The sequence below is a fragment of the Salvelinus fontinalis genome, chromosome 16 (genome assembly GCF_029448725.1).
Source record: "Salvelinus fontinalis isolate EN_2023a chromosome 16, ASM2944872v1, whole genome shotgun sequence".
NCBI lineage: Eukaryota > Metazoa > Chordata > Actinopteri > Salmoniformes > Salmonidae > Salvelinus > Salvelinus fontinalis.
In genome coordinates this window covers 50,711,915-50,856,093 of record NC_074680.1, presented here as the reverse complement: position 1 = coordinate 50,856,093, position 144,179 = coordinate 50,711,915, and the positions used below count along the sequence as shown (strand labels likewise).

The window sequence follows — 144,179 nt, the reverse complement described above, 5'->3', positions numbered from 1 at the left end:
ACAGCAGACCTAACGTTCTATCACAGCTTCCAGCTGTAGCTCCATTACAGCAGACCTAACGTTCTATCACCGCTTCCAGCTGTAGCTCCATTACAGCAGACCTAACGTTCTATCACAGCTTCCAGCTGTAGCTCCATTACAGCAGACCTAACGTTCTATCACAGCTTCCAGCTGTAGCTCCATTACAGCAGACCTAACGTTCTATCACAGCTTCCAGCTGTAGCTCCATTACAGCAGACCTAACGTTCTATCACCGCTTCCAGCTGTAGCTCCATTACAGCAGACCTAACGTTCTATCACCGCTTCCAGCTGTAGCTCCATTACAGCAGACCTAACGTTCTATCACCGCTTCCAGCTGTAGCTCCATTACAGCAGACCTAACGTTCTATCACAGCTTCCAGCTGTAGCTCCATTACAGCAGACCTAACGTTCTATCACCGCTTCCAGCTGTAGCTCCATTACAGCAGACCTAACGTTCTATCACAGCTTCCAGCTGTAGCTCCATTACAGCAGACCTAACGTTCTATCACAGCTTCCAGCTGTAGCTCCATTACAGCAGACCTAACGTTCTATCACCGCTTCCAGCTGTAGCTCCATTACAGCAGACCTAACGTTCTATCACAGCTTCCAGCTGTAGCTCCATTACAGCAGACCTAACGTTCTATCACCGCTTCCAGCTGTAGCTCCATTACAGCAGACCTAACGTTCTATCACCGCTTCCAGCTGTAGCTCCATTACAGCAGACCTAACGTTCTATCACCGCTTCCAGCTGTAGCTCCATTACAGCAGACCTAACGTTCTATCACCGCTTCCAGCTGTAGCTCCATTACAGCAGACCTAACGTTCTATCACCGCTTCCAGCTGTAGCTCCATTACAGCAGACCTAACGTTCTATCACAGCTTCCAGCTGTAGCTCCATTACAGCAGACCTAACGTTCTATCACCGCTTCCAGCTGTAGCTCCATTACAGCAGACCTAACGTTCTATCACAGCTTCCAGCTGTAGCTCCATTACAGCAGACCTAACGTTCTATCACAGCTTCCAGCTGTAGCTCCATTACAGCTGACCTAACGTTCTATCACCGCTTCCAGCTGTAGCTCCATTACAGCAGACCTAACGTTCTATCACCGCTTCCAGCTGTAGCTCCATTACAGCAGACCTAACGTTCTATCACAGCTTCCAGCTGTAGCTCCATTACAGCAGACCTAACGTTCTATCACAGCTTCCAGCTGTAGCTCCATTACAGCAGACCTAACGTTCTATCACAGCTTCCAGCTGTAGCTCCATTACAGCAGACCTAACGTTCTATCACCGCTTCCAGCTGTAGCTCCATTACAGCAGACCTAACGTTCTATCACAGCTTCCAGCTGTAGCTCCATTACAGCAGACCTAACGTTCTATCACAGCTTCCAGCTGTAGCTCCATTACAGCAGACCTAACGTTCTATCACAGCTTCCAGCTGTAGCTCCATTACAGCAGACCTAACGTTCTATCACAGCTTCCAGCTGTAGCTCCATTACAGCAGACCTAACGTTCTATCACCGCTTCCAGCTGTAGCTCCATTACAACAGACCTAACGTTCTATCACAGCTTCCAGCTGTAGCTCCATTACAGCAGACCTAACGTTCTATCACAGCTTCCAGCTGTAGCTCCATTACAGCAGACCTAACGTTCTATCACAGCTTCCAGCTGTAGCTCCATTACAGCAGACCTAACGTTCTATCACAGCTTCCAGCTGTAGCTCCATTACAGCAGACCTAACGTTCTATCACAGCTTCCAACTGTAGCTCCATTACAGCAGACCTAACGTTCTATCACCGCTTCCAGCTGTAGCTCCATTACAGCAGACCTAACGTTCTATCACCGCTTCCAGCTGTAGCTCCATTACAGCAGACCTAACGTTCTATCACAGCTTCCAGCTGTAGCTCCATTACAGCAGACCTAACGTTCTATCACAGCTTCCAGCTGTAGCTCCATTACAGCAGACCTAACGTTCTATCACCGCTTCCAGCTGTAGCTCCATTACAGCAGACCTAACGTTCTATCACCGCTTCCAGCTGTAGCTCCATTACAACAGACCTAACGTTCTATCACAGCTTCCAGCTGTAGCTCCATTACAGCAGACCTAACGTTCTATCACAGCTTCCAGCTGTAGCTCCATTACAGCAGACCTAACGTTCTATCACAGCTTCCAGCTGTAGCTCCATTACAGCAGACCTAACGTTCTATCACAGCTTCCAGCTGTAGCTCCATTACAGCAGACCTAACGTTCTATCACAGCTTCCAGCTGTAGCTCCATTACAGCAGACCTAACGTTCTATCACCGCTTCCAGCTGTAGCTCCATTACAGCAGACCTAACGTTCTATCACAGCTTCCAGCTGTAGCTCCATTACAGCAGACCTAACGTTCTATCACAGCTTCCAGCTGTAGCTCCATTACAGCAGACCTAACGTTCTATCACCGCTTCCAGCTGTAGCTCCATTACAGCAGACCTAACGTTCTATCACAGCTTCCAGCTGTAGCTCCATTACAGCAGACCTAACGTTCTATCACAGCTTCCAGCTGTAGCTCCATTACAGCAGACCTAACGTTCTATCACAGCTTCCAGCTGTAGCTCCATCATCTCTATTCAGCCCAACATCCTAATCCAGCTATACAGTATTTACACTGAGTGTACAAAACATCAGCAGCAATTCCTCAGGGCATGGGACTCTACAAGGTGTTGAAAACGTTCCACAGGGATGCTGGTCCATGTTAACTCCAATGCTTCCCACAGTTGTGTCAAGTTGTCTGGATGTCCTTTGGGTGGTGGACCATTCTCGATACACACAGGAAACCGTGAAAAACCCGGCAGAATTGTAGTTCTTGACACAAACCGGTGCTCCTGACATCTACTACCACAGCCCGTTCAAAGGCACTTAAATATTTTGTCTTGTCCATTCAGGGCAGGTGTTCATCATGTTTTGTACTCTCAGTGTATTTCTATATTCCTCGTACAGTATATATATTTACATATTACCCACAATCCTTCTAATGAGCTGCTGTCAACAGAAACATTCTGCTGCTTAAATAAGATTAGAATGATCACCATAATCACATCAGAAATACTGTCATTATGTTCAGTTTAAATATAACCTGAGAGGTATGTAGTGTGCCGTGTGGCATTGGGCCAGGTTTTTAATGAGGATCCTCTCCTCTCAGCCCTCTACCTCCTCCCTCCCCTTCTCTCATCCCTCCCTTCCTTCCTTTCATCCCTCCTCTCTCCTCCCTCCCTCCCCTCCTCCCTCTCTCAATCCTTCTCCCTACTCTCCTGTCATCCCTTCTCCCTCACCTCCTCTCTCATCCCTCCCTCCCCTTTCATCCCTCCTCTCTCCCTTCCCTCCTCTCTCCTCTCATCCCTTCCTTCATCTCATCCCTCAACCTCCCCTTCTCTCATCCCTCCTCTCCTCTCATCCCTCTCTCAACCCTTCTCCCTCCTCTCCTCTCATCCCTCCCTCCCTTCATCTCTCCTCCCTCCTCTCCCCTCCCCTCATCCCTCCCCTCTTTCCTCTCCTCTCTCCTCTCATCTCTCCACTCTCCACTCTCTCCTCTCTCCTCATCCCTCCTCTCCTCTCATCTCTACACTCTCACCTCTCCTCTCACCTCTCATCTCATCTCATCCATCCTCTCCCCTCCTCTCATTCCTCCTCTTGCCTCTCCTCCCTCCCCTCCTCTCATCTCTCTCCTCTCATGGGAAGAGCAGAATTTAATAGGATGATGGGGGGGGTGCTGTACAGTGTGAGGGATTTTCAGGTGAGTAGGAGAAGAGAAAGCAGGAGAATGGGAGAGGTGGGGGGTGAATAGAAGAGCGGGAGAAAGAGTAGGTGGAAAACAGAAGAGAAGCCTTGAGGTCATCCTGACTGCCAAGATAAGACACATTCTTTCATGCTCCCCCTTTCATCTACTACTGCTGACCCAGGAAAACCAACTGGAGAGAAAGAGAGAGTGAGAGAGACAGGGAGAGTGAGAGACGGAGAGCGAGGGAGCAAGAGAGAGAGAGAGACAGAGGGCAAGGGAACAAGAAAGAGATAGAAAACAATACTTAGCAAATGTCAAATTGGGTTTTTACCAAATTACCGTACGACAGACCACGTATTCACCCTGCACTCCCTAATTGACAAACAAACTAAACAAAGGCAAGTCTTCTCATGCTTTGTTGATTTCAAAAAAGCCTTTGACTCAATTTGGCATGAGGGTCTGCTGTACAAATGGATGGAAAGTGGTGTTGGGGGAAAAACATAAGACATTATAGAATCCATGTCCACAAACAACAAGTGTGCGGTTAAAATTGGCAAAAAACTCACATTTCTTTCCACAGGGCCGTGGGGTGAGACAGGAATGCAGCTTGAGCCCCACCCTCTTCAACATATATATCAACGAATTGGCGCGGGCACTAGAACAGTCTGCAGCACCCGGCCTCACCCTACTAGACTCTGAAGTCAAATGTCTCCTGTTTGCTGATGATCTGGTGCTTCTGTCACCAACCAAGGAGGGCCTACAGCAGCACCTAGATCTTCTGCACAGATTCTGTCAGACCTGGGCCCTGACACTAAATCTCAGTAAGACAAAAATAATGGTGTTCCAAAAAAGGTCCAGTTGCCAGGACCACAAATACAAATTTCATCCAGACACCGTTGCCCTAGAGCACACATAAAACTATACATTCTCGGCCTAAACATCAGCGCCACAGGTAACTTCCACAAAGCTGTGAACGATCTGAGAGACAAGGCAAGAAGGGCCTTCTACACCATCAAAAGGAACATACAATTCAACATACCAATTAGGATCTGGCTAAAAAAATACTTGAATCAGTTATAGAACCCATTGCCCTTTATGGTTGTGAGGTCTGGGGTCCGCTCACCAACCAAGAATTCACTAAATGGGACAAACTCAGAATTCTCCAAAAATATCCTCTGTGTACAACGTAAAACACCAAGTAATGCATGCAGAGCAGAATTAGGCCAATACCCGCTAAATATCAAAATCCAGAAAAGAGCTGTTAAATTCTACAACCACCTAAAAGGAGCAAGTCCCTAAACTTTCATAACAAAGCCATCAACTACAGAGAGATGAACCTGGAGAAGTGTCCCCTAGGCAAGCTAGTCCTGGGGCTCTGTTCACAACCACAAAGAGACCCCACAGAACCCCAGGACAGCAACACAATTAGACCCAACCAAATCATGAGAATTATTTTTCAGAATTACTTGACACATTGGAAAGAATTAACAAAAAAACTGAGCCAACTAGAAAGCTATTTGACCCTTAACCGAGAGTACACAGTGGCAGAATACCTGACCACCGTGACTGACCAAAACTTAGGGAAAGCTTTGACTATGTACAGACTCATTGAGCATAGCCTTGCTATTGAGATAGGAAGTGGGCAGTGGGCGGCCTAACTGAAACAATGTCTAAAGACTGTTGACATCTAGTGGAATCCATAGGAACTGAAATCTGGGTCCTAACCCATTAGATAATCTATAGGCATTCAATTGAAAATACCCACATCCAAAAAATCCCACTTCCTGGATGGATTCTCCTCAGGTTTTTGCCTGCCAAATCAGTTCTGTTATACCCACAGACGTTATTTTAACAGTTTTTAACAGTTCTGGAAACTTTAGAGTGTTTTCTATCCAAATCTACCAATTATATGCATATCCTAGCTTCTGGGCCTGAGTAAGAGGCAGTTTACTTTGGGCACACTTCTCATCCAGATGTCGAAGTACTGCCCCCAAGCCATAAGAATTTTTAATTTGAATACTGATGTTATAACCTTTTTCGGAAAAATATATCTTCCAAAGATGGGGGTGTGGCAATCTTTACCAAGGAACACCTGCAGTGCTCGGTTGTCTCCACCAAGTCCCCATTAAACTTTGAAATATCTCTTTGTTGACTGTTGCTGGGTGCTATCGTCCTCCATGAGCCCCGGCCTGTATCCTTCCCTCCATAAGGTCTCTCCTGGCCCCTTACACTAAGTCTGAATTTGTCCTGCTAGGTGACCTAAACTAAGACATGGCTTAAACCACCTGACCAAGTCTTTCCAAGTCTTTAAAAAAAAAATAATTCTCAGATTAATACCAATACCACAAGGTATGACTCCAAACACCCAGAAAATGATACTCTCTGCAATGTTATCCTCAGAAATAATCGTGATATGTATCAGTCTGGTGTTTCTGTAATGACCTTCGTGATCACTGTTTTACAGTGTTCGTAATGGCTGCTCAGTGAAATGACCTGACACTGATTTGTCATAGACCCATGTTAATCAGAGCGCGACGTATGTTTGTTGTTGTTGAACGCTGTCGAACGCTGAAACTGAAACCGGTCGAACGCTGAAACCTGAACTAAAGACCTCGGTTTAAAAGCTGACAGTGTTTTTATATACTTTTATATTATTTTGAATCCTGACGCTCTGTTGGGCAAAATTACCCTGAGCGCTGCTATCTGTCCCGGGATCCTGCCAGATTCCGTATAGGGGGAAAGGCGTGAAAGCCCAGCTAGCCTAACTGGCTCGGTGGACTCAAATGGAGGTTGCTATTGAACGTTTCCAGCGTTGCAGGAGCTGTGTTTACTTTGCTTTGTTCCGGGACAATGTGTACCGCGCTGACTTTCAATGTAGCAACTGCTTGCTTGTGGAGGACTACAGGAGCGAAGTAGCTACTCTTAGCAAGCAAGTAGCAAACCTACATAAGCTACTGGGGAACCCACACCCACCTGATTTTTTATTTTTCTTCCACCCCAGTAGCCAGACGCTGCACTGGTCTGGTGGAAGTTTTGCCGCCGAGTCTGCTCCACAGCTGATTGGCTGGTGCTAGGCAGGGTTCCATCCCAGAAGGGGTCTCCCCCTTCCCTGGAGGATGGAGCTGATCCCGACCCAACCACGGCTCTGTCTCCCTCTCCGGTGGCTTCTACCTTGGGTTCAGATCCTATGAGCTCCCAGCCTCACCAGACCGTGAGGCTGCCTGAGAGACCGGCCCATTCAACATCACCAGCTGTCATCATAGGCAACTCTATGGTGAGAAACATCTCGGTTCCCAAGGTAAAAACCCTGTGCTACCCAGGAGCACGAGTACAAGACATAACAAGGCTGCTTCCGACTGTTCTACCACAGATGCCGGGAGCTGACACTGTTGTAGTCCATGTGGTGTCAAATGACATCAGGAGGGCTAGCTCGGAACATTTGAAAATGGATTTTAAAGAACTGATTTTAGCATTAAAAGACTCCAAAAAATGGCCAATAATTTCAGGTCCGGTACCATCGTTGGGCCGCTGGTGTGAAAGATTCAGCAGACTGCTGGCATTACACATCTGGCTAATAGACTGTAGCTCTGCTGGAGTCACTTTTATTGATAACTTTGACACCTTCTGGAAACAGATGATGCTCTACAGGAATAATGGAGTCCATCCAAATCATCTTGACTTCTGGACTCTGCATTTCAAGGCTGCGTTGAAACAATGACTGGTAAATGATCCCAGACCAGCTCAGTGAGTCATCATAATGCTGCATCAATGTACATGACCTTAGGGGCATTGGCAAACACAATGTAAGTCACTTAATTTATGTGCCTCTAATTGCACCGAATACATCTGTTTATCCTACAGCTATTGTAAGCAGTAATCATGAGCCTGTAAACCAGAGTTACACTGTTCACACTGAGGAGGTGTGCAATAGTAGGAAGACCACCTTATGCAGCTCACCCTGCACTATCAGCTCCAATGTAAATAACATGAGTAAGTCTACCTCTGACCAAGATCCGATTGAATTCACAGCGAGATATGGATGAGTTTGCACGGCTTCCACTAGATGTCAACAGTCTGCAGAACCTTGTCTGATGCCTCTACTTTGAAGGGGGACCGAAAGAGAGGGGAATTAGAGCAGCGATACTAGCAAGAGCAGCGATACTAGCAGGAGGAGTGATACTAGCAAGAGCAGAGACACTAGCAAGAGCAGTGATACTAGCAAGAGCAGCGACACTAGCAAGAGCAGAGATACTAGCAAGAGCAGCGATACTAGCAAGAGCAGCGATACTAGCAAGAGCAGCGACACTAGCAAGAGCAGCGATACTAGCAAGAGCAGCGATACTAGCAAGAGCAGCGACACTAGCAAGAGCAGAGATACTAGCAAGAGCAGAGATACTAGCAAGAGCAGCGATACTAGCAAGAGCAGCGACACTAGCAAGAGCAGCGATACTAGCAAGAGAAGCGACACTAGCAAGAGCAGAGATACTAGCAAGAGCAGCGATACTAGCAAGAGCAGCAATACTAGCAAGAGCAGCGACACTAGCAAGAGCAGCGATACTAGCAAGAGCAGCGACACTAGCAAGAGCAGAGATACTAGCAAGAGCAGAGATACTAGCAAGAGCAGCGATACTAGCAAGAGCAGCGATACTAGCAAGAGCAGCGATACTAGCAAGAGCAGCAATACTAGCAAGAGCAGCGACACTAGCAAGAGCAGAGATACTAGCAAGAGCAGCAGCGACACTAGCAAGAGCAGCGATACTAGCAAGAGCAGCGATACTAGCAAGAGCAGCGATACTAGCAAGAGGAGCAGCGACACTAGCAAGAGCAGCGATACTAGCAAGAGCAGCGATACTAGCAAGAGGAGCAGCGACACTAGCAAGAGCAGCGATACTAGCAAGAGCAGCGATACTAGCGAGAGCAGCGATACTAGCAAGAGGAGCAGCGACACTAGCAAGAGCAGCGATACTAGCAAGAGCAGAGACACTAGCGAGAGGAGCAGCGACACTCAGCGATACTAGCAAGAGCAGCGATACTAGCAAGAGGAGCAGCGATACTAGCAAGAGCAGCGACACTAGCAAGAGGAGCAGCGACACTAGCAAGAGCAGAGACACTAGCAAGAGGAGCAGCGACACTAGCAAGAGCAGAGACACTAGCAAGAGCAGAGATACTAGCAAGAGCAGCGATACTAGCAAGAGCAGCGACACTAGCAAGAGCAGCGACACTAGCAAGAGCAGCGATACTAGCAAGAGGAGCGATACTAGCAAGAGCAGCGACACTAGCAAGAGCAGCGATACTAGCAAGAGCAGCGACACTAGAGAGAGCAGCGACACTAGCAAGAGCAGCGACACTAGAGAGAGCAGCGACACTAGCAAGAGCAGAGATACTAGCAAGAGGAGCAGCGACACTAGCAAGAGGAGCAGCGACACTAGCAAGAGCAGCGACACTAGCAAGAGCAGAGATACTAGCAAGAGCAGAGATACTAGCAAGAGGAGCAGCGACACTAGCAAGAGGAGCGACACTAGCAAGAGCAGAGATACTAGCAAGAGGAGCAGCGATACTAGCAAGAGGAGCAGAGACACTAGCAAGAGCAGCGATACTAGCAAGAGGAGCAGCGATACTAGCAAGAGGAGCAGCGACACTAGCAAGAGGAGCAGCGATACTAGCAAGAGCAGCGACACTAGCAAGAGCAGCGATACTAGCAAGAGCAGCGATACTAGCAAGAGCAGCGATACTAGCAAGAGCAGCAATACTAGCAAGAGCAGAGACACTAGCAAGAGCAGCGATACTAGCAAGAGCAGCGATACTAGCAAGAGGAGCAGCGACACTAGCAAGAACAGCGATACTAGCAAGAGCAGCGATACTAGCAAGAGCAGCGACACTAGCAAGAGCAGCGATACTAGCAAGAGGAGCGATACTAGCAAGAGCAGCGACACTAGCAAGAGCAGCGATACTAGCAAGAGGAGCAGCGACACTAGCAAGAGCAGCAATACTAGCAAGAGGAGCAGAAATACTAGCAAGAGGAGCGACACTCAGCGATACTAGCAAGAGCAGTGATACCAGCAAGAGCAGCGATACTAGCAAGAGGAGCAGCGACACTAGCAAGAGCAGCGACACTAGCAAGAGCAGCGACACTCAGCGATACTAGCAAGAGCAGCGATACTAGCAAGAGCAGCGATACTAGCAAGAGCAGAGATACTAGCAAGAGGAGCAGCGACACTAGCAAGAGCAGCGACACTAGCAAGAGCAGCGATACTAGCAAGAGGAGCGACACTCAGCGATACTAGCAAGAGCAGCGATACCAGCAAGAGCAGCGATACTAGCAAGAGCAGAGATACTAGCAAGAGCAGCGATACTAGCAAGAGGAGCAGCGACACTAGCAAGAGCAGCGACACTAGCAAGAGCAGCGACACTAGCAAGAGGAGCGACACTCAGCGTTACCAGCAAGAGCAGCGATACCAGAAAGAGCAGCGGTACTAGCAAGAGGAGCAGCGACACTAGCAAGAGCAGCGATACTAGCAAGAGCAGCGACACTAGCAAGAGCAGCGATACTAGCAAGAGGAGCAGCGACACTAGCAAGAGCAGCGATACTAGCAAGAGCAGCGACACTAGCAAGAGCAGCGATACTAGCAAGAGCAGCGACACTAGCAAGAGCAGCGATACTAGCAAGAGCAGCGATACTAGCAAGAGCAGCGATACTAGCAAGAGCAGAGATACCAGCAAGAGCAGCGATACTAGCAAGAGCAGAGATACTAGCAAGAGCAGCGATACTAGCAAGAGCAGAGATACCAGCAAGAGCAGCGATACTAGCAAGAGGAGCAGCGACACTAGCAAGAACAGCGACACTAGCAAGAGCAGCGACACTAGCAAGAGCAGCGATACTAGCAAGAGCAGAGATACCAGCAAGAGCAGCGATACTAGCAAGAGGAGCAGCGACACTAGCAAGAACAGCGACACTAGCAAGAGCAGCGACACTAGCAAGAGCAGTGATACTAGCAAGAGCAGAGATACTTGCAAGAGGAGCAGCGACACTAGCAAGAGGAGCAGCGACACTAGCAAGAGCAGAGACACTAGCAAGAGGAGCAGCGACACTAGCAAGAGCAGAGACACTAGCAAGTGGAGCAGCGACACTAGCAAGAGCAGAGACACTAGCAAGAGGAGCAGCGACACTAGCAAGAGCAGAGATACTAGCAAGAGGAGCAGCGACACTAGCAAGAGCAGCGATACTAGCAAGAGGAGCAGCGACACTAGCAAGAGCAGAGATACTAGCAAGAGGAGCAGCGACACTAGCAGGAGCAGCGACACTAGCAAGAGCAGCCACACTAGCAAGAGCAGCGATACTAGCAAGAGCAGAGATACTAGCAAGAGGAGCAGCGACACTAGCAAGAGGTGCAGCGACACTAGCAAGAGCAGCGATACTAGCAAGAGGAGCAGCGACACTAGCAAGAGCAGCGATACTAGCAAGAGGAGTAGCGACACTAGCAAGAGGAGCAGCGACACTAGCAAGAGCAGAGACAATAGCAAGAGCAGCGATACTAGCAAGAGCAGAGATACTAGCAAGAGCAGAGACACTAGCAAGAGCAGCGATACTAGCAAGAGCAGCGATAGTAGCAAGAGGAGCGATACTAGCAAGAGGAGCAGCGACACTAGCAAGAGCAGCGATACTAGCAAGAGGAGCAGGGACACTAGCAAGAGCAGCGATACTAGCAAGAGCAGCGATACTAGCAAGAGGAGCGATACTAGCAAGAGGAGCAGCGACACCAGCAAGAGGCGATACTAGCAAGAGGAGCAGAGATACTAGCAAGAGGATTGACACTAGCAAGAGCAGCGATACTAGCAAGAGCAGCGATACTAGCAAGAGGAGCAGCGACACTAGCAAGAGCAGCGATACTAGCAAGAGGAGCAGCGATACTTGCAAGAGCAGCGATACTAGCAAGAGGAGCGACACTCAGCGATACTAGCAAGAGCAGCGATACCAGCAAGAGCAGCGATACTAGCAAGAGGAGCGATACTAGCAAGAGGAGCAGCGACACTAGCAAGAGCAGCGATACTAGCAAGAGGAGCAGCGACACTAGCAAGAGCAGCGATACTAGCAAGAGCAGCGATACTAGCAAGAGGAGCGATACTAGTAAGAGGAGCAGCGACACTAGCAAGAGGCGATACTAGCAAGAGGAGCAGAGATACTAGCAAGAGGAGCGACACTAGCAAGAGCAGCGACACTAGCAAGAGCAGCGATACTAGCAAGAGCAGCGATACTAGCAAGAGGAGCAGCGACACTAGCAAGAGCAGCGATACTAGCAAGAGCAGCGATACAAGCAAGAGGAGCAGCGACACTAGCAAGAGCAGCGATACTAGCAAGAGGAGCAGCGACACTAGCAAGAGCAGAGACACTAGCAAGAGGAGCAGCGATACTAGCAAGAGGAGCGACACTCAGCGATACTAGCAAGAGCAGCGATACCAGCAAGAGCAGCGATACTAGCAAGAGCAGCGGTACTAGCAAGAGCAGCGATACTAGCAAGAGCAGCAGCGACACTAGCGAGAGCAGCGACACTCAGCTATACAAGCAAGAGCAGCGATACCAGCAAGAGCAGCGATACTAGCAAGAGCAGCGATACTAGCAAGAGGAGCAGCGACACTAGCAAGAGCAGAGACACTAGCAAGAGGAGCAGCGATACTAGCAAGAGGAGCAGCGACACTAGCAAGAGCAGAGACACTAGCAAGAGGAGCAGCGACACTAGCAAGAGCAGAGACACTAGCAAGAGCAGCGACACTAGAGAGAGCAGCGGCACTAGCAAGAGCAGCGACACTAGAGAGAGCAGCGATACTAGCAAGAGCAGCGACACTAGAGAGAGCAGCTACACTAGCAAGAGCAGCGATACTAGCAAGAGGAGCTGAGACACTAGCAAGAGGAGCAGCGACACTAGCAAGAGCAGCGATACTAGCAAGAGGAGCTGAGACACTAGCAAGAGCAGCGATACTAGCAAGAGCAGCGACACTAGCAAGAGCAGCGATACTAGCAAGAGGAGCAGCGACACTAGCAAGAGCAGCAATACTAGCAAGAGGAGCAGAGATACTAGCAAGAGGAGCGACACTCAGCGATACTAGCAAGAGCAGCGATACCAGCAAGAGCAGCGATACTAGCAAGAGCAGCGGTACTAGCAAGAGCAGCGATACTAGCAAGAGCAGCAGCGACACTAGCGAGAGCAGCGACACTCAGCTATACTAGCAAGAGCAGCGATACCAGCAAGAGCAGCGATACTAGCAAGAGCAGCGATACTAGCAAGAGGAGCAGCGACACTAGCAAGAGCAGAGACACTAGCAAGAGGAGCAGCGACACTAGCAAGAGCAGAGACACTAGCAAGAGGAGCAGCGACACTAGCAAGAGCAGAGACACTAGCAAGAGCAGCGACACTAGAGAGAGCAGCGACACTAGCAAGAGCAGCGACACTAGAGAGAGCAGCGACACTAGCAAGAGCAGCGATACTAGCAAGAGCAGCGGTACTAGCAAGAGCAGCGATACTAGCAAGAGGAGCAGCGACACTAGCAAGAGCAGCGATACTAGCAAGAGGAGCAGCGACACTAGCAAGAGCAGAGACACTAGCAAGAGGAGCAGCGATACTAGCAAGAGGAGCGACACTCAGCGATACTAGCAAGAGCAGCGATACCAGCAAGAGCAGCGATACTAGCAAGAGCAGCGGTACTAGCAAGAGCAGCGATACTAGCAAGAGCAGCAGCGACACTAGCGAGAGCAGCGACACTCAGCTATACAAGCAAGAGCAGCGATACCAGCAAGAGCAGCGATACTAGCAAGAGCAGCGATACTAGCAAGAGGAGCAGCGACACTAGCAAGAGCAGAGACACTAGCAAGAGGAGCAGCGATACTAGCAAGAGGAGCAGCGACACTAGCAAGAGCAGAGACACTAGCAAGAGGAGCAGCGACACTAGCAAGAGCAGAGACACTAGCAAGAGCAGCGACACTAGAGAGAGCAGCGACACTAGCAAGAGCAGCGACACTAGAGAGAGCAGCGATACTAGCAAGAGCAGCGACACTAGAGAGAGCAGCTACACTAGCAAGAGCAGCGATACTAGCAAGAGGAGCTGAGACACTAGCAAGAGGAGCAGCGACACTAGCAAGAGCAGCGATACTAGCAAGAGGAGCTGAGACACTAGCAATAGCAGCGATACTAGCAAGAGCAGCGACACTAGCAAGAGCAGCGATACTAGCAAGAGGAGCAGCGACACTAGCAAGAGCAGCAATACTAGCAAGAGGAGCAGAGATACTAGCAAGAGGAGCGACACTCAGCGATACTAGCAAGAGCAGCGATACCAGCAAGAGCAGCGATACTAGCAAGAGCAGCGGTACTAGCAAGAGCAGCGATACTAGCAAGAGCAGCAGCGACACTAGCGAGAGCAGCGACACTCAGCTATACTAGCAAGAGCAGCGATACCAGCAAGAGCAGCGATACTAGCAAGAGCAGCGATACTAGCAAGAGGAGCAGCGACACTAGCAAGAGCAGAGACACTAGCAAGAGGAGCAGCGACACTAGCAAGAGCAGAGACACTAGCAAGAGGAGCAGCGACACTAGCAAGAGCAGAGACACTAGCAAGAGCAGCGACACTAGAGAGAGCAGCGACACTAGCAAGAGCAGCGACACTAGAGAGAGCAGCGACACTAGCAAGAGCAGCGATACTAGCAAGAGCAGCGGTACTAGCAAGAGCAGCGATACTAGCAAGAGCAGCAGCGACACTAGCGAGAGCAGCGACACTCAGCTATACTAGCAAGAGCAGCGATACCAGCAAGAGCAGCGATACTAGCAAGAGCAGCGATACTAGCAAGAGGAGCAGCGACACTAGCAAGAGCAGAGACACTAGCAAGAGGAGCAGCGACACTAGCAAGAGCAGAGACACTAGCAAGAGGAGCAGCGACACTAGCAAGAGCAGAGACACTAGCAAGAGCAGCGACACTAGAGAGAGCAGCGACACTAGCAAGAGCAGCGACACTAGAGAGAGCAGCGACACTAGCAAGAGCAGCGATACTAGCAAGAGCAGCGACACTAGAGAGAGCAGCTACACTAGCAAGAGCAGCGATACTAGCAAGAGGAGCTGAGACACTAGCAAGAGGAGCAGCGACACTAGCAAGAGCAGCGATACTAGCAAGAGGAGCTGAGACACTAGCAAGAGCAGCGATACTAGCAAGAGCAGCGACACTAGCAAGAGCAGCGATACTAGCAAGAGGAGCAGCGACACTAGCAAGAGCAGCAATACTAGCAAGAGGAGCAGAGATACTAGCAAGAGGAGCGACACTCAGCGATACTAGCAAGAGCAGCGATACCAGCAAGAGCAGCGATACTAGCAAGAGGAGCAGCGACAGTAGCAAGAGCAGCGACACTAGCAAGAGCAGCGACACTCAGCGATACTAGCAAGAGCAGCGATACCAGCAAGAGCAGTGATACTAGCAAGAGCAGAGATACTAGCAAGAGGAGCAGCGACACTAGCAAGAGCAGCGACACTAGCAAGAGCAGCGATACTAGCAAGAGGAGCGACACTCAGCGATACTAGCAAGAGCAGCGATACCAGCAAGAGCAGCAATACTAGCAAGAGCAGAGATACTAGCAAGAGCAGCGATACCAGCAAGAGGAGCAGCGACACTAGCAAGAGCAGCGACACTAGCAAGAGGAGCGACACTCAGCGATACTAGCAAGAGCAGCGATACCAGCAAGAGCAGCGATACTAGCAAGAGGAGCAGCGACACTAGCAAGAGCAGAGATACTAGCAAGAGGAGCAGCGACACTAGCAAGAGCAGCGATACTAGCAAGAGCAGCGACACTAGCAAGAGCAGAGATACTAGCAAGAGGAGCAGCGACACTAGCAAGAGGAGCAGCGACACTAGCAAGAGGAGCGACACTAGCAAGAGCAGCGATACTAGCAAAAGCAGCGACACTAGCAAGAGGAGCAGCGACACTAGCAAGAGCAGAGACACTAGCAAGAGCAGCGATACTAGCAAGAGCAGCGATACTAGCAAGAGCAGAGATACTAGCAAGAGGAACGACACTAGCAAGAGCAGCGACACTAGCAAGAGCAGCGATACTAGCAAGAGCAGCGACACTAGAGAGAGCAGCGACACTAGCAAGAGCAGCGATACTAGCAAGAGGAGCGATACTAGCAAGAGCAGCGACACTAGCAAGAGCAGCGATACTAGCAAGAGGAGCAGCGACAATAGCAAGAGCAGAGACTCTAGCAAGAGGAGCGAAACTCAGCGATACTAGCAAGAGCAGCGATACCAGCAAGAGGAGCGATACTAGCAAGAGGAGCAGCGACACTAGCAAGAGGAGCGATACTAGCAAGAGCAGCGATACTAGCAAGAGCAGAGACACTAGCAAGAGCAGAGACACTAGCAAGAGCAGCGATACAAGCAAGAGCAGCGATACTAGCAAGAGGAGTGATACTAGCAAGAGCAGAGACACTTGCAAGAGCAGCGATACTAGCAAGAGCAGCGATACTAGCAAGAGGAGCAGCGATACTAGCAAGAGGAGCAGCGACACTAGCAAGAGGAGCAGCGACACTAGCAAGAGCAGCGACACTAGCAAGAGGAGCAGCGACACTAGCAAGAGGAGCAGCGACACTAGCAAGAGGAGCGATACTAGCAAGAGGAGCAGTGATACTAGCAAGAGGAGCAGAGACAATAGCAAGAGCAGCGACACTCAGCGATACTAGCAAGAGCAGCGATACTAGCAAGAGCAGCAATACTAGCAAGAGCAGAGACACTAGCAAGAGCAGCGATACTAGCAAGAGCAGCGATACCAGCAAGAGCAGCGATACTAGCAAGAGCAGCGATACTAGCAAGAGCAGCGATACTAGCAAGAGCAGCGATACTAGCAAGAGGAGTGATACTAGCAAGAGCAGAGACACTAGCAAGAGCAGAGATACTAGCAAGAGCAGCGATACTAGCAAGAGCAGCGATAATGGAAAGAGCAGCGATACTAGCAAGAGCAAAGATACTAACAGGAGCAGCGATACTAGCAAGAGCAGCGATACTAGCAAGAGCAGCGATACTACTAGCAAGAGGAGCGACACTAGCAAGAGCAGCGACACTAGCAAGAGCAGCGATACTAGCAAGAGCAGTGATACTAGCAAGAGCAGCGATACTACTAGCAAGTGGAGCGACACTAGCAAGTGCAGAGATACTAGCAAGAGCAGCGCCACTAGCAAGAGCAGAGATACTACTAGCAAGAGGAGCAGAGACACTAGCAAGAGCAGCGACACTAGCAAGAGCAGCGACACTCAGCGATACTAGCAAGAGCAGCGATACCAGCAAGAGCAGCGATACCATTAAGAGGAGTGATACTAGCAAGAGCAGAGACACTAGCAAGAGCAGCGATACTAGCAAGAGCAGCGATACTAGCAAGAGCAGAGATACTAGCAAGAGCAGCGATACTAGCAAGAGGAGCAGCGACACTAGCAAGAGCAGCGATACTAGCAAGAGGAGCAGCGACACTAGCAAGAGCAGCGATACTAGCAAGAGCAGCGATACTAGCAAGAGGAGCAGCGCTACTAGCAAGAGCAGCGACACTAGCAAGAGCAGCGATACTAGCAAAGCAGAGACACTAGCAAGAGCAGCGATACTAGCAAGAGCAGAGATACTAGGAAGAGGAGCAGCGACACTCAGCGATACTAGCTAGAGCAGCGATACTAGCAAGAACAGCAATACTAGCAAGAGCAGCGATACTAGCAAAGCAGAGACACTAGCAAGAGCAGCGAAACTAGCAAGAGGAGCGATACTAGCAAGAGCAGCGCTACTAGCAAGAGCAGCGATACCAGCAAGAGCAGCGATACTAGCAAGAGCAGACACTAGCAAGAGCAGCGATACTAGCAAGAGCAGCGATACTAGCAAGAGGGGTGATGCTAGCAAGAGCAGAGACACTAGCAAGAGCAGCTATACTAGCAAGAGCAGCGATACTAGCAAGAGCAGCGATACTAGCAAGAGGAGCGATACTAGCAAGAGCAAAGATACTAGCAAGAGCAGTGATACTAGCAAGAGGAGCGATACTAGCAAGAGCAGCGATACTAGCAAGAGCATCGATACTAGCAAGAGCAGCGATACTAGCAAGAGCAGACACTAGCAAGAGCAGCGATACTAGCAAGAGCAGCGATACTAGCAAGAGGAGTGATACTAGCAAGAGCAGAGACACTAGCAAGAGCAGCGATAGTAGCAAGAGCAGCGAAACTAGATAGAGCAGTGATACTAGCAAGAGCAGCGATACTAGCAAGAGCAGCGATACTAGCAAGAGGAGCAGCGATACTAGCAAGAGGTGAGATACTAGCAAGAGCAGCGATACTAGCAAGAGCAGCGATACTAGCAAGAGCAGCGATACTAGCAAGATCAGCGAGACTAGCAAGAGGAGCGACACTAGCAAGAGCAGAGTTACTAGCAAGAGCAGCGACTCTAGCAAGAGCAGAGATACTAGCAAGAGGAGCAGCGACACTAGCAAGAGCAGCGACACTCAGCGATACTAGCAAGAGCAGCGATACTAGCATGAGCAGCGATACTAGCATGAGCAGCGATACTAGCAAGAGCAGCGATACTAGTAAGAGGAGCAGCGACACTAGCAAGAGGAGCAGCGATACTAGCAAGAGCAGAGATACTAGCAAGAGGAGCAGCGACACTAGCAAGAGCAGCGACACTAGCAAGAGGAGCAGCGACACTAGCAAGAGCAGAGACACTAGCAAGAGGAGCAGCGACACTAGCAAGAGGAGCGACACTAGCAAGAGCAGCGACACTCAGCGATACTAGCAAGAGCAGAGATACTAGCAAGAGCAGAGATACTAGCAAGAGCAGCGACACTAGCAAGAGGAGCAGCGACACTAGCAAGAGGAGCGACACTAGCAAGAGGAGCAGCGACACTAGCAAGAGCAGCGACATTAGCAAGAGGAGCGACACTAGCAGGAGCAGCGACACTAGCAAGAGGAGCGACACTAGCAAGAGGAGCAGCGACACTAGCAAGAGGAGCGACACTAGCAGGAGCAGCGACACTAGCAAGAGCAGCGACACTATGCAGAGGAGCAGCGACACTAGCAAGAGGAGCGACACTAGCAAGAGGAGCAGCGACACTAGCAGGAGCAGCGACACTAGCAAGAGCAGCGACACTAGCAAGAGCAGCGACACTAGCAGGAGCAGCGACACTAGCAAGAGGAGCGACACTAGCAAGAGGAGCAGCGACACTTGCAAGAGCAGCGACACTAGCAAGAGCAGCGATACTAGCAAGAGCAGCGACACTAGCAAGAGCAGCGACACTCAGCGATACTAGCAAGAGCAGCGATACTAGCAAGAGCAGCGATACTAGCAAGAGCAGCGATACTAGCAGGAGGAGCAGAGACACTAGCAAGAGCAGAGACACTCAGCGATACTAGCAAGAGCAGCGATACTGGCAAGAGCAGCAATACTAGCAAGAGCAGCAATACTAGCAAGAGCAGCGATACTAGCAAGAGGAGCAGCGACACTAGCAAGAGCAGCGATACTAGCAAGAGGAGCAGAGACACTAGCAAGAGCAGCGACACTCAGCGATACTAGCAAGAGCAGCGATACTAGCAAGAGCAGCAATACTAGCAAGAGCAGCGAAACTAGCAAAGCAGAGACACTAGCAAGAGCAGCGAAACTAGCAAGAGGAGCGATACTAGCAAGAGCAGCGATACTAGCAAGAGCAGCGATACTAGCAAGAGCAGTGATACTAGCAAGAGGAGCGATACTAGCAAGAGCAGCGCTGCTAGCAAGAGCAGCGATACTAGCAAGAGCAGCGATACTAGCAAGAGCAGACACTAGCAAGAGCAGCGATACTAGCAAGAGCAGCGAAACTAGATAGAGCAGTGATACTAGCAAGAGCAAAGATACTAGCAAGAGCAGCGATACTAGCAAGAGGAGCAGCGATACTAGCAAGAGGAGAGATACTAGCAAGAGCAGCGATACTAGCAAGAGCAGCGATACTAGCAAGAGCAGCGATACTAGCAAGAGCAGCGACACTCAGCGATACTAGCAAGAGCAGCGATACTAGCAAGAGCAGCGATACTAGCAAGAGGAGCAGCGACACTAGCAAGAGGAGCAGCGACACTAGCAAGAGCAGCGATACTAGCAAGAGGAGCAGCGACACTAGCAAGTGCGGCGATACTAGCAAGAGGAGAGATACTAGCAAGAGCAGCGACACTAGCAAGAGCAGCGATACTAGCAAGAGGAGCAGCGACACTAGCAAGAGCAGCGACACTCAGCGATACTAGCAAGAGCAGCGATACTAGCAAGAGCAGCGATACTAGCAAGAGCAGCGATACTAGCAAGAGCAGCGATACTAGCAAGAGGAGCAGCGACACTAGCAAGAGGAGCAGAGACACTAGCAAGAGCAGAGACACTCAGCGATACTAGCAAGAGCAGCGATACTGGCAAGAGCAGCAATACTAGCAAGAGCAGCAATACTAGCAAGAGCAGCGATACTAGCAAAGCAGAGACACTAGCAAGAGCAGCGATACTAGCAAGAGGAGCGATACTAGCAAGAGCAGAGACACTAGCAAGAGCAGCGATACTAGCAAGAGCAGCGATACTAGCAAGAGCAGACACTAGCAAGAGCAGCGATACTTGCAAGAGGAGTGATACTAGCAAGAGCAGAGACACTAGCAAGAGCAGCGATACTAGAAAGAGCAGCGATACTAGCAAGAGCAAAGATACTAGCAAGAGCAGCGATACTAGCAAGAGGAGCAGCGATACTAGCAAGAGGAGAGATACTAGCAAGAGCAGCGATACTAGCAAGAGCAGCGATACTACCAAGAGCAGCGATACTAGCAAGATCAGCGATACTAGCAAGAGGAGCGACACTAGCAAGAGCAGAGTTACTAGCAAGAGCAGCGACACTAGCAAGAACAGCGATACTAACAAGAGCAGCGATACTAGCAAGGGCAGCGACACTAGCAAGGGCAGCGACACTAGCAAGAGGAGAGATACTAGCAAGAGCAGCGACACTAGCAAGAGCAGCGATACTAGCAAGAGCAGCGACACTAGCAAGAACAGCGATACTAGCAAGAGCAGCGATACTAGCAAGAGCAGAGATACTAGCAAGAGCAGCGACACTAGCAAGAACAGCGATACTAGCAAGAGCAGCGATACTAGCAAGGGCAGCGACACTAGCAAGGGCAGCGACACTAGCAAGGGCAGCGACACTAGCAAGGGCAGCGACACTAGCAAGAGGAGAGATACTAGCAAGAGCAGCGACACTAGCAAGAGCAGCGATACTAGCAAGAGGAGTGATACTAGCAAGAGCAGAGACACTAGCAAGAGCAGCGATACTAGAAAGAGCAGCGATACTAGCAAGAGCAAAGATACTAGCAAGAGCAGCGATACTAGCAAGAGGAGCAGCGATACTAGCAAGAGGAGAGATACTAGCAAGAGCAGCGATACTAGCAAGAGCAGCGATACTACCAAGAGCAGCGATACTAGCAAGATCAGCGATACTAGCAAGAGGAGCGACACTAGCAAGAGCAGAGTTACTAGCAAGAGCAGCGACACTAGCAAGAACAGCGATACTAACAAGAGCAGCGATACTAGCAAGGGCAGCGACACTAGCAAGGGCAGCGACACTAGCAAGAGGAGAGATACTAGCAAGAGCAGCGACACTAGCAAGAGCAGCGATACTAGCAAGAGCAGCGACACCAGCAAGAACAGCGATACTAGCAAGAGCAGCGATACTAGCAAGAGCAGAGATACTAGCAAGAGCAGCGACACTAGCAAGAACAGCGATACTAGCAAGAGCAGCGATACTAGCAAGGGCAGCGACACTAGCAAGGGCAGCGACACTAGCAAGGGCAGCGACACTAGCAAGGGCAGCGACACTAGCAAGAGGAGAGATACTAGCAAGAGCAGCGACACTAGCAAGAGCAGCGATACTAGCAAGAGCAGAGATACTAACAAGAGCAGAGATACTAGCAAGAGCAGAGATACTAGCAAGAGCAGCGATACTAGCAAGAGCAGAGATACTAGCAAGAGCAGCGATACTAGCAAGAGCAGCGACACTAGCAAGAGCAGAGATACTAGCAAGAGCAGAGATACTAGCAAGAGCAGATGTAACGGATGTGAAATGGCTAGCTAGTTAGCGGGTACGCGCTAGTAGCATTTCAATCAGTTACGTCACTTGCTCTGAGACTTAAGTAGTGTTGCCCCTTGCTCTGCAAGGGCCGCGGCCTTTGTGGAGCGAGTTGCTGATGTGTGCAGAAGGTCCCCGGTTCGCGCCTGTGTCGGGGCGAGGAGACGACGTAAAGTTTCTACGGTTACACAGAGATACTAGCAAGAGCAGAGATACTAGCAAGAGCAGAGATACTAGCAAGAGCAGAGATACTAGCAAGAGCAGAGATACTAGCAGGAGCAGCGACACTTGCAAGAGCAGAGATACTAGCAAGAGCAGAGATACTAGCAAGAGGAGAGATACTAGCAAGAGCAGCGATACTAGCAAGAGCAGAGATACTAGCAAGAGCAGCGATACTAGCAAGAGGAGCAGCGATACTCAGTGATACTAGCAAGAGCAGTGATACTCAGTGATACTAGCAGCGATACTAGCAGGAGCAGCGACACTAGCAAGAGCAGCGATACTAGCAAGAGCAGCGATACTAGTAAGAGTAGCGATATTAGCAAGAGTAGCGATACTAGCAAGAGTAGCGATACTATCAAGAGCAGAGACAATAGCGAGAGCAGCGATACTAGCGAGAGCAGCGACACTAGCGAGAGCAGCGACACTAGCAAGAGCAGCGATACTAGCAAGAGTGGCAATACTAGCAAGAGGAGCAGCGACACTAGCGAGAGCAGCGATACTAGCGAGAGCAGCGACACTAGCAAGAGCAGCGATACTAGCGAGAGCAGCGACACTAGCAAGAGTAGCAATACTAGCAAGAGGAGCAGCGATACTAGCAAGAGGAGCAGCGACACTAGCAAGAGCAGCGATACTAGCAAGAGCAGCGATACTAGCATGAGCAGCGATACTTGCATGAGCAGCGATACTAGCAAGAGCAGAGATACTAGAAGAGAGGGAATAGAGGGAGAGAATAGAGGGAGAGAAGTGGGAATACAGGGAGAGAATCGAGAATATAAGGCTAGAATAGAGGGAGAGAAGAGAGGGAACAGAAGGAGGGAATAGAGGGAGAGAATAGAGGGAGAGAAGTGGGAATTGAGGGAGAGGAGAGGAAATAGAGGGAGGGAATTGAGGGAGAGGACAGGGAATAGAGGGAGCAAAAAGGGGAAAGAGGGAGAGAAGAGGGAATAGAGGAAGAGAAGTGGGAATAGGGGGAGAGAAGAGGGGGAGATAAGAGAGTGAGAGACGAGAGAATAGAGGGGGAGAAGAGAGTGAGAGAAGAGAGAATAGAGGGGGAGAAGAGAGTGAGAGAAGAGGGAATAGAGGGGGAGAAGAGAGTGAGAGAAGAGGGAATAGAGGGGGAGAAGAGAGTGAGAGAAGAGGGAATAGAGGGAGATGGAATAGAGGGGGAGATTAGAGAGGGAGAGAAGAGGGAATAGAGGGGGAGAAGAGAGTGAGAGATGATGGTATAGAGGGGGAGATAAGAGAGGGAGAGAGGAGAGGGATAGAATAGGGAATAGAGGGGGAGAAGAGGGAATAGATGGGGAGAAGAGGGGAAAGAAGAGGGAATAGAGGGAGAGAAGAGGGGGAGATAAGAGAGGGAGAGAATAGGGAATAGAGGGGGACAAGAGAGTGAGAGAAGAGGGAATAGAGGGGGAGAAGAGGGGGAGAAGAGAGTGAGAGAAGAGGGAATAGAGGGGGAGAAGAGAGTGAGAGAAGAGGGAATAGAGGGGGAGAAGAGAGTGAGAGAAGAGGGAATAGAGGGATAGAAGAGGGAATAGAGAGAGAAATTATTATTTTAAAGGGATATTTCCTCTCTGTGCGGCATCTGGACGTCCCCGAGAGACTCATTAAGACTCACTATGCTAACTGCTGCTGTTTCACTGTGATCTGTGGTGGCATCACCTCACTATGTGTGTCTGGTGGTCTTCCTCACCATACTGCTCTCTGTGATCTGTGGTGGCATCACCTCACTATGTGTGTCTGGTGGTCTTCCTCACCATACTGCTCTCTGTGATCTGTGGTGGCATCACCTCACTATGTGTGTCTGGTGGTCTTCCTCACCATACTGCTCTCTGTGATCTGTGGTGGCATCACCTCACTATGTGTGTCTGGTGGTCTTCCTCACCATACTGCTCTCTGTGATCTGTGGTGGCATCACCTCACTATGTGTGTCTGGTGGTCTTCCTCACCATACTGCTGCTGTTTCACTGTGATCTGTGGTGGCATCACCTCACTATGTGTGTCTGGTGGTCTTCCTCACCATACTGCTTCACAGTACTGCCTAAAGGAGGACCAAGACAGAGATATACAGCTGACAGCCTGACAGATACTCATCCTAGATAATCATCCTCAGGTTTATCATCCTAGATAATCATCCTCAGGTTTATCATCCTAGATAATCATCCTCAGGTTTATCATCCTAGATAATCATCCTCAGGTTTATCATCCTAGATAATCATCCTCAGGTTTATCATCCTAGATAATCATCCTCAGGTTTATCATCCTAGATAATCTTCATCAGGTTTATCATCCTAGGTTTATCATCCTCAGGTTTATCATCCTAAATAATCATCCTCAGGTTTATCATCCTAGATAATCATCCTCAGGTTTATCATCCTAGATAATCTTCATCAGGTTTATCATCCTAGGTTTATCATCCTCTATGTAAACTGGAAACCATACAATCTGAGGCTGCATTCATCGTAGCTGGGGATTTTCACAAGGCTAATCTGAAAACAAAACTCCCTAAATTCTATCAGCATATCGATTCTGCTACCAGGGCTGGTAAAACCCTGGATCATTGTTATTCTAACTTCCGCGACGCATATAAGGCCCTCCCCCGCCCTCCTTTCGGAAAAGCTGACCACGACTCCATTTTGTTGCTTCCAGCCTACAAACAGAAACTAAAACAAGAAGCTCCAGCGCTCAGGTCTGTTCAACGCTGGTCCGACCAATCTGACTCCACGCTTCAAGACTGCTTCGATCACGTGGATTGGGCTATTTTCCGCATTGCGTCCAACAACAACATTGACGAATACGCTGATTCGGTGAGCGAGTTCATTAGAAAGTGCATCGGCGACATAATACCGACAGCAACGATTAAAACATTCCCAAACCAGAAACCATGGATTGATAGCAGCATTCGCGTGAAACTGAAAGCGCGAACCACTGCTTTTAACCAGGGCAAGGTGACCTTGAAACATGACCGAATACAAACAGTGTAGCTATTCCCTCCGCAAGGCAATCAAACAAGCTAAGTGCCAGTATAGAGACAAAGTAGAGCCGCAATTCAACAGCTCAGACACAAGAGGTATGTGGCAGGGTCTACAGTCAATCACGGATTACAAAAAGAAAACCAGCCCCGTCGCGGACCAGGATGTCTTGCTCCCAGACAGACTAAATCACTTTTTTGCTTGCTTTGAGGACAATACAGTGCCACTGACACGGCCCGCTACCAAAACCTGCGGGCTCTCCTTCACTGCAGCCGAGGTGAGTAAAACATTTAAACGTGTTAACCCTCGCAAGGCTGCAGGCCCAGACGGCATTCCCAGCCGCGTCCTCAGAGCATGCGCAGACCAGCTGGCTGGTGTGTTTACGGACATATTCAATCAATCCTTATCCCAGTCTGCTGTTCCCACATGCTTCAAGAGGGCCACCATTGTTCCTGTTCCCAAGAAAGCAAAGGTAACTGAGCTAAATGACTACCGCCCCGTAGCACTCACTTCCGTCATCATGAAGTGCTTTGAGAGACTAGTCAAGGACCATATCACCTCCACCCTACCTGACACCCTAGACCCACTTCAATTTGCATACCGCCCCAATAGGTCCACAGACGACGCAATCGCAACCACACTGCCCTAACCCATCTGAACAAGAGGAATACCTATGTGAGAATGCTGTTCATCGACTACAGCTCAGCATTTAACACCATAGTACCCTCCAAACTCGTCATCAAGCTCGAGACCCTGGGTCTTGACCCCGCCCTGTGCAACTGGGTCCTGGACTTCCTGACGGGCCGTCCCCGGTGGTGAGGGTAGGTAACAACATCTCCACCCCGCTGATACTCAACACTGGGGCCCCACAAGGGTGCGTTCTGAGCCCTGTACTCCCTGTTCACCCACGACTGCGTGGCCATGCACGCCTCCAACTCAATCATCAAGTTTGCGGACGACATTACAGTGGTAGGCTTGATTACCAACAACGACGAGACGGCCTACAGGGAGGAGGTGAGGGCCTTCGGAGTGTGGTGTCAGGAAAATAACCTCACACTCAACGTCAACAAAACAAAGGAGATGATTGTGGACTTCAGGAAACAGCAGAGGGAGCACCCCCCTATCCACATCGACGGGACAGTAGTGGAGAAGGTGGAAAGTTTTAAGTTCCTCGGTGTACACATCATGGACAAACTGAATTGGTCCACACACACAGACAGCGTTGTGAAGAAGGCGCAGCAGCGCCTCTTCAACCTCAGGAGGCTGAAGAAATTCAGCTTGTCACCAAAAGCACTCACAAACTTCTACAGATGCACAATCGAGAGCATCCTGTCGGGCTGTATCACCGCCTGGTACGGCAACTGCTCCGCCCACAACCGTAAGGCTCTCCAGAGGGTAGTGAGGTCTGCACAACGCATCACCGGGGGTAAACTACCTGCCCTCCAGGACACCTACACCACCCGATGTCACAGGAAGGCCATAAAGATCATCAAGGACAACAACCACCCGAGCCACTGCCTGTTCACCCCGCTATCATCCAGAAGGCGAGGTCAGTACAGGTGCATCAAAGCTGGAACCGAGAGACTGAAAAACAGCTTCTATCTCAAGGCCATCAGACTGTTAAACAGCCACCACTAACATTTAGCGGCCGCTGCCAACATACTGACTCAACTCCAGCCACTTTAATAATGGGAATTGATGGAAATTTATGTAAAAATGTATCACTAGCCACTTTAAACAATTAAACTTAATATAATGTTTACATACCCTACATTACTCATCTCATATGTATATACTGTACTCTATATCATCTACTGCATCTTGCCATCTTTATGTAATACATGTATCACTAGCCACTTTAAACTATGCCACTTTATGTTTACATACCCTACAGTACTCATCTCATATGTATATACTGTACTATATACCATCTACTGCATCTTGCCTATGCCGTTCTGTACCATCACTCATTCATATATCTTTATGTACATATTCTTTATCCCTTTACACTTGCGTGTATAAGGTAGTAGTTGTGGAATTGTTAGGTTAGATTACTCGTTGGCTATTACTGCATTGTCGGAACTAGAAGCACAAGTATTTTGCTACACTCGCATTAACATCTGCTAGCCATGTGTGTATGTGACAAATAAATTTTGATTTGATTTGATTTGAACAATGGCGGCAGATAATTTTAGGAAGAGAGGGTCCAGATTGTCGCGCCCAGCTGATTTGTAGGGATCCAGATTTTGCAACTCTTTCAGAACATCAGCTGTCTGGATTTGGGTGAAGGAGAAGCGGGGGGGGGGGGGGGCTTGGTCCATTTGCTGCGGGGGGTGCAGAGCTGTTGGCAGGGGTTGTGGTAGCCTGGTGGAAAGCATGGCCAGCCATGGAGAGGTGCTTATTGAAATTCTCTATTATCGTGGATTTTTCTTTTCAGTGGTGACAGTGTTTCCTAGTCTCAGTGCAGTAGGCAGATGGGAGGAGGTAATATAGATGAGCTCGTTAAGAAGCTAAGACCTAAAGGTGGCTTTTTCTATAGAACAGATTGCGCCTAGTAGGAAGCAGATTATTCAGTCAACCTTTTATCTGTTGTTGATTATGATGATGTTATTTATCAAAGTGCAGCTGCTGCTAGTCTTAAACCTTTGGATGCCATCTCCCATAATGCCCTTTGTTTTGTTACAGGGGACAGTTTTAATACTCATCACTGCATCCTGTATCAGAAGGTTGGCTGGACTTCTCTAAAGACCCGTAGATCTCAACTCCCTTTATGTTTACAAGGCCCTACTTCATAACCTTCTGTCTTATCTAACTTTGCTATTTAAGTATAGACACCTGAGTTGTCTAACCCGTTCATAGGATTGGTTAACTCTTGAGGGTCCTAGGGTCTCCACCGAGGTAGGCAAATGTGCTTTTAGTTTTAATGCACCGTATTGCTGGAACAAAATTCAAAATACATTTCATCTTGAAGATGTGGTGCCATTCAGGCAATTCAAAGTATTGATTGGTGATTATTGGAGTGGCCATCACAAAGCCCTGACCTCAATCCTATAGAAGATTTGTGAGCAGAACTGAAAAAGCTTGTGCGAGCAAGGAGGCCTACAAACCTGACTCAGTTACACCAGCTCTGTCAGGAGGACTGGGCCAAAATGCATCCAACCTATTGTGGAAAGCTTGTGAAAGGCTACCCGAAACATTTGACCCAAGTTAAGCAATTTAAAGCCAATGCTACCAAATACTAATTGAGTGTATGTAAACTTCTGACCCACTGGGAATGTGATGACTGAAATAAAAGCTTAAATAAATCTTTCTCTCTACTATTATTCTGACATTTAACATTTTTAAAATAAAGTGGTGATCCTAACTGACTTAAGACAGGGAATTTTTACTAAGATTAAAATGTCAGGAATTGTGAAAAACTGAGTTTAAATGTATTTTGCTAAGGTGTATGTAAACTTCCGACTTCAACTGTATACAGTCGTGGCCAAAGGTTTTGAGAATGACACAAATGTTAATTTTTTTACAAAGTCTGCTGCCTCAGTTTGTATGATGGCAATTTGCATATACTCCAGAATGTTATGAAGAGTGATCAGATGAATTGCAATTAATTGCAAAGTCCCTCTTTGCCATGCAAATGAACTGTATCCCCCCCAAAATATTTCCTCTGCATTTCAGCCCTGCCACAAAATGACCAGCTGACATCATGTCAGTGATTCTCTCGTTAACACAGGTGTGAGTGTTGACGAGGACAAGGCTGGAGATCAAAAGATCCTGGAAGCTTCAAATAGAGGGTGGTGCTTGGAATCATTGTTCTTCCTCTGTCAACCATGGTTATCTTACAAGGAAACACGTGCCGTCATCATTTCTTTGCACAAAAAGGGCTTCACAGGCAAGAATATTTCTGCCAGTAAGAATGCACCTAAATCAACCAACCAAAGAACTTCAAGGAGAGCGGTTCAATTGTTGAGAAGAAGGCTTCAGGGTGCCCAAGAAAGTACAGCAAGCTCCAGGACCGTCTCCTAAAGTTGATTCAGCTGCAGGATCAGGGCACCACCAGTACAGAGCTTGCTCAGGAATGGCAGCAGGCAGGTGTGAGTTCATCTGCACGCACAGTGAGGCGAAGACTTTTGGAGGATGGCCTGGTGTCAAGAAGGGCAGCAAAGAAGCCACTTCTCTCCAGGAAAAACATCAGGGACAGACTGATATTCTGCAAAAGGTACAGGGATTGGACTGCTGAGGACTGGGGTAAAGTCATTTTATCTGATGAATCCCCTTTCCGATTGTTTGGGGCATCCGGAAAAAAGCTTGTCCGGAGAAGACAAGGTGAGCGCTACCATCCGTCCTGTGTCATGCCAACAGTAAAGCATCCTGAGACCATTCATGTGTGGCGTTGCTTCTCAGCCAAGGGAGTGGGCTCACTCACAAATTTCCCTAAGAACACAGCCATGAATAAAGAATGGTACCAACACATCCTCCGAAATCAACTTTTCCCAACCATCCACGAACAGTTTGGTGACGAACAATGCCTTTTCCAGCATGATGGAGCACCTTGCCAAAAGTGATAACTAAGTGGCTCGGGGAACAAAACATCTATATTTTGGGTCCATGGCCAGTTAACTCCCCAGACCCTAATCCCATTGAGAACTTGTGGTCAATCCTCAAGAGGCGGGTGGACAAACAAAACCCCATAAATTCGGACAAACTCAAAGCATTGTTTATACAAAAATGTGCTGCCATCAGTCAGGATGTGGCCCAGAAGTTAATTGACAGCATGCCAGGGCAGATTGCAGAGGTCTTGAAAAAGAAGGGTCAACACTGAAAATATTGACTCTTTGCATCAACTTCATGTAATTGTCAATAAAAGCCTTTGACACTTATGAAATGCTTGTAATTATAATTCAGTATTCCATAGTAACATCTGACTAAAATATCTAAAGACACTGAAGCAGCAAACTTTGTGAAAATAAATTTTGGGCCACAACTGTACACTACCAGTCAAAAGTTTGGACACACCAATTCAAGGGTTTTTCTTTATTTTTACCATTTTCTACATGCTAGACTAATAGTGAAGACATAAAACTATGAAATAACCAACGAATCATGTAGTAACAAAAATATATTTTATATTTGAGATTCTTCAATGTAGCCAACCTTTGTCTTGATGAAAGCTTTGCACACTCTTGGCATTCTCTTAACCAGCTTCACCTGGAATGCTTTTCCAACAGTCTTGAAGGAGTTCCCACATATCCTGAGCACTTGTTTGCTGCTTTTCCTTCACTCTGCGGTCCAACTCATCCCAAACCATCTCAATTGGGTTGAGGTGTGGTGATTGTGGAGGCCAGGTCATCTGATGCAGCACTCCTCTGCTTGGTCAAATAGCCCTTACACAGCCTGGAGGTGTGTTGGGTCATTGTCCTGTTGAAAAGCAAATGATAGTCCCACTAAGCCCAAACCAGATGGGATGGCGTATCGCTGCAGAATGCTGTGGTGGCCGTGCTGGTTAATTGTGCCTTGAATTCTACATAAATCACAAGTGTTACCAGCAAAGCACTCCACACCATCACACCTCCTCCTCCATGCTTCACGGTGGGAACCACACATGCAGAGATCATCCGTTCACCTACTCTGCGTCTCATAAAGACACGGCAGTTAGGACCAAAAAACTCAAATTTGGACTCATCAGACCAAAGGACAGACTTCCACAGGTCTAATATCCAATATCCATCGTGTTTCTTGGCCCAAGCAAGTCTCTTCTTATTATTGGTGTCCTTTAGTAGTGGTTTCTTTGCAGCAATTCGACCATGAAGGCCTGATTCACACAGTCTCCTCTGAACAGTTGATGTTGAGATGCGTCTGTTACTTGAAATCTGTGAAGCATTTATTTGGGCTGCAATTTCCGAGGCTGGTAACTCTAATGAACTTATCCTCTGCAGCAGAGGTAACTCTGGGTCTTCCTTTCCTGTGGCGGTCATCATGAGAGCCAATTTCATCAAAGCGCTTGATGCTTTTAGCGACTGCACTTGAAGAAACGTTCAAAGTTATTGAAAATTTCCGCGTTGACTGACCTTCATGTCTTAAAGTAATGATGTGGTCCCGTGTGGCTCAGTTGGTAGAGCATGGCGCTTGCAACGCCAGGGTTGTGGGTTCATTCCCCACGGGGGGACCAGAATGAATATGTATGAACTTTCCAATTTGTAAGTCGCTCTGGATAAGAGCGTCTGCTAAATGACTTAAATGATGGACTGTCTTTGCTTATTTGAGCAGCTCTTGCCATAATATGGACCAAATAGGGCTATCTTCTGTATACCAACCCTACCTTGTCACAGCACAAAAGTTACAGACGCACAAATATCATGGTACAGTATTTGAGTGTTTAACTTTCTCACTTATCATTATTCACGATTCATTCAGGACTATCCGTAATCATGGTAGCATCCACATTAATGTAGAACTGCTTAGAAACATTATTTTCTTTGTAAAAATAAAAGTGACTCAAATAACACAATACATTATTTACCATTCATTTCTACTGGGCACAAAATAATCTGAAACACAACCACAACAAACAGAAAATGCATCCAACAGGATTAAATTAAATTAAATGAAAGGAGGACGTATCGTTAACGTGCAGAAAACCCAGGCTTTGACGAGAGCAGAAATCAGGGAAGCAGATAGAGAACAAGTCACAATGCACTCTGCCTTCCAGTCACTAAACGCTGCCATCTAGTGGTGATAGACAGTCAATGCACTCTGCTCTCCAGTTTCTAAAGCCAGTCACTAAACGCTGCCATCTAGTGGTGATAGACAGTCAATGCACTCTGCTCTCCTTGGTATTTTATTAGCATCCCCAGTAGCTGTTGCAAAAGCAGAAGTGACTCATCCTGGGGAGTAACTTCTTACAGAACACAGAACACAAAACACAGAACACAGAACATAATACAGCATGACATATAACATAAGATCAATAGACAAGAACAGCTCAAGGACAGAACTATGATGACAGTTTACTATCCAAGGTAATGCCAAGTAATTTAGTCTCCTCAACTTAATCAACAGCCACACCATTCATTACCAGATACAGCTACGGTCTAGAACTTAAGGAATGATTTGTACCAAATACAATGCTCTTAGTTTTAGAGATGTTCAGGACCAGTTTATTACTGGCCACCCATTCCAAAACAGACTGCAACTCTTTGTTAAGGGTTTCAGTGACTTCATTAGCTGTGGTTGCTGATGCGTATATGGTTGAATCATCAGCATACATGGACACACATGCTTTGTTTAATGCCAATGGCAGGTCATTGGTAAAAATAGAATAGAGTAGAGGGCCTAGAGCGCTGTCCTGCGGTACACCACAGCAGGGCAGAAAGAAAACCCTTTGAGTTCTATTAGATAGATATCTCTGAATTCACGATATGGCAGAGGTTAAAAAGCCATAACACATACATAACAGGTTATGGTCAATAATATCAAAGGCTGCAATGAAATCTAACAGCACAGCTCCCACAATCTTCTTATTATCAATTTATTTCAACCAATCATCAGTCATTTGTGTCGGTGCAGTACATATTGACTGACCTTCTCTATAAGCATGCTGAAAGTCTGTTGTTAATTTGTTTACAGAGAAATAGTATTGAATTTGGTCAAACACAAGTTTTTCTAACAGTTTGCTAAGAGCTGGCAGCAAGCTTATAGGTCTGCTGTTAGAACCAATAAAGCCAATGACTCTGACTTTCCCCCAGGCCCGAGGACAAAGACAGATAGGAGTGGCTATAGAGTCAGCTACCGTCCTCAGTAGCTTTCCATCTAAGTTGTCAATGACAGGAGGTTTGTCATTACTGATCTATAACAATCATTTTTGCACATCTCCCACACTAACTTTACAAAATTCAAACTTGCAATGCTTTTCTTTCATTATTAGTTTTTTAATGCATGAATACGATGGCTCACTGCTTGTTGTTGGCATTTCCTGCCTTAGTTTGCCCCCTTGGCCAATGAAATAATCATTAAAATAATTGGCAACATCAAATGGTTTTGTGATGAATAAGACCATCTGATTCGATGAAAGAATGAGTTGAATGTCTTTCTGCAAATAATTTCATTTACAGTACTCCAAAGTTTTTTTTCCATCATTCTTCATATCATTGATTTTGGCTTTCATAATACAGTTTCTTCTTCTTTTTGTTGAGTTTAGTCAAAATTTCGCAATTTTGCAGTTAAGTCAGCCAGGGCCTCCCGAGTGGCACAGTGGTCTAAGGCACTACAGATCCTGGTTCATGTCCAGGCTGTCGCAGCCGGCTCGACCGGAGACCCATGGGGCTGCGCACAATTGGCCCAGCATCGTCCGGGTAAAGAGATGGTTTGGCCGGCAGAGATGTTCTTGTCCCATCGCGCACTAGCGACTCCTGTGGTGGGCCAGACACAAAGGTGTAGCTGGCTTCCGGGTTAAGCGGGCATTGTGTCAAGAAGCGGCTTGGCTGGGTTGTGTTTTGCCTCTTCTCATTAACGCTCCTCATTAATCACATCAGAACAACTATTTTTTTTACATCATCCACATAAGAGTCACAGCAAAATCTTTTGTATGATCTCTTATACACTATTTTAGGCCCAGCTGTTGGAACTGTGGCTTTCCTGGATATAGCCACTATATTGTGATCACTGCATCCAATGGGTACAGATACAGCTTTAGAACAAAGTTCTACAGTATTAGTAACAATTTGATCAATACATGTGGATGATCTAGTTCCTGTAGTGTTTGTAAACACCCTGATAGGTTGATTAATAACCTGAACCAGATTACAGCCACCGGATACAGTAAGAAGCTTCCTCTTGAGTGGACAGCTTGATGAAAACCAGTCAATATTCAGGTCCCCAAGAAAGTAGACCTCTCTGTTTACATCACATACACTATCAAGCATTTCACACATATTATTTAGATACTGGCTTCTCTAAGTATTACAGGGATATGGCTCTGAATATATACAGCAACACCTCCCCCATAAGCATTACAGGGATATGGCTCTGAATATATACAGCAACACCTCCCCCATAAGCATTACAGGGATATGGCTCTGAATATATACAGTAACACCTCCCCCATAAGCATTACAGGGATATGGCTCTGAATATATACAGTAACACCTCCCCCATAAGCATTACAGGGATATGGCTCTGAATATATACAGTAACACCTCCCCCATAAGCATTACAGGGATATGGCTCTGAATATATACAGTAACACCTCCCCCATAAGCATTACAGGGATATGGCTCTGAATATATACAGTAACACCTCCCCCATAAGCATTACAGGGATATGGCTCTGAATATATACAGTAACACCTCCCCCATAAACATTCCTGTCTCTTCTATAGATGTTATATCCTTGCATTGCTACTGCTGTATCATCAAATGAATTATCTAGTTGAGTCTCAGAAATGGTTAATATATGAATGTTATCTGATGTTAACAAGCTATTGATTTCCTGAACCTTATTTCTAAGGCTCCGTATATTATTATGGGATGTTTCCAGCCCTTTCCTGAGTAGCTGATCAGAGATGGACATAACACTGAAAAGAGCAGACACAGCAAGATAAAAACATATACATTCAGCAGTCCATTAATCAGTTGGTGTGTGTGTGTGTGTGTGTGTGTGTGTGTGTGTGTGTGTGTGTGTGTGTGTGTGTGTGCGTGCGTGCGTGCGTGCGTGCGTGCGTGCGTGCGTTGTGGGGTTGAAGCCATGAACCCATAGACTTGGCTCTCTCATCCCTTCTGGGAGGGAGGGGGGACAATGAGCCTGTCATAGGGGATGTAAGCAATGTCCCCACGTGCTCTGGCAGCTTTCATGGCTGGGATCAGTTCTTTCCTCTTCTGGGGCACAGCTTCAGGATAGTCCTCGTTGAGGAAGATATACGTTCCTCTCAAGTTCTTGGCTCTTTCCAGAACAGCTACCTTGTCCTTCAACCTCAGGAACTTGACCACTATCGGCCTGGGCCTGTCACCTGGGCCTGTCACCTGGGCCTGTCACCTGGGCCTGTCACCAGGGCCTGTCACCTGGGCCGGTGGTGGGTTTTCCAGTCCTGTGGGCGTGCTCCACCTCAATCTTCCTGAGGTCCATCTTCAATTTCTCAGAGATCATTTCCCTCACTTTGTCCTCAGACTCCGTCCAGGTCTCATGTGGAGATTCTCCAATTCCGTCCACAACCATGTTGTTCCACCTTGATTGTCCCTCGAGAGACCACTGTCCTCAACGATACTCCGGCCTGCTTTGGTCTTTGTCATGGTAGCTACAGTGGTTCGTCCTTTAAAAGTTGCAGCTTACTGCAGCACAGCTTGCGCAGTGCAGCAGAATTCAATGATAGGTTATTTAAGTGCCAACCACTGGTACCATTAATGCTAGTTAGTGCTAGTTTGACCACCAGAGGGCATCTTTGAGAAGAATTTGATAGCCTTCAATAGTGGCTGTACTGGAGAATTTAAAAAAAAAAATTGTAAGAACATAGTAAATGGAACTGATATTAAGAAATTTAGCAAATTTAGACATTTAAATTTGATTTCTATTTTATGGTGTTTCTATTCCAAGAAAAATGTAAAAAAAAAACTCTGGGTTTCCGTTAGGATGGAGCTCTCCTGCGGTCTCTAGAGAGTTGAAACAGCAGGTCTAGGACAGGTAGCACGTCCGATGAACAGGTCAGGGTTCCATAGCCGCAGGCAGAACAGTTCAAACTGGAGCAGCAGCACGGCCAGGTGGACTGGGGACAGCAAGGAGTCATCATGCCAGGTAGTCCTGAAGCATGGTCCTAGGGCTCAGGTCCTCCGAGAGAGAGAAAGAAAGAGAGAATTAGACAGAGCATACTTAAATTCACACAGGACACCGGATAAGACAGGAGAAGTACTCCAGATATAACCAACTGACCCTAGCCCCCCGACACAAACTACGGCAGCATAAATACTGGAGGCTGAGACAGGAGGGGACAGGAGACACTGTGGCCCCGTCCGATGATACCCCCGGACAGGGCCAAACAGGCAGGATATAACCCCACTACCCCCGGACAGGACCAAACAGGCAGGATATAACCAGCTACCCCCGGACAGGACCAAACAGGCAGGATATAACCCCACTACCCCCGGACAGGGCCAAACAGGCAGGATATAACCCCGCTACCCCCGGACAGGACCAAACAGGCAGGATATAACCCCGCTACCCCCGGACAGGACCAAACAGGCAGGATATAACCCCACTACCCCCGGACAGGACCAAACAGGCAGGATATAACCAGCTACCCCCGGACAGGACCAAACAGGCAGGATATAACCCCACTACCCCCGGACAGGGCCAAACAGGCAGGATATAACCCCGCTACCCCCGGACAGGACCAAACAGGCAGGATATAACCAGCTACCCCCGGACAGGACCAAACAGGCAGGATATAACCCCACTACCCCCGGACAGGACCAAACAGGCAGGATATAACCCCACTACCCCCGGACAGGGCCAAACAGGCAGGATATAACCCCACTACCCCCGGACAGGGCCAAACAGGCAGGATATAACCCCGCTATCCCCGGACAGGGCCAAACAGGCAGGATATAACCCCGCTACCCCCGGACAGGACCAAACAGGCAGGATATAACCCCGCTACCCCCGGACAGGGCCAACCAGGCAGGATATAACCCCACTACCCCCGGACAGGACCAAACAGGCAGGATATAACCCCACTACCCCCGGACAGGACCAAACAGGCAGGATATAACCCCACTACCCCCGGACAGGGCCAAACAGGCAGGATATAACCCCACTACCCCCGGACAGGACCAAACAGGCAGGATATAACCCCACTACCCCCGGACAGGACCAAACAGGCAGGATATAACCCCACTACCCCCGGACAGGACCAAACAGGCAGGATATAACCCCACTACCCCCGGACAGGGCCAACCAGGCAGGATATAACCCCACTACCCCCGGACAGGGCCAAACAGGCAGGATATAACCCCACTACCCCCGGACAGGACCAAACAGGCAGGATATAACCCCACTACCCCCGGACAGGGCCAAACAGGCAGGATATAACCCCACTACCCCCGGACAGGACCAAACAGGCAGGATATAACCCCACTACCCCCGGACAGGACCAAACAGGCAGGATATAACCCCACTACCCCCGGACAGGGCCAACCAGGCAGGATATAACCCCACTACCCCCGGACAGGGCCAAACAGGCAGGATATAACCCCACTACCCCCGGACAGGACCAAACAGGCAGGATATAACCCCACTACCCCCGGACAGGGCCAAACAGGCAGGATATAACCCCACTACCCCCGGACAGGACCAAACAGGCAGGATATAACCCCACTACACCCAGACAGGGCCAAACAGGCAGGATATAACCCCACTACCCCCGGACAGGGCCAAACAGGCAGGATATAACCCCGCTACCCCCGGACAGGGCCAAACAGGCAGGATATAACACCACCTCCCCCGGACAGGGCCAAACAGGCAGGATATAACCCCACTACCCCCGGACAGGGCCAAACAGGCAGGATATAACCCCGCTACCCCCGGACAGGGCCAAACAGGCAGGATATAACCCCGCTACCCCCGGACAGGACCAAACAGGCAGGATATAACCCCGCTACCCCCGGACAGGACCAAACAGGCAGGATATAACCACGCTACCCCCGGACAGGGCCAAACAGGCAGGATATAACCCCACTACCCCCGGACAGGGCCAAACAGGCAGGATATAACCCCACTACGCCCGGACAGGGCCAAACAGGCAGAATATAACCCCACTACCCCCGGACAGGGCCAAACAGGCAGGATATAACCCCACTACCCCCGGACAGGGCCAAACAGGCAGGATATAACCCCGCTACCCCCGGACAGGACCAAACAGGCAGGATATAAACCCACTACCCCCGACAGGACCAAACAGGCAGGATATAACCCCGCTACCCCCGGACAGGGCCAAACAGGCAGGTTATAACCCCACTACCCCCGGACAGGGCCAAACAGGCAGGATATAACCCCACTACCCCCAGACAGGGCCAAACAGGCAGGATATAACCCCGCTACCCCCGGACAGGACCAAACAGGCAGGATATAACCCCGCTACCCCCGGACAGGGCCAAACAGGCAGGATATAACCCCACTACCCCCGGACAGGGCCAAACAGGCAAGATATAACCCCACTACCCCCGGACAGGACCAAACAGGCAGGATATAACCCCACTACCCCCGGACAGGGCCAAACAGGCAGGATATAACCCCACTACCCCCGGACAGGGCCAAACAGGCAGGATATAACCCCACTACCCCCGGACAGGGCCAAACAGGCAGGATATAACCCCACTACCCCCGGACAGGGCCAAACAGGCAGGATATAACCCCACTACCCCCGGACAGGGCCAAACAGGCAGGATATAACCCCACTACCCCCGGACAGGGCCAAACAGGCAGGATATAACCCCACTACCCCCGGACAGGACCAAACAGGCAGGATATAACCCCGCTACCCCCGGACAGGACCAAACAGGCAGGATATAACCCCACTACCCCCGGACAGGGCCAAACAGGCAGGATATAACCCCACTACCCCCGGACAGGACCAAACAGGCAGGATATAACCCCACTACCCCCGGACAGGGCCAAACAGGCAGGATATAACCCCGCTACCCCCGGACAGGACCAAACAGGCAGGATATAACCCCACTACCCCCGGACAGGGCCAAACAGGCAGGATATAACCCCGCTACCCCCGGACAGGGCCAAACAGGCAGGATATAACCCCACTACCCCCGGACAGGGCCAAACAGGCAGGATATAACCCCACTACCCCCGGACAGGGACAAACAGGCAGGATATAACCCCGCTACCCCCGGACAGGGCCAAACAGGCAGGATATAACCCCACTACCCCCGGACAGGGCCAAACAGGCAGGATATAACCCCACTACCCCCGGACAGGGCCAAACAGGCAGGATATAACCCCACTACCCCCGGACAGGGCCAAACAGGCAGGATATAACCCCACTACCCCCGGACAGGGCCAAACAGGCAGGATATAACCCCGCTACCCCCGGACAGGGCCAAACAGGCAGGATATAAACCCGCCAAGCACCACGACAACCGATGAAATCAGTTAGTCTTTAAGTCACTCACGTGAGTATAACCAATGAGGAGATGGCACATGGGTATCTGCTTCTATTAACCAATGAGGAGATGGGAGAGGCAGGACTTGCAACGCGTTCAGCGTCACAAATAGAACTGACTTCTTTTGTAGCACTTGGCAACGCAGACGCTTGTTGGCAAGGGCGAGCAGTGTGGGTTTAATGATTGAATAACATGTATGTGTACATTTATTTTGCAACAGTCGCACACACGACGAGTCCGGTTTGGGTAGCATGTAAGTCTGTCTTCTGTGCGCGGCTCTGCGGCCCATCCCGTGCCCCTTGCTCTCGTGCCTTAAACCTTGTGCGTTTTCAGTGAATACAGCTGGAGAACTGCAAGGCAATCCCATTGTGAGCCACACGGGAGCCATGACCAATATAGATTATCCTGCTTATAACAGGGGTAATAATATATCTGTGAGAATATCCAAGGGGCTTTTATATCATTTCTAAATTAATAATAATAATAATCTCTCTTTTTTTTTAAATAACAATATTTTGGAGATGATTTTCATTTTCAAATAACTTAAAATTAGCGAGAAAAAGGCCATTCTTGAACATGGGGTGAGATAGTTACTAATTTGTATATAAAGCCAGTTTGTTATTTAGAATGAATTATTTCTGTTTATAGAGGGAGAGAAACCAAAAACCTACTGTCATCTCAGTCCATGCCGGCACAGGTATTGAACCAGCATCTGTAGCAACACAGCTTGCACTGCTATGTAGTGTCTTCGATAGTTGCACCACTCAGGCAATGTATGATGTGACAAAAAAATCAGAACAAAATTACATTAAAAAAAAAACCTTAGTGTAACATCAGTTTTAGTAAATAATACTGAAGTCGTGCACATTTATCCGTTTCTATTTAGGTTTATGTCTCCCATTCATTGTCAGTTAGAAACAGTAGGACCCAAAAGCATAATCAGTGCTCTAACTCCCCCTTGTGGTGTTCTGGAGCAATGACGTGGTGACGCAGGGTACCGTACTAAACCACAAATGACCTCTAAGTACCGCAGCATAATCGCTAAACTTTTAGTGGAAAAAACACTGTAGCAACGTAGGTTACGCTGTTACTCGTCGCAGTGCCAGACAGGGCAGGTCACAGGGAAGATTGAAAACAACAAATAGCAGGGATCTAGACAACCACAAATTCGGGACAATCTGCGGTCCCAGCCACAATGGCTAAATGCATCATGGGATGCGTTCAAGAAAATCCCGCTAGCTTGATAAGCAGCTAGCTAGCAGCTAGGCTAGCTGTGACGCCAAATAGCTCCTCAGACCTGTCCTTGGTCAGCAGGATCACTGGAAAGAGACAAGCAGTCCCAGCAACTGATGCCAACTGCATCGCAAGATCCAAACTAAGAAGCTAGCTACCAAGAGCATTCCAATACACATTCAAACAACAAACATTTCAAAAAAACAAAGCTAGGGTGTACGTGCACATTTCCAGTTATCATCAGCAGTAATACACTCAAGGCATGGCAGAGGACAGGGAGAGCTCTGCAGTGTTAGTTTATGTCATCTGAATGTGCATCAGATGGCAACAAGATCATATTGTACAGCAATTTCATCAGGTAACATGAATACAAAGCCGGCGAAAGGTGGTTAGAATAGGATGGGAGGGGCCTCCCGAGTAGCGCAGTGTGTCTAGGGCACTGCATCGCAGCACTAGCTGCGCCACCAGAGTCTCTGGGTTCGCGCCCAGGCTCTGTCGCAGCCGGCCGCGACCGGGAGGTCCGTGGGGCGACGCACAATTGGCCTAGCGTCGTCCGGGTTAGGGAGGGTTTGGCGGGTAGGGATATCCTTGTCTCATCGCGCTCCAGCGACTCCTGTGGCGGGCCGGGCGCAGTGCGCGCTAACCGAGGGGGCCAGGTGTACGGTGTTTCCTCCGACACATTGGTGCGGCTGGCTTCCGGGTTGGAGAAGCGTTGTGTTAAGAAGCAGTGCGGCTTGGTTGGGTCGTGCGTCAGAGGACGCATAAGATACTGTGCATGACATATCCAGTTGGATCCACAAATTTGGTTATGTACCTGTCATTTTTCCTAAATCACACCATGTTACCCTGACCAGCCCAGACCACCACCACCTGCCAAACACCAGGTTACGCTGACCAGCCCAGACCACCACCAGGTTACCCTGACCAGCCCAGACCGCCACCAGGTTACCCTGACCAGCCCAGACAACCCCCAGATTACCCTGACCAGCCCAGACACCACCAGGTTACCCTGACCAGCCCAGACCACCACCAGGTTACCCTGACCAGCCCAGACACCACCAGGTTACCCTGACCAGCCCAGACAACCACCAGGTTACCCTGACCAGCCCAGACCACCACCAGGTTACCCTGACCAGCCCAGACAACCACCAGGTTACCCTGACCAGCCCAGACCACCACCACAGCATTCTCTCTCTACTAACCATCACCACGTGACCAACAGAACACTCCCCCCCCACACACTATTTTAACAACACCTTTAAACAATGCACATGATTATAACAAAGAGGTTTAAAATGTCCAGTATTGTAAATTCCTAAAGACCTGTGATAAACAGTGTGACAGATCAGCCGTGCTGAAAAACAACCGTGTTGAATACGTTACTTCTGGACGAGTTGTTTCTCATTGTCAATTTACCATGGAGTTTGTCCCTGTTGGTTCAGTAACAATATTGATGGAAGGGATTTTAATGAGTGGATAAGCTGCTAGATTAGTGAACAAAGAGATGGGCGAGGCGAGGAGGGAGAGTCAACATTTACTCGTTTTAACAGCAGAGCAACACGGCTCAAGGAACAGAACAGAGGGAAACAGCAGCTGGGATCATTTGATCTGATGATGATGATGATGATGATTAAGAATTAGATCACACCAGATATAGAACTGTTTTATATATGATCACACCAGATATAGAACTGTTTTATATATGATCACACCAGATATAGAACTGTTTTATGATCACATCAGATATAGAACTGTTTTATGATCACACCAGATATAGAACTGTTTTATATAAGATCACACCAGATATAGAACTGTTTTATATATGATCACACCAGATATAGAACTGTTTTATATATGATCACACCAGATATAGAACTGTTTTATGATGACACCAGATATAGAACTGTTTTATATATGATCACACCAGATATAGAACTGTTTTATATATGATCACACCAGATATAGAACTGTTTTATATATGATCACACCAGATATAGAACTGTTTTATGATCACACCAGATATAGAACTGTTTTATATATGATCACACCAGATATAGAACTGTTTTAATATGATCACACCAGATATAGAACTGTTTTATATGTGATCACACCAGATATAGAACTGTTTTATGATCACACCAGATATAGAACTGTTTTATGATCACACCAGATATAGAACTGTTTTATATATGATCACACCAGATATAGAACTGTTTTATATATGATCACACCAGATATAGAACTGTTTTATATATGATCACACCAGATATAGAACTGTTTTATGATGACACCAGATATAGAACTGTTTTATATATGATCACACCAGATATAGAACTGTTTTATATATGATCACACCAGATATAGAACTGTTTTATATATGATCACACCAGATATAGAACTGTTTTATGATCACACCAGATATAGAACTGTTTTATATATGATCACACCAGATATAGAACTGTTTTATATATGATCACACCAGATATAGAACTGTTTTATGATCACACCAGATATAGAACTGTTTTATGATCACACCAGATATAGAACTGTTTTATATATGATCACACCAGATATAGAACTGTTTTATATATGATCACACCAGATATAGAACTGTTTTATATATGATCACACCAGATATAGAACTGTTTTATGATGACACCAGATATAGAACTGTTTTATATATGATCACACCAGATATAGAACTGTTTTATATATGATCACACCAGATATAGAACTGTTTTATATATGATCACACCAGATATAGAACTGTTTTATGATCACACCAGATATAGAACTGTTTTATATATGATCACACCAGATATAGAACTGTTTTAATATGATCACACCAGATATAGAACTGTTTTATATATGATCACACCAGATATAGAACTGTTTTATGATCACACCAGATATAGAACTGTTTTATGATCACACCAGATATAGAACTGTTTTATGATCACACCAGATATAGAACTGTTTTATGATCACACCAGATATAGAACTGTTTTATGATCACACCAGATATAGAACTGTTTTATATATGATCACACCAGATATAGAACTGTTTTATATATGATCACACCAGATATAGAACTGTTTTATATATGATCACACCAGATATAGAACTGTTTTAATATGATCACACCAGATATAGAACTGTTTTAAAATGATCACACCAGATATAGAACTGTTTTATGATCACACCAGATATAGAACTGTTTTATGATCACACCAGATATAGAACTGTTTTATGATCACACCAGATATAGAACTGTTTTATGATCACACCAGATAAAGAACTGTTTTATATATGATCACACCAGATATAGAACTGTTTTATATATGATCACACTAGATATAGAACTGTTTTATATATGATCACACCAGATATAGAACTGTTTTACATATGATCACACCAGATATAGAACTGTTTTATGATCACACCAGATATAGAACTGTTTTATGATCACACCAGATATAGAACTGTTTTATGATCACACCAGATATAGAACTGTTTTAAATATGATCACACCAGATATAGAACTGTTTTATATATGATCACACCAGATATAGAACTGTTTTATATATGATCACACCAGATATAGAACTGTTTTATATATGTTCACACCAGATATTGAACTGTTTTATATATATTCACACCAGATATAGAACTGTTTTATGATCACACCAGATATAGAACTGTTTTATATATGATCACACCAGATATAGAACTGTTTAAAAATGATCACACCAGCTATAGAACTGTTTTATGATCACATCAGATATAGAACTGTTTTAAATTTGATCACACCAAATATAGAACTGTTTTATGATCACACCAGATATAGAACTGTTTTATGATCACACCAGATATAGAACTGTTTTATATATGATCACACCAGATATAGAACTGTTTTATGATCACACCAGATATAGAACTGTTTTATGATCACACCAGATAAAGAACTGTTTTAAAATGATCACACCAGATGTAGAACTGTTTTATATATGATCACACCAGATATAGAACTGTTTTATGATCACACCAGATATAGAACTGTTTTATGATCACACCAGATATAGAACTGTTTTATATATGATCACACCAGATGTAGAACTGTTTTAAAATGATCACACCAGATATAGAACTGTTTTATGATCACACCAGATGTAGAACTGTTTTATATATGATCACACCAGATATAGAACTGTTTTAAAATGATCACACCAGATATAGAACTGTTTTATATATGATCACACCAGATATAGAACTGTTTTATATATGATCACACCAGATATAGAACTGTTTTATATATGATCACACCAGATATAGAACTGTTTTATGATGACACCAGATATAGAACTGTTTTATATATGATCACACCAGATATAGAACTGTTTTATATATGATCACACCAGATATAGAACTGTTTTATATATGATCACACCAGATATAGAACTGTTTTATGATCACACCAGATATAGAACTGTTTTATATATGATCACACCAGATATAGAACTGTTTTAATATGATCACACCAGATATAGAACTGTTTTACATGTGATCACACCAGATATAGAACTGTTTTATGATCACACCAGATATAGAACTGTTTTATGATCACACCAGATATAGAACTGTTTTATATATGATCACACCAGATATAGAACTGTTTTATATATGATCACACCAGATATAGAACTGTTTTATATATGATCACACCAGATATAGAACTGTTTTATGATCACACCAGATATAGAACTGTTTTATATATGATCACACCAGATATAGAACTGTTTTATATATGATCACACCAGATATAGAACTGTTTTATATATGATCACACCAGATATAGAACTGTTTTATGATCACACCAGATATAGAACTGTTTTATATATGATCACACCAGATATAGAACTGTTTTATATATGATCACACCAGATATAGAACTGTTTTATGATCACACCAGATATAGAACTGTTTTATGATCACACCAGATATAGAACTGTTTTATATATGATCACACCAGATATAGAACTGTTTTATATATGATCACACCAGATATAGAACTGTTTTATATATGATCACACCAGATATAGAACTGTTTTATGATGACACCAGATATAGAACTGTTTTATATATGATCACACCAGATATAGAACTGTTTTATATATGATCACACCAGATATAGAACTGTTTTATATATGATCACACCAGATATAGAACTGTTTTATGATCACACCAGATATAGAACTGTTTTATATATGATCACACCAGATATAGAACTGTTTTAATATGATCACACCAGATATAGAACTGTTTTAATATGATCACACCAGATATAGAACTGTTTTATGATCACACCAGATATAGAACTGTTTTATGATCACACCAGATATAGAACTGTTTTATGATCACACCAGATATAGAACTGTTTTATGATCACACCAGATATAGAACTGTTTTATGATCACACCAGATATAGAACTGTTTTATATATGATCACACCAGATATAGAACTGTTTTATATATGATCACACCAGATATAGAACTGTTTTATATATGATCACACCAGATATAGAACTGTTTTAATATGATCACACCAGATATAGAACTGTTTTAAAATGATCACACCAGATATAGAACTGTTTTATGATCACACCAGATATAGAACTGTTTTATGATCACACCAGATATAGAACTGTTTTATGATCACACCAGATATAGAACTGTTTTATGATCACACCAGATAAAGAACTGTTTTATATATGATCACACCAGATATAGAACTGTTTTATATATGATCACACTAGATATAGAACTGTTTTATATATGATCACACCAGATATAGAACTGTTTTACATATGATCACACCAGATATAGAACTGTTTTATGATCACACCAGATATAGAACTGTTTTATGATCACACCAGATATAGAACTGTTTTATGATCACACCAGATATAGAACTGTTTTAAATATGATCACACCAGATATAGAACTGTTTTATATATGATCACACCAGATATAGAACTGTTTTATATATGATCACACCAGATATAGAACTGTTTTATATATGTTCACACCAGATATTGAACTGTTTTATATATATTCACACCAGATATAGAACTGTTTTATGATCACACCAGATATAGAACTGTTTTATATATGATCACACCAGATATAGAACTGTTTAAAAATGATCACACCAGCTATAGAACTGTTTTATGATCACATCAGATATAGAACTGTTTTAAATTTGATCACACCAAATATAGAACTGTTTTATGATCACACCAGATATAGAACTGTTTTATGATCACACCAGATATAGAACTGTTTTATATATGATCACACCAGATATAGAACTGTTTAAAAATGATCACACCAGCTATAGAACTGTTTTATGATCACACCAGATATAGAACTGTTTTAAATTTGATCACACCAGATATAGAACTGTTTTATGATCACACCAGATATAGTACTGTTTTATGATCACACCAGATAAAGAACTGTTTTAAAATGATCACACCAGATGTAGAACTGTTTTATATATGATCACACCAGATATAGAACTGTTTTATGATCACACCAGATATAGAACTGTTTTATGATCACACCAGATATAGAACTGTTTTATATATGATCACACCAGATGTAGAACTGTTTTAAAATGATCACACCAGATATAGAACTGTTTTATGATCACACCAGATGTAGAACTGTTTTATATATGATCACACCAGATATAGAACTGTTTTAAAATGATCACACCAGATATAGAACTGTTTTATATATGATCACACCAGATATAGAACTGTTTTATATATGATCACACCAGATATAGAACTGTTTTATATATGATCACACCAAATATAGAACTGTTTTATATATGATCGCACCAGATGTAGAACTGTTTTATGATCACACCAGATGTAGAACTGTTTTATATATGATCACACCAGATATAGAACTGTTTTAAAATGATCACACCAGATATAGAACTGTTTGAAATTTAATCACACCAAATATAGAACTGTTTTATATATGATCGCACCAGATGTAGAACTGTTTTATGATCACACCAGATGTAGAACTGTTTTATATATGCTCACACCAGATATAGAACTGTTTTATGATCACACCAGATATAGAACTGTTTTATGATCACACCAGATATAGAACTGTTTTATGATCACACCAGATACAGAACTGTTTAATATATGATCACACCAGATATAGAACTGTTTTATATATGATCACACCAGATATAGAACTGTTTTATATATGATCACACCAGATATAGAACTGTTTTATGATCACACCAGATATAGAACTGTTTTATGATCACACCAGATATAGAACGGTTTTATATATGATCACACCAGATATAGAACTGTTTTATATATGATCACACCAGATATAGAACTGTTTTATATATGATCACACCAGATATAGAACTGTTTTAAAATGATCACACCAGATATAGAACTGTTTTAAAATGATCATACCTGATATAGAACTGTTTTATGATCACACCAGATATAGAACTGTTTTATCATCACACCAGATATAGAACTGTTTTATATATGTTCACACCAGATATAGAACTGTTTTATGATCACACCAGATAAAGAACTGTTTTAAAATGATCACACCAGATAAAGAACTGTTTTAAAATGATCACACCAGATATAGAACTGTTTTATCATCACACCAGATATAGAACTGTTTTATATAGGATCACACCAGATATAGAACTGTTTTATATATGATCACACCAGATATAGAAATGTTTTAATATGATCACACCAGATATAGAACTGTTTTATGATCACACCAGATATAGAACTGTTTTATGATCACACCAGATAAAGAACTGTTTTATATATGATCACACCAGATATAGAACTGTTTTATATATGATCACACCAGATATAGAACTGTTTTATGATCACACCAGATATAGAACTGTTTTATGATCACACCAGATATAGAACTGTTTTATATATGATCACACCAGATATAGAACTGTTTTATATATGATCACACCAGATAAAGAACTGTTTTATATACGATCACACCAGATGTAGAACTGTTTTATATATGATCACACCAGATGTAGAACTGTTTTATGATCACACCAGATGTAGAACTGTTTTATGATCACACCAGATATAGAACTGTTTTATATATGATCACACTAGATATAGAACTGTTTTAAAATGATCACACCAGATATAGAACTGTTTTATGATCACACCAGATATAGAACTGTTTTATGATCACACCAGATATAGAACTGTTTTATGATCACACCAGATATAGAACTGTTTTATGATCACACCAGATATAGAACTGTTTTATATATGATCACACCAGATATAGAACTGTTTTATATATGATCACACCAGATATAGAACTGTTTTATATATGATCACACCAGATATAGAACTGTTTTAATATGATCACACCAGATATAGAACTGTTTTAAAATGATCACACCAGATATAGAACTGTTTTATGATCACACCAGATATAGAACTGTTTTATGATCACACCAGATATAGAACTGTTTTATGATCACACCAGATATAGAACTGTTTTATGATCACACCAGATAAAGAACTGTTTTATATATGATCACACCAGATATAGACCTGTTTTATATAGGATCACACCAGATATAGAACTGTTTTATATATGATCACACCAGATATAGAACTGTTTTAATATGATCACACCAGATATAGAACTGTTTATGATCACACCAGATATAGAACTGTTTTATGATCACACCAGATAAAGAACTGTTTTATATATGATCACACCAGATATAGAACTGTTTTATATATGATCACACCAGATATAGAACTGTTTTATGATCACACCAGATATAGAACTGTTTTATGATCACACCAGATATAGAACTGTTTTATATATGATCACACCAGATATAGAACTGTTTTATATATGATCACACCAGATAAAGAACTGTTTTATATACGATCACACCAGATGTAGAACTGTTTTATATATGATCACACCAGATATAGAACTGTTTTATATATGATCACACCAGATATAGAACTGTTTTAATATGATCACACCAGATATAGAACTGTTTTAAATGATCACACCAGATATAGAACTGTTTTATGATCACACCAGATATAGAACTGTTTTATGATCACACCAGATATAGAACTGTTTTATGATCACACCAGATATAGAACTGTTTTATATATGATCACACCAGATATAGAACTGTTTTATATATGATCACACCAGATATAGAACTGTTTTATATATGATCACACCAGATATAGAACTGTTTTAATATGATCACACCAGATATAGAACTGTTTTAAAATGATCACACCAGATATAGAACTGTTTTATGATCACACCAGATATAGAACTGTTTTATGATCACACCAGATATAGAACTGTTTTATGATCACACCAGATATAGAACTGTTTTATATATGATCACACCAGATATAGAACTGTTTTATATATGATCACACCAGATAAAGAACTGTTTTATATACGATCACACCAGATGTAGAACTGTTTTATATATGATCACACCAGATGTAGAACTGTTTTATGATCACACCAGATGTAGAACTGTTTTATGATCACACCAGATATAGAACTGTTTTATATATGATCACACTAGATATAGAACTGTTTTAAAATGATCACACCAGATATAGAACTGTTTTATGATCACACCAGATATAGAACTGTTTTATGATCACACCAGATATAGAACTGTTTTATGATCACACCAGATATAGAACTGTTTTATGATCACACCAGATATAGACCTGTTTTATATATGATCACACCAGATATAGAACTGTTTTATATATGATCACACCAGATATAGAACTGTTTTATATATGATCACACCAGATATAGAACTGTTTTAATATGATCACACCAGATATAGAACTGTTTTAAAATGATCACACCAGATATAGAACTGTTTTATGATCACACCAGATATAGAACTTTTTTATGATCACACCAGATATAGAACTGTTTTATGATCACACCAGATATAGAACTGTTTTATGATCACACCAGATAAAGAACTGTTTTATATATGATCACACCAGATATAGAACTGTTTTATATATGATCACACTAGATATAGAACTGTTTTATATATGATCACACCAGATATAGAACTGTTTTACATATGATCACACCAGATATAGAACTGTTTTATGATCACACCAGATATAGAACTGTTTTATGATCACACCAGATATAGAACTGTTTTATGATCACACCAGATATAGAACTGTTTTAAATATGATCACACCAGATATAGAACTGTTTTATATATGATCACACCAGATATAGAACTGTTTTATATATGATCACACCAGATATAGAACTGTTTTATATATGTTCACACCAGATATTGAACTGTTTTATATATATTCACACCAGATATAGAACTGTTTTATGATCACACCAGATATAGAACTGTTTTATATATGATCACACCAGATATAGAACTGTTTAAAAATGATCACACCAGCTATAGAACTGTTTTATGATCACACCAGATATAGAACTGTTTTAAATTTGATCACACCAAATATAGAACTGTTTTATGATCACACCAGATATAGAACTGTTTTATGATCACACCAGATATAGAACTGTTTTATATATGATCACCCCAGATATAGAACTGTTTTATATATGATCACACCAGATATAGAACTGTTTTATATATGATCACACCAGATATAGAACTGTTTTACATATGATCACACCAGATATAGAACTGTTTTATGATCACACCAGATATAGAACTGTTTTATGATCACACCAGATATAGAACTGTTTTATGATCACACCAGATATAGAACTGTTTTAAATATGATCACACCAGATATAGAACTGTTTTATATATGATCACACCAGATATAGAACTGTTTTATATATGATCACACCAGATATAGAACTGTTTTATATATGATCACACCAGATATAGAACTGTTTTAATATGATCACACCAGATATAGAACTGTTTTAAAATGATCACACCAGATATAGAACTGTTTTATGATCACACCAGATATAGAACTGTTTTATGATCACACCAGATATAGAACTGTTTTATGATCACACCAGATATAGAACTGTTTTATGATCACACCAGATAAAGAACTGTTTTATATATGATCACACCAGATATAGACCTGTTTTATATAGGATCACACCAGATATAGAACTGTTTTATATATGATCACACCAGATATAGAACTGTTTTAATATGATCACACCAGATATAGAACTGTTTTATGATCACACCAGATATAGAACTGTTTTATGATCACACCAGATAAAGAACTGTTTTATATATGATCACACCAGATATAGACCTGTTTTATATAGGATCACACCAGATATAGAACTGTTTTATATATGATCACACCAGATATAGAACTGTTTTATGATCACACCAGATATAGAACTGTTTTATGATCACACCAGATATAGAACTGTTTTATGATCACACCAGATATAGAACTGTTTTAAATATGATCACACCAGATATAGAACTGTTTTATATATGATCACACCAGATATAGAACTGTTTTATATATGATCACACCAGATATAGAACTGTTTTATATATGTTCACACCAGATATTGAACTGTTTTATATATATTCACACCAGATATAGAACTGTTTTATGATCACACCAGATATAGAACTGTTTTATATATGATCACACCAGATATAGAACTGTTTAAAAATGATCACACCAGCTATAGAACTGTTTTATGATCACACCAGATATAGAACTGTTTTAAATTTGATCACACCAAATATAGAACTGTTTTATGATCACACCAGATATATAACTGTTTTATGATCACACCAGATATAGAACTGTTTTATATATGATCACCCCAGATATAGAACTGTTTTATATATGATCACACCAGATATAGAACTGTTTTATATATGATCACACCAGATATAGAACTGTTTTACATATGATCACACCAGATATAGAACTGTTTTATGATCACACCAGATATAGAACTGTTTTATGATCACACCAGATATAGAACTGTTTTATGATCACACCAGATATAGAACTGTTTTAAATATGATCACACCAGATATAGAACTGTTTTATATATGATCACACCAGATATAGAACTGTTTTATATATGATCACACCAGATATAGAACTGTTTTATATATGATCACACCAGATATAGAACTGTTTTAATATGATCACACCAGATATAGAACTGTTTTAAAATGATCACACCAGATATAGAACTGTTTTATGATCACACCAGATATAGAACTGTTTTATGATCACACCAGATATAGAACTGTTTTATGATCACACCAGATATAGAACTGTTTTATGATCACACCAGATATAGAACTGTTTTATATATGATCACACCAGATATAGACCTGTTTTATATAGGATCACACCAGATATAGAACTGTTTTATATATGATCACACCAGATATAGAACTGTTTTAATATGATCACACCAGATATAGAACTGTTTTATGATCACACCAGATATAGAACTGTTTTATGATCACACCAGATAAAGAACTGTTTTATATATGATCACACCAGATATAGAACTGTTTTATATATGATCACACCAGATATAGAACTGTTTTATGATCACACCAGATATAGAACTGTTTTATGATCACACCAGATATAGAACTGTTTTATATATGATCACACCAGATATAGAACTGTTTTATATATGATCACACCAGATAAAGAACTGTTTTATATACGATCACACCAGATGTAGAACTGTTTTATATATGATCACACCAGATGTAGAACTGTTTTATGATCACACCAGATGTAGAACTTTTTTATGATCACACCAGATATAGAACTGTTTTATATATGATCACACTAGATATAGAACTGTTTTAAAATGATCACACCAGATATAGAACTGTTTTATGATCACACCAGATATAGAACTGTTTTATGATCACACCAGATATAGAACTGTTTTATGATCACACCAGATATAGAACTGTTTTATGATCACACCAGATATAGACCTGTTTTATATATGATCACACCAGATATAGAACTGTTTTATATATGATCACACCAGATATAGAACTGTTTTATATATGATCACACCAGATATAGAACTGTTTTAATATGATCACACCAGATATAGAACTGTTTTAAAATGATCACACCAGATATAGAACTGTTTTATGATCACACCAGATATAGAACTGTTTTATGATCACACCAGATATAGAACTGTTTTATGATCACACCAGATATAGAACTGTTTTATATATGATCACACCAGATATAGAACTGTTTTATATATGATCACACCAGATATAGAACTGTTTTATATACGATCACACCAGATGTAGAACTGTTTTATATATGATCACACCAGATGTAGAACTGTTTTATGATCACACCAGATGTAGAACTGTTTTATGATCACACCAGATATAGAACTGTTTTATATATGATCACACCAGATATAGAACTGTTTTAAAATGATCACACCAGATATAGAACTGTTTTATGATCACACCAGATATAGAACTGTTTTATGATCACACCAGATATAGAACTGTTTTATGATCACACCAGATATAGAACTGTTTTATGATCACACCAGATATAGACCTGTTTTATATATGATCACACCAGATATAGAACTGTTTTATATATGATCACACCAGATATAGAACTGTTTTATATATGATCACACCAGATATAGAACTGTTTTAATATGATCACACCAGATATAGAACTGTTTTAAAATGATCACACCAGATATAGAACTGTTTTATGATCACACCAGATATAGAACTGTTTTATGATCACACCAGATATAGAACTGTTTTATGATCACACCAGATATAGAACTGTTTTATGATCACACCAGATAAAGAACTGTTTTATATATGATCACACCAGATATAGAACTGTTTTATATATGATCACACTAGATATAGAACTGTTTTATATATGATCACACCAGATATAGAACTGTTTTACATATGATCACACCAGATATAGAACTGTTTTATGATCACACCAGATATAGAACTGTTTTATGATCACACCAGATATAGAACTGTTTTATGATCACACCAGATATAGAACTGTTTTAAATATGATCACACCAGATATAGAACTGTTTTATATATGATCACACCAGATATAGAACTGTTTTATATATGATCACACCAGATATAGAACTGTTTTATATTTGTTCACACCAGATATTGAACTGTTTTATATATATTCACACCAGATATAGAACTGTTTTATGATCACACCAGATATAGAACTGTTTTATATATGATCACACCAGATATAGAACTGTTTAAAAATGATCACACCAGCTATAGAACTGTTTTATGATCACACCAGATATAGAACTGTTTTAAATTTGATCACACCAAATATAGAACTGTTTTATGATCACACCAGATATAGAACTGTTTTATGATCACACCAGATATAGAACTGTTTTATATATGATCACACCAGATATAGAACTGTTTTATATATGATCACACCAGATATAGAACTGTTTTAAAATGATCACACCAGATATAGAACTGTTTTATGATCACACCAGATATAGAACTGTTTTATGATCACACCAGATATAGAACTGTTTTATGATCACACCAGATATAGAACTGTTTTATGATCACACCAGATATAGAACTGTTTTATATATGATCACACCAGATATAGAACTGTTTTATATATGATCACACCAGATATAGAACTGTTTTATATATGATCACACCAGATATAGAACTGTTTTACATATGATCACACCAGATATAGAACTGTTTTATGATCACACCAGATATAGAACTGTTTTATGATCACACCAGATATAGAACTGTTTTATGATCACACCAGATATAGAACTGTTTTAAATATGATCACACCAGATATAGAACTGTTTTATATATGATCACACCAGATATAGAACTGTTTTATATATGATCACACCAGATATAGAACTGTTTTATATATGTTCACACCAGATATTGAACTGTTTTATATATATTCACACCAGATATAGAACTGTTTTATGATCACACCAGATATAGAACTGTTTTATATATGATCACACCAGATATAGAACTGTTTAAAAATGATCACACCAGCTATAGAACTGTTTTATGATCACACCAGATATAGAACTGTTTTAAATTTGATCACACCAAATATAGAACTGTTTTATGATCACACCAGATATAGAACTGTTTTATGATCACACCAGATATAGAACTGTTTTATATATGATCACCCCAGATATAGAACTGTTTTATATATGATCACACCAGATATAGAACTGTTTTATATATGATCACACCAGATATAGAACTGTTTTAATATGATCACACCAGATATAGAACTGTTTTAAAATGATCACACCAGATATAGAACTGTTTTATGATCACACCAGATATAGAACTGTTTTATGATCACACCAGATATAGAACTGTTTTATGATCACACCAGATATAGAACTGTTTTATGATCACACCAGATAAAAAACTGTTTTATATATGATCACACCAGATATAGAACTGTTTTATATATGATCACACCAGATATTGAACTGTTTTATATATATTCACACCAGATATAGAACTGTTTTATGATCACACCAGATATATAACTGTTTTATATATGATCACACCAGATATAGAACTGTTTAAAAATGATCACACCAGCTATAGAACTGTTTTATGATCACACCAGATATAGAACTGTTTTAAATTTGATCACACCAAATATAGAACTGTTTTATGATCACACCAGATACAGAACTGTTTTATGATCACACCAGATATAGAACTGTTTTATATATGATCACACCAGATATAGAACTGTTTAAAAATGATCACACCAGCTATAGAACTGTTTTATGATCACACCAGATATAGAACTGTTTTAAATTTGATCACACCAAATATAGAACTGTTTTATGATCACACCAGATACAGAACTGTTTTATGATCACACCAGATATAGAACTGTTTTATATATGATCACACCAGATATAGAACTGTTTAAAAATGATCACACCAGCTATAGAACTGTTTTATGATCACACCAGATATAGAACTGTTTTAAATTTGATCACACCAGATATAGAACTGTTTTATGATCACACCAGATATAGAACTGTTTTATGATCACACCAGATAAAGAACTGTTTTAAAATGATCACACCAGATATAGAACTGTTTTATGATCACACCAGATAAAGAACTGTTTTATATATGATCACACCAGATATAGAACTGTTTTATGATCACACCAGATATAGAACTGTTTTATGATCACACCAGATATAGAACTGTTTTATATATGATCACACCAGATGTAGAACTGTTTTAAAATGATCACACCAGATATAGAACTGTTTTATGATCACACCAGATGTAGAACTGTTTTATGATCACACCAGATATAGAACTGTTTTATATATGATCACACCAGATATAGAACTGTTTTATTCATGATCACACCAGATATAGAACTGTTTTAAATATGATCACACCAGATATAGAACTGTTTTATGATCACACCAGATATAGAACTGTTTTATGATCACACCAGATATAGAACTGTTTTATGATCACACCAGATATAGAACTGTTTTATATATGATCACACCAGATATAGAACTGTTTTAAAATGATCACACCAGATATAGAACTGTTTGAAATTTAATCACACCAAATATAGAACTGTTTTATATATGATCGCACCAGATGTAGAACTGTTTTATGATCACACCAGATGTAGAACTGTTTTATATATGATCACACCAGATATAGAACTGTTTTATGATCACACCAGATATAGAACTGTTTTATGATCACACCAGATATAGAACTGTTTTATGATCACACCAGATATAGAACTGTTTTATGATCACACCAGATATAGAACTGTTTAATATATGATCACACCAGATATAGAACTGTTTTATATATGATCACACCAGATATAGAACTGTTTTATATATGATCACACCAGATATAGAACTGTTTTATGATCACACCAGATATAGAACTGTTTTATGATCACACCAGATAAAAAACTGTTTTATATATGATCACACCAGATATAGAACTGTTTTATATATGATCACACCAGATATTGAACTGTTTTATATATATTCACACCAGATATAGAACTGTTTTATGATCACACCAGATATATAACTGTTTTATATATGATCACACCAGATATAGAACTGTTTAAAAATGATCACACCAGCTATAGAACTGTTTTATGATCACACCAGATATAGAACTGTTTTAAATTTGATCACACCAAATATAGAACTGTTTTATGATCACACCAGATACAGAACTGTTTTATGATCACACCAGATATAGAACTGTTTTATATATGATCACACCAGATATAGAACTGTTTAAAAATGATCACACCAGCTATAGAACTGTTTTATGATCACACCAGATATAGAACTGTTTTAAATTTGATCACACCAAATATAGAACTGTTTTATGATCACACCAGATACAGAACTGTTTTATGATCACACCAGATATAGAACTGTTTTATATATGATCACACCAGATATAGAACTGTTTAAAAATGATCACACCAGCTATAGAACTGTTTTATGATCACACCAGATATAGAACTGTTTTAAATTTGATCACACCAGATATAGAACTGTTTTATGATCACACCAGATATAGAACTGTTTTATGATCACACCAGATAAAGAACTGTTTTAAAATGATCACACCAGATATAGAACTGTTTTATGATCACACCAGATAAAGAACTGTTTTATATATGATCACACCAGATATAGAACTGTTTTATGATCACACCAGATATAGAACTGTTTTATGATCACACCAGATATAGAACTGTTTTATATATGATCACACCAGATGTAGAACTGTTTTAAAATGATCACACCAGATATAGAACTGTTTTATGATCACACCAGATGTAGAACTGTTTTATGATCACACCAGATATAGAACTGTTTTATATATGATCACACCAGATATAGAACTGTTTTATTCATGATCACACCAGATATAGAACTGTTTTAAATATGATCACACCAGATATAGAACTGTTTTATGATCACACCAGATATAGAACTGTTTTATGATCACACCAGATATAGAACTGTTTTATGATCACACCAGATATAGAACTGTTTTATATATGATCACACCAGATATAGAACTGTTTTAAAATGATCACACCAGATATAGAACTGTTTGAAATTTAATCACACCAAATATAGAACTGTTTTATATATGATCGCACCAGATGTAGAACTGTTTTATGATCACACCAGATGTAGAACTGTTTTATATATGATCACACCAGATATAGAACTGTTTTATGATCACACCAGATATAGAACTGTTTTATGATCACACCAGATATAGAACTGTTTTATGATCACACCAGATATAGAACTGTTTTATGATCACACCAGATATAGAACTGTTTAATATATGATCACACCAGATATAGAACTGTTTTATATATGATCACACCAGATATAGAACTGTTTTATATATGATCACACCAGATATAGAACTGTTTTATGATCACACCAGATATAGAACTGTTTTATGATCACACCAGATATAGAACGGTTTTAAAATGATCACACCAGATATAGAACTGTTTATATATGATCACACCAGATATAGAACTGTTTTATGATCACACCAGATATAGAACTGTTTTATATATGATCACACCAGATATAGAACTGTTTTATATATGATCACACCAGATATAGAACTGTTTTAAATATGATCACACCAGATATAGAACTGTTTTATGATCACACCAGATATAGAACTGTTTTATATATGATCACACCAGATATAGAACTGTTTTAAAATGATCACACCAGATATAGAACTGTTTGAAATTTAATCACACCAAATATAGAACTGTTTTATATATGATCACACCAGATGTAGAACTGTTTTATGATCACACCAGATATAGAACTGTTTTATGATCACACCAGATATAGAACTGTTTTATGATCACACCAGATATAGAACTGTTTTATGATCACACCAGATATAGAACTGTTTTATATAGGATCACACCAGATATAGAACTGTTTTATATATGATCACACCAGATATAGAACTGTTTTATATATGATCACACCAGATATAGAACTGTTTTATGATCACACCAGATATAGAACTGTTTTATATAGGATCACACCAGTTATAGAACTGTTTTATATATGATCACACCAGATATAGAACTGTTTTAAATATGATCACACCAGATATAGAACTGTTTTATGATCACACCAGATATAGAACTGTTTTATGATCACACCAGATATAGAACTGTTTTATGATCACACCAGATATAGAACTGTTTTATATATGATCACACCAGATATAGAACTGTTTTAAAATGATCACACCAGATATAGAACTGTTTGAAATTTAATCACACCAAATATAGAACTGTTTTATATATGATCGCACCAGATGTAGAACTGTTTTATGATCACACCAGATGTAGAACTGTTTTATATATGATCACACCAGATATAGAACTGTTTTATGATCACACCAGATATAGAACTGTTTTATGATCACACCAGATATAGAACTGTTTTATGATCACACCAGATATAGAACTGTTTAATATATGATCACACCAGATATAGAACTGTTTTATATATGATCACACCAGATATAGAACTGTTTTATATATGATCACACCAGATATAGAACTGTTTTATGATCACACCAGATATAGAACTGTTTTATGATCACACCAGATATAGAACGGTTTTAAAATGATCACACCAGATATAGAACTGTTTATATATGATCACACCAGATATAGAACTGTTTTATGATCACACCAGATATAGAACTGTTTTATATATGATCACACCAGATATAGAACTGTTTTATATATGATCACACCAGATATAGAACTGTTTTAAATATGATCACACCAGATATAGAACTGTTTTATGATCACACCAGATATAGAACTGTTTTAAAATGATCACACCAGATATAGAACTGTTTGAAATTTAATCACACCAAATATAGAACTGTTTTATATATGATCACACCAGATGTAGAACTGTTTTATGATCACACCAGATATAGAACTGTTTTATGATCACACCAGATATAGAACTGTTTTATGATCACACCAGATATAGAACTGTTTTATGATCACACCAGATATAGAACTGTTTTATATAGGATCACACCAGATATAGAACTGTTTTATATATTATCACACCAGATATAGAACTGTTTTATATATGATCACACCAGATATAGAACTGTTTTATATATGATCACACCAGATATAGAACTGTTTTAAAATGATCACACCAGATATAGAACTGTTTTAAAATGATCACACCAGATATAGAACTGTTTTATGATCACACCAGATATAGAACTGTTTTATCATCACACCAGATATAGAACTGTTTTATATATGTTCACACCAGATATAGAACTGTTTTATGATCACACCAGATAAAGAACTGTTTTAAAATGATCACACCAGATATAGAACTGTTTTATCATCACACCAGATATAGAACTGTTTTATATAGGATCACACCAGATATAGAACTGTTTTATATATGATCACACCAGATATAGAACTGTTTTAATATGATCACACCAGATATAGAACTGTTTTATGATCACACCAGATATAGAACTGTTTTAATATGATCACACCAGATATAGAACTGTTTTAATATGATCACACCAGATATAGAACTGTTTTATGATCACACCAGATAAAGAACTGTTTTATATATGATCACACCAGATATAGAACTGTTTTATAGATGATCACACCAGATATAGAACTGTTTTATGATGACACCAGATATTGAACTGTTTTATGATCACACCAGATATAGAACTGTTTTATATATGATCACACCAGATATAGAACTGTTTTATATATGATCACACCAGATAAAGAACTGTTTTATATACGATCACACCAGATGTAGAACTGTTTTATATATGATCACACCAGATGTAGAACTGTTTTATGATCACACCAGATGTAGAACTGTTTTATGATCACACCAGATATAGAACTGTTTTATATATGATCACACTAGATATAGAACTGTTTTAAAATGATCACACCAGATATAGAAGTGTTTTATGATCACACCAGATATAGAACTGTTTTATGATCACACCAGATATAGAACTGTTTTATGATCACACCAGATATAGAACTGTTTTATGATCACACCAGATATAGAACTGTTTTATATAGGATCACACCAGATATAGAACTGTTTTATATATGATCACACCAGATATAGAACTCTTTTAAATATGATCACACCAGATATAGAACTGTTTTATGATCACACCAGATATAGAACTGTTTTAAAATGATCACACCAGATATAGAACTGTTTTATGATCACACCAGATATAGAACTGTTTTATATATGATCACACCAGATATAGAACTGTTTTATGATCACACCAAATATAGAACTGTTTTATATATGATCACACCAGATATAGAACTGTTTTATGATCACACCAGATATAGAACTGTTTTATGATCACACCAGATATAGAACTGTTTTATATATGATCACACCAGATATAGAACTGTTTTATATATGATCACACCAGATATAGAACTGTTTTATGATCACACCAGATATAGAACTGTTTTATGATCACACCAGATATAGACCTGTTTTATATATGATCACACCAGATATAGAACTGTTTTATATATGATCACACCAGATATAGAACTGTTTTATATATGATCACACCAGATATAGAACTGTTTTATATATGATCACACTAGATATAGAACTGTTTTATATATGACCACACCAGATATAGAACTGTTTTATATATGATCACACCAGATATAGAACTGTTTTATGATCACACCAGATATAGAACTGTTTTATATAGGATCACACCAGATATAGAACTGTTTTATATAGGATCACACCAGATATAGAACTGTTTTATATATGATCACACAAGATATAGAACTGTTTTATATATGATCACACCAGATATAGAACTGTTTTATATATGATCACACCAGATATAGAACTGTTTTAAATATGATCACACCAGATATAGAACTGTTTTATGATCACACCAGATATAGAACTGTTTTATGATCACACCAGATATAGAACTGTTTTATGATCACACCAGATATAGAACTGTTTTATGATCACACCAGATAAAGAACTGTTTTATGATCACACCAGATATAGAACTGTTTTATATATGATCACACCAGATATAGAACTGTTTTATATATGATCACACCAGATATAGAACTGTTTTATATATGATCACACCAGATATAGAACTGTTTTATATATGATCACACCAGATATAGAACTGTTTTATATATGATCACACCAGATATAGAACTGTTTTATATATGATCAAACCAGATATAGAACTGTTTTATATATGATCACACCAGATATAGAACTGTTTTATGATCACACCAGATATAGAACTGTTTTATGATCACACCAGATATAGAACTGTTTTATATATGATCACACCAGATATAGAACTGTTTTATGATCACACCAAATATAGAACTGTTTTATATATGATCACACCAGATATAGAACTGTTTTATGATCACACCAGATATAGAACTGTTTTATATATGATCACACCAGATATAGAACTGTTTTATATATGATCACACCAGATATAGAACTGTTTTATATATGATCACACCAGATATAGAACTGTTTTATATATGATCACACCAGATATAGAACTGTTTTATATATGATCACACCAGATATAGAACTGTTTTATATATGATCACACCAGATATAGAACTGTTTTATATATGATCACACTAGATATAGAACTGTTTTATATATGATCACACCAGATATAGAACTGTTTTATGATCACACCAGATATAGAACTGTTTTATATATGATCACACCAGATATAGAACTGTTTTATGATCACACCAAATATAGAACTGTTTTATATATGATCACACCAGATATAGAACTGTTTTATGATCACACCAGATATAGAACTGTTTTATGATCACACCAGATATATAACTGTTTTATATATGATCACACCAGATATAGAACTGTTATATATATGATCACACCAGATATAGAACTGTTTTATGATCACACCAGATATAGAACTGTTTTATGATCACACCAGATATAGAACTGTTTTATATATGATCACACCAGATATAGAACTGTTTTATATATGATCACACCAGATATAGAACTGTTTTATATATGATCACACCAGATATAGAACTGTTTTATATATGATCACACCAGATATAGAACTGTTTTATATATGATCACACCAGATATAGAACTGTTTTATGATCACACCAGATATAGAACTGTTTTATGATCACACCAGATGTAGAACTGTTATTTGATCACACCAGATATAGAACTGTTTTATGATCACACCAGATGTAGAACTGTTTTATATATGATCACACCAGATATAGAACTGTTTTATGATCACACCAGATATAGAACTGTTTTATGATCACACCAGATATAGAACTGTTTTATGATCACACCAGATATAGAACTGTTTTATGATCACACCAGATATAGAACTGTTTTAAAATGATCACACCAGATATAGAACTGTTTTATGTTCACACCAGATATAGAACTGTTTTATATATGATCACACCAGATATAGAACTGTTTTATGATCACACCAAATATAGAACTGTTTTATATATGATCACACCAGATATAGAACTGTTTTATGATCACACCAGATATATAACTGTTTTATGATCACACCAGATATAGAACTGTTTTATATATGATCACACCAGATATAGAACTGTTTTATGATCACACCAAATATAGAACTGTTTTATGATCACACCAGATATAGAACTGTTTTATATATGATCACACCAGATATAGAACTGTTTTATATATGATCACACCAGATATAGAACTGTTTTATATATGATCACACCAGATATAGAACTGTTTTATATATGATCACACCAGATATAGAACTGTTTTATATATGATCACACCAGATATAGAACAGTTTTATATATGATCACACCAGATATAGAACTGTTTTATATATGATCACACCAGATATAGAACTGTTTTATGATCACACCAGATATAGAACTGTTTTATGATCACACCAGATATAGAACTGTTTTATATAGGATCACACCAGATATAGAACTGTTTTATATATGATCACACCAGATATAGAACTGTTTTATATATGATCACACCAGATATAGAACTGTTTTATATATATGATCACACCAGATATAGAACTGTTTTATATATGATCACACCAGATATAGAACTGTTTTAAATATGATCACACCAGATATAGAACTGTTTTATGATCACACCAGATATAGAACTGTTTTATGATCACACCAGATATAGAACTTTTTTATGATCACACCAGATATAGAACTGTTTTATGATCACACCAGATAAAGAACTGTTTTATGATCACACCAGATATAGAACTGTTTTATATATGATCACACCAGATATAGAACTGTTTTATATATGATCACACCAGATATAGAACTGTTTTATATATGATCACACCAGATATAGAACTGTTTTATATATGATCACACCAGATATAGAACTGTTTTATATATGATCACACCAGATATAGAACTGTTTTATGATCACACCAGATATAGAACTGTTTTATATATGATCACACCAGATAAAGAACTGTTTTATGATCACACCAGATATAGAACTGTTTTATATATGATCACACCAGATATAGAACTGTTTTATATATGATCACACCAGATATAGAACAGTTTTATATATGATCACACTAGATATAGAACTGTTTTATATATGATCACACCAGATATAGAACTGTTTTATATATGATCACACCAGATATAGAACTGTTTTATGATCACACCAGATATAGAACTGTTTTATATAGGATCACACCAGATATAGAACTGTTTTATATAGGATCACACCAGATATAGAACTGTTTTATATATGATCACACCAGATATAGAACTGTTTTATATATGATCACACCAGATATAGAACTGTTTTATATATGATCACACCAGATATAGAACTGTTTTAAATATGATCACACCAGATATAGAACTGTTTTATGATCACACCAGATATAGAACTGTTTTATGATCACACCAGATATAGAACTGTTTTATGATCACACCAGATATAGAACTGTTTTATGATCACACCAGATAAAGAACTGTTTTATATATGATCACACCAGATATAGAACTGTTTTATATATGATCACACCAGATATAGAACTGTTTTAAATATGATCACACCAGATATAGAACTGTTTTATGATCACACCAGATATAGAACTGTTTTATGATCACACCAGATATAGAACTGTTTTATGATCACACCAGATATAGAACTGTTTTATGATCACACCAGATAAAGAACTGTTTTATGATCACACCAGATATAGAACTGTTTTATATATGATCACACCAGATATAGAACTGTTTTATATATGATCACACCAGATATAGAACTGTTTTATATATGATCACACCAGATATAGAACTGTTTTATGATCACACCAGATATAGAACTGTTTTATATAGGATCACACCAGATATAGAACTGTTTTATATAGGATCACACCAGATATAGAACTGTTTTATATATGATCACACCAGATATAGAACTGTTTTATATATGATCACACCAGATATAGAACTGTTTTATATATGATCACACCAGATATAGAACTGTTTTAAATATGATCACACCAGATATAGAACTGTTTTATGATCACACCAGATATAGAACTGTTTTATGATCACACCAGATATAGAACTGTTTTATGATCACACCAGATATAGAACTGTTTTATGATCACACCAGATAAAGAACTGTTTTATGATCACACCAGATATAGAACTGTTTTATATATGATCACACCAGATATAGAACTGTTTTATATATGATCACACCAGATATAGAACTGTTTTATATATGATCACACCAGATATAGAACTGTTTTATATATGATCACACCAGATATAGAACTGTTTTATATATGATCACACCAGATATAGAACTGTTTTATATATGATCACACCAGATATAGAACTGTTTTATATATGATCACACCAGATATAGAACTGTTTTATGATCACACCAGATATAGAACTGTTTTATATATGATCACACCAGATAAAGAACTGTTTTATGATCACACCAGATATAGAACTGTTTTATATATGATCACACCAGATATAGAACTGTTTTATATGTGATCACACCAGATATAGAACTGTTTTATATATGATCACACCAGATATAGAACTGTTTTATATATGATCACACCAGATATAGAACTGTTATTTGATCACACCAGATATAGAACTGTTTTATGATCACACCAGATGTAGAACTGTTTTATATATGATCACACCAGATATAGAACTGTTTTATGATCACACCAGATATAGAACTGTTTTATGATCACACCAGATGTAGAACTGTTATTTGATCACACCAGATATAGAACTGTTTTATGATCACATCAGATGTAGAACTGTTTTATATATGATCACACCAGATATAGAACTGTTTTATGATCACACCAGATATAGAACTGTTTTATATATGATCACACCAGATATAGAACTGTTTTATATATGATCACACCAGATATAGAACTGTTTTATGATCACACCAGATATAGAACTGTTTTATGATCACACCAGATAAAGAACTGTTTTATATATGATCACACCAGATATAGAACTGTTTTATGATCACACCAGATATAGAACTGTTATATGATCACACCAGATATAGAACTGTTTTATATATGATCACACCAGATATAGAACTGTTTTAAATATGATCACACCAGATATAGAACTGTTTTATGATCACACCAGATATAGAACTGTTATAAGATCACACCAGATATAGAACTGTTTTATGATCACACCAGATGTAGAACTGTTTTATATATGATCACACCAGATATAGAACTGTTTTATGATCACACCAGATATAGAACTGTTTTAAATATGATCACACCAGATGTAGAACTGTTTTAAATATGAACACACCAGATATAGAACTGTTTTAAATATGATCACACCAGATATAGAACTGTTTTATGATCACACCAGATATAGAACTGTTTTATGATCACACCAGATATATAACTGTTTTATGATCACACCAGATATAGAACTGTTTTATGATCACATCAGATATAGAACTGTTTTATATATGATCACACCAGATATAGAACTGTTTTATATATGATCACACCAGATAAAGAACTGTTTTATATATGATCACACCAGATATAGAACTGTTTTATATATGATCACACCAGATATAGAACTGTTTTAATATGATCACACCAGATATAGAACTGTTTTAAATATGATCACACCAGATATAGAACTGTTTTATATATGATCACACTAGATATAGAACTGTTTGAAATTTGATCACACCAAATATAGAACTGTTATATATATGATCACACCAGATATAGAACTGTTTTATGATCACACCAGATATAGAACTGTTTTATGATCACACCAGATATAGAACTGTTTTATATATGATCACACCAGATATAGAACTGTTATTTGATCACACCAGATATAGAACTGTTTTATGATCACACCAGATGTAGAACTGTTTTATATATGATCACACCAGATATAGAACTGTTTTATGATCACACCAGATATAGAACTGTTTTATGATCACACCAGATGTAGAACTGTTATTTGATCACACCAGATATAGAACTGTTTTATGATCACACCAGATATAGAACTGTTTTATATATGATCACACCAGATATAGAACTGTTTTATATATGATCACACCAGATATAGAACTGTTTTATATATGATCACACCAGATATAGAACTGTTTTATATATGATCACACCAGATATAGAACTGTTTTATGATCACACCAGATATAGAACTGTTTTATGATCACACCAGATAAAGAACTGTTTTATATATGATCACACCAGATATAGAACTGTTTTATGATCACACCAGATATAGAACTGTTATATGATCACACCAGATATATAACTGTTTTAAATATGATCACACCAGATATAGAACTGTTTTATGATCACACCAGATATAGAACTGTTTTATGATCACACCAGATATAGAACTGTTTTATGATCACACCAGATATAGAACTGTTTTATGATCACACCAGATATAGAACTGTTTTATGATCACACCAGATATAGAACTGTTTTATATATGATCACACCAGATATAGAACTGTTTTATATATGATCACACCAGATAAAGAACTGTTTTATATATGATCACACCAGATATAGAACTGTTTTATATATGATCACACCAGATATAGAACTGTTTTATATATGATCACACCAGATATAGAACTGTTTTAATATGATCACACCAGACATAGAACTGTTTTATGATCACACCAGATATAGAACTGTTTTATGATCACACCAGATATAGAACTGTTTTATATATGATCACACCAGATATAGACCTGTTTTATATATGATCACACCAGATATAGAACTGTTTTATATATGATCACACCAGATAAAGAACTGTTTTATATATGATCACACCAGATATAGAACTGTTTTATATATGATCACACCAGATATAGAACTGTTTTAATATGATCACACCAGACATAGAACTGTTTTAAATATGATCACACCAGATATAGAACTGTTTTATATATGATCACACCAGATATAGAACTGTTTGAAATTTGATCACACCAAATATAGAACTGTTTTATATATGATCACACCAGATATAGAACTGTTTTATGATCACACCAGATATAGAACTGTTTTATGATCACACCAGATATAGAACTGTTTTATGATCACACCAGATATAGAACTGTTTTATATATGATCACACCAGATATAGAACTGTTTTATGATCACACCAGATATAGAACTGTTTTATATATGATCACACCAGATATAGAACTGTTTTATATATGATCACACCAGATAAAGAACTGTTTTATATATGATCACACCAGATATAGAACTGTTTTATATATGATCACACCAGATATAGAACTGTTTTAATATGATCACACCAGACATAGAACTGTTTTAAATATGATCACACCAGATATAGAACTGTTTTATATATGATCACACCAGATATAGAACTGTTTGAAATTTGATCACACCAAATATAGAACTGTTTTATATATGATCACACCAGATATAGAACTGTTTTATGATCACACCAGATATAGAACTGTTTTATGATCACACCAGATATAGAACTGTTTTATATATGATCACACCAGATATAGAACTGTTTTATATATGATCACACCAGATATAGAACTGTTTTATGATCACACCAGATATAGAACTGTTTTATATATGATCACACCAGATATAGAACTGTTTTATATATGATCACACCAGATATAGAACTGTTTTATATATGATCACACCAGATATAGAACTGTTTTATATATGATCACACCAGATATAGAACTGTTTTATATATGATCACACCAGATATAGAACTGTTTTATGATCACACCAGATATAGAACTGTTTTATGATCACACCAGATATAGAACTGTTTTAAATATGATCACACCAGATATAGAACTGTTTTATATATGATCACACTAGATATAGAACTGTTTGAAATTTGATCACACCAAATATAGAACTGTTTTATATATGATCACACCAGATCTAGAACTGTTTTATGATCACACCAGATATAGAACTGTTTTATGATCACACCAGATATAGAACTGTTTTATATATGATCACACCAGATATAGAACTGTTTTATATATGATCACACCAGATATAGAACTGTTTTATATATGATCACACCAGATATAGAACTGTTTTATGATCACACCAGATATAGAACTGTTTTATGATCACACCAGATATAGAACTGTTTTATATATGATCAAACCAGATATAGAACTGTTTTATATATGATCACACCAGATATAGAACTGTTTTATATATGATCACACTAGATATAGAACTGTTTTATATATGATCACACCAGATATAGAACTGTTTTATATATGATCACACCAGATATAGAACTGTTTTATATATGATCACACTAGATATAGAACTGTTTTATATATGATCACACCAGATATAGAACTGTTTTATATATGATCACACCAGATATAGAACTGTTTTATATATGATCACACTAGATATAGAACTGTTTTATATATGATCACACCAGATATAGAACTGTTTTATATATGATCACACCAGATATAGAACTGTTTTATATATGATCACACCAGATATAGAACTGTTTTATATATGATCACACCAGATATAGAACTGTTTTAAATATGATCACACCAGATATAGAACTCTTTTATATATGATCACACCAGATATAGAACTCTTTTATATATGATCACACCAGATATAGAACTGTTTTATATATGATCACACCAGATATAGAACTGTTTTATATATGATCACACCAGATATAGAACTGTTTTATATATGATCACACCAGATATAGAACTGTTTTATATATGATCACACCAGATATAGAACTGTTTTATATATGATCACACTAGATATAGAACTGTTTTATGATCACACCAGATATAGAACTGTTTTATATATGATCACACCAGATATAGAACTGTTTTATATATGATCACACCAGATATAGAACTGTTTTATGATCACACCAGATATAGAACTGTTTTAAATATGATCACACCAGATATAGAACTGTTTTATATATGATCACACTAGATATAGAACTGTTTGAAATTTGATCACACCAAATATAGAACTGTTTTATATATGATCACACCAGATCTAGAACTGTTTTATGATCACACCAGATATAGAACTGTTTTATGATCACACCAGATATAGAACTGTTTTATATATGATCACACCAGATATAGAACTGTTTTATATATGATCACACCAGATATAGAACTGTTTTATATATGATCACACCAGATATAGAACTGTTTTATATATGATCACACCAGATATAGAACTGTTTTATGATCACACCAGATATAGAACTGTTTTATATATGATCACACCAGATATAGAACTGTTTTATATATGATCTTACCAGATATAGAACTGTTTTATATATGATCACACTAGATATAGAACTGTTTTATATATGATCACACCAGATATAGAACTGTTTTATATATGATCACACCAGATATAGAACTGTTTTAAATATGATCACACCAGATATAGAACTCTTTTATATATGATCACACCAGATATAGAACTGTTTTATATATGATCACACCAGATATAGAACTGTTTTATATATGATCACACCAGATATAGAACTGTTTTATATATGATCACACCAGATATAGAACTGTTTTATATATGATCACACCAGATATAGAACTGTTTTATATATGATCACACTAGATATAGAACTGTTTTATATATGATCACACCAGATATAGAACTGTTTTATATATGATCACACCAGATATAGAACTGTTTTAAATATGATCACACCAGATATAGAACTCTTTTATATATGATCACACCAGATATAGAACGGTTTTATGATCACACCAGATATAGAACGGTTTTATGATCACACCAGATATAGAACTGTTTTATATAGGATCACACCAGATATAGAACTGTTTTATATATGATCACACCAGATAGAGAACTGTTTTATATATGATCACACCAGATATAGAACTGTTATATGATCACACCAGATATAGAACTATTTTATATATGATCACACCAGATATAGAACTGTTTTATGATCACACCAGATAAAGAACTGTTTTATATATGATCACACCAGATATAGAACTGTTATATGATCACACCAGATATAGAACTATTTTATGATCACACCAGATATAGAACTGTTTTATATATGATCACACCAGATATAGAACTGTTTTATGATCACACCAGATATAGAACTGTTTTATATATGATCACACCAGATATAGAACTGTTTTATGATCACACCAGATATAGAACTGTTTTAAATATGATCACACCAGATGTAGAACTGTTTTAAATATGATCACACCAGATATAGAACTGTTTTATGATCACACCAGATATAGAACTGTTTTATATATGATCACACCAGATATAGAACTGTTTTAAATATGAACACACCAGACAGCACACACAGAGGATATATAATTACTGACAGATGGTTATGTTCATACCTATAGAAATAACACTTTAATACCATGTATTCACCATCTGCAATAATGTTACCATCATTCAGCCAATAAGAGGTGAACTCAATTTGTGCTGAAGGCTGGGAGCAATTTGCTTCTGTCTCATACTGCCATCTAGTGTCTCAAGACAGTCATTGCACTCTGCCTTCTAGTTTCTAAAGTCATTGCACTTTGCTTTCAAATGGTTAAAGCCAGTCACTAAACGCTGCCATCTAGAGGTGATAGACAGTCAATGCACTCTGCTCTCCTGTATTTGGTATTTTATTAGCATCCCCATTAGCTGTGGCGAGAGCAGCAGCTACTTTTCCTGGGGTCCACACAAAACATGAACATTTACATAACAGAGAACATTAATAGACAAAACTGCTCAAGGACAAAACTACATAAAAAAAAAATATTGAAATCTCTGATCCCTTCCAGGCTGTTGGAAATCACCCCAACTACCTCGTACCCCGGTACACTGACTCGGAACCGGTACTCCTTGCATGCTGCCTGTATATAGCCACGTTATTGTTATTTTATTGTGTTACTATTTTCTTTTTATGTATTTGTTAATTGTCTTACTTTTTATCTGCATTGTTGGGAAAGGGCTCCTAAGTAAGCATTTCACGGTAAAGTCTACACTTGTTATATTCGGTGCATTTGATTTGCGGTAACAGAGTAATATGAGAAGCTTCATGTAGAATAAGCAACCCTTTAGGTTACACCATAGAAGCAGTGTTCTGCTAATATAACGATGTGCACACTTCATCTTTCATTGTCATCCCCAGCCGATAAAGATACTGTGCCTATCAGCATTTTGTCTGGTGGTGATGGGGCTACCATGGTAACATGTCAGAGTGGTCATACCTTCCTGTCTGATGGTAATAGGGCTACCATGGTAACATGTCAGAGTGGTCATACCTTCCTGTCTGATGTAATGGGGTTACCATGGTAACATGTCAGAGTGGTCATACCTTCCTGCCTGGTGGTAATGGGGCTACCATGGTAACATGTCAGAGTGGTCATACCTTCCTGTCTGGTGGTAATGGGGTTACCATGGTAACATGTCAGAGTGGTCATACCTTCCTGTCTGATGGTAATGGGGTTACCATGGTAACATGTCAGAGTGGTCATACCTTCCTGTCTGATGGTAATGGGGCTACCATGGTAACATGTCAGAGTGGTCATACCTTCCTGTCTGATGGTAATGGAGTTACCATGGTAACATGTTAAAGTGGCCATACTTTCCTGTCTGATGGTAATGGGGTTACCATGGTAACATGTCAGAGTGGTCATACCTTCCTGTCTGATGGTAATGGGGTTACCATGGTAACATGTCAGAGTGGTCATACCTTCCTGTCTGGAGGTAATGGGGTTACCATGGTAAAATGTCAGAGTGGTCATACCTTCCTGTCTGGTGGTAATGGGGCTACCATGGTAACATGTCAGAGTGGTCATACCTTCCTGTCTGATGGTAATGGGGTTACCATTGTAACATGTCAGAGTGGTCATACCTTCCTGTCTGGTGGTAATGGGGTTACCATGGTAACATGTCAGAGTGGTCATACCTTCCTGTCTGATGGTAATGGGGTTACCATGGTAACATGTCAGAGTGGTCATACCTTCCTGTCTGATGGTAATGGGGCTACCATGGTAACATGTCAGAGTGGTCATACCTTCCTGTCTGATGGTAATGGGGCTACCATGGTAACATGTCAGAGTGGTCATACCTTCCTGTCTGATGGTAATGGGGTTACCATGGTAACATGTCAGAGTGGACATACCTTCCTGTCTGATGGTAATGGAGTTACCATGGTAACATGTCAGAGTGGTCATACCTTCCTGTCTGATGTAATGGGATTACCATGGTAACATGTCAGAGTGGTCATACCTTCCTGTCTGATGGTAATGGGGTTACCATGGTAACATGTCAGAGTGGTCATACCTTCCTGTCTGGTGGTAATGGGGTTACCATGGTAACATGTCAGAGTGGTCATACCTTCCTATCTGATGATAATGGGGTTACCATGGTAACATCTAGAGTCAATGTGGAGGCTATATACAGGGGGTACCGGTACAGAGTCAGTGTGGAGGCTATATACAGGGGGTACCGGTACAAAGTCAATGTGGAGGCTATATACAGGGGGTACCGGTACAGAGTCAGTGTGGAGGCTATATACATGGGGTACCGGTACAGAGTCAATGTGGAGGCTATATACAGGGGGTACCGGTACAGAGTCAATGTGGAGGCTATATACAGGGGGTACCGGTACAGAGTCAATGTGGAGGCTATATACAGGGGAAACCGGTACAGAGTCAATGTGAAGGCTATTTACAGGAGTACCGGTACAGCGTCAATGTGGAGGCTATATACAGGAGTACCGGTGCAGAGTCAATGTGGAGACTATATACAGGGGGTACCAGTACAGAGTCAATGTGGAGGCTATATACAGGGGGGTACCGGTACAGAGTCTGTGTGGAGGCTATATACAGGGGTACCGGTACAGAGTCAATGTGGAGGCTATATACAGGGTGTTACGGTACAGAGTCAATGCGGAGGCTATATACAGGGGGTACCGGTACAGAGTCAATGTGGAGGCTATATACAGGGGTACCGGTACAGAGTCAATGTGGAGGCTATATACAGGGTGTTACGGTACAGAGTCAATGCGGAGGCTATATACAGGGGGTACCGGTACAGAGTCAATGTGGAGGCTATATACAGGGAGTACCGGTACAGAGTCAATGTGGAGGCTATATACAGGGGGTACCGGTACAGAGTCAATGTGGAGGCTATATACAGGGGGTACCGGTACAGAGTCAATGTGGAGGCTATATACAGGGGGTACCGGTACAGAGTCAATGTGGAGGCTATATACCGGGTGTTACGGTACAGAGTCAATTTGGAGGCTATATACAGGGGGTACCGATACAGAGTCAATGTGGAGGCTATATACAGGGGGTACCGGTACAGAGTAAATGTGGAGGCTATATACAGGGGGTACCGGTACAGAGTCAATGTGGAGGCTATATATAGGGGGTACCGGTACAGAGTCAATGTGGAGGCTATATACAGGGGATACCGGTACAGAGTCAATGTGGAGGCTATATAGAGGGTGTACCGGTACAGAGTCAATGTGGAGGCTATGTACAGAAGTACCGGTACAGAGTCAATGTGGAGGCTATATACAGGGGTACCGGTACAGAGTCAATGTGGAGGCTATATACAGGGTGTTACGGTACAGAGTCAATGTGGAGGCTATATACAGGGGGTACCGGTACAGAGTCAATGTGGAGGCTATATACAGGGAGTACCGGTACAGAGTCAATGTGGAGGCTATATACAGGGTGTTACGGTACAGAGTCAATGTGGAGGCTATATACAGGGTGTTACGGTACAGAGTCAATGTGGAGGCTATATACAGGGGGTACCGGTACAGAGTAAATGTGGAGGCTATATACAGGGGGGACCGGTACAGAGTCAATGTGGAGGCTATATATAGGGGGTACCGGTACAGAGTCAATGTGGAGGCTATATACAGGGGATACCGGTACAGAGTCAATGTGGAGGCTATATACAGGGTGTACCGGTACAGAGTCAATGTGGAGACTATATACAGGGGGTACCGGTACAGAGTAAATGTGGAGGCTATATACAGGGGGGACCGGTACAGAGTCAATGTGGAGGCTATATATAGGGGGTACCGGTACAGAGTCAATGTGGAGGCTATATACAGGGGATACCGGTACAGAGTCAATGTGGAGGCTATATACAGGGTGTACCGGTACAGAGTCAATGTGGAGGCTATATACAGAAGTACCGGTACAGAGTCAATGTGGAGGCTATATACAGGGGGTACCGGTACAGAGTCAATGTGGAGGCTATATACAGGGGGTACCGGTACAGAGTCAATGTGGAGGCTATATACAGGGGGTACCGGTACAGAGTCAATGTGGAGGCTATATACAGGGGGTACCGGTACAGAGTCAATGTGGAGACTATATACAGGGTGTTACGGTACAGAGTCAATGTGGAGGCTATATACAGGGTGTTACGGTACAGAGTCAATGTGGAGGCTATATACAGGGGTTACCTGTACAGAGTCAATGTGGAGGCTATATACAGGGTGTTACGGTACAGAGTCAATGTGGAGGCTATATACAGGGTGTACCGGTACAGAGTCAATGTGGAGGCTATATACAGGGTGTTACGGTACAGAGTCAATGTGGAGGCTATATACAGGGGGTACCGGTACAGAGTCAATGTGGAGGCTATATACATGGGGTACCGGTACAGAGTAAATGTGGAGGCTATATACAGGGGGTACCGGTACAGAGTCAATGTGGAGACTATATACAGAAGTACCGGTGCAAAGTCAATGTGGAGGCTATATACAGGGGGTACCGGTACAGAGTCAATGTGGAGGCTATATACAGGGGGTACCGGTACAGAGTAAATGTGGAGGCTATATACAGGGGGTTACGGTACAGAGTCAATGTGGAGGCTATATACAGGGGGTACCGGTACAGAGTCAATGTGGAGGCTATATACAGAAGTACCGGTGCAAAGTCAATGTGGAGGCTATATACAGGGGTACCGGTACAGAGTCAATGTGGAGGCTATATACAGGGGGTACCTGTACAGAGTCAATGTGGAGGCTATATACAGGGGGTACCGGTACAGAGTCAATGTGCAGGGGTACAGGTTAGTTCAGGTAATTTGTACATGTAGGTAGGGGTGAAGTGACTATGCATAGATAATAAACAGTGAGTAGCAGCAGTGTAAAAACAAGGGGGGGGATTTGAATAGCTGTTCAGGAGTCTTATGACTTGGGGGTAGAAGCTGTTCAGGAGTCTTATGGCTTGGGGGTAGAAGCTGTTCAGGAGTCTTATGGCTTGGGGGTAGAAGCTGTTCAGGAGTCTTATGGCTTGGGGTAGAAGCTGTTCAGGAGTCTTATGGCTTGGTGGTAGAAGCTGTTCAGGAGTCTTATGGCTTGGTGGTAGAAGCTGTTCAGGAGTCTTATGACTTGGGGGTAGAAGCTGTTCAGGAGTCTTATGGCTTGGGGGTAGAAGCTGTTCAGGAGTCTTATGGCTTGGGGTTAGAAGCTGTTCAGGAGTCTTATGGCTTGGGGTTAGAAGCTGTTCAGGAGTCTTATGGCTTGGGCTTAGAAGCTGTTCAGGAGTCTTATGGCTTGGGGGGTAGAAGCTGTTCAGGAGTCTTATGGCTTGGGGGTTAGAAGCTGTTCAGGAGTCTTACAGCTTGGGGGTAGAAGCTGTTCAGGAGTCTTATGGCTTGGGGGTAGAAGCTGTTCAGGAGTCTTACAGCTTGGGGGTAGAAGCTGTTCAGTAGTCTTACGGCTTGGGGGGTAGAAGCTGTTCAGGAGTCTTATGGCTTGGGGGGTAGAAGCTGTTCAGTAGTCTTACAGCTTGGGGGTAGAAGCTGTTCAGGAGTCTTATGGCTTGGGGGTAGAAGCTGTTCAGGAGTCTAATGGCTTGGGGGTAGAAGCTGTTCAGGAGTCTTATGGCTTGGGGGGGTAGAAGCTGTTCAGGAGTCTTACAGCTTGGGGTAGAAGCTGTTCAGGAGTCTTATGACTTGGGGGTAGAAGCTGTTCAGGAGTCTTATGGCTTGGTGGTAGAAGCTGTTCAGGACTCTTATGGACGTAGACTTGGCGCTCTGGTACAGCTTGCCGTGCGGTAGCAGAGAGAACAGTCTATGACTTGGGCCTTCTGACACCGCCTAGTACATAGGTCCTGGATGGCAGGAAGCTTGGCCCCAGTGATGTACTGGGCTGTATGCACTACCCTCTGTGGCGCCTTATGGTCGGTTGCCGAGCAGTTACCATACCAGGCACCCTGGGGACCAACCAACAGTCTATGGTCTGGCTACCGGTATACTTACCACCACTGGGGACCAATCATCAGTCTATTGTCTAGCTACCGGTATACTTACCACAACTGGGGACCAATCATCAGTCTATTGTCTAGCTACCGGTATACTTACCACCACAGGGGACCAATCATCAGTCTATGGTCTGACTACCGGTATACTTACCACCACTGGGGACCAATCATCAGTCTATGACCGGTATACTTACCACCACAGGGGACCAATCATCAGTCTATGGTCTGACTACCGGTATACTTACCACCACAGGGGACCAACCATCAGTCTATGGTCTGACTACCGGTATACTTACCACCACAGGGGACCAATCATCAGTCTATGGTCTGACTACCGGTATACTTACCACAACTGGGGACCAATCATCAGTCTATGGTCTGACTACCGGTATACTTACCACCACAGGGGACCAATCATCAGTCTATGGTCTGACTACCGGTATACTTACCACCACTGGGGACCAATCATCAGTCTATGGTCTGACTACCGGTATACTTACCACCACAGGGGACCAATCATCAGTCTATGGTCTAGCTACCGGTATACTTACCACCACTGGGGACCAATCATCAGTCTATGGTCTAGCTACCGGTATACTTACCACCACAGGGGACCAATCATCAGTCTATGGTCTGACTACCGGTATACTTACCACCACTGGGGACCAATTATCAGTCTATGGTCTAGCTACCGGTATACTTACCACCACAGGGGACCAATCATCAGTCTATGACCGGTATACTTACTATCACAGGGGACCAATCATCAGTCTATGACCGGTATACTTACCACCACAGGGGACCAATCATCAGTCTATGGTCTGACTACCGGTATACTTACCACCACAGGGGACCAATCATCAGTCTATGGTCTGACTACCGGTATACTTACCACCACTGGGGACCAATCATCAGTCTATGGTCTGACTACCGTTATACTTACCACCACAGGGGACCAATCATCAGTCTATGGTCTGACTACCGGTATACTTACCACCACTGGGGACCAATCATCAGTCTATGGTCTGACTACCGGTATACTTACCACCACTGGGGACCAATCATCAGTCTATGGTCTGACTACCGGTATACTTACCACCACAGGGGACCAATCATCAGTCTATGACCGGTATACTTACTATCACAGGGGACCAATCATCAGTCTATGACCGGTATACTTACTATCACAGGGGACCAATCATCAGTCTATGACCGGTATACTTACCACCACAGGGGACCAATCATCAGTCTATGGTCTAGCTACCGGTATACTTACCACCACAGGGGACCAATCATCAGTCTATGACCGGTATACTTACTATCACAGGGGACTAATCATCAGTCTATGGTCTGACTACCGGTATACTTACTATCACAGGGGACCAATCATCAGTCTATGGTCTAGCTACCGGTATACTTACCACCACAGGGGACCAATCATCAGTCTATGGTCTGACTACCAGTATACTTACCACCACAGGGAGTGATGAAACAAAGGAGCTCCATTTAATGAATGAAGCAAAGTGGGCAGAGAGGCAATTTGCAAATGGAGCTTGGCAAAAGGGGGCATGATTTGTTGACATAATTGTTGTCTAAACCTACCTGCATTTACTCGTTGTGAAGATTATGCCATAATCGAGTCCGTGTATTGGTATTGTGGGATTCCAGTACCATGTTTTACAGTAGCCAGACAGTGGGAGTGATAAGCCATAATCCAGTCCGTGTATTGGTACTGTGGGATTCCAGTACCATGTTTTACAGTAGCCAGACAGTGGGAGTGATAAGCCATAATCCAGTCCGTGTATTGGTACTGTGGGATTCCAGTGCCATGTTTTACAGTAGCCAGACAGTGGGAGTGATAAACCATAATCCAGTCCTTGTATTGGTATTGTGGGATTCCAGTGCCATGTTTTACAGTAGCCAGACAGTGGGAGTGATAAGCCATAATCCAGTCCGTGTATTGGTATTGTGGGATTCCAGTGCCATGTTTTACAGTAGCCAGACAGTGGGAGTGATAAGCCATAATCCAGTCCTTGTATTGGTATTGTGGGATTCCAGTACCATGTTTTACAGTAGCCAGACAGTGGGAGTGATAAGCCATAATCCAGTCCGTGTATTGGTACTGTGAGACTCCAGTACCATGTTTTACAGTAGCCAGACAGTGGGAGTGATAAGCCATAATCCAGTCCTTGTATTGGTATTGTGGGATTCCAGTGCCATGTTTTACAGTAGCCAGACAGTGGGAGTGATATGCCACGTGAACCATGTAATAGCAGCATACTTCTGACTAAAGGTAAACTAAAGTATAGGAACGCCCAGACCTCAGTTCTTACAAACATCATCTGAACAGAGGGACAAAGCACTGAGGTTCCAAACTACGTTTTAGACCAGACTGACTTTATCATCCTATTTCAAATCCATTTAGACACCAGAATGTTTCTGACTTATATCAATGCCACAGGGCGTTTTCAGTTGCTCTTCAAAAAGGTCATGTTCCTGCATTTGCAGAAACTGCATTCATGGTAAATGCTGCATATTTTGGCTCAATCGGAAAGGATGTTTACAATTCAATCGTGCCATAACTCAGATATCCAGCGTTACGGATTGAATCAAGCCCCAGAAAAGTGTGTTTATATGGGGAAGAATTACACACACAGGATACGGTTGTGTTAGTTGTTTTATTGCATCATAAAGCCAACAGTAAGTATCAAGACATTTCAGAGCAGTACGAAAAACATTCAGTCTGTAGTTTGAAAGTGAAACTATAAGCATCACTGTACAGAGCAAATAATGAGAGCAGGGCTTGTTTATATCAAAGGTCTCAGAGTAGCAGTGCTCATGTCCCTCCTGTCCATAACATTAAGTGTGATCTGAAAGGCAGTACTCTGAGAAGTTTGATACATATGGGCCAAAACAGGGAGGAAAAGGAGATACAGACACCTGTATGGTTTCACAGCTAATGATGCCAACTATGAAATGGACCTCAGTGGACTACATTATAGAGCAGACCAGTTATGATCTAATAATAACATCAATAATATGCCTTTTAGCAGACGCTTTTATCCAAAGTGACTTAGAGTCATGCGTGCATACATTTTATGTATGGGTTGTCCTGGGAATTGAACCATGGCCGTGCAAGCACCATGCTATACCAACTCAACCATATAGGACCAGGATATATCATCTAGAGCTACATTCACATGTCATCAGATGGGAGAATGATAACAATTATTTTAGCAGTTAAGATTACTGAGAACACATTCTCATTTACAGCAATGACCTGGGGAATAGTTACAGGGGAGAGGAGGGGGAATTAACCAATTGAAACAATGCATTATCAGGAATCCAGACAACCAATATCAGAGTATAGATTATACAGCATGGTTAACATCATGTAGAATAATATACAGCTTGGTTAACATCATGTAGAATAATATACAGCATGGTTAACATCATGTAGAATAATATACAACATGGTTAACATCATGTAGAATAATATACAGCATGTTTAACATCATGTAGAATAATATACAGCATGGTTACGCCCCTGTGACAGAGGCTACAGAGGTAGTAGCCTCGGACGCCCCTGTGACAGAGGCTACAGAGGTAGTAGCCTCGGACGCCCCTGTGACAGAGGCTACAGAGGTAGTAGCCTCGGACGCCCCTGTGACAGAGGCTACAGAGGTAGTAGCCTCGGACGCCCCTGTGACAGAGGCTACAGAGGTAGTAGCCTCGGACGCCCCTGTGACAGTGGCTACAGAGGTAGTAGCCTCGGACGCCCCTGTGACAGAGGCTACAGAGGTAGTAGCCTCGGACGCCCCTGTGACAGTGGCTACAGAGGTAGTAGCCTCGGACGCCCCTGTGACAGTGGCTACAGAGGTAGTAGCCTCGGACGCCCCTGTGACAGAGGCTACAGAGGTAGTAGCCTCGGACGCCCCTGTGACAGAGGCTACAGAGGTAGTAGCATGGTTACGCCCCTGTGACAGAGGCTACAGAGGTAGTAGCCTCGGACGCCCCTGTGACAGTGGCTACAGAGGTAGTAGCCTCAGACGCCCATTTTGACAGTGGTAGCAAGCTACATAAATAACAAGCTTCCCTATAGAATGTGCACCTTATGGAGTTGTGATGACATTATACATTGTGATGACATTATACATTATGCTATGTAGAAGTGATGACATTATACATTATGCTGTGTAGAAGTGATGACATTATACAATAAGCTGTGTAGAAGTGATGACATTATACAATAAGCTGTGTAGAAGTGATGACATTGTACAATAAGCTGTGTAGAAGTGATGACATTGTACAATAAGCTGTGTAGAAGTGATGACATTATACAATAAGCTGTGTAGAAGTGATGACATTATACAATAAGCTGTGTAGAAGTGATGACATTATACAATAAGCTGTGTAGAAGTGATGACATTGTACAATAAGCTGTGTAGAAGTGATGACATTGTACAATAAGCTGTGTAGAAGTGATGACATTGTACATTATGCTGTGTAGAAGTGATGACATTGTACAATAAGCTGTGTAGAAGTGATGACATTATACAATAAGCTGTGTAGAAGTGATGACATTGTACAATAAGCTGTGTAGAAGTGATGACATTGTACAATAAGCTGTGTAGAAGTGATAAACAGAGAAGTATATTTTCTGGGTGATTTAAATATATTTACTGGCTCTCATCAAGCTGACCACTCAAGCAAAAAGCTTCAAACTGTAACCAGTACCTGCAACCTGGTTCAGGTTATCAGTCAACCTACCAGGGTAGATAGAAACTGCACAGGACTGAAATCATCAATATCTATTGATCACATCTTTACGTAATGCTGCAGAAATCTGCTTTAAAGCAGTATCCAAATCCATAGGATGTAGTGATCACAAAATTATAGACATATCTAAGAAAACCAAAGTTCCAAAGGCTGGGTCTAATATAGTGTATAAGAGGTCATACAATAAGTTTTGTAGTGATTCCTATGTTGATGATGTAAAGAATATTTGCTGGTCTGTGGTGTGTAATGAGGAGCAACCAGACGCTGCACTTGACGCATTTATGAAATTGCTTATTCCAGTTACTAATAAGCATGAACCCATGAATAAAACTACTGTAAAAACATAAATCCCCTTGGATTGATGAGGAATTAAAACATGTTATGGTTGAGAGGGATGAGGCTAAATATACGGCAGCCCAACTGATTGGCAAATGTTCTGCAAATGTAAGAAATCATGTGACTAAACTAAATAAAAAATAAACTATACTATGAAACCCCCCCCCCAAAAAATTAAAAGAATGATAGTAAAAGGCTTTGGAGCACCTCAGCTCCATCATTAACAATCAGATGGCTCCTTCATCACAAAGCCCACTGATATTACCAATTACGTTAATGATGTTTTCATTGGCAAGATAAGCAGACTCAGGGATGTCATGCCAGCAACACACACTGACACTATACATCCAAGTATATCAGACCAAATTATGAAAGACAAGAATTGTAATTTTCAATTCTGTAAAGTCAGTGTGGAAGAGGTGAAACAAATTATTGTTGTCTAGCAAAAATGACAAGCTACCGGGGTCTGACAATCTGGATGGAAAATGATTGAGGATAATAGCAGACGATATTGCCACTCCTATTTTCCATATCTTAGTACTAGCATCAGTGGCAGTACTAGCATCAGCAGCAGTACTAGCATCAGCAGCAGTACTAGCACTAGTACTAGCATCAGTAGCAGTACTAGCATCAGCGGCAGTACTAGCATCAGTAGCAGTACTAGCAGTACTAGCATCAGCGGCAGTACTAGCATCAGCGGCAGTACTAGCATCAGCAGCAGTACTAGCATCAGCAGCAGTACTAGCATCAGTAGCAGTACTAGCATCAGTAGCAGTACTAGCATCAGTAGCAGTACTAGCATCAGTACTAGCATCAGTAGCAGTACTAGCATCAGCAGCAGTACTAGCACTAGTACTAGCATCAGTAGCAGTACTAGCACTAGTACTAGCATCAGTAGCAGTACTAGCAGTACTAGCATCAGCGGCAGTACTAGCATCAGCGGCAGTACTAGCATCAGCGGCAGTACTAGCATCAGCAGCAGTACTAGCATCAGTAGCAGTACTAGCATCAGTAGCAGTACTAGCATCAGTACTAGCATCAGTAGCAGTACTAGCATCAGTACTAGCATCAGCATCAGTACTAGCATCAGTACTAGCATCAGTAGCAGTACTAGCATCAGTACTAGCATCAGTAGCAGTACTAGCATCAGCAGCAGTACTAGCATCAGTAGCAGTACTAGCATCAGTAGCAGTACTAGCATCAGTAGCAGTACTAGCATCAGTACTAGCATCAGTAGCAGTACTAGCATCAGCAGCAGTACTAGCATCAGTACTAGCACTAGCATCAGCAGCAGTACTAGCATCAGTAGCAGTACTAGCATCAGTACTAGCATCAGCAGCAGTACTAGCATCAGTACTAGCATCAGTAGCAGTACTAGCATCAATACTAGCATCAGTAGCAGTACTAGCATCAGTAGCAGTACTAGCACCAGTAGCAGTACTAGCATCAGTAGCAGTACTAACATCAGTACTAGCATCAGCAGCAGTACTAGCATCAGTAGCAGTACTAGCATCAGTACTAGCATCAGCATCAGTACTAGCATCAGTACTAGCATCAGCAGCAGTACTAGCATCAGTACTAGCATCAGTAGCAGTACTAGCATCAATACTAGCATCAGTAGCAGTACTAGCATCAGTAGCAGTACTAGCATCAGCATCAGTACTAGCATCAGTAGCAGTACTAGCATCAGTACTAGCATCAGCATCAGTACTAGCATCAGTACTAGCATCAGCAGCAGTACTAGCATCAGTACTAGCATCAGTAGCAGTACTAGCATCAATACTAGCATCAGTAGCAGTACTAGCATCAGTAGCAGTACTAGCACCAGTAGCAGTACTAGCATCAGTAGCAGTACTAGCATCAGCAGCAGTACTAGCATCAGTACTAGCATCAGCAGCAGTACTAGCATCAGTACTAGCATCAGTAGCAGTACTAGCATCAATACTAGCATCAGTAGCAGTAATAGCATCAATACTAGCATCAGTAGCAGTACTAGAGGAACAATAGAGGAGCGATAGAGAACCCAGTAGGAAAGGCCCACCCCCTTTCCTAATGGGTTCTGTACTTTATCATTTTTGACAACTTTTACTTCACTACATTTCTAATGAAAATAATGTACTTTTTACTCCAGACATTTTCCCTGATACCCAAAAGTACTCATTACATTTTGAATGCTTTGCTTAGCAGGACATGAAAATGGTCCAATTCACCCACTTAAGAGAACATTCCTGGTCATCCTTAATGCCTCTGATCTAGCGGACAAACTAAACACACGTTTTGTTTGTAAATGGATGTCTGAGTGTTGGTGTGTTCCCCTGGCTATCTATAAATAAAATAATAAAAAATGTATGTAAATAATTATCAAAAGTAAGTATATTTAAAGCTATACTTTTACTCAAGTAGTATTTTACTGTGTGACTCACCTTTCCTGGAGTCATTTCCTATTAAGGGACTGTATCATTATGTTTACTGGAGTCATTTCCTATTAAGGGACTGTATAATTCTGTTTCCTGGAGTCATTAAGGGACTGTATAATTCTGTTTCCTGGAGTCATTTCCTATTAAGGGACTGTATCATTCTGTTTCCTGGAGTCATTTCCTATTAAGGGACTGTATCATTCTGTTTCCTGGAGTCATTTCCTATTAAGGGACTGTATCATTCTGTTTCCTGGAGTCATTAAGGGACTGTATCATTCTGTTTCCTGGAGTCATTTCCTATTAAGGGACTGTATCATTCTGTTTCCTGGAGTCATTTCCTATTAAGGGACTGTATCATTCTGTTTCCTGGAGTCATTTCCTATTAAGGGACTGTATCATTCTGTTTCCTGGAGTCATTAAGGGACTGTATCATTCTGTTTCCTGGAGTCATTTCCTATTAAGGGACTGTATCATTACTTTTACTCATTTCCTATTAAGGGACAGTATCATTACTTAAGACAATTGAGTACTTTTTCCACCACTGCTGGTAAGGTAGGAGGGATAGGGGTTCTGGTTAGGGGTGGTTAGGGTTATGGTTGGGGTTAGGGGTGGTTAGGGTTATGGGTGGGGTTAGGGGTGGTTAGGGTTATGGGTGGTTGGGGTTATGGTTGAGGTTAAGGGTGGTTAGGGTTATGGTTAGGGGTGGTTAGGGTTATGGTTGAGGTTAGGGGTGGTTAGGGTTATGGGTGGTTGAAGTTAGGGGTGGTTAGGGTTATGGTTGAGGTTAGGGGTGGTTAGGGTTATGGTTGGGGTTATGGGTTATGGGTGGTTAGGGTTATGGTTGGGGTTATGGGTGGTTAGGGTTATGGGTGGTTGGGGTTATGGTTGAGGTTAGGGTTATGGTTGAGGTTAGGGGTGGTTAGGGTTATGGTTGAGGTTAGGGGTGGTTAGGGTTATGGTTGAGGTTAGGGGTGGTTAGGGTTATGGTTGAGGTTAGGGGTGGTTAGGGTTATGGTTGAGGTTAGGGTTATGGTTAGGGGTGGTTAGGGTTATGGTTGAGGTTATGGTTGTGGTTAGGGGTGGTTGAGGTTATGGTTGAGGTTAGGGTTATGGTTAGGGGTGGTTAGGGGTATGGTTGAGGTTAGGGGTGGTTAGGGTTATGGTTAGGGGTGGTTAGGGTTATGGTTGAGGTTAGGGGTGGTTGGGGTTATGGGTGGTTGGGGTTATGGTTGAGGTTAGGGGTTGTTAGGGTTATGGTTGAGGTTAGGGGTGGTTAGGGTTATGGTTGAGGTTAGGGGTATGGTTGAGGTTAGGGTTATGGGTGGTTAGGGTTATGGTTGAGGTTAGGGGTGGTTAGGGTTATGGTTGGGGTTATGGGTGGTTGGGGTTATGGTTGAGGTTAGGGTTATGGTTGAGGTTAGGGGTGGTTAGGGTTATGGTTGAGGTTAGGGGTGGTTAGGGGTATGGTTGAGGTTAGGGGTGGTTAGGGGTATGGTTGAGGTTAGGGGTGGTTAGGGTTATGGTTGAGGTTAGGGGTGGTTAGGGTTATGGTTATGGTTGAGGTTAGGGGTGGTTAGGGTTATGGTTGAGGTTACGGGTGGTTGGGGTTATGGTTGAGGTTAGGGGTGGTTGGGGTTATGGTTGAGGTTAGGGGTGGTTAGGGTCATGGTTGAGGTTAGGGGTGGTTAGGGTTATGGTTGAGGTTAGGGGTGGTTAGGGTTATGGTTGAGGTTAGGGGTGGTTAGGGTTATGGGTGGTTGAAGTTAGGGGTGGTTAGGGTTATGGTTGAGGTTAGGGGTGGTTAGGGTTATGGGTGGTTAGGGTTATGGGTGGTTGGGGTTATGGTTGAGGTTAGGGTTATGGTTGAGGTTAGGGGTGGTTAGGGTTATGGTTGAGGTTAGGGGTGGTTAGGGTTATGGTTGAGGTTAGGGGTGGTTAGGGTTATGGTTGAGGTTAGGGGTGGTTAGGGTTATGGTTGAGGTTAGGGGTGGTTAGGGTTATGGTTGAGGTTATGGTTGTGGTTAGGGGTGGTTGAGGTTATGGTTGAGGTTAGGGTTATGGTTAGGGGTGGTTAGGGGTATGGTTGAGGTTAGGGGTGGTTAGGGTTATGGTTAGGGGTGGTTAGGGTTATGGTTGAGGTTAGGGGTGGTTGGGGTTATGGGTGGTTGGGGTTATGGTTGAGGTTAGGGGTTGTTAGGGTTATGGTTGAGGTTAGGGGTGGTTAGGGTTATGGTTGAGGTTAGGGGTATGGTTGAGGTTAGGGTTATGGGTGGTTAGGGTTATGGTTGAGGTTAGGGGTGGTTAGGGTTATGGTTGGGGTTATGGGTGGTTGGGGTTATGGTTGAGGTTAGGGTTATGGTTGAGGTTAGGGGTGGTTAGGGTTATGGTTGAGGTTAGGGGTGGTTAGGGGTATGGTTGAGGTTAGGGGTGGTTAGGGGTATGGTTGAGGTTAGGGGTGGTTAGGGTTATGGTTGAGGTTAGGGGTGGTTAGGGTTATGGTTATGGTTGAGGTTAGGGGTGGTTAGGGTTATGGTTGAGGTTACGGGTGGTTGGGGTTATGGTTGAGGTTAGGGGTGGTTAGGGTTATGGTTGAGGTTAGGGGTGGTTAGGGTTATGGTTGAGGTTAGGGGTGGTTAGGGTTATGGTTGAGGTTAGGGGTGGTTGGGGTTATGGTTGAGGTTAGGGGTGGTTAGGGTTATGGTTGAGGTTAGGGGTGGTTAGGGTTATGGTTGAGGTTAGGGGTATGGTTGAGGTTAGGGTTATGGGTGGTTAGGGTTATGGTTGAGGTTAGGGGTGGTTAGGGTTATGGTTGGGGTTATGGGTGGTTGGGGTTATGGTTGAGGTTAGGGTTATGGTTGAGGTTAGGGGTGGTTAGGGTTATGGTTGAGGTTAGGGGTGGTTGGGGTTATGGGTGGTTAAGGGTATGGTTGAGGTTATGGGTGGTTAGGGTTATGGTTGAGGTTAGGGGGGGTTAGGGGTATGGTTGAGGTTAGGGTGGTTAGGGTTATGGTTGAGGTTAGGGGGGGTTAGGGGTATGGTTGAGGTTATGGGTGGTTGGGGTTATGGTTGAGGTTAGGGTTATGGTTGAGGTTAGGGGTATGGTTGAGGTTATGGGTGGTTGGGGTTATGGTTGAGGTTAGGGTTATGGTTGAGGTTAGGGGTAGTTAGGGTTATGGTTGAGGTTAGGGTTATGGTTGAGGTTATGGTTATGGTTGAGGTTAGGGTTATGGTTGAGGTTAGGGTTATGGTTGAGGTTAGGGGTATGGTTGAGGTTAGGGGTGGTTAGGGTTATGGTTAGGGGTATGGTGGTGGTTAGGGTTCTGGTTGAGGTTAGGGTTATGGTTGAGGTTAGGGGGGTTAGGGGTATGGTTGAGGCTAGGGGGGGTTAGGGGTATGGTTGAGGCTAGGGGGGGTTAGGGGTATGGTTGAGGCTAGGGGTGGTTAGGGTTATGGTTGAGGTTAGGGGTGGTTAGGGTTATGGTTGAGGTTAGGGGTGGTTAGGGTTATGGTTGAGGCTAGGGGTGGTTATGGTTATGGTTGAGGTTAGGGGTGGTTAGGGTTATGGTTATGGTTGAGGTTACGGGTGGTTGGGGTTATGGTTGAGGTTAGGGGTGGTTAGGGTTATGGTTGAGGTTAGGGGTGGTTAGGGTTATGGTTGAGGTTAGGGGTGGTTAGGGTTATGGTTGAGGTTAGGGGTGGTTAGGGTTATGGTTGAGGTTAGGGGTGGTTGGGGTTATGGTTGAGGTTAGGGGTGGTTGGGGTTATGGTTGAGGTTAGGGGTGGTTAGGGTTATGGTTGAGGTTAGGGGTGGTTAGGGTTATGGTTGAGGTTAGGGGTGGTTAGGGTTATGGTTGAGGTTAGGGGTATGGTTGAGGTTAGGGTTATGGGTGGTTAGGGTTATGGTTGAGGTTAGGGGTGGTTAGGGTTATGGTTGGGGTTATGGGTGGTTGGGGTTATGGTTGAGGTTAGGGTTATGGTTGAGGTTAGGGGTGGTTAGGGTTATGGTTGAGGTTAGGGGTGGTTGGGGTTATGGGTGGTTAAGGGTATGGTTGAGGTTATGGGTGGTTAGGGTTATGGTTGAGGTTAGGGGGGGTTAGGGGTATGGTTGAGGTTAGGGTGGTTAGGGTTATGGTTGAGGTTAGGGGGGGTTAGGGGTATGGTTGAGGTTATGGGTGGTTGGGGTTATGGTTGAGGTTAGGGTTATGGTTGAGGTTAGGGGTGGTTAGGGTTATGGTTGAGGTTAGGGGTATGGTTGAGGTTATGGGTGGTTGGGGTTATGGTTGAGGTTAGGGTTATGGTTGAGGTTAGGGGTAGTTAGGGTTATGGTTGAGGTTAGGGTTATGGTTGAGGTTAGGGTTATGGTTGAGGTTAGGGTTATGGTTGAGGTTAGGGTTATGGTTGAGGTTAGGGGGGGTTAGGGGTATGGTTGAGGTTAGGGGTGGTTAGGGTTATGGTTAGGGGTGGTTAGGGTTATGGTTGAGGTTAGGGTTATGGTTGAGGTTAGGGGGGTTAGGGGTATGGTTGAGGCTAGGGGGGGTTAGGGGTATGGTTGAGGCTAGGGGTGGTTAGGGTTATGGTTGAGGTTAGGGGTGGTTAGGGTTATGGTTGAGGTTAGGGGTGGTTAGGGTTATGGTTGAGGCTAGGGGTGGTTAGGGTTATGGTTGAGGTTATGGGTGGTTGGGGTTATGGTTGAGGTTAGGGTTATGGTTGAGGTTAGGGGTGGTTAGGGTTATGGTTGAGGTTATGGGTGGTTAGGGTTATGGTTGAGGTTATGGGTGGTTAGGGTTATGGTTGAGGTTAGGGGTGGTTAGGGTTATGGTTGAGGTTAGGGGGGGTTGAGGTTAGGGGTGGTTAGGGTTATGGTTGAGGTTAGGGGGGGTTAGGGTTATGGTTGAGGTTAGGGGTGGTTAGGGTTATGGTTGAGGTTAGGGGTGGTTGGGGTTATGGTTGAGGTTAGGGGTGGTTGGGGTTATGGGTGGTTAGGGGTGGTTGGGGTTAGGGGTGGTTAGGGTTATGGTTGAGGTTAGGGTTATGGTTGGGGTTAGGGGTGGTTGGGGTTATGGTTGAGGTTAGGGGTGGTTGTGGTTATGGGTGGTTAGGGGTGGTTGGGGTTAGGGGTGGTTAGGGTTATGGTTGAGGTTAGGGTTATGGGTGGTTAGGGTTATGGGTGGTTAGGGTTATGGTTGGGGTTATGGGTGGTTAGGGTTATGGTTGGGGTTATGGGTGGTTGGGGTTATGGTTGAGGTTAGGGTTATGGGTGGTTAGGGTTATGGTTGAGGTTAGGGGTGGTTGTGGTTAGGGGTGGTTGTGGTTAGGGGTGGTTAGGGTTATGGGTGGTTAGGGTTATGGTTATGGTTGGGGTTGTGGGTGGTTGGGGTTATGGTTGAGGTTAGGGTTATGGGTGGTTAGGGTTATGGGTGGTTAGGGTTATAGTTGAGGTTAGGGGTGGTTGTGGTTAGGGGTGGTTAGGGTTAGGGGTGGTTAGGGTTATGGGTGGTTAGGGTTATGGTTGGGGTTATGGGTGGTTAGGGTTATGGTTGGGGTTATGGGTGGTTGGGGTTATGGTTGAGGTTAGGGTTATGGGTGGTTAGGGTTATGGTTGAGGTTAGGGGTGGTTGTGGTTATGGGTGGTTAGGGTTATGGTTGGGGTTATGGGTGGTTAGGGTTATGGTTGAGGTTAGGGTTATGGGTGGTTAGGGTTATGGGTGGTTAGGGGTGGTTGGGGTTATGGTTGGGGTTATGGGTGGTTAGGGTTATGGTTGAGGTTAGGGTTATGGGTGGTTAGGGTTATGGGTGGTTAGGGTTATGGTTGAGGTTAGGGGTGGTTAGGGTTATGGGTGGTTAGGGTTATGGGTGGTTAGGGTTATGGGTGGTTAGGGTTATGGGTGGTTAGGGTTATGGTTGGGGTTATGGGTGGTTAGGGTTATGGTTGGGGTTATGGGTGGCTAGGGTTATGGTTGAGGTTATGGGTTATGGGTGGTTAGGGTTATGGTTGGGGTTATGGGTGGTTGGGGTTATGGGTGGTTAGGGTTATGGTTGGGGTTAGGGGTGGTTAGGGTTATGGTTGAGGTTATGGTTGGGGTGGTTAGGGTTGAGGTTAGGGGTGGTTAGGGTTATGGTTGGGGTTATGGGTGGTTAGGGTTATGGTTGAGGTTAGGGGTGGTTAGGGTTATGGTTGAGGTTAGGGGGGGTTGAGGTTAGGGGTGGTTAGGGTTATGGTTGAGGTTAGGGGGGGTTAGGGTTATGGTTGAGGTTAGGGGTGGTTAGGGTTATGGTTGAGGTTAGGGGTGGTTGGGGTTATGGTTGAGGTTAGGGGTGGTTGGGGTTATGGGTGGTTAGGGGTGGTTAGGGTTATGGTTGAGGTTAGGGTTATGGTTGGGGTTAGGGGTGGTTGGGGTTATGGTTGAGGTTAGGGGTGGTTGTGGTTATGGGTGGTTAGGGGTGGTTGGGGTTAGGGGTGGTTAGGGTTATGGTTGAGGTTAGGGTTATGGGTGGTTAGGGTTATGGGTGGTTAGGGTTATGGTTGGGGTTATGGGTGGTTAGGGTTATGGTTGGGGTTATGGGTGGTTGGGGTTATGGTTGAGGTTAGGGTTATGGGTGGTTAGGGTTATGGTTGAGGTTAGGGGTGGTTGTGGTTAGGGGTGGTTGTGGTTAGGGGTGGTTAGGGTTATGGGTGGTTAGGGTTATGGTTATGGTTGGGGTTGTGGGTGGTTGGGGTTATGGTTGAGGTTAGGGTTATGGGTGGTTAGGGTTATGGGTGGTTAGGGTTATGGTTGAGGTTAGGGGTGGTTGTGGTTAGGGGTGGTTAGGGTTAGGGGTGGTTAGGGTTATGGGTGGTTAGGGTTATGGTTGGGGTTATGGGTGGTTAGGGTTATGGTTGGGGTTATGGGTGGTTGGGGTTATGGTTGAGGTTAGGGTTATGGGTGGTTAGGGTTATGGTTGAGGTTAGGGGTGGTTGTGGTTATGGGTGGTTGGGGTTATGGGTGGTTAGGGTTATGGTTGGGGTTATGGGTGGTTAGGGTTATGGTTGAGGTTAGGGTTATGGGTGGTTAGGGTTATGGGTGGTTAGGGGTGGTTGGGGTTATGGTTATGGGTGGTTAGGGTTATGGTTGAGGTTAGGGTTATGGGTGGTTAGGGTTATGGGTGGTTAGGGTTATGGTTGAGGTTAGGGGTGGTTAGGGTTATGGGTGGTTAGGGTTATGGGTGGTTAGGGTTATGGGTGGTTAGGGTTATGGTTGGGGTTATGGGTGGTTAGGGTTATGGTTGGCTAGGGTTATGGTTGAGGTTATGGGTTATGGGTGGTTAGGGTTATGGTTGGGGTTATGGGTGGTTGGGGTTATGGGTGGTTAGGGTTATGGTTGGGGTTAGGGGTGGTTAGGGTTGTGGTTGAGGTTATGGTTGGGGTGGTTAGGGTTATGGTTGGGGTTAGGGGTGGTTAGGGTTATGGTTGAGGTTATGGTTGGGGTGGTTAGGGTTGAGGTTAGGGGTGGTTAGGGTTATGGTTGGGGTTATGGGTGGTTAGGGTTATGGTTGAGGTTAGGGTATAAGCATTGTGAATGATCATTCCATGACACTTGCATGAGAAATAAAAAAATAAACAAAAAAATGAACACAATCATTCAGGATCAACCAAAGTTTATTCAACACTTGTGCCAGTTTATGTAAAAGTTAATTATTTACATAAAGATTTGATTTATGACAGAAAAAGCTCTGATTTGAACTAATGTTGAAGTAAACTATCGCTACCAAGTCATCTGAATCATGTTCAAAATGTTATTCAACTTTTCAGTTTGATTAAATAAACATTAAATAAACAATTATACAATATCTGCAATATAAGCACAGGTTATTAAGAACATTGGATTTATTTTCATAAACATTTAAAGTAGTGAATGTCATTATACTGCAACGTCTTGCCTCACAAACCTAATTTAGGGTCAGGGTTAAACTCTCAAACCTCATTTAGGGTCAGGGTTAAACTCTCAAACCTCATTTAGGGTCAGGGTTAAACTCTCAAACCTCATTTAGGGTCAGGGTTAAACTCTCAAACCTCATTTAGGGTCAGGGTTAAACTCTCAAACCTCATTTAGGGTCAGGGTTAAACTCTCAAACCTCATTTAGGGTCAGGGTTAAACTCTCAAACCTAATTTAGGGTCAGGGTTAAACTCTCAAACCTCATTTAGGGTCAGGGTTAAACTCTCAAACCTCATTTAGGGTCAGGGTTAAACTCTCAAACCTCATTTAGGGTCAGGGTTAAACTCTCAAACCTCATTTAGGGTCAGGGTTAAACTCTCAAACCTCATTTAGGGTCAGGGTTAAACTCTCAAACCTCATTTAGGGTCAGGGTTAAACTCTCAAACCTCATTTAGGGTCAGGGTTAAACTCTCAAACCTCATTTAGGGTCAGGGTTAAACTCTCAAACCTAATGTAATCCTCTAACCAGTTTGGTGCGATGGTCATTAAAAACATAAACCTAAAGCAGTGCATAATATCATATATGATACGGACCGAGCTCTAGTAACTAGCCTTCTACAGAGAAGTGTAGAACAGACTTCAATAGAACTATTACAGAATGATCTTCTAGAACTTAGATTCCAGTCAGTTCTGTTTGTTGTCCCTGTCCTCCTCCATCACACTGCCAATCTGATGCTATACAACCTATAGGTTACTAACAGTTACGATAGGTTACTGCTAGCCTGCTGCCAGTCAGGATGGATAGTAACTGATTACTCACCCTAACCTGCTGCCAGTCAGGATGGATAGTAACTGATTACTCACCCTAACCTGCTGCCAGTCAGGATGGATAGTAACTGATTACTCACCCTAACCTGCTGCCAGTCAGGATAGATAGTAACTGATTACTCACCCTAACCTGCTGCCAGTCAGGATAGATAGTAACTGATTACTCACCCTAACATGCTGCCCAACAGCCTCTAGATGTGCAGATGACTTCAACTTTAAAAAATAATCCCAATCTGAAACACTATCCACTAAAATAGCATTTCCTCAGATGATAAATTAGCTATTACAATGTACGCCCTCAAATTGAAAAACAAACCAACATATCGCACACTTAATTTCTCTCCAATAAAAACAGAATTACTTATTGCTTCAAATATTGTCTTCTCTAGTATCTCAGAACCAGTGTACATGTCAGATACAGCCTGAGTCCACATGAACAACAAACATGTATTTGATTATTAGACTAATAGACTATAGTGCAATTAAAAACGCCATGAAATAATTTCCCCCTTGAGGTTAGAGGCCAGCCAGCAGCCGGAGGGTTGCCCGTTTGAATCCCGGACCTACCAGAAATATCTGGCGGCAAGTCAGCTGGAAGCTGTGTCTCTTTTGGAGGAGTTGGGGTAAAAGCCAAATTTTGGTTGGACCTTGTGTGCAATTGACTCCTCCTCTACACCTTCCTCTGTCCTCTTAGTGGTTGAAGACATCTCCTGAACTAGGCTTTGGCGGTGTACCGTATATATCGTATCTGAAACTATTTCTTTGAAGTTTTTCCAATACATTATAATATTTGTAGATTTTTTAAAAGTAAATACCTGTAGTCAACTTGTGCAATACATTAGGAGATACAGCAGACTGCAGCTTACCATAGTTACCATGGTTCCCCAGAACCGCTGACCCAGTCACGTGTTTGTTTGTAAATAGCACAACAGGAGAAAGCAGGAGCAGGTGAGTCCAGCTGTGTATTGTCAGGGGTCACGTTTTATATTGAAAGTATTTTTTTTTGCTTCAATAGAGTGATCAGGGACATGCAACTAGTTTTCCTTCAGAAAATACATCGTTGCAACACTTTAGGCTGAAAACAGATTCATTTTCATCAGATGACAACAGAAGTGTAATGATATTTGTCTGACAGAGTTAGACCTGGATGGACAGATACCTCAACGATACATCTTTGACAGTGTCCATGTTTGGTTCTATTCAAGGCCAAGATGCTGATTGGTCAGACTCTCACCCTGTGCTCCATGCAGATCAATACAACCGATTATCGGTTTTATTACATTTGATTGCTTCTTTAGTCAGTTAGAATTGGTTTGAAAATGATACGGTTCTGGTCAAAGAGACCGGGCAGGTCCGTCTCTCCTAACATCAGGTATAGTGTACAGTAGAACTTTGACAGGTCATAGACTCCTGTAAGTAATGCGGTCCCTTTGGTGACGAACCCTAAAGCCTCTAAAATGCATTACCTACATCTTTATGTTACATTCAACACAATAAATAGCAACAACTCAGTTAACACGGATTAACATCAGGAGCTCAAAAAAAAAAAACGTTTTTTTTTTTTACTAAATAAAGTTAAATAAAAAGCAAATTGGGCTGAGTGGAATAAATGAATGAGATTTAGTGTGCAAAGTCGAGGAGTGATGTTGAAGAACAAATCATTCCTTTGATGGTTGAATGAATGGAAGGCAAGCTGGTTCATCTCAAACCAGAGCCATTGTCCAGGTACTAAAGTATGGCTATATACACTGAATGTACAAAACATTAGGAACACCCGCTCTTTCCATGAGAGACTGACCAGGTGAAAGCTATGATCCCTTATTGATGTCACTTGTTAAATCCACTTCAAATCAGTGTAGATGAAGGGGAGGAGACGGGTTAAAGAACGATTTTTAAGCCTTGAGACATGGATTGTGTATGTGTGCCATTCAGAGGGTGACTAGGCAAGACAAAATATTGAAGTGACTTTGAACGGGGATATGGTAGTGCCAGGTGCCAGACGCAGCGGTTTGTGTCAAGAACTGCAACGCTGCTGAGTTTGTCACGTGTGTATCAAGATTGGATGTCCTTTGGGTGGTGGACCAGACAAATTGACACAATTGTGGGAAGCATTGGGAGTCAACATGGACCAGCATCCCTGTGGACAGCTTTGGACAAACTGTAGAGTCCATGCCCTGACGAATTGAGGCTGTTCTGAGAGCTAAAGGGGGTGGAGCTCCATATCAGGATTGTGTACTTAATGTTTTGTCAACTGTAGCGGTAAGATAGGAGACCCTGTTATGTCATATCATTGTTGCCTCAACCTTATTGAAAGTTGAAGGCCTAGATCAGGGGTGTCAAACTCATTCCACGTAAGGTCGAGTATCTGCAGGTTTTTGCTTTTTGCTTTCAATTAAGACCTAGACAACCAGGTGAGGGGAGTTCCTTACTGTAACCTAGACAACCAGGTGAGGGGAGTTCCTTACTGAGACCTGGACAACCAGGTGAGGGGAGTTCCTTACTGAGACCTAGACAACCAGGTGAGGGGAGTTCCTTACTGAGACCTAGACAACCAGGTGAGGAGAGTTCCTTACTGAGACCTAGACAACCAGGTGAGGGGAGTTCCTTACTGAGACCTAGACAACCAGGTGAGGGGAGTTCCTTACTGAGACCTAGACAACCAGGTGAGGGGAGTTCCTTACTGAGACCTAGACAACCAGGTGAGGGGAGTTCCTTACTGTAACCTAGACAACCAGGTGAGGGGAGTTCCTTACTGAGACCTAGACAACCAGGTGAGGGGAGTTCCTTACTGAGACCTGGACAACCAGGTGAGGGGAGTTCCTTACTGTAACCTAGACAACCAGGTGAGGAGAGTTCCTTACTGAGACAACCAGGTGAGGAGAGTTCCTTACTGAGACCTAGACAACCAGGTGAGGGGAGTTCCTTACTGAGACAACCAGGTGAGGAGAGTTCCTTACTGAGACCTAGACAACCAGGTGAGGGGAGTTCCTTACTGAGACAACCAGGTGAGGAGAGTTCCTTACTGAGACCTAGACAACCAGGTGAGGGGAGTTCCTTACTGAGACCTAGACAACCAGGTGAGGGGAGTTCCTTACTGAGACCTAGACAACCAGGTGAGGAGAGTTCCTTACTGAGACCTAGACAACCAGGTGAGGGGAGTTCCTTACTGAGACCTAGACAACCAGGTGAGGGGAGTTCCTTACTGTAACCTAGACAACCAGGTGAGGGGAGTTCCTTACTGAGACCTAGACAACCAGGTGAGGGGAGTTCCTTATTGGAGGGGAAACCCAGACACTCACCCTTTCCTGGAAGGAGTTTCACACATGGCTGAGATAAAGCATATCTAACCAAGTACTACCACTAGACAGCCTGGGTCCCAGTACTACTATTAGTTGGGTCCCAGTACTACCATTAGATAGCTTGGGTCCCAGAAACATCATTTGTTTCTAAGACTATGTTGTTTGAGTATAATTTTGGGGTACTTTGGGATAAGTTGAGATAATGTTCATTAAGGGCACAAAAGACTTTCTGAAACAAATTTCTGAACAAAAAGTCAACCTCTAATTCTGTTGGAAGAAACTGTTTAGAGTGGGTGGCTGGTAGCTCATGGTGCTGGTCGACTGGTCAGGGTCAGTTTAGGGTCAGGGTGTACGGCGGTCTGGGGTCCAGAGATGAGCTCCAGTTACGTCATCTCGGAAGCGGTTTCCTCCTCCAAGCAGAGCCTCTTCTGTGGGCTAGTTATTTAACTTAGCAGCCTGCTCCTTCTGGGCCTTCTCCTTCTCTTGCAGCTTCTCCTCCTTCTGCAGCATCACCATGATTTCTGCTACCTGGCTGGTGTTGATGTCAATGTCCTCCTTGTCAATCAACTCCACCAACTACAATAACACACAAATTGGGTTAGCGTTCATTTGCTGTCCACCACCTGTCTGTCTTTCATTCAGCTGATTGGCTGAGAAGACACGGGCCAGAGGTCCTTCTGATTGGCCCAACACATACCTTGATGACATCATCAATGTCGATTTTCCCGTCCTTGTTGTCGTCGAGAGCGTCAGCGATGCTCTGCAGCTTGTGCTCTGGAATGTTCTGGATCTGCCTCATGACGGTGATGAGCTCGTTGATACTGATCAGGTTCTCCCTAAAGGTAAACAGAAGGCTACATACAGGAGGCATGTTACTGGCTCACACAGGTCACATGGTGGCGGAGGAGGAGCCAACACTGTTGCCATGCAGGATCAAAGGTCCCAGATCAGAGCACACCAATCAGATCAAACCAAATTACATTTTAGGGAGTATTTTATCAGTGAAGTGTAATAAAGAACAAGCTCAAATTAAAAACATGGTCTTTTTTCATTGGAAAAATATTTTAAAAGCCTTTCCTAGGAATTGCAACTTTTGCGAAAAATCATATCTAGAAAATGATTGTGATCATTAATTTAGCAAATGAGAGTTATGATTATTGTGAAGAAAAAAAGCAGTACCCTTAATAACGTTGAGGTGTATTATGCTATAGTCACTATATAGCAACAGTTTAAATGACGTATGGTCTATACTAGTGGTTCCCAACCACCCTGCCCCGCCGTCAACCACCCTGCCCCGCCGTCAACCACCCTGCCCCGCCGTCAACCACCCTGCCCCGCCGTCAACCACCCTGCCCCGCCGTCAACCACCCTGCCCCGCCGTCAACCACCCTGCCCCGCCGTCAACCACCCTGCCCCGCCGTCAACCACCCTGCCCCGCCGTCAACCACCCTGCCCCGCCGTCAACCACCCTGCCACCCAGACACACCGTCAACCACCCTGCCCCGCCGTCAACCACCCTGCCCCGCCGTCAACCACCCTGCCACCCAGACACACCGTCAACCACCCTGCCACCCAGACACACCGTCAACCACCCTGCCCCGCCGTCAACCACCCTGCCCCGCCGTCAACCACCCTGCCACCCAGACACACCGTCAACCACCCTGCCACCCTGCCCCGCCGTCAACCACCCTGCCCCGCCGTCAACCACCCTGCCCCGCCGTCAACCACCCTGCCCCGCCGTCAACCACCCTGCCCCGCCGTCAACCACCCTGCCCCGCCGTCAACCACCCTGCCCCGTCGTCAACCACCCTGCCACGCCGTCAACCACCCTGCCACGCCGTCAACCACCCTGCCCCGCCGTCAACAACCCTGCCCCGTCGTCAACAACCCTGCCACCCAGACACACCGTCAACCACCCTGCCCCGTCGTCAACCACCCTGCCCTGCCGTCAACCACCCTGCCCCGTCGTCAACCACCCTGCCCCGCCGTCAACCACCCTGCCACCCAGACACACCGTCAACAACCCTGCCACCCAGACACACCGTCAACAACCCTGCCACCCAGACACACCGTCAACAATCCTGCCACCCAGACACACCGTCAACAACCCTGCCACCCAGACACACCGTCAACCACCCTGCCACCCAGACACACCGTCAACCACCCTGCCACCCAGACACACCGTCAACCACCCTGCCACCCAGACACACCGTCAACCACCCTGCCACCCAGACACACCGTCAACCACCCTGCCCCGCCGTCAACCACCCTGCCCCGCCGTCAACCACCCTGCCACCCAGACACACCGTCAACCACCCTGCCCCGCCGTCAACCACCCTGCCCCGCCGTCAACCACCCTGCCCCGCCGTCAACCACCCTGCCACACCGTCAACCACCCTGCCCCGCCGTCAACAACCCTGCCCCGTCGTCAACAACCCTGCCACCCAGACACACCGTCAACCACCCTGCCCCGCCGTCAACAACCCTGCCCCGTCGTCAACAACCCTGCCACCCAGACACACCGTCAACCACCCTGCCCCGTCGTCAACCACCCTGCCCCGTCGTCAACCACCCTGCCCCGCCGTCAACAACCCTGCCACCCAGACACACCGTCAACCACCCTGCCACCCAGACACACCGTCAACCACCCTGCCACCCAGACACACCGTCAACCACCCTGCCACCCAGACACACCGTCAACCACCCTGCCACCCAGACACACCGTCAACCACCCTGCCACCCAGACACACAGTCAACAACCCTGCCACCCAGACACACCGTCAACAACCCTGCCACCCAGACACACCGTCAACAACCACTATGATGATCATCCATTCTCCATCAAATGTCAAATGAACATGATCCAATTTTCAAACTAGCCTAGTTTTTGTTGAAGGCATATTAAGTGATGGAGGCATGTGTTTTTAGCGAGAGTGAACACATTTCAGCATGTGAATAAGACTCCTAACCCATTACTCTAAATGCTACCCATCTATACGTTAAGACCATTGGTAACTACCGATAACACCGGTCACATGACGTCCATATCCTGTTCCAGTCTAATCGAACACACCCATTGATTCCCAGAGTGGTTCTATGAGGACACTGCTGATTTCTTACCCAATAGGAGGAGTGGATGGTCTGTCCATCTGTCCATCCAGGACCACCTTGTCCTGCTCCAGCTCGGTGATGATCTTGCCTATCCTACCGATCATCCTGTTGACCCTCTTAGAGAGCCGCTGAGAGGCCTTACTCTCCTGCACGGCCTTCTCCTGGCCAGTCTTAGATAACTCCTTCTTCATCTCCTTTAGGTCCTGAACAAAAACACACCCGACCCCCGTCAGTAGTGATGAGATCCCACCCAACCCCCGTCAGTAGTGATGAGATCCCACCCAACCCCAGTCAGTAGTGATGAGACCCCACCCGACCCCCGTCAGTAGCGATGAGACCCCACCCGACCCCGTCAGTAGTGATGAGACCCCACCCGACCCCCGTCAGTAGCGATGAGACCCCACCCGACCCCCGTCAGTAGTGATGAGACCCCACCTGACCCCCGTCAGTAGCGATGAGATCACACCTTACCCCCGTCAGTAGTGATGAGACCCCACCCGACCCCCGTCAGTAGTGATAAGATCACACCTTACCCCCGTCAGTAGTGATGAGATCCCACCCGACCCCCGTCAGTAGCGATGAGATCCCACCTTACCCCCGTCAGTAGCGATGAGATCCCACCTTACCCCCGTCAGTAGCGATGAGATCCCACCTTACCCCCGTCAGTAGTGATGAGACCCCACCCGACCCCCGTCAGTAGCGATGAGACCCCACCCGACCCCCGTCAGTAGCGATGAGATCCCACCTTACCCCCGTCAGTAGCGATGAGATCCCACCTTACCCCCGTCAGTAGCGATGAGATCACACCTTACCCCCGTCAGTAGCGATGAGATCCCACCTTACCCCCGTCAGTAGTGATGAGATCCCACCCCACCCCCGTCAGTAGTGATGAGATCACACCTTACCCCCGTCAGTAGTGATGAGATCCCACCCGACCCCCGTCAGTAGCGATGAGATCACACCTTACCCCCGTCAGTAGTGATGAGATCCCACCCCACCCCCGTCAGTAGTGATGAGATCACACCTTACCCCCGTCAGTAGTGATGAGATCCCACCCGACCCCCGTCAGTAGTGATGAGATCCCACCCGACCCCCGTCAGTAGTGATGAGATCACACCTTACCTCGCTGTACTCCTGCACATCATCTTTCAGGTCCTCTAGCTCCTCCTTTTCCAGAGTGAGTAACTTCTTCTGTTCCTTCAGCTGGGTACATGCATCACTCAACATGTCTATCTCTTCCTTAGTGATCTCCTCTCCCTGTAGGGGACAATATATACTAGATTAATACACAGCAGGGTACAGGACAAAATATACTAGATTAATACACAGCAGGGTACAGGACAATATATACTAGATGAATACACAGCAGCAGGGTACAGGACAATATATACTAGATTAATACACAGCAGCAGGGTACAGGACAATATATACTAGATGAATACACAGCAGCAGGGTACAGGACAATATATACTAGATTAATACACAGCAGCAGGGTACAGGACAATATATACTAGATGAATACACAGCAGGGTACAGGGCAATATATACTAGATGAATACACAGCAGGGTACAGGGCAATATATACTAGATGAATACACAGCAGGGTACAGGGCAATATATACTAGATGAATACACAGCAGGGTACAGGGCAATATATACTAGATGAATACACAGCAGCAGGGTACAGGACAATATATACTAGATTAATACACAGCAGCAGGGTACAGGACAATATATCCTAGATTAATACACAGCAGCAGGGTACAGGACAATATATCCTAGATTAATACACAGCAGGGTACAGGACAATATATACTAGATTAATACACAGCAGCAGGGTACAGGACAATATATACTAGATTAATACACAGCAGGGTACAGGACAATATATACTAGATGAATACACAGCAGCAGGGTACAGGACAATATATACTAGATGAATACACAGCAGCAGGGTACAGGACAATATATAGTAGATGAATACACAGCAGCAGGGTACAGGACAATATATACTAGATGAATACACAGCAGCAGGGTACAGGACAATATATACTAGATTAATACACAGCAGCAGGGTACAGGACAATATATACTAGATGAATACACAGCAGCAGGGTACAGGACAATATATACTAGATGAATACACAGCAGCAGGGTACAGGACAATATATACTAGATTAATACACAGCAGCAGGGTACAGGACAATATATACTAGATTAATACACAGCAGCAGGGTACAGGACAATATATACTAGATTAATACACAGCAGGGTACAGGACAATATATACTAGATTAATACACAGCAGCAGGGTACAGGACAATATATACTAGATGAATACACAGCAGCAGGGTACAGGACAATATATACTAGATGAATACACAGCAGCAGGGTACAGGACAATATATACTAGATGAATACACAGCAGCAGGGTACAGGACAATATATACTAGATTAATACACAGCAGCAGGGTACAGGACAATATATACTAGATGAATACACAGCAGCAGGGTACAGGACAATATATACTAGATGAATACACAGCAGCAGGGTACAGGACAATATATACTAGATTAATACACAGCAGCAGGGTACAGGACAATATATACTAGATTAATACACAGCAGCAGGGTACAGGACAATATATACTAGATTAATACACAGCAGCAGGGTACAGGACAATATATACTAGATTAATACACAGCAGCAGGGTACAGGACAATATATACTAGATTAATACACAGCAGCAGGGTACAGGACAATATATACTAGATTAATACACAGCAGAGTACAGGACAATATATCCTAGATTAATACACAGCAGCAGGGTACAGGACAATATATCCTAGATTAATACACAGCAGGGTACAGGACAATATATACTAGATTAATACACAGCAGGGTACAGGACAATATATACTAGATGAATACACAGCAGCAGGGTACAGGACAATATATACTAGATTAATACACAGCAGCAGGGTACAGGACAATATATACTAGATGAATACACAGCAGGGTACAGGGCAATATATACTAGATGAATACACAGCAGGGTACAGGGCAATATATACTAGATGAATACACAGCAGGGTACAGGGCAATATATACTAGATGAATACACAGCAGGGTACAGGGCAATATATACTAGATGAATACACAGCAGCAGGGTACAGGACAATATATACTAGATTAATACACAGCAGCAGGGTACAGGACAATATATCCTAGATTAATACACAGCAGCAGGGTACAGGACAATATATACTAGATTAATACACAGCAGCAGGGTACAGGACAATATATACTAGATTAATACACAGCAGCAGGGTACAGGACAATATATACTAGATTAATACACAGCAGGGTACAGGACAATATATACTAGATTAATACACAGCAGCAGGGTACAGGACAATATATACTAGATGAATACACAGCAGCAGGGTACAGGACAATATATAGTAGATGAATACACAGCAGCAGGGTACAGGACAATATATACTAGATGAATACACAGCAGCAGGGTACAGGACAATATATACTAGATTAATACACAGCAGGGTACAGGACAATATATCCTAGATTAATACACAGCAGCAGGGTACAGGACAATATATACTAGATTAATACACAGCAGGGTACAGGACAATATATACTAGATTAATACACAGCAGCAGGGTACAGGACAATATATACTAGATTAATACACAGCAGGGTACAGGACAATATATACTAGATGAATACACAGCAGCAGGGTACAGGACAATATATACTAGATTAATACACAGCAGGGTACAGGACAATATATACTAGATTAATACACAGCAGGGTACAGGACAATATATACTAGATGAATACACAGCAGGGTACAGGACAATATATACTAGATGAATACACAGCAGCAGGGTACAGGACAATATATACTAGATGAATACACAGCAGCAGGGTACAGGACAATATATACTAGATGAATACACAGCAGGGTACAGGACAATATATACTAGATGAATACACAGCAGGGTACAGGACAATATATACTAGATTAATACACAGCAGGGTACAGGACAATATATACTAGATGAATACACAGCAGGGTACAGGACAATATATACTAGATTAATACACAGCAGGGTACAGGACAATATATACTAGATTAATACACAGCAGGGTACAGGACAATATATACTAGATGAATACACAGCAGGGTACAGGACAATATATACTAGATGAATACACAGCAGCAGGGTACAGGACAATATATACTAGATGAATACACAGCAGGGTACAGGACAATATATAGTACATGCAAAACATTTGAGAGAAATGAGCTTTGTGCGAATGGAAAATGTCTGGGATCTTATTTCAGCTCATCAAACATGGGACCAACACTTTACATGTTTTTAAAATATTTTTGTTCAGTGAAAAATATGATTATGGTGAAATCTATTCAAATCACCTGAAGACCTTGATGCCCTCTAGGACACGTCTCTGTCACCTTGATGCCCTCTAGGACACGTCTCTGTCACCTTGATGCCCTCTAGGACACGTCTGTCACCTTGATGCCCTCTAGGACACGTCTCTGTCACCTTGATGCCCTCTAGGACAGATGAGGGTCTGTGTTACCTTGATGCCCTCTAGGACAGGTGATGGTCTGTGTGAAGCCTTGATGCCCTCTAGGACACGTCTCTGTCACCTTGATGCCCTCTAGGACAGGTGAGGGTCTGTGTTACCTTGATGCCCTCTAGGACAGGTGAGGGTCTGTGTGTTACCTTGATGCCCTCTAGGACAGGTGAGGGTCTGTGTGTTACCTTGATGCCCTCTAGGACAGGTGAGGGTCTGTGTGTTACCTTGATGCACTCAAGGACAGGTGAGGGTCTGTGTGTTACCTTGATGCCCTCTAGGACAGGTGAGGGTCTGTGTGTTACCTTGATGCACTCAAGGACAGGTGAGGGTCTGTGTGTTACCTTGATGCCCTCTAGGACAGGTGAGGGTCTGTGTGTTACCTTGATGCCCTCTAGGACAGGTGAGGGTCTGTGAGTTACCTTGATGCCCTCTAGGACAGGCGAGGGTCTGTGTGTTACCTTGATGCCCTCTAGGACAGGCGAGGGTCTGTGTGTTACCTTGATGCCCTCTAGGACAGGCGAGGGTTTGTGTGTTACCTTGATGCCCTCAAGGACAGGCGAGGGTCTGTGTGTTACCTTGATGCCCTCTAGGACAGGTGAGGGTCTGTGTGTTACCTTGATGCCCTCTAGGACAGGTGAGGGTCTGTGTGTTACCTTGATGCCCTCTAGGACAGGTGAGGGTCTGTGTGTTACCTTGATGCCCTCTAGGACAGGTGACGGTCTGTGTGTTACCTTGATGCCCTCTAGGACACGTCTCTGTCACCTTGATGCCCTCTAGGACAGGTGAGGGTCTGTGTGTTACCTTGATGCCCTCTAGAACAGGTGAGGGTCTGTGTGTTACCTTGATGCCCTCTAGGACAGGCGAGGGTCTGTGTGTTACCTTGATGCCCTCTAGGACAGGCGAGGGTCTGTGTGTTACCTTGATGCCCTCTAGGACAGGCGAGGGTCTGTGTGTTACCTTGATGCCCTCTAGGACAGGCGAGGGTCTGTGTGTTACCTTGATGCCCTCTAGGACAGGCGAGGGTCTGTGTGTTACCTTGATGCCCTCTAGGACAGGCGAGGGTCTGTGTGTTACCTTGATGCCCTCTAGGACAGGCGAGGGTCTGTGTGTTACCTTGATGCCCTCTAGGACAGGCGAGGGTCTGTGTGTTACCTTGATGCCCTCTAGGACAGGTGAGGGTCTGTGTGTTACCTTGATGCCCTCTAGGACAGGTGAGGGTCTGTGTGTTACCTTGATGCCCTCTAGGACAGGTGAGGGTCTGTGTGTTACCTTGATGCCCTCTAGGACACGTCTCTGTCACCTTGATGCCCTCTAGGACAGGTGAGGGTCAGTGTGTTACCTTGATGCCCTCTAGGACAGGTGATGGTCTGTGTGTTACCTTGATGCCCTCTAGGACAGGTGAGGGTCTGTGTGTTACCTTGATGCCCTCTAGGACAGGTGAGGGTCTGTGTGTTACCTTGATGCCCTCTAGGACAGGTGAGGGTCTGTGTGTTACCTTGATGCCCTCTAGGACAGGTGAGGGTCTGTGTGTTACCTTGATGCCCTCTAGGACAGGTGACGGTCTGTGTGTTACCTTGATGCCCTCTAGGACACGTCTCTGTCACCTTGATGCCCTCTAGGACAGGTGAGGGTCAGTGTGTTACCTTGATGCCCTCTAGGACAGGTGAGGGTCTGTGTGTTACCTTGATGCCCTCTAGGACAGGTGAGGGTCTGTGTGTTACCTTGATGCCCTCTAGGACAGGTGAGGGTCTGTGTGTTACCTTGATGCCCTCTAGGACAGGTGAGGGTCTGTGTGTTACCTTGATGCCCTCTAGGACACGTCTCTGTCACCTTGATGCCCTCTAGGACAGGTGAGGGTCAGTGTGTTACCTTGATGCCCTCTAGGACAGGTGAGGGTCTGTGTGTTACCTTGATGCCCTCTAGGACAGGTGAGGGTCTGTGTGTTACCTTGATGCCCTCTAGGACAGGTGAGGGTCTGTGTGTTACCTTGATGCCCTCTAGGACAGGTGAGGGTCTGTGTGTTACCTTGATGCCCTCTAGGACAGGTGAGGGTCTGTGTGTTACCTTGATACCCTCTAGGACAGGTGGGGGTCTGTGTGTTACCTTGATGCCCTCTAGGACAGGTGAGGGTCTGTGTGTTACCTTGATGCCCTCTAGGACAGGTGAGGGTCTGTGTGTTACCTTGATGCCCTCTAGGACACGTCTCTGTCACCTTGATGCCCTCTAGGACAGGTGAGGGTCTGTGTGTTACCTTGATGCCCTCTAGGACAGGTGAGGGTCTGTGTGTTACCTTGATGCCCTCTAGGACAGGCGCTGTGTCTCGTAGTGTCTCAGAGTGTTTAGCCATGTCCACACTAGTGAGGGAGTATTCTGTCCTCTCTGCTGCGTCCGCCAGCCTCTCCATCTCCCTGTCCTTGTTGTCCTGACGTATCGCTGCCTCCTCCTGCAGCGTGGCTTCCAGCTTGGTCTTGTTGTCCACCTGGGACAGCTCCATCTCAGCCACTTTAACCTGGGCCTCCTTAGCCTGGAGAGAGAGAGACACCCCACCAGGTCACACATAAGCCTGACCTCTAACCCTACACCATGTCAGAGACACTGACCTCTAACCCTACACCATGTCAGAGACTCTAACCCTGACCTCTAACCCTACACCATGTCAGAGACACTGACCTCTAACCCTACACCATGTCAGAGACTCTGACCCTGACCTCTAACCCTACACCATGTCAGAGACACTGACCCTGACCTCTAACCCTACACCATGTCAGAGATACTAACCCTGACCTCTAACCCTACACCATGTCAGAGACTCTGACCTCTAACCCTACTACACCATGTCAGAGACACTGACCCTGACCTCTAACCCTACACCATGTCAGAGACACTAACCCTGACCTCTAACCCTACACCATGTCAGAGACACTAACCCTGACCTCTAACCCTACACCATGTCAGAGACACTAACCCTGACCTCTAACCCTACACCATGTCAGAGACACTGACCCTGACCTCTAACCCTACACCATGTCAGAGACACTGACCCTGACCTCTAACCCTACACCATGTCAGAGACACTGACCTCTAACCCTACACCATGTCAGAGACACTGACCTCTAACCCTACACCATGTCAGAGACTCTAACCCTACACCATGTCAGAGACACTGACCCTGACCTCTAACCCTACACCATGTCAGAGACACTGACCCTGACCTCTAACCCTACACCATGTCAGAGACACTGACCCTGACCTCTAACCCTACACCATGTCAGAGACACTAACCCTGACCTCTAACCCTACACCATGTCAGAGACACTAACCCTGACCTCTAACCCTACACCATGTCAGAGACACTAACCCTGACCTCTAACCCTACACCATGTCAGAGACTCTAACCCTACACCATGTCAGAGACACTAACCCTGACCTCTAACCCTACACCATGTCAGAGACACTGACCCTGACCTCTAACCCTACACCATGTCAGAGACTCTAACCCTGACCTCTAACCCTACACCATGTCAGAGACACTAACCCTGACCTCTAACCCTGACCTCTAACCCTACACCATGTCAGAGACACTAACCCTGACCTCTAACCCTACACCATGTCAGAGACACTAACCCTACACCATGTCAGAGACACTAACCCTGACCTCTAACCCTACACCATGTCAGAGACACTAACCCTGACCTCTAACCCTACACCATGTCAGAGACACTAACCCTGACCTCTAACCCTACACCATGTCAGAGACTCTAACCCTGACCTCTAACCCTGACCTCTAACCCTACACCATGTCAGAGACACTAACCCTGACCTCTAACCCTACACCATGTCAGAGACTCTAACCCTGACCTCTAACCCTACACCATGTCAGAGACACTAACCCTGACCTCTAACCCTACACCATGTCAGACACTGACCTCTAACCCTGACCTCTAACCCTACACCATGTCAGAGATACTAACCCTGACCTCTAACCCTACACCATGTCAGAGACACTAACCCTGACCTCTAACCCTGACCTCTAACCCTGGGCCTCTAACCCTGGGCCTCTAACCCTGGGCCTCCATGTCCTGGAGATGGAGATAAACGAATGACGCTCCAGGTTACAACAGAAGTCTGGAATGAAGGGTGCTAAACCATGATTCCATGGTAGTATACCAACCCTATAAAACAGTTTATACCACTATACTCATACATACCACTATGTCAGGCAGGTTCTGCAGGGTGGTCTTGAGCTGGTCTGCAGGGGAGAGAGTATCCGGGAGGAACATGGCTCTGGAGAGGAGGAGGAGCGAGGTGGGGATGTGCTGGTTCAGGTGAAGCTCCAACCACTGGAGGAGAGAATCACATCTTACTGCTCACCAACTCACTACACCAGGTTAGCATCTAATCACAGAGGTCTCTTATGGTTAAACAGTGTTACAACTCACTACACCAGGTTAGCATCTAAACACAGTGTTATAACTCACTACACCAGGTTAGCATCTAATCAGTGTTATAACTCACTACACCAGGTTAGCATCTAATCACAGAGGTCTGTTATGGTTAATCAGTGTTATAACTCACTACACCAGGTTAGCATCTAATCCCAGTGTTATAACTCACTACACCAGGTTAGCATCTAATCACAGTGTTATAACTCACTACACCAGGTTAGCATCTAATCAGTGTTATAACTCACTACACCAGGTTAGCATCTAATCACAGAGGTCTGTTATGGTTAATCAGTGTTATAACTCACTACACCAGGTTAGCATCTAATCAGTGTTATAACTCACTACACCAGGTTAGCATCTAATCAGTGTTATAACTCACTACACCAGGTTAGCATCTAATCAGTGTTATAACTCACTACACCAGGTTAGCATCTAATCAGTGTTATAACTCACTACACCAGGTTAGCATCTAATCAGTGTTATAACTCACTACACCAGGTTAGCATCTAATCACAGTGTTATAACTCACTACACCAGGTTAGCATCTAATCACAGTGTTATAACTCACTACACCAGGTTAGCATCTAAACACAGTGTTATAACTCACTACACCAGGTTAGCATCTAAACACAGTGTTATAACTCACTACACCAGGTTAGCATCTAAACACAGTGTTATAACTCACTACACCAGGTTAGCATCTAATCAGTGTTATAACTCACTACACCAGGTTAGCATCTAATCAGTGTTATAACTCACTACACCAGGTTAGCATCTAATCAGTGTTATAACTCACTACACCAGGTTAGCATCTAATCAGTGTTATAACTCACTACACCAGGTTAGCATCTAATCCCAGTGTTATAACTCACTACACCAGGTTAGCATCTAATCAGTGTTATAACTCACTACACCAGGTTAGCATCTAAACACAGTGTTATAACTCACTACACCAGGTTAGCATCTAATCAGTGTTATAACTCACTACACCAGGTTAGCATCTAATCAGTGTTATAACTCACTACACCAGGTTAGCATCTAATCAGTGTTATAACTCACTACACCAGGTTAGCATCTAATCACAGAGGTCTCTTATGGTTAAACAGTGTTATAACTCACTACACCAGGTTAGCATCTAATCCCAGTGTTATAACTCACTACACCAGGTTAGCATCTAATCACAGTGTTATAACTCACTACACCAGGTTAGCATCTAATCACAGTGTTATAACTCACTACACCAGGTTAGCATCTAAACACAGTGTTATAACTCACTACACCAGGTTAGCATCTAAACACAGTGTTATAACTCACTACACCAGGTTAGCATCTAAACACAGTGTTATAACTCACTACACCAGGTTAGCATCTAATCACAGAGGTCTGTTATGGTTAAACAGTGTTATAACTCACTACACCAGGTTAGCATCTAATCAGTGTTATAACTCACTACACCAGGTTAGCATCTAATCACAGTGTTATAACTCACTACACCAGGTTAGCATCTAATCACAGTGTTATAACTCACTACACCAGGTTAGCATCTAATCACAGTGTTATAACTCACTACACCAGGTTAGCATCTAATCAGTGTTATAACTCACTACACCAGGTTAGCATCTAATCAGTGTTATAACTCACTACACCAGGTTAGCATCTAATCAGTGTTATAACTCACTACACCAGGTTAGCATCTAATCCCAGTGTTATAACTCACTACACCAGGTTAGCATCTAATCAGTGTTATAACTCACTACACCAGGTTAGCATCTAATCCCAGTGTTATAACTCACTACACCAGGTTAGCATCTAATCCCAGTGTTATAACTCACTACACCAGGTTAGCATCTAAACAGTGTTATAACTCACTACACCAGGTTAGCATCTAATCAGTGTTATAACTCACTACACCAGGTTAGCATCTAATCAGTGTTATAACTCACTACACCAGGTTAGCATCTAATCAGTGTTATAACTCACTACACCAGGTTAGCATCTAATCAGTGTTATAACTCACTACACCAGGTTAGCATCTAATCACAGAGGTCTCTTATGGTTAAACAGTGTTATAACTCACTACACCAGGTTAGCATCTAATCCCAGTGTTATAACTCACTACACCAGGTTAGCATCTAATCACAGTGTTATAACTCACTACACCAGGTTAGCATCTAATCAGTGTTATAACTCACTACACCAGGTTAGCATCTAAACACAGTGTTATAACTCACTACACCAGGTTAGCATCTAATCCCAGTGTTATAACTCACTACACCAGGTTAGCATCTAATCCCAGAGGTCTGTTATGGTTAAACAGTGTTACAACTCACTACACCAGGTTAGCATCTAATCACAGAGGTCTGCTATGGTTAAACAGTGTTATAACTCACTACACCAGGTTAGCATCTAATCAGTGTTATAACTCACTACACCAGGTTAGCATCTAATCACAGAGGTCTGTTATGGTTAAACAGTGTTTAGTAGGTTTAATGTAGGCTTACTGTCTCAGTCTCTCCTCCATTAGGACACTGATATGTTAATATAATAATGTAGGTGGGTTATTACCTGCTGGAGCTGTTCTCTCAGCCTCTCCTCCATTAGGACACGGATATGTTAATATAATATATTTAATATAGTTAATATATTACCTGCTGGAGCTGTTCTCTCAGCCTCTCCTCTGTGACTCCCAGAGCTCTCATCCCTCTGACTCGACAGGCTGCCTGGAGCTCATTCACACTCAGAGTGTCCACCCCCTCTTCCGCTATCAACTGTACAGACAGAACAGTATTCAGTAGTATTGATTCAACACGGGTGAAAGATTATTTATGTTGTTCATTCAGGTGAGTGATTAGGGGTTAAAAGTCAAGGTGTCTAATGTCTGACCTTGTCGTCACAGGTGGCTCATATTTTACTTTTCATTTAACCTTTAACTAGGCAAGTCAAAAAAATACGTGTGTCTGTGTGTTCATGAAGCTACGAGCCAGCCGTAATCTCTGACCCCTGACCTCTAGCTACGACCTTGGGCTCCCAAGTGGCGCATCGGTCTAAGGAACTGCATCTCAGTGCTAGAGGCGTGGCTTGATTCCAGGCCGTATCACAACTGGCTGTGATTGGGAGTCCCATAGGGCGATGCGACAATTGGCCCAGAGTCGTCCGGGTTAGTTAGTTGGCCGGGGTAGGCCGTCATTGTAAAATAAGAGTTTGTTCTTAACTGACTTGCCTAGTTAAATAAAGGTTCAATGAAAAGTAATACGTTGGAAGGGTTAGGGGTTAAAGGTCAGGGGTTACAGACCCTGTCGTCAGCACGGATGGCGCGTAGCTTCATGATGAGTTGGAAGGGTTAGGGGTTAAAGGTTAGAGGTCAGGGGTTACAGACCTTGTCAGCACGGATGGCTTGTAGTTTCATGATGAGTTGGAAGGGTTAGGGGTTAAAGGTTAGAGGTCAGGGGTTACAGACCTTGTCAGCACGGATGGCTTGTAGTTTCATGATGAGTTGGAAGGGTTAGGGGTTAAAGGTTAGAGGTCAGCGGTTACAGACCTTGTCAGCACGGATGGCTCGTAGCTTCATGATGAGTTGGAAGGGTTAGAGGTTAAAGGTTAGAGGTCAGTGGTTACAGACCTTGTCGTCAGCACGGATGGCTCGTAGCTTCATGATGAGTTGGAAGGGTTAGGGGTTAAAGGTTAGAGGTCAGTGGTTACAGACCTTGTCGTCAGCACGGATGGCTCGAAGCTTCATGATGAGTTGGAAGCGAAGGAAGTTGTTGGTTCCTATAGACTGTAGCTCCAACAGACGACACAGAGCAACCAGCTGAGGACGAGTCAGGTTGTCCAGAGTCAACTCATCCTCAAACAGCTTCGAGAACCTGATGATCTGCTCATTACTGGGACGCTCCCCTGAGTCACGGATCTATAGGGGGAGAGACCGAGACACAGGGGGACAGACACACGGGGGGACAGAGACAAGGGGACCAGAGACCGAGACAGGGGGGGACAGAGACCGAGACAGGGGAACGGGGAAGACAGCGACACAGGGACACAGACACAAGGGGGGCAGAGACACGGAGACAGAGATTTTATTGAGACGGGGGACAGAGACTTTATGGAGACGGGGGACAGAGACTTTATGGAGACGGGGGACAGAGACTTTATGGAGACGGGGGACAGAGACTTTATGGAGACGGGGGACAGAGACTTTATGGAGACGGGGGACAGAGACTTTATGGAGACGGGGGACAGAGACTTTATGGAGACGGGGGACAGAGACTTTATGGAGACGGGGGACAGAGACTTTATGGAGACGGGGGACAGAGACTTTATGGAGACGGGGGACAGAGACTTTATGGAGACTTGGGACAGAGACTTTATGGAGACTTGGGACAGAGACTTTATGGAGACGGGGGACAGAGGCGTTTTGACTGCGATAGATGGACGGTACCTTCTGAAAGAAGGTAGAGAACTCCTCCGTGACGTTTCCCTTGGCTGCCTTGTTCCTCAGAGCGATCTCCTCTACAGTATCCTGGAGGAACTTAGCCATCTCCAGCTTCACACGCAGCTCCGTCTTCAGCCTCTCCTCCTGGAACACACATTAGATCAGGGAGGGCTAGATTAAAAAGGGGAGATCAGAGGTGTGGCTGGGATTACAGGGGAGGGGAGGAACCTAAAGAAGGCTATGGCTGGTGTGACGACCCTCCCACTTTCTCTGACGAATTCTCTCCTTTTCCTTAATAGGATGTTGGTGGGCGGAGCCGGGAGGGTCGTCAGCGAAATGGGACACACCTGGGCTCGGGTATATCTTTGTAGTGACTGGGTGTATTAATACACTATCCAAAGTGTAATTAATAACTTCACCATGCTCAAAGGGATATTCAATGTCTGCTTTTAAAATGTTTACCCATCTACCAATCGGTGCCCTTCTCTGCGAGGCATTGGAAAAACTCCCTGGTCTTTGAATCTGTGTTTGAAATTCACTGCTGGACTGAGGGACCTTACAGATAAATTGTATGTGTGGAGTACAGAGACGAGGAAGTCATTAAATCATGATCAACACTATTATCGCACACCAAGTCTTTATGTGACTTAGGGACATTTTTACTCCTGAACGTATTGAGGCTTGCCATAACCAAGGGGTTGAATACTTGACACAAGACATTTCAGCTTTTCATGTTTAATTAATTTGTAGTAAATATAATTCCACTTTGGCATCACGGCGTATTGTAGACCAGGGACACAACATGTAAATGTAATCTATTTTAAAGACTGTAACAACATGTGGGGAAAAGTCCAGGGGCGTGAATCCTTTCTGAGGGACATGTTCCGGAAATGTACATTGTGTAAATGTACATTGTGTAAATGTACATTGTGTAAATGTACATTGTGTAAATGTACATTGTGTAAAAGTACATTGTGTAAATGTACATTGTGTAAAAGTACATTGTGTAAAAGGTACATTGTGTAAAAGGTACATTGTGTAAAAGGTACATTGTGTAAAAGGTACATTGTGTAAAAGGTACATTGTGTAAAAGGTACATTGTGTAAAAGGTACATTGTGTAAAAGGTACATTGTGTAAAAGGTACATTGTGTAAAATGTACATTGTGTAAAATGTACATTGTGTAAAATGTACATTGTGTAAAATGTACATTGTGTAAAATGTACATTGTGTAAAATGTACATTGTGTAAAATGTACATTGTGTAAAATGTACATTGTGTAAAATGTACATTGTGTAAAATGTACATTGTGTAAAATGTACATTGTGTAAAATGTACATTGTGTAAAATGTACATTGTGTAAAATGTACATTGTGTAAAATGTACTTGTGTAAAATGTACATTGTGTAAAATGTACATTGTGTAAATGTACTTGTGTAAAATGTACATTGTGTAAATGTACTTGTGTAAAATGTACATTGCGAATAAATTGGATTGTGATCATTCACCACTTGTTAAAAGTTGTAATCGTCCAACTCTGCAGAGGGGGAGGTGGTCATCGCTTGCAGCAGCCATTCTACACACAATAGATTCTCCGACACAAACTACTGTGTTCATGGCTGTTTAACTAGGAAGGCCCACTTTCTCAAAGTCCCCCGTGTTCAGAGGTCAGGAAATCAACCTCACTCCTCCCTAAAGCTTGTTGTACCTTTTAAAAAACACGTGGTCACTTCCAGATACGTCACTGAGGGAGAATAACCAGACATGGAACTCATTTGGAGGCGGTCTCCTACACGTTCTTAACGTGATCTGAGCAACGATTGAGATCAATTGTAAAAAAAATCCGGAACAGTCCTTTAAGATAAATAAGGGTTAAGGAGGAGGTCCTACCTTCTTGGACTGCGTCTCAAAGGTTGAGGGCAGCATGTTGGGGAAGAGCTTCAGTGCCACAGGAAGCAGGAACTCCATGAACGGCACAATGATGAACACCAGGAAGGGAAGGAGTCGGAAGACATCGGCGCAAGTTCTTAGGAACTGGGGAGGAAAAAAGACATGATTTAGTTAAAAACAGTTTATGTATTTATTATGGATCCCCTTTACTCTTCCTGCGGTCTGCCAAAATTAAAGGCAGTTATACCATTTTTAAAACATTACAATACTCCATGACAAAAATCCCCATCAAAATGGCTAAAAATCAACAAATATGAAGTTTTGGAATGGCCCAGTAAAAGTCCAGACCTAATCCCAATAGAGATGTTGTGGCAGGACCTGAAATGAGCAGTTCATGCTGGAAAACCCACAACTGTTGCTGAGTTACAGCAGTTCTGCATGGAAGAGTTGGACAAAATTCCTCCACAGCGACATGAGAGTGATCAACAACTACAGGAAGTGTTTGGTTGGAGTCATTGCATCTAAAGGTGGACTGATCAACAACTACAGGAAGTGTTTGGTTGGAGTCATTACAGCTAAAGGTTGGACTGATCAACCACTACAGGAAGTGTTTGGTTGGAGTCATTACAGCTAAAGGTGGACTGATCAACCACTACAGGAAGTGGTTGGCTGGAGTCATTACAGCTAAAGGTGGACTGATCAACAACTACAGGAAGTGTTTGGTTGGAGTCATTACAGCTAAAGGTGGACTGATCAACATCTACAGGAAGTGGTTGGAGTCATTACAGCTAAAGGTGGACTGATCAACAACTACAGGAAGTGGTTGGTTGGAGTCATTACAGCTAAAGGTGGACTGATCAACAACTACAGGAAGTGGTTGGTTGGAGTCATTACAGCTAAAGGTGGACTGATCAACAACGACAGGAAGTGTTTGGTTGGAGTCATTACAGCTAAAGGTGGACTGATCAACAACTACAGGAAGTGTTTGGTTGGAGTCATTACAGCTAAAGGTGGACTGATCAACAACTACAGGAAGTGTTTGGTTGGAGTCATTACAGCTAAAGGTGGACTGATCAACCACTACAGGAAGTGTTTGGTTGGAGTCATTACAGCTAAAGGTGGACTGATCAACAACTACAGGAAGTGTTTGGTTGGAGTCATTACAGCTAAAGGTGTACTGATCAACAACTACAGGAAGTGTTTGGTTGGAGTCATTACAGCTAAAGGTGGACTGATCAACCACTACAGGAAGTGTTTGGTTGGAGTCATCACAGCTAAAGGTGGACTGATCAACCACTACAGGAAGTGTTTGGTTGGAGTCATCACAGCTAAAGGTGGACTGATCAACCACTACAGGAAGTGTTTGGTTGGAGTCATTACAGCTAAAGGTGGACTGATCAACAACTACAGGAAGTGTTTGGTTGGAGTCATTACAGCTAAAGGTGGACTGATAACCAACTACAGGAAGTGTTTGGTTGGAGTCATTACAGCTAAAGGCGGACTGATCAACAACTACAGGAAGTGGTTGGTTGGAGTCATTACAGCTAAAGGTGGACTGATCAACAACTACAGGAAGTGTTTGGTTGGAGTCATTACAGCTAAAGGTGGACTGATCAACAACTACAGGAAGTGGTTGGAGTCATTACAGCTAAAGGCGGCCTGATCAACAACTACAGGAAGTGGTTGGTTGGAGTCATTACAGCTAAAGGCAGCCTGATCAACTACAGGAAGTGGTTGGTTGGAGTCATTGCATCTAAAGGTGGCACAACCAGTTAGAGTTTAAGGGGGAATTACATTTTTCACACATTGGCAGTTGCATAACTTTGTTAATTAAATCAAGTCAGTATGTCATTTTGTTATTTGTTCACTCAGGTTCCTGTTACCTAATATTGGGTTTTGGTTGAAGGTCTGATAACATTCAGTATAAAATGTTTTGCTAAAATTAGAAAGGGGTGAAATACTTCTCCACAGCACTGTATATAGAGGCTATTCTCCCATCGTCTCAATCCCACTGAAACATTCCCCGGCTTCTCTGCGCCGTCTCGTATTGCTGCCCATCGGAGCGTTTGGTAGAGAATGAGTGATCAACAAACAGTAGATATAGAGAAGATAGATATTTAAATGATTTCCTCTTAAATCTCCCCGTTATTCACGAGCTGATCTGCTATCTGGATAATAAACTCAATTTTGCCAAATAGGAGATATTCAGTAATAGGTTGGAGGTTATCTAGCAAGCTGACTTTTGTTTGACTGCCGTTACAAAGTCTGTGTGATTGGACAACACTACAGCCTACTCAGGGTGTGCTGTGTACGTACTGAGCATGCTCTGTGTTGAAATGACCTACTGCGGAAATAGATGATAACGCTCAGAATTTAAAACGGCCTGTTTCGCAATGTCATTGGTGATCAAAGTTGCTCTATCATTACTAAATACCAGTTTCACTTGCTGTGAAATCTTCACATAGTGCCACAGCCGGCAATGTGGTGCAGTGATATTCATATTTTGGAAGAACCCTGTCAAAGTGAACATAACTTGGTTTTAAACGCTTTAAAAAACGAGCACTTCCAAACAGGACTCCAGCAATAAATATGAATTATTCCCAGTATTGAAAATTGGTAGATTTTCTGGAAAAATATGAATCACTATACAGCGCTGTTTGTAATACCAGGAGACGTCCCAAAAATGGGTAATCTCTCAAAACCTCTGTAGAGTCCGAACGGTTTGACCTACTAGGTGGATAATCTGAGACCCCCTTCATGAACACCATGGTGTTGTCCGTTTTGCTCTACGACTCCCACAAGTGCAGAGGGACCCGTCTGAAGGTAAAATGAATGGAAGATCGAAGGTAGTTTTGTGACCACAACATAGGGGGTTAAATGTGCCCAAAAAAACAAACCTATTTCCTGAGCTTTCTCATATATCCTAGATATGGGCCAGACTCTTCAACACCTGATTCCTCTTTATAGAGTTTTTTACTTTCTTTTTTGCCATTTATGAAGATGTTATTCAATGCTTTTCTATGGACTAAAAAAGTAAAGGTCAAATACAATATTTGATCAAATCATTTGTTTATATATTTTGATACTTACAGGGGTCCTAAAATTCTAAATCAAATACCTTAATGATCCACGATAGGAGCATCGTAAGATAATTCCATATGTTAGTTTAGTAGAACACACCATCCCATCTGCTGTCAGAGCCAGCCATCTCTAGCCACCGGGTAACACATTAGTACAGTACAGTCCAGTACATCAGTCAACAGTATAGTCACAATATCAGACAAGAGAACAGCCACAGTACAGTCACAATATCAGGACAATCAGTCAACAGAACAGAGAGTAGAGTCCAGTATATCAGGCCAGAGTAGAGTCCAGTATATCAGGCCAGAGTAGAGTCCATTATATCAGGCCAGAGTACAGTCCATTATATCAGGCCAGAGTACAGTCCATTATATCAGGCCAGAGTACAGTCCAGTATATCAGGCCAGAGTACAGTCCAGTATATCAGGCCAGAGTACAGTCCATTATATCAGGCCAGAGTACAGTCCATTATATCAGGCCAGAGTACAGTCCATTATATCAGGCCAGAGTACAGTCCATTATATCAGGCCAGAGTACAGTCCATTATATCAGGCCAGAGTACAGTCCATTATATCAGGCCAGAGTACAGTCCATTATATCAGGCCAGAGTACAGTCCATTATATCAGGCCAGAGTACAGTCCATTATATCAGGCCAGAGTACAGTCCATTATATCAGGCCAGAGTAGAGTCCAGTATATCAGGCCAGAGTACAGTCCATTATATCAGGCCAGAGTACAGTCCAGTATATCAGGCCAGAGTACAGCCCATTATATCAGGCCAGAGTACAGTCCAGTATATCAGGCCAGAGTACAGTCCAGTATATCAGGCCAGAGTACAGTCCATTATATCAGGCCAGAGTACAGTCCATTATATCAGGCCAGAGTACAGGCCAGAGTACAGTCCAGTATATCAGGCCAGAGTACAGTCCAGTATATCAGGCCAGAGTACAGTCCATTATATCAGGCCAGAGTACAGTCCATTATATCAGGCCAGAGTACAGTCCATTATATCAGGCCAGAGTACAGTCCATTATATCAGGCCAGAGTAGAGTCCAGTATATCAGGCCAGAGTACAGTCCATTATATCAGGCCAGAGTACAGTCCAGTATATCAGGCCAGAGTACAGCCCATTATATCAGGCCAGAGTACAGTCCAGTATATCAGGCCAGAGTACAGTCCAGTATATCAGGCCAGAGTACAGTCCATTATATCAGGCCAGAGTACAGGCCAGAGTACAGTCCAGTATATCAGGCCAGAGTACAGTCCATTATATCAGGCCAGAGTACAGTCCATTATATCAGGCCAGAGTACAGTCCATTATATCAGGCCAGAGTACAGTCCATTATATCAGGCCAGAGTACAGTCCATTATATCAGGCCAGAGTAGAGTCCAGTATATCAGGCCAGAGTACAGTCCATTATATCAGGCCAGAGTACAGTCCAGTATATCAGGCCAGAGTACAGCCCATTATATCAGGCCAGAGTACAGTCCAGTATATCAGGCCAGAGTACAGTCCAGTATATCAGGCCAGAGTACAGGCCAGAGTACAGTCCAGTATATCAGGCCAGAGTACAGTCCAGTATATCAGGCCAGAGTACAGTCCATTATATCAGGCCAGAGTACAGTCCATTATATCAGGCCAGAGTACAGTCCATTATATCAGGCCAGAGTACAGTCCAGTATATCAGGCCAGAGTACAGGCCAGAGTACAGTCCAGTATATCAGGCCAGAGTACAGTCCAGTATATCAGGCCAGAATACAGTCCAGTATATCAGGCCAGAGTACAGTCCATTATATCAGTCCAGAGTACAGTCCAGTATATCAGGCCAGAGTACAGTCCATTATATCAGTCCAGAGTACAGTCCAGTATATCAGGCCAGAGTACAGTCCAGTATATCAGGCCAGAGTACAGTCCATTATATCAGGCCAGAATACAGTCCATTAGGCTACATCAGGACAATATCAGGCAACAGAACCAGAGTTCAGTCACAATACCAGTCAACAGAGCAGCCAGACTACAGTCCAGTACATCAGGACAATATTCATCTCCTCTCCCACCTCCTCTGCACCTCCCTCCCACCTCCTCTCCACCTCCCTTCATGGTCAAAACATATAGACTCAATGGTTGCTAAAATGGGAAGAGGTCTGTCCATGATGAGGTGTTGCTCAGCTTTGACATATCAGCCAACCAGGCATGTCCTACAGGCCCTAGTTGTCTCAGCTGGACTACTGACCAGTTGTGTGGTTAGGTGCCACAAAGAAGGACATAAGTCAACTGGTCCAGAACAGAGCAACGTCTAATTATTGCACTTCGATGTTCACAAATGTCATGACATGCATGTCAATCTCTCCTGGCACAAACTTCAGAGATTGACTGCATCAAATCAAATGTTATTGGTCACATACACATATTTAGCAGATGTTAATGGTCACATACACATATTTAGCAGATGTTATTGGTCACATACACATATTTAGCAGATGTTATTGGTCACATACACATATTTAGCAGATGTTATTGGTCACATACACATATTTAGCAGATGTTATTGGTCACATACACATATTTAGCAGATGTTATTGGTCACATACACATATTTAGCAGATGTTATTGCGAGTGTAGCAAAATGCTTGTGTTCCTAGCTCCAACAGTGCAGTAGTATCTAACAATTCAAAACAATATACACAAATCTAAAAGTAGAAGAATGGAATTAAGAAATATATAAATATTAGGACGAGCAATGTTGGAGGGGAATTGACAAACTTTTTTTATTTTTTTAAATAATTTTATCCCCTTTTCTCCCCAATTTTCGTGGTATCCAATCGCTAGTAATTACTAGCTTGTCTCATCGCTACAACTCCCGTACGGGCTCGGGAGAGACGAAGGTCGAAAGCCATGCGTCCTCCGAAGCAACCACTGCTTCTTAACACAGCGCGCCTCCAACCCGGAAGCCAGCCGCACCAATGTGTCGGAGGAAACACCGTGTACCTGGCCCCCCTCGGTTAGCGCGCACTGCGCCCGGCCCGCCACAGGAGTCGCTGGAGCGCGATGAGACAAGGATATCCCTACCGGCCAAACCCTCCCTAACCCGGACGACGCTAGGCCAATTGTGCGTCGCCCCACAGACCTCCCGGTCGCGGCCGGCTGCGACAGAGCCTGGGCGCGAACCCAGAGACTCTGGGGGCGCAAACCACTGCGCCACCCGGGAGGCCTGGCATTGACTAAAAATTTAGTAGAATACAGTATATACATATGACATGAGTAAAGTAGTATATAAACATTATTAAAGTGACTAGTGATCCATTATTCCATGTCTATGTATATAGAGGAGCAGCCTCTAAGATGCAGGGTTGAATAACCGGGTGGTAGCCGGCTAGTGATGGCCGTCTTGAGATTGAAAAACAGCTTCTGTCTCAGTCCCAGCTTTGATGCACCTGTACTGATCTCGCCTTCTGGATGATAGCGGGGTGAACAGGCCGTGGCTCGGGTGGTTGTTGTCCTTGATGATCTTTATGGCCTTCCTGTGACATCGGGTGGTGCAGGTGTCCAGGAGGGCAGGCAGTGTGCTCCTGGTGATGCGTTGGGCAGACCACACCACCCTTGGAGAGCCCTGCGGTTGCGGGCGGTGCAGTTGCCATACCAGGTGGTGAAACAGCCCGACAGGATGCTCTCAAATGTGCTTCTGTAAAAGGTATGCGAGGGGCTTCAGGGCCAAGCCGAATTTCTTCAGCCTCCTGAGGTTGAAGAGATGCTGTTGCGCCTCCTTCACCACACTGTCTGTGTGGGTGGACCATTTCAGATCGTCAGTGATGTGTACGCAGATGAACTTGAAGCTTTCCACCTTCTCCACTACTGTCCCTTAGATGTGGATAGGGGCGTGCCCCTCCGCTGTCTCCGGAAGCCCACAACCAGCTCCTTCATTTTGTTGACATTGAGGGAGAGGTTATTTTTCCTGAAACCACTACACCAGGGCCTTCACCTCCTCCCTGTAGAATATCTCGTAATTGTTGGTAAAATCCAGCCTACTACTGTTGTGTCATCTGCAAACTTGATGATTGAGTTGGAGGCGTGCAGGGGGCTGAGCACGCACCCTTGTGGGGCCCCAGTATTGAGGATCAGCATAGTGGTGTTGTTTCCTACCTTCACCACCTGGGGGCGGCACGTCAGGAATTCCAGGACCCAGTTGCACAGGGCGGGGTTGAGACCCAGTGCTCTGAGCTTAATGATGAGCTTGGAGGGTACTATGGTGTTGAAGGCTGAGCTGTAACACTATTCTTACATAGGTATTCATCTTGTCCAGATGGGATAGGGCAGTGTGCAGTGCGATTCCGATTGCATCGTCTGTGGATCTATTGGGGCAGTAAGCAAATTGAAGTGGGTCTAGGGTGTAGGTGATATGATCCATAACCAGCTTCTCAATGCACTTCATGATGAAAGAAGTGAGTGCTACTGGGCGATAGTCATTTAGTTCAGTTACCTTTTCTTTCTTGGGTATAGGAACATTGGTGGACATCTTGAAGCAAGCGGGGACAACAGAATGGGATAGGGAGAGATTGAATATGTCCGTAAACACTCCAGCCAGCTGGTCTAGGCATGCTCTGAGGACGTGGCTAGGGATGCAGTCTGGGCCGGCAGCCTTAACACGCTTAAATGTCTTACTCACATCGGCCACGGAAAACGAGAGCCCACAGTTCTTGGCCGTGTCGGTGGCACGGTGTTAGCCTCAAAGTGGGCAAAGGTGTTTAGCTTGTCCGGATGCAAGAAGTCGGTGTCCGCGATGTGGCTGGTTTTCCTTTCTAGTCTGTGATTGCCTGTAGACCCTGCCACATACGTCTCGTGTCTGAGCCATTGAATTGCGACTCCACTTTGTCTCTGTCCTGACGTTTGGCCTGTTTGATTGCCTTCGAGGGAAGAAACTACGCAGTTTGTATTCAACCATATTACCAGTCATCTTTCCGTGGTTAAATGCGGTGGTTCACGCTTTTAGTTTTGCGTGAATGCTGCCATCTATCCATGGTTTCTGGTTAGGGAAGGTTTTAATAGTCACGGTGGGTACAACAACTCCTATACACTTCCTGATGAACTCAGTCACCGTGTCCGTGTATACGTCAATGTTTTGCTGGTTTTATTATGTCATTTCAATTAGTGTCCAATTAGGACAGACAACCAGGTGAGGGATAGTAACTAATCAATTAGGACCGACGACCAGGTGAGGGATAGTAACTAATCAATTAGGACCGACGACCAGGTGAGGGATAGTAACTAATGAATTAGGACCGACGACCAGGTGAGGAATAGTAACTAATCAATTAGGACCGACGACCAGGTGAGGGATGGTAACTAATCAATTAGGACCGACGACCAGGTGAGGGATGGTAACTAATCAATTAGGACCGACGACCAGGTGAGGGATGGTAACTAATCAATTAGGACCGACGACCAGGTGAGGGATAGTAACTAATCAATTAGGACCGACGACCAGGTGAGGGATAGTAACTAATCAATTAGGACCGACGACCAGGTGAGGGATAGTAACTAATCAATTAGGACCGACGACCAGGTGAGGGATAGTAACTAATCAATTAGGACCGACGACCAGGTGAGGGATAGTAACTAATCAATTAGGACCGACGACCAGGTGAGGGATAGTAACTAATCAATTAGGACCGACGACCAGGTGAGGGATAGTAACTAATAAATTAGGACCGACGACCAGGTGAGGGATAGTAACTAGTCAATTAGGACCGACGACCAGGTGAGGGATAGTAACTAATCAATTAGGACCGACGACCAGGTGAAGGATAGTAACTAATCAATTAGGACCGACGACCAGGTGAGGGATAGTAACTAATCAATTAGGACCGACGACCAGGTGAGGGATAGTAACTAATCAATTAGGACCGACGACCAGGTGAGGGATAGTAACTAATCAATTAGGACCGAAGACCAGGTGAGGGATAGTAACTAATCAATTAGGACCGACAACCAGGTGAGGGATAGTAACTAATCAATTAGGACCAACCAGGTGAGGGATAGTAACTAATCAATTAGGCCCGACAACCAGGTGAGGGATAGTAACTAATCAATGACCATTAATGAATCAAATACAAGAGAGGAGCAAATACTTGCAGACACTGGGCCTACAAGGAATTCACTTTGACAGCCCTGAGCTTATTTAGTTATTCACTGAAATTAAAGTCTCTTATACAATGGGTTTATGGACAGCAACCCCAGGTGTAAAATAGTAAATAATGGTTACTTCTCAGAAATGTTGCTTTTAAGAAAAAAGTAAAACAAGGCTGTCTATTGTCTCCATATCTATTTATTATGGCCATTGAAATGTTAGCTATTAAAATGAGATCCAACAAGAACATCCAGAGGATAAAAACGAGGGTCGATGTATGCCGATGACCCACGTTTTTTTCTTAAGTCACGCAATCTGGATCCCTGCACAGTCTGAAGATCTTGATCACGTTTCTAGCCTCTCTGGGCTAAAAACCTAATTATGACTAGTGTACCATATTACGTAATGGATCGTTAAAAAAATACAGCGTTTACACTACTACCAATAAGCTGGGCAGATGGTGAAGTAGACATCTTTGGTATTCATATCTCCAAAAATATAAATGAACTTCCCACAATCAATTTCAAATCTGAGATGCAGTTAGTTGCTGATTTCTGAGGCTGGTAACTCTCATGAACTTGTCCTCTGCAGCAGAGGTAACTCCAGGTCTTACATTCCTGTGGCGGTCCTCATGAGAGACAGTTTCATCCTAGCACTTGATGGTTTTGGCGACGGCACTTGAAGAAACGTTCAAAGTTCTTGAAATTTTCCAGATTGACTGACCTTCATGTCTTAAAGTAATGATAGACTGTCATTTCTCTTTGCTTATTTGAGCTGTTCTAGCCATAATATGGACTTGGTCTTTTACCAAACAGGACTATCTTCTGTATACCAACCCTACCTTGTCACAACACAACTGATGGGCTCAAACGCATAAAGGAAAGAAATTCCACAAATGAACAAGGCACATTGAAATGCATTCCAGGTGGTAACTACCTCATGAAGCTGGTTGAGAGAACGCCAAGAGTGTGCAAAGCTGTAATCAAGGCAAAGGGTGGCTACTTTTAAGAATCTCAAATATATTTTGATTTGATTAACACTTTTTTGGTTACTACATGATTCCATATGTGTAATTTTATAGTTTTGACGATTTCACTATTATTCTACAACGTAGAAAACAGGAAAAATGAATGAGTTGGTGTGTCAACTTTTGACTGGCACTGTATATGGGGCAACGATCTCAGCTCTGTAGATGTTGCTGCGAACAGACATAGGGGGTATTGGCCTTAGCTTGTTTCTGGTCACAGGTTCAGGAATGGTTAAAAAAAAAGAAAATCGCGACATTCACTTAAAATTAACCTTACAACTAGCAGTGTTGGGCGATTTGAAAAGCCGTAGTCAATAAGTAATAATATTTGTCTGAATGGTTTTCATCTTTAGCTCACAATCTCTGGATACTATACGATGAGAACGGTTCAAAGTGTATGTAAAACATCACAGCATTTAAACATATGGTACAGGGAAACCAAACGAAGGTGGTGTACGGTGATAGGTGGGATGGGCTGAGAGGCTGGATTAAGAGCTGAGGTCTATGGTGATAGGTGGGATGGGCTGAGAGGCTGAGGGGCGGGATTAAGAGCTGAGGCCTATGGTGATAGGTAGGATGGGCTGAGAGGTGGGATTAAGAGCTGAGGTCTATGGTGATAGGTGGGATGGGCTAAGAGGCTGAGGGGCGGGATTAAGAGCTGAGGTCTATGGTGATAGGTGGGATGGGCTAAGAGGCTGAGGGGCGGGATTAAGAGTTGAGGTCTATGGTGATAGGTGGGATGGGCTGAGGGGTGGGATTAAGAGCTGAGGTCTATGGTGATAGGTGGGATGGGCTGAGAGGCTGAGGGGCGGGATTAAGAGTTGAGGTCTATGGTGATAGGTGGGATGGGCTGAGAGGCTGGATTAAGAGCTGAGGTATATGGTGATAGGTGGGATGGGCTGAGAGGTGGGATTAAGAGCTGAGGTCTATGGTGATAGGTGGGATGGGCTGAGAGGCTGAGGGGCGGGATTAAGAGCTGAGGTCTATGGTGATAGGTGGGATGGGCTGAGAGGCTGAGGGGCGGGATTAAGAGCTGAGGTCTATGGTGATAGGTGGGATGGGCTGAGAGGCTGAGGGGCGGGATTAAGAGCTGAGGTCTATGGTGATAGGTGGGATGGGCTGAGAGGCGGGATTAAGAGCTGAGGTCTATGGTGATAGGTGGGATGGGCTGAGAGGCTGAGGGGTGGGATTAAGAGCTGAGGTCTATGGTGATAGGTGGGATGGGCTGAGAGGCGGGATTAAGAGCTGAGGTCTATGGTGATAGGTGGGATGGGCTGAGAGTGGCTGAGGGGTGGGATTAAAGAGCTTGTTTGGTAATGTATTATTATGTGATTGCTGTATATAAAAGTACCATGTATGTACAGTGCCTATGGAAAGTATTCAGACCTCTTGACATTTTCCACTTTGTTACATTACAGCCTTAATATAAAATGGATTAAATAAAAAATTATCCTTAGCAATCAACACACAATACCCCATAATGACAAGACGAAAAGAGGTTGCCATTTTTGCAAAATGTATAAAAAATAAAAATATCTTATTTACATAAGTATTCAGACCCTTTGATCGCAAAAGACTCAAACTGAGCTCAGGTGCATCCTGTTTCCATTGATCATCCTTGAGATGTTTCTACAACTTGATTGGAGTCCACCTGTGGTAAATTCAATGGATTGGACATGATTTGGAAAGGCACACACCTGTCTATATAAGGTCCCACAGTTGACAGTGCAGGTCAGAACAAAAACCAAGCCATGAGGTCAAAGGCATAGAGCTCCGAGACAGGATTGTGTCGAGGCACAGATCTGGGGAAGAGTACCAAAACATTTCTGCAGCATTGAAGGTCCCCAAGAACACAGTGGCCTCCGTCATTCTTAAATGGAAGAAGTTTGGAACCACAAAGACTCTTTCTAGACTTGGCCGCCCGGACAAACTGAGCAATCGGGGAAGAAATGCCTTGGTCAGTGAGGTGACCAAGAACCTGATGGTCACTCTGACAGAGCTCTAGAGTTCCTCTGTGGAGATGGGAGAACCTTCCAGAAGGACAACCATCTCTACACCACTCCACCAATCAGGCCTTTATGATAAAGGGGCCAGACAGAAGCCACTCCTCAGTAAAAGGCACAAACAGCCCGCTTGGAGTTTGCCAAAAGGCACCTAAAGACACTGACCATGAGAAACAACATTCTCTGGTCTGATGAAACCAGACCAGAGAAACCTGGAACCATCCCTACGGTGAAGCATGGTAGTGGCAGCATGCTGTGGGGATGTTTGTCGGGGGCAGGGACTGGGAGACTAGTCAGGATCAATGCAAAGATGAACAGAACAAAGTACAAAGAGATCCTTGATGAAAACCTGCTCCAGATCGCTCAGGACCTCAGACTGGGGCGAAGGTTCACCTTCCAACAGGACAACGACCCGAAGCACACAGCCAAGACAACGCAGTAGTGGCTTCGGGACAAGTCTCTGAATGTCCTTGAATGGCCAAGCCAGAGCCCGAATTTGAACCCGATCGAACATCTCTGGATAGACCTGAAAATAGCTGTGCAGCGACGCTCCCCATCTAACCTGACGGAGCTTGAGAGGATCTGCAGAGAAGAAATGGGAGAAACTCCCCAAATACAGGTGTGCCAAGCTTGTAGAGTCATACCCAAGAAGACTCAAGGTTGTAAATGCTGCCAAAGGTGCTTCAACAAAGTACTGGTTAAAGGGTCTGAATACATGTGATAATGTGATATGTTTCTTATTTTTAATAAATTAGCAAATATTTATAAAAAACTGTTTTTTTTTGGAGGGGGGGGGGGGGGGGTATTGTGTGTAGATTGAGGAGGAAAAAATGCAATTGAATCCATTTTAGAATAAGGCTGTTACCTGACAAAATGTGGGGAAGTCAAAGGGTCTGAATATTTTCCAAAGGCGCTGTATATGTAGCAGAAAAGGGGGTGGTGGATGGGTTAATAAAATAAATAAAAGGTTACATAGGATCCCTGATCTCCTCACCTGTCTCCTCTCCCGTCGGGACAGGGGGTGCCCGTTGAGGACCTGCCACAGCATGCGTCCAGCGATGGTCGTGTCGATCCACAGCAGTCGGAAGCCATGGTAGTAGTGTTTAACCTCGTCCAGAACACGTTGTCCTATAGTTCTCCTGACTATGGTATGGTCTACTGTCGGACTGTAAACCGGTCCGCCCTCTTCTAGCTTCTTGTTCTTATCCTTCAGAGAGCGGAGAGACTTCTCTACTTTAGAGTCGTCACGGAGACATCTGGAGGTGTGGATCCACCGTACCCCGACCACGTTCCCCCTCCCTCGCCAGGATCCCGTCCACTGTGGGTACCCACCACCCAGGTGGTACAGAGAGGAGGAGCCTTCCACTACAGCAGAGTACAGCCTCATAGAAGGGGTGTGGTCTGTGGCGTGGCCTGGAACCCTGTAGCTGTCTGATGCCGTATGCAGCGAGGGGCCTAGGAAGGAGGGCGGAGCCAAGCTCCCACCTCGGACCACCAGCCTATCACCATCCAGTCTACTGAAAACACAGAGACTCTCAATAACAACATCATATAACTACTGTAAAAAATACTGTGCCCTTAAAACGTATATAGTATGTAGAAGCCTACGTGTGGTTGTTCAATAGTTTACTCTAATTAGGGAAGGGGTGGTAGGGTTATTAAAGGCCATCTACCCCCTAAACATTAAATATGAACAGCACACTCAACATGAACAACAACAAAAACACCAGTCAAACCCAGACGACGCTGGGCCAATTGTGGGTCGCCCTATGGGACTCCCAATCATGGCAGGTTGAGATACAGCCTGGAATCGAACCAGGGTCTGTAGTGACGCCTCTAGCACTGAGCCAGGAATGAAATCTGCCAGAGCTCGAGGGGACATAGCTTACATCCACTATGACAGGCTCATTGTCCCCCCTCCCTCCCAGAAGCCTGGAAGGGATGAGAGAGCCAAGCCTATGAGTTCATGGCTTCAACCCCGCAGCACACACACACACACACACACACACACACACCAACTGATTAATGGACTGCTGAATGTATATATGTTTTTATCTTGCTGTTTCTGCTCTTTTCAGTGTTATGTCCATCTCTGATCAGCTACTCAGGAAAGGGCTGGAAACATCCCATAATAATATATGGAGCCTTAGAAATAAGGTTCAGGAAATCAATAGCTTGTTAACATCAGATAACATTCATATATTAACCATTTCTGAGACTCAACTAGATAATTCATTTGATGATACATCAGTAGCAATGCAAGGATATAACATCTATAGAAGAGACAGGAATGTTTATGGGGGGGGGGGGGGTGTTACTGTATATATTCAGAGCCATATCCCTGTAATGCTTATGGGGGAGGTGTTACTGTATATATTCAGAGCCATATCCCTGTAATGCTTATGGGGGAGGTGTTACTGTATATATTCAGAGCCATATCCCTGTAATGCTTATGGGGGAGGTGTTGCTGTATATATTCATATCCCTGTAATGCTTATGGGGGAGGTGTTACTGTATATATTCAGAGCCATATCCCTGTAATGTTTATGGGGGGGGGGGGGGGGGGGGGTGTTACTGTATATATTCAGAGCCATATCCCTGTAATGCTTATGGGGGAGGTGTTACTGTATATATTCAGAGCCATGTCCCTGTAATGTTTATGGGGGAGGTGTTACTGTATATATTCAGAGCCATATCCCTGTAATGCTTATGGGGGGGGGGGGGTGTTACTGTATATATTCAGAGCCATATCCCTGTAATGCTTATGGGGGAGGTGTTGCTGTATATATTCAGAGCCATATCCCTGTAATGCTTATGGGGGAGGTGTTACTGTATATATTCAGAGCCATATCCCTGTAATGCTTATGGGGGAGGTGTTGCTGTATATATTCAGAGCCATATCCCTGTAATGCTTATGGGGGAGGTGTTACTGTATATATTCAGAGCCATATCCCTGTAATGCTTATGGGGGGGGTGTTGCTGTATATATTCAGAGCCATATCCCTGTAATGCTTATGGGGGAGGTGTTGCTGTATATATTCAGAGCCATATCCCTGTAATGCTTATGGGGGAGGTGTTACTGTATATATTCAGAGCCATATCCCTGTAATGCTTATGGGGGAGGTGTTACTGTATATATTCAGAGCCATATCCCTGTAATGCTTATGGGGGAGGTGTTGCTGTATATATTCATATCCCTGTAATGCTTATGGGGGAGGTGTTACTGTATATATTCAGAGCCATATCCCTGTAATGCTTATGGGGGAGGTGTTACTGTATATATTCAGAGCCATATCCCTGTAATGCTTATGGGGGAGGTGTTGCTGTATATATTCATATCCCTGTAATGCTTATGGGGGAGGTGTTACTGTATATATTCAGAGCCATATCCCTGTAATGCTTATGGGGGAGGTGTTGCTGTATATATTCAGAGCCATATCCCTGTAATGCTTATGGGGGGAGGTGTTGCTGTATATATTCAGAGCCATATCCCTGTAATGCTTATGGGGGAGGTGTTGCTGTATATATTCAGAGCCATATCCCTGTAATGCTTATGGGGGAGGTGTTACTGTATATATTCAGAGCCATATCCCTGTAATGCTTATGGGGGAGGTGTTGCTGTATATATTCAGAGCCATATCCCTGTAATGCTTATGGGGGAGGTGTTGCTGTATATATTCAGAGCCATATCCCTGTAATGCTTATGGGGGAGGTGTTGCTGTATATATTCAGAGCCATATCCCTGTAATGCTTATGGGGGAGGTGTTGCTGTATATATTCATATCCCTGTAATGCTTATGGGGGAGGTGTTACTGTATATATTCAGAGCCATATCCCTGTAATGCTTATGGGGGAGGTGTTGCTGTATATATTCAGAGCCATATCCCTGTAATGTTTATGGGGGAGGTGTTGCTGTATATATTCAGAGCCATATCTCTGTAATGCTTATGGGGGAGGTGTTACTGTATATATTCAGAGCCATATCCCTGTAATGCTTATGGGGGAGGTGTTACTGTATATATTCAGAGCCATATCCCTGTAATGTTTATGGGGGAGGTGTTACTGTATATATTCATATCCCTGTAATGCTTATGGGGGAGGTGTTGCTGTATATATTCAGAGCCATATCCCTGTAATGCTTATGGGGGGGGGGGGGGGGGGGGGGGGGGGGAGGTGTTGCTGTATATATTCAGAGCCATATCCCTGTAATGCTTATGGGGGAGGTGTTGCTGTATATATTCAGAGCCATATCCCTGTAATGTTTATGGGGGGGGGGGGGGGGGGGGTGTTGCTGTATATATTCAGAGCTATATCCCTGTAATGCTTATGGGGGAGGTGTTACTGTATATATTCAGAGCCATATCCCTGTAATGCTTAGAGAAGCCAGTATCTAAATAATATGTGTGAAATGCTTGACAGTGTATGTGATGTAAACAGAGAGGTCTACTTTCTTGGGGACCTGAATATTGACTGTTTTTTATCAAATTGTCCTCTCAAGAGGAAGCTTCTTACTGTATCCGGTGGCTGTAATCTGGTTCAGGTTATTAATCAACCTATCAGGGTGTTTTACAAACACGACAGGAACAGGATCATCCACATGTATTGATCACATCTTTACTAATACTGTAGAGCTTTGTTCTAAAGCTGTCTGTACCCATTGGATGCAGTGATCACAATATAGTGGCTATATCCAGGAAAGCCACAGTTCCAACAGCTGGCCCTAAAATAGTGTATAAGAGATCATACAAACAGATTGTGACTTTTACGTGGCGGATGTTAAAAATATTTGTTGGTCTGAAGTGATTAATGAGGAGCATCCAGATGCTGCACTTGATGAATTTATGAATTTACTCGTTCCAGGTATTGATCAACATTATACAGAGCCATTATTGCATGGATCTCTGTTCCATCTCATAAAATGAACAACAAACCTGGTTTTAAAGACCCCAGATATACGACACAACGCCTCTCCCCTATTTGACCTAAATAGTTTGTGTGTATGTAGGCTGTGTGCCTTCTGGAAAACATATTTTTCATTGATTTAGTTCTGACCTTGAACTGTTCTTGTCTATTAAAATGTTCTGTATTCTCATGTTTCATATGAACCCCAAGGCTGAGTAGCTGCTGCTACTGGGGATCCTAATAAAATACCCCAAAAACAATACCCACACCACACTCATTGACAGTATCAGTTAGAAACTACCTTTGACTGGAGAGTCTGAGAGATGTACAGCTGAAACAGGAGCCATCTTGAAGCTTCCCTGAAAACACAGAGAGAAACAGATATATTGACCTATAAGGCAGGCTGCGATAGGAAAGTACATGACAGTCAGTTGCCAGTATGCCATCCGGTCCTCGAGGAGTTTGCAAAACCACTCAAGGCAAAAGAACAGCCGGACCTCCTCAGCCGGACCTCCTCAGCCGGACCTCCTCAGCCATTGCACACGTTGTCTTCATCAGCAGCTCTGTTGTAAGAGCCCTGTGCTAGTCGGGAGCACGAGTACAGGACACTACAAAGCTGCTTCCGACCGTTCTGTGACAGACGCCGGGAACTGTGGGTAGGCCATGTGGGGTCAAACGACATCAGAGCTCAGAACTTCAGGGAAATTATTTTAAAGAACTAGCACTGAAAGATTCCAAAAAAGCGGCCAATCATTTCAGGTCCGGTACCATCGTTGGGCCGCGGGTGTGAAAAATTCAGCAGGTTACTGGCATTACACACCTGGCCAAAAGATTACCGTAGCTCCGTTGGAACGACTTTTATAGATAACTTCCACACCTTCTGGAAACAGATGATGCTCTACAGGAAGGAGTCCATCCAAATCATCTGGGCTCCTGGCCTCAACGCATTTCAAGGCTGCGTTGAGACTGACTTATCAAGCCCAGCTCAGTTAATCCCTACCATTGTGTCGCTGAGTTGTCATAAAGCTGCATCAAATGTACATTATCCCATGGGTGTTGGCAGACACAATGTAAATAACTTTATTTGTCCCCCTAATTGCCCTGAATACCTCTTGATCCTACAGCTATTAGATGCAGTAATCATGAGCCTATGAATCAGAGTTACACTGTTAGCACCTTGATGATACAGTGGTAACAATACATAGTTATAACGTCTACCGAAGACAGAAATGCCAATGGGGCGGTGTTGCGGTTTATATTCAGAACCACATTCCTGTAAAGCGTAGAGAGGATCTCATGTTAAATACTGTTGAAGTAAAAATTTAATTAATTACATTTGGAAAAATTAAAACTCATTTTTCAACCACTCCAAAAATTTCTTGTTAAAAAACTATAGTTTTGTCAAGTCGGTAAGGACATCTACTTTGTGCATGACACAAGTCATTTTTCCAACAAATGTTTACAGACAGTTTATTTCACTTATAATTCACTGTATCACAATTCCAGTGGGTCAGAAGTTTACATACACTAAGTTGACTGTGTCTTTAAACAGCTTGGAAAATTCCAGAAAATGATGTCATGGCTTTAGAAGCTTCTGATAGGCTAATGGACATCATTTGAGTCAATTGGCGGTGTACCTGTGGATGTATTTCAAGGCCTACCTTCAAATTCAGTGCCTCTTTGCTTGACATCATGGGAAAATCAAAAGAAATCAGCCAAGACCTCAGAAATAAAGTGTAGACCTCCACAAGTCTGGTTCATCCTTGGGAGCAATTTCCAAACGCCTGAAGGTACCACGTTCATCCGTACAAACAATAGTACGCAAGTTTAAACACCATGGGACCACGCAGCCATCATACCGCTCAGGAAGGAGACGCGTTCTGTCTCCTAGAGATGAACGTATTTTGGTGTGAAAAGTGCAAATCAATCCCAGAACAACAGCAAAGGACCTTGTGAAGATGCTGGAGGAAACAGGTACAAAAGTATCTATATCCACAGTAAAACGAGTCCTATATCGACATAACCTGAAAGGCCGCTCAGCAAGGAAGAAGCCACTGCTCCAAAACCGCCATAAAAAAGCCAGACTACGGTTTGCAACTGCACATGGGGACAAAGATTGTACTTTTTGGAGAAATGTCCTCTGGTCTGATGAAACAAAAATACAACTGTTTGGCCATAATGACCATCGTTATGTTTGGAGGGAAAAGGGGGAGGCTTGCAAGCTGAAGAACACCATCCCAACCGTGAAGCACGGGGTGGCAGCATCATGTTGTGGGGGTACTTTGCTGCAGGAGGGACTGGTGCACTTCACAAAATAGATGGCATCATGAGGATGGAAAATTATGTGGATATATTGAAACAACATCTCAAGACATCAGTCAGGAAGTTAAAGCTTGGTCGCAAATGGGTCTTCCAAATGGACAATGAACCCAAGCATACTTCCAAAGTTGTGGCAAAATGGCTTAATGACAACAAAGTCAAGGTATTGGAGTGGCCATCACAAAGCCCTGATCTCAATCGTATAGAACATTTGTGGCAGAACTGAAAAAGCTTGTGTGAGCAAGGAGGCCTACAAACCTGACTCAGTTACATCAGCCCTGTCAGGAGGAATGGGACAAAATTCACCCAACTTATTGTGGGAAGCTTGTGGAAGGCTACCCGAAACGTTTGAACCAAGTTAAACAATTTAAAAGGCAATGCTACTAAATACTAATTGAGTGTATGTAAACATCTGACCCACTGGGAAAGTGATGAAAAAAATTAAAGTTGAAATAAATAATTCTCTCCACCATTATTCTGACATTTCACATTCTTAAAATAAAGTGGTGATCCTAACTGACCTACGACAGGGGATTTTTACTAGGATTAAATATCCGAAATTGTGAAAAATGTAGTTTAAATGTATTTGGCTAAGGTGTATGTAAACTTCCGACTTCAACTGTATATAAAACACCCACACCTCTACCCACACCTCTATAAACACCTCTACCCACACCTCTACCCACACCTCTACCCACACCTCTACCCACACCTCTACCCACACCTCTACCCACACCTCTACCCACACCTCTACCCACACCTCTACCCACACCTCTACCCACACCTCTACCCACACCTCTACCCACACCTCTACCCACACCTCTACCCACACCTCTACCCACACCTCTACCCACACCTCTACAAACCCCTCTACAAACCCCTCTACAACCCCCTCTACAACCCCCTCTACAAACCCCTCTACAAACCCCTCTACAAACCCCTCTACAAACCCCTCTACAAACCCCTCTATAAATGTTGAAAGTCATGCCATAAACAGCCCAATCAGTGTGTACATGTGTCATGAACAGACCTAACGCCCGCTGCATCAATGGACTGATTGTTGATGAAATTGAGAGAATGGAGACTGCTGGCATGTCCCTGCTACTCCCTGACAACAGGTCTCCATGCTTCACAACATCGCAGACCGCCACAATGTTTTGCTCTGGTGGTTTATACCAGGTTTAACTTGTTATTACACGCGGATCATTTGAAATAGACCTGTTTTACGCAGACTGACTCGGCACGGCAGTGCTGTGAGATAGACAGCGAAACGGCACCATAGCAGGCCAGGGAAACGGCACCATAGCAGGCCAGGGAAACGGCACCATAGCAGGCCAGGGAAACGGCACCATAGCAGGCCAGGGAAACGGCACCATAGCAGGCCAGGGAAACGGCACCATAGCAGGCCAGGGAAACGGCACCATAGCAGGCCAGGGAAACGGCACCATAGCAGGCCAGGGAAACGGCACCATTAGCAGGCCAGGGAAACGGCACCATAGCAGGCCAGGGAAACGGCACCATAGCAGGCCAGGGAAACGGCACCATAGCAGGCCAGGGAAACGGCCCCATAGCAGGCCAGGGAAACGGCCCCATAGCAGGCCAGGGAAACGGCCCCATAGCAGGCCAGGGAAACGGCCCCATAGCAGGCCAGGGAAACGGCCCCATGGCAGGCCAGGGAAACGGCCCCATGGCAGGCCAGGGAAACGGCACCATGGCAGGCCAGGGAAACGGCACCATGGCAGGCCAGGGAAACGGCACCATGGCAGGCCAGGGAAACGGCACCATGGCAGGCCAGGGAAACGGCACCATGGCAGGCCAGGGAAACGGCACCATGGCAGGCCAGGGAAACGGCACCATAGCAGGCCAGGGAAACGGCACCATAGCAGGCCAGGGAAACGGCACCATAGCAGGCCAGGGAAACGGCACCATAGCAGGCCAGGGAAACGGCACCATAGCAGGCCAGGGAAACGGCACCATAGCAGGCCAGGGAAACGGCACCATAGCAGGCCAGGGAAACGGCACCATAGCAGGCCAGGGAAACGGCACCATAGCAGGCCAGGGAAACGGCACCATAGCAGGCCAGGGAAACGGCACCATAGCAGGCCAGGGAAACGGCACCATAGCAGGCCAGGGAAACGGCACCATGGCAGGCCAGGGAAACGGCACCATGGCAGGCCAGGGAAACGGCACCATAGCGAACTGGAGCGGCTGGTTAAGGAGTCGACTGGAGGAGGAGGGACCCATCCCTATGAACCAGCCTGCCCTCGAATGACGTATCCTCCCCTTACATGAATTCGCTACATTCGCAAGGTGTGGTGCCTGAAGCGACCACATTTCCGACCACATTTCACCGCAAAATACATACATGACATGTTTATGGATATAACAGCATGACAAAATACATTTGAATGTTAATGGACTAAAAGCTGTCGAGGATCTGAACCCCGATGGTTTGTATAGGAAGTGGATGCGCTAGACTAGAGAGCTTTATTCGAATAACGACAGTCGCATCCACACCAACCGGGGAGCCTGACGATAGGGAGATTTGACAACTAACGTTAGTTGTAGCTACGTCTTCTAGGCCTCACGGACAGTGGCCTTAGATGACCTGACAATGTAATCACAACGTCTAGAACAGAAACACTAAACGCCCAAGTTGAACCGCTTAGCTAACGTTATAGCTAATAGATGAGCTGGAATCCGTCTAGAAGTTGTCGCGGCGCCTCTGCGTTTTGTCCGCGGCGTTTTGTCCGCTTAAAGCCCCGTGTAATTGATCAACAACAAAGGCCCGAACGTCCATGACAGGACCACGCCACAACACACGTTTCTGGAACCGGTGGACACCGTTAGCGGCGGAGCTACTGTTAGCTGCTAACTATAGTAACTTATTAACAGAAATAGCCCGTATAGTTAGCTAACGTTACCATTATCTCAGTGAAACAACTCGTTAACCTCTACACGGTCATAAAACACTTAAACTATGAACATGTATCATTCTACAAAGCCAAGGGTTTGACTAACGTTAGCTATTGAACTATCTGAACCAGCTAATCTCACTAGTTTAACTACGGTATCATCATTAACCAACAATGACATTCACAGCTAAACAGCATTGGCAGTCTACCTACAATGTCAAAACCACCAAATACAAGTCAAGACATAAGTTCCAATAAAAAGACTTCTACACGTATCTAGAGTTAGAGTCGACATGAAGAATCCTTCTCACCTTTGCGGAAGTCGCTCTTTAACGACCGAGATGTTTTCATCAACGGAGTGCGAGACCGCGTCAACAGGATTAACGCCATTCTGATCAACTGCTAACGGAGTTTAGCTAGTTAGCCAACTGGTTAAAACTAATGGGAAAACCAACGCTAACGTGCTGCTAGCTACTTCAATATGTCACTATCTGAACTAGCCCCATGTCCTTGCTTTCTCCGTGGGTGAGTGCGGCGAGGTGGATGAACTGCGGATTATATTGGCTTCCGTCTTCGTCCTTCTTCTTCTTCTTCTTCTTCTTCTTTAAAGTTTAATGGCAGGCTACACCTATTTGTGAATCGCCGCCACCTACTGTACCGGGTATTGAAACAAAACAGAATATATTCTCATAATATATTCTGGATCTTAGTGCTCTTTTGGCCAGGTTTGGATTGGATTTTCTTTAGGAAACCATTTATTTTAGTCTGGATTGTGGATAGAAAAACCTGACTATCAGCTTCCACGTCTGTATAGGACAAGAGATCATTCCCAGTTTATTCCCTTAATTACGTTTTTCAAAATAATTTAATTCACTCAAAGGTATTCTGAGTTGATCAGGCTTTCTAACAGTAGAGAGGTTAAACCTGCTCTTAGACAGCTTTCTGGCTATAAGTGTCAGATTATGATCAGATAGCCCAGTAACCATATTGAATGATTTAGTCACTCTCTCTGGTTTATTACTGAACACCAAATCAATCTGTGTTTTAGAGCAACAAGTCACCCTGGTTGGCCCTTTAACTAGCTGTGTAAGTTAAAGGATATTTGTGATCCATTTCAGGTTTTCCTACAAGACTTGTCTTCATAATTAATGTTAAAATCTCCCATTAAGATGACCTCTTTCCCAAAATCACATTCCCTAAGCATGTTATTAAACTGATCAAAAAACACACTTTGGTGCCAGGTGGTCTATACATTCCAATGAGGGTAAAAGACATTTGGGGAGACAGTGTAACGTTCAGGCCAATACATTATAGTTCATTATCACATGACCACTCAATTTGTTTACATGGGATATGTTCTTTAATGTAAATCATCACACCCCCCCCCCCTCTTCCTTCAATCCTGTCTCTCCTGAAAACATTTTAGCCAGGCTCAATCCAAACAGTATATGGAGAGTTTTTATGGAGCCATGCCTCTTAAAGGCAGAGGAAGTCAAGGTTGGAGTCTGTCAGAAGTTGAATTTGGAACTTTTTGGAATGCCACTACCCCCCTAGTAGACCGCTGGGCTCGTGGGTCTCAGATAACTCCAGAGCAATTGACAAATTGAAAAAAAGTTCAATTTTCTGTGTTTCGTTTTGATTAGGGGCAGTTCGGTAGTGCAATTAACTATCCCTTCCGCTTGCACTGGATGCGGGGAACTAATTAAAACAGATTGCATTCTGGGAGCAGAGTCAGGGATCACGTATAGCAACTTGGGTATGTTTGAAGAGTTCAAATTTCATCTCGGAGCCGGGTGAGTCGAGAGAAACCATGGGACCATAGTACTCACCGGTCAATGGACGAGGCCATCCACTGCTTTCCACTCCAGTGAGTATCACTGGCTCGGTGATGTTAGACCCAGGGTTGAGGCTGGCTCGGTGATGTTAGACCCAGGGTTGAGGCTGGCTCGGTGATGTTAGACCCAGGCTTGAGGCTGGCTCGGTGACGTTAGACCCAGGGTTGAGGCTGGCTCGGTGACGTTAGACCCAGGGGTTGAGGCTGGCTCGGTGATGTTAGGCCCAGGATTGAGGCTGGCTCGGTGACGTTAGGCCCAGGGTTGAGGCTGGCTCGGTGATGTTAGGCCCAGGGTTGAGGCTGGCTCGGTGATGTTAGGCCCAGGGTTGAGGCTGGCTCGGTGATGTTAGACCCAGGATTGAGGCTGGCTCGGTGACGTTAGGCCCAGGGTTGAGGCTGGCTCGGTGATGTTAGACCCAGGGTTGAGGCTGGCTCGGTGATGTTAGACCCAGGGTTGAGGCTGGCTCGGTGATGTTAGACCCAGGGTTGAGGCTGGCTCGGTGATGTTAGACCCAGGTTTGAGGCTGGCTCGGTGATGTTAGACCCAGGGTTGAGGCTGGCTCGGTGATGTTAGACCCAGGTTTGAGGCTGGCTCTGTGATGTTAGACCCAGGGTTGAGGCTGGCTCGGTGATGTTAGGCCCAGGGTTGAGGCTGGCTCGGTGATGTAAGACCCAGGGTTGAGGCTGGCTCGGTGATGTTAGACCCAGGGTTGAGGCTGGCTCGGTGATGTTAGGCCCAGGGTTGAGAATGGCTCGGTGATGTTAGGCCCAGGGTTGAGGCTGGCTCGGTGATGTTAGACCCAGGATTGAGGCTGCCTCGGTGACGTTAGGCCCAGGGTTGAGGCTGGCTCGGTGATGTTAGACCCAGGGTTGAGGCTGGCTCGGTGATGTTAGGCCCAGGGTTGAGGCTGGCTCGGTGATGTTAGACCCAGGGTTGAGGCTGGCTCGGTGATGTTAGACCCAGGGTTGAGGCTGGCTCGGTGATGTTAGACCCAGGGTTGAGGCTGGCTCGGTGATGTTAGACCCAGGGTTGAGGCTGGCTCGGTGATGTTAGACCCAGGGTTGAGGCTGGCTCGGTGACGTTAGACCCAGGGTTGGGTTGCACATCCCCGGCAAGCAGGAGGGTAGTGAACAGGTAGTTTAACAGTTTATGATAAATGTTGGACTTGTGTTTGTTACGCCTAAGCGGTTCAGTGGAATAGGGAGCGAGGTAGACTGGGCCATTATTCAGAACATTATGTTATGCTGTGTACTGTCCGCTCCCGTGGACCGGTGAACCAATGTGTTTGGTGTTGATATTCTCCGGTAGTAGACTGATTGTGTCATCCCAGCAAGGACGCACTGAGATTATCAGTAGAGCAGCTACATAACTGACAATCATGGACGCACTGAGATTATCAGTAGAGCAGCTACATAACTGACAATCAAGGACGCACTGAGATTATCAGTAGAGCAGCTACATAACTGACAATCAAGGACGCACTGAGATTATCAGTAGAGGAGCTACATAACTGACAATCATGGACGCACTGAGATTATCAGTAGAGCAGCTACATAACTGACAATCAAGGACGCACTGAGATTATCAGTAGAGCAGCTACATAACTGACAATCAAGGGCGCACTGAGAGTATCAGTAGAGCAGCTACATAACTGACAATCAGGGCAAAGTACTGGAGATAAACACATAATTGTGTTTTAAATCTTTGCATGAGTAACTTAGCTGGGGTGGCTACTTTGAAGAATCTCAAATATAAAATATATTTAAATTTGTTTAACACTTTTTTGTCTACTATGTGATTCCATACGTGTTATTTCATAGTTTTGATGTCTTCACTATTATTCTACAATGTAGAAATAGTTTTTAAAAAATAAGAAAAACCCTTGAATGAGTAGGTGTGTCCAAACCTTTGACTGGTACTGAATATATATATATATATATATATATATATATATATATATATATATATATATATATATATATATATATATATATATATATATATATATATATATATCAGGACATCCCGAAATATCCCTTTAATAAATAAAAAATATACATTGATTGGTAGGTTATACTATATTTAGATATAAATGGGATGAGATTGGCTCTGGAATGTAACAACCGTTGAGCATCTGAGCTTATGGTTGATTGTGTGGAAAGGGGTTGAGTGTGTGTGTGTGTGTGTGTGTGTGTCTGTGTGTGTGTGTGTGTGTGTGTGTGTGTGTGTGTGTGTGTGTGTGTGTGTGTGTGTGTGTGTGTGTGTGTGTGTGTGTGTGTGTGTGTGTGTGTATCCCACATCTGTTGCAATGGGGTAAGGATGTTAGGAGACAATATAGGAGGAATCAACAATAATTGTTTGCTAAAATAATAATTGCTTGACAAAAATGTAATGTAATGCAACGGCAATCCTGGTTATAGGGTTAGGGTTAGGGTTATAGGTAACAATCCTGGTTATAGGGTTAGGGTTATAGGTAACAATCCTGGTTATAGGGTTAGTGTTAGGGTTATAGGTAACAATCCTGGTTATAGGGTTAGGGTTATAGGTAACAATCCTGGTTATAGGGTTAGGGTTATAGGTAACAATCCTGGTTATAGGGTTAGGGTTAGGGTTATAGGTAACAATCCTGGTTATAGGGTTAGGGCTATAGGTAACAATCCTGGTTATAGGGTTAGGGTTAGGGTTATAGGTAACAATCCTGGTTATAGGGTTAGGGTTATAGGTAACAATCCTGGTTATAGGGTTAGGGCTATAGGTAACAATCCTGGTTATAGGGTTATGGTTAGGGTTATAGGTAACAATCCTGGTTATAGGGTTAGGGTTAGGGTTATAGGTAACAATCCTGGTTATAGGGTTAGGGTTATAGGTAACAATCCTGGTTATAGGGTTAGGGTTATAGGTAACAATCCTGGTTATAGGGTTAGGGTTATAGGTAACAATCCTGGTTATAGGGTTAGGGTTATAGGTAACAATCCTGGTTATAGGGTTAGGGTTATAGGTAACAATCCTGGTTATAGGGTTAGGGTTATAGGTAACAATCCTGGTTATAGGGTTAGGGTTAGGGTTATAGGTAACAATCCTTTGCCCGAACTGCC

At 43.4% G+C, this 144,179-nt stretch overlaps 2 protein-coding genes across 5 annotated transcripts; both read right to left on the bottom strand.

The window, feature by feature from the left end:
• Positions 1-81,462: 81,462 nt before the first annotated feature.
• On the bottom strand, positions 81,463-98,768 carry LOC129813399 (serine-aspartate repeat-containing protein I-like). Its single transcript, XM_055865735.1, has 2 exons — positions 98,764-98,768; positions 81,463-85,982 (listed from the first exon to the last, which is right to left on the bottom strand). The coding sequence occupies exons 1-2, from the start codon at positions 98,766-98,768 to the stop codon at positions 84,275-84,277; spliced, it is 1,713 nt and encodes a 570-aa protein (XP_055721710.1). The 3' UTR covers positions 81,463-84,274.
• letm1 (leucine zipper-EF-hand containing transmembrane protein 1) lies at positions 93,954-139,833 on the bottom strand. Of its 4 annotated transcripts, none has more exons than XM_055865675.1 (14): positions 139,561-139,833; positions 134,317-134,374; positions 130,108-130,630; positions 116,878-117,021; positions 114,995-115,132; positions 114,263-114,466; positions 113,208-113,327; positions 110,323-110,454; positions 108,405-108,638; positions 102,610-102,744; positions 101,497-101,690; positions 99,074-99,230; positions 98,185-98,952; positions 93,954-98,142 (listed from the first exon to the last, which is right to left on the bottom strand). In XM_055865675.1, exons 1-13 carry the CDS (start codon positions 139,637-139,639, stop codon positions 98,812-98,814), a joined length of 2,259 nt encoding a protein of 752 aa, XP_055721650.1. In that variant the 5' UTR covers positions 139,640-139,833; the 3' UTR covers positions 93,954-98,142; positions 98,185-98,811. The 4 variants fall into 4 exon arrangements, with proteins under 4 accessions (XP_055721650.1, XP_055721653.1, XP_055721652.1 ...); XM_055865678.1 differs by having other exon boundaries at positions 99,074-99,212; XM_055865677.1 differs by having other exon boundaries at positions 130,108-130,627.
• Positions 139,834-144,179: the final 4,346 nt, after the last annotated feature.

Excerpts from the sequence above, each read along its gene's own strand:
- letm1 (XM_055865675.1), bottom strand. The coding sequence starts at position 139,639 with ATGGCGTTAATCCTGTTGACGCGGTCTCGCACTCCGTTGATGAAAACA. Across the intron at positions 117,022-130,107 it reads CCCGACGGGAGAGGAGACAG|TTCCTAAGAACTTGCGCCGA; the intron begins GTGAGGAGATCA and ends TTTCCTCCCCAG. Across the intron at positions 108,639-110,322 it reads AGAACCTGCCTGACATAGTG|GCTAAGGAGGCCCAGGTTAA; the intron begins GTATGTATGAGT and ends CTCTCTCTCCAG.